This window comes from Ochotona princeps, chromosome 30, assembly GCF_030435755.1.
Source record: "Ochotona princeps isolate mOchPri1 chromosome 30, mOchPri1.hap1, whole genome shotgun sequence".
In the NCBI taxonomy this organism is placed as follows: domain Eukaryota; kingdom Metazoa; phylum Chordata; class Mammalia; order Lagomorpha; family Ochotonidae; genus Ochotona; species Ochotona princeps.
In genome coordinates this window covers 10,557,947-10,679,842 of record NC_080861.1, presented here as the reverse complement: position 1 = coordinate 10,679,842, position 121,896 = coordinate 10,557,947, and the positions used below count along the sequence as shown (strand labels likewise).

Genomic DNA, 121,896 nt, shown 5'->3' with positions numbered 1-121,896 from the left:
TGACTCACTCCCCGGATGGCTGCAGCAGCTGGGAGTCAGGTCTGTGACGTAGATGGCGGGCACCCAAGCACTTGTACTGTTCTTCCTAAGCAGGTGGCGGAGGGCGGATGGGCGACACAAGCACTGCAGGCAGTTTGTGCCGCAGCGCGGCTCCCTATGTGGACTTGTGGACTTCTTAGTTCAATCACACTTTGTTTCTCAAAAGTTCATCAATCATGTGTTGTCCAGGAATATAAAAATCAGAGTTTGTGAATCAGAATTGGACCAGTAGTGGTGAACAATCTGGGTATCTAAGTTACATTTTACCTCCTAATTTAGTGTTACTTAAATTATGGCCAGCATGACTTAGTGGCAGTACATAGTCTGAAGCAGTTCATGACTGTGTCTACTTCCTCCTTCGGACCCCTTTGTAAACCAGAAGGCGAAACTTCTTGCTTCCTCTTGAGATAGCTAACTGCCTGACAGCATCAAGATGCCATTTTCCAAAAGAAAATGCTATAGGGTATTAGTAAAATCTTCAAGGACTAACAACATGGCTAACTGTAGCAAATTGACAAAATAACACAAAAGGAAAGAAGTTACTTAGTGGCTTCAGATGCAGAAGTGGTTAACTATTTGCTGTAAGTGTAAATTCTGAAATAACAAGGATGTGTGACAACAACTGCAGTGTTTTGGGAGGCCCCGTGCGTGAGTGACAGCCAAGAGCTGCTGCATAGGCAGGTGCTGCGCCATTCTTCAAGCTCCCTCAGCACAAACACCTTTATTTTGGTCAGAAAGTCATCAGTCAGTGATGAAGGCACACTCCTGCCTTCTCCAGTGGTTGCTCATCTTTTATAGTTTGTTGTTTTCCCACTAGACCTGCCTTAGACCTGTGTTGGTGCCCAGGGGCCCAGCAGCTTCCTGACTGGAGGGATGTGGAGCCTTCGATACCAGCAAACTACCCTCCAAGGTGATGCCCACCTACCTGTCCTTGTGACAGAACCCAATTCCCACATACTTGCTTCCACAAAGTTAGAAAATGGGTTTAAAAAGATGCAGTAGACTTCATCTCTGAAAACTTCAGTCACGTAACCTTCTAAGACATCTCAACATTTACTCTGTTGTATGAACCTAGGTAAGTGATACCTATTTAAATATCGTTAGATGTAAAATACAAGCCCAGCAGCATCAGGTGGTGGTTTTAATATCGTTTATTAGCACAGTAACAAACAAGGACTTAAGTAGTCCACAACATAAACCAATCCACTGAGAAACTTCTAGCCACGCTTTACAGTAACAGCTTAAGGTATTTCACTACAGGTTTTCATAAGTCCTGATTCAAACTTTTAATCTTTTCACAAAGTAGATTGGCATATAAAATAAAATACATTAACTACTCATTTCCTATATGGTCTTATAGCCACATGTCCATTTTATATATATGAGATGACAGTCTCTAAAAACTCTGTTAAATATCAATATTCTGTTCCAAGAAGAGGAAGCAAATTCCAAATTTTTTTAAACAAAAACATATGAGACCATAGAGGGACTTTACATTGATGGCCATGGGTGTAACCTGCACAAAATTAAGCTGTTTTACAGACTACAAGCAACCAAACCCAAATGTCTAGATGTACATTCTTTTCTACATCTCGGCTAATACTGCAGAACTAATGACAATTTTAAAAGTCGCTATTACCAATTCTGTCTACTGTAGCAAGATACCTTAAGTTACAACAAAATCTTAGGAAATAAGACTGAATAATATCTGTTATAGAAATACCCTACTCTTTACCAACTCCCACCCTCCCCTATCCCTTCAAAATCATAAGCAGCTCTCTTGTGACAGACGAATAACGTAAGAATGAAAGCCCAATTCATGTAGCGTATCTCTTGGTCCACTGTCGGGCCATTCTGTCATGCTCTGCTCTGTTGGTCATATACTGAGTGGCAATACTCCCCACCAAAGGGTCGGCTGCAAGAGAAGAACGTACATTACTCTGGAGAAAGGAGAAGGCCCTTTAAAGCCTAGAAGTGCATGCCAGAGTGCAATGCCACCGCACTGCTCACCTGTTCTTCCTTCCAGACTTGACAGAACACCACATGGAAGAGGAAGGAGGCTTCCCCAGCCCGACGCCCGAGCTTTAGCACTGGTCGGACTGTTTCCTGGTTGACTCCGTTACTCTCTCAGCCACCACCACCACCCAGTAAGTTTCTTTGCTCTTAATGTGAGCGGTTGGGTTCAGCACAAACTGGAATGTTCAAATTCCAGACTGCTGTGCGTGTCGGCTGCACTCACAGCACCCGAGTCCTGGGCACTGGTGGCAATGTGAACTGGGCGAGCTCTCTGGCAGGGCACACCATTTACCTCCACACCGCTCACTAGAAAGCCAGGCTGCCACCTCAAAACCTAGTTCTCAATTAAGAACAGTGTTTCTTTGGAATTTAAAACCTTTAAATTTATACTGGGAATCTAGGAAAAACTTTTTGGAAGGGAAACCTCAATTCAGTACCCACTGCATAGTTCAGCAAAGAAATTCTATTTCAAAATCGAGTTCTTCCCTCAGACATCGGCTCGGGGGCATTTCTGACGGGGAGGTTAGAACAGCAGATGGCAGGTGGAAGCTGCACACAGGACTGGCTTAAGAACTGGGCGGGGTACAAGAGCAGGAGGGAGCATGTGTGAAAATGTTGGCTATGCTGTGCCTGGTGCTGGAGTTACTGCCCTGTTCCCAGTGGGGGACTTACGACCTATGCCAAATCATGGGCTGAACTTAATTAGAATTTTTCTCTGAAAGGCAAATTCACGTTTGTAATTTGAAACTCTTATTTGTTGTGGAAAACAAGTATTTTTCAGATGCAGAAAAACAAATGAGGATTATTAACCTTACCAGGATTACAGTCTGTAAGAAGTGAGCAGATGGAGAGGAGGACTTTAGAAATGGTCAGTGCTGGACTCCAATTATCTTTCAATATGTCCAAGCAAATAACTCCTTGGCTGTTAATATTACAATGGTAGATTCTTGTCCGAAATGTAACCTTAAAAAGAAGGAAAAGGTAGCCCAACAAGACACAACAACTTGTTACTAAATTTTCAAATGACTGAAAAGTAACACTGTTTAAAAGCATTCCTCAGTGGGGCGGTTGGTGCTGCCCCTGTCATGGGGGATGCCTGTCCTAGAGTGCCTGGCTCTAGTCTGGCCCCTCAGCTTCCTACTAATACACCCATGCCAACCACGGCAGAGGCCAGAGGGAGTTTCAGATTCCTGGCTCAGGCTGGCCAAAAAAAGCCCAGGCTGTGTTGCAAATTTAGGAAACAGACCAACAGATGAAGATCTTTGTCTCTAATAAAGTAAAAAACAACACGTTTTAAAGTGCTCATAGATTCCATATCAGGAATTGCCAATTCCATCGTAAGAGTAATGTCTGTTGACAAAAAATTTCTATACCCTCCCCAGTTCATTTTAAGCAAGTTTAATGTTTTAAGCATTAGCATTTTGAAGTATGAACCGCTAATTGTTTGCTGACCTCTTGTGTTGGCTGATGGTACTGCACTGCCTCAAACTAACATCACAATATAAAATCTTGAGTACACAGGTAACAAGTACTTCATGACAAACAAAATGCTTAGCAGGAAGTAGCTTCACAAAGAGCTGCACAAGATCTGAGAGATCTTTTTGTTTTATTCCAGCTCCTGCAAACATGCTGTCCACCTAAACCCCAGAATTTACACAATGGAGCAAGCAGTAGAGGCCAAAGTGACAACGCCCAGAGCCTGGCCGTTAGACTAGAAGGTAAGTCGGTAAGGTGATTGCCTGCATGCACTCCCTGGCTCCTGCCTCTTGGGAGGCAGTGCTGATGGCTGAGGCGACTGGGCCACCGCCACCCACATGGAGACCTGGGTTCAGTTCCTAGCCGCACCACGCCCTGGGCCTTTACCAACACTGGCCTCTGGGAGGGACCATTTAGGGGTGGAAGACCCCTGTTTCTCCCCATTTCTGTGTAATTCTGCCCTTTCACTTTTTAAAGGAGTTGCTAGGACTAGAACTGATACTTCTGTATGGGATGTGGGCAACCCCAGGTGGTAGCTTAACCCACTGGGCCACAAAGCCTTCCCCCAATCCAATTTTTGAGCTTAAAAATTAAAAAACCCTGCATTAGTCTTTCATGGGAATGAGTGAATTTGAACATAGATCGGGCATTTCTTACCTTCGGAGGCTTGAAGGGATATTCTGGTGTGAAAGTGATATCGAGGAAGAAGACACCACCCTCATACACAGATCCCGGAGGCCCCAGAATGGTCGACCGCCATTCGTAGATGTTGTCACCTTTGGGACCAGCGCTGCGGAAGAGCACGTCAACCGTTAGATGGAGGCATCTCCCACCTTTCACACCCCTGACAACAGTGGACGTCTTTCAGGCAGCTTCAACCGCAGAAAACATCACCCCCGGCACAAGTGATTCTAACCTTTGTTAGCTCCTAAAACACAGAGGATGTTGCTCAACTCTCAGATGTCTCCTTTCCCCTAAGAAAATGTGAGTAATGCTTCATAGAAGTATTATATTACAACTGATCCAGCAACTGCAACCACCAGCATATGCATACGCTGATTGGGGCGACAGTCTGTGATGGACCTTGTACTGGCAAGCACACACAAGAATCTGGTCTGGAATCACTTCGGGCAAAGTTTCTTTGGGGATCCCCCCAATTGAACTGCTGGACTCAGAACCCCAACCATGAAGAGAACTGCAGGTTCCATGGTCTGACCGGGGAGTGCATGTCAAAGCTGAGCTCCTCAGTGGCTCAGACAGAGCAGTGGGCAGCATATCCAGGTGCTCATGGAGGATATGGTAGTACACTGGAGCTTGCGTAAAACACCTGGTACCACAACAAAGGACAGGACAAACTGATCAACTCTCCCAGCCAAGTGTCAGCAGCGAAAATCTGGGCAAGGGGAGACACAAAGGTGGACTATGTCAGCCAGCGGGTTCTGGACTGGCGAGACTGGCAGCAATTCCAGAATCGTTGCACTACCGAAACCACGTGAGCAGTGCCTTTGGAGTGTGCCCCACCCGGGGGAATCTGGGATGGTTGGGAGGGTGGGTGTGGCTTCTCCCTTTGTCTCTCCCCTTCCCCCAGGTACAGGAAGGAAAAAAGAATGTGGAAACAATGGTCTTAGCCACTTTGCTGTAGACCTTGACCCTCTAGCCCTCATCAACTATGTCAAGATCATCAAAATTAAATACTTTTTGCCAGGGCAGTTGTTTTTACAAGAAAGAAACATCTTAGCACAGTGACAAATGACAATAGTTTTAAACAAAGCAGCTGCATTTTTCTGACCCACTGGCTAGATGTCTTTCTCCATCTGTATCTTAATACTCTTGCCCTTAATAAAGGCTCCAATAAATGCAGATGATTTTTTTTTTTACTTGATAAACCAATAAACTATGCTGGGTGGGAAAAGGAGACTCAAGTATCTGATAACAAGTTATTAAATTTTCATTCAGTATACAATCTTACTAGGCTCTCTGTTATAGTTGAGACATTAACACCTACAATACTTGGTTACACCATAATCTAACCACAGAACCCTCCAGAGTATTAAAAGATTTTTATTTCAAAGGAAGACAGACCGACCTGGGGTTCCATTCTGCTAGTTCACTCCTCATTGCTCCCCTGCCTAGAGCCAAGCTAAAGCCGGCAGCTGCAGAGCCAATCTAGAGCTCCACGTAGGGGGCAGGGACCCAAGTACTCTCCTCCTCCACCTGCTTCCCACCAACAGGAAGCTTGAAGCAGAATGGGGACTCGAACTCACTGACATGCAATGTATGCAATCCCCCGTGGCCTTCTCAAGTATACTAACAGCATTTTAAAAAAATGTATTCTCAAATTCAGAAACAGGAGAGCTTAACTTAGCCTCCCATAACCAGTACCAGTAAGTGGAGTACTATGGTATTGAAAAGTGAAGGGGAAAGGCAAAACATAGGGCAAGTGGTTTTGGCCATTAACTTAGACTTCACACAGCACGGCTATACCACGGATAATGCTAAGAAGCGACTGACTGACCTCTGAACAGCTTCCAGATTACTGCTCTGGGCTGGGCAAACACCACAAGGCTCTGTGCTTAGAACTGTAGAACCCAGTCAATACTCAGAACAATTCCCACAGGGCAGACAAAACTACTCTTTCGATACATGGTGTGAACTGAATGCCTATGGACGAGGCACATCAGGATTTTTGACAATGGACAAGACAAATTCCTTGTTCAAAATGCTCTCCAACTGGTTGAGAACAAATTTTGATTCCCTCATTTCAGAGACAGAAAAAAACAGGGTAGAATAAAAAGGCTACATGTGTTCTCTGCTTTCCTCCAATCAACCATGGTGGTTTTTCTTTCAGTGTGAAATTTGGGGTAGAAATGGTAACATTTATGCTTACCAAAGAAAACCAGAAAGAATCAAAAGTTAGGGAAGAAAACATGATACCCCCCCCCCAAAAAAAAAGAAGAAAATAGAGTTGAGAGAAAAAGATCCCGACTGAGCAACCAAAAGGCAATGGGAACTCAAGTTGGGTCAGCACGTGCTAGCTGTGCGTGCTAAGAGAATGTTACTAGACATAAACCCAAGTTCATACCACCTATCTCACAGGAATGGCTTAGAAATTAACATGATCACTGTAGAACCATAACTCACAGAAGTTTTTAATTACATGGTATTGATCAGTATTTATTATTCCCATTGGCTCTGACTATATGATCCTTAGAACTCTTGAGATGGAGTATTCCCAAGAACTTTTAAATAAAACTTCAACTGAATATATGAGCACACTCAGAGGTCATTTATCACATCCACACTATATGGTCAGTTGTGTTAAAGGCTTGCTACTTCTATATAACACTGGACCAAAATTTCCACAAGGTGAAATGTAGGGAGAGCTCTTAGTCTGTCCCTCCCAGTGACAGCCTGTGGTCATTAAAGGAATCGGTGTCTTAAGAGATCCCCAGCTTTCTCCCACCAAACATACACCATGAGGGGAACTCAGAAGCAGACCCTCACCACACAGGAAGATGCAGCTCCATCTTAGATTTCTACACTCAGACTATGAAAAATAAATTCGTAGTTTATAAGCCACACACGTTATGGTATTTGTTATAGCAGCCTGAGCTAAAACAGGCAGAAGTCTGTAGACCCTGTTTACCAGACTACAGGTGGCTGAGACAGGAACTAAGGAGATGAGAGTTTTTTTTTTATCAAGTTTGATCTGAGACTTAGAGGCGAAAGTTATAAATTTCTCTATACTGCTACCTACTCTAAAAAAAATCTTCCCCCAAGTGAGGAGCTGAGCCTTTACAGTGTAGTCCTGACACTGTTTCCAGGTGCTTCCTAAAACCATCCTGTCACGCCAACTCTATGATGCCAAGAGACTAAAGTAACCTAAAAAAACAGACCAACAGTGAGGTTAGTTTAACTGCAGAGGTCACATCCGTGTAGGCCGACTTCTGCCAGAGTTGTGGTTTCTACAGAAAGCCGCTGCCGGAGGTGCCACCATCCCATTTGAGCTCTAGTCCTGGCTGCTCCACTTCCAACCCAGCTCCCTGCTGATGGGCCTGGGAAGGCAGCAGACAATGGCCCTCAACTCTCTGGGTCACTGCCATCTACGTGTGAATCCAGATGGAGTTTCTGGCTTCTACCTTCAGCTGGGCCCAACCCTGCTGTTGTGGTTATCTGGGAAGTGAATCAGCAGCTTGACGCTAATTTTTTCACATCATTACATAAATCATTGATTTAACAGTGTGTCAATACAAGCAAATTTTGTGGACTGTAAAGAAAACAGGTGGTCCTCAAATTCCATTGTGCATTAAAGTCATTGTTGTCTTCTGTGTGTCTGCACGCTCCCTTGACATTTTAGAAAAGACGTAGAGACAGTCAGGGAAGCCAACCAAATATGCAGCACAAACAATTATTTCACAACAACAAAAATACTACATTTCTGCAAAAACTTTGGGTAGGTTCCAAGAAAAACAATAAACAATGTGACATGAAACTGCATGGTAAAATAATCAAGAAACAGATTGAATACTCAAGAACAGAGACCCGGAGAGACTCAACAATGCAGCAGGGTGGGGTGGTCCTGTAGCCCCAAGGCCACAAGAGTTGCAATTCCAAGGTCTGAGAACACCCTCTGGAAGATCATGCAGTACAAGTTTTAACGAATGTTCTAGTTCTTGGGTAGTGGCATTATGGGTGTTTATCATATATGCACTGTAACTTTCATGACAAGTTTATATTTGTTAAATGCTTGTGCTTAAATACATGTATTAAATCTATTAAAAAGTAAAGGCAACATGGAATAATTTTTAAAATACCACACATAAGTGCCTAAATAAAGAGCTTGAGAAATTCACTCAGCACTGGGTGAGTTCATGTAGCTTTTTATGTGCATTAATTATAGAGAAATACAACATTGGTACCCCATTTTTTTCCCCTCGCAAAGTTGGGACATGCTGATCCAGAAAGCGGGCAGCCGAGCACAGGGGGAGGGCTGGGGGCATCAGTGCTCTCTGAAAGCATCAGCGGGACTGGGAATGCTAAAGGCTTTGCCAGGAATCTTCAGCAGAAAGTCTGGCCAAGCACTCACCTGTTACATATTTCTGTGGTATCACGTTAAAACATTCCTGTAGAGGGTCCTTGCTTACACTAATACAATACCCTGGTCCTTATGTATTTTAGGCCTTTCTCTAGCTGCTCTCGGGGGCGGCTGCTCAGGCAGATGAGCAGCACACTAGGCGTGGATCTGCAGTCAGCCACAGAGAATGAAGAGGGGCTGGGGCACAGTGGGCCAGCATGATCCAACAGGAGCAGAGGCTTGGGGCTCCATCTATTCCAAGTCCATATCTAGCCATTTGCAAATTCCAAGCAATTCCTGACATAGCATGCCACTGGAGTTAGGGAAGCAGCAACAGAATAGGTGAGAATATGAGTGACAACACCAAGTCCTATCTTCTAACTCCCCAATTTCAGTTATCATCTAGTACCTCTATACTTTAGAAAATGCTTAAAGGGGGTCCGGCGGTGTGGCCTAGCAGCTAAAGTCCTCACCTTGAACGCCCCGGGATCCCATATGGGCGCCGGTTCTAGTCCCAGCAGCTCCACTTCCCATCCAGCTCCCTGCTTGTGGCCTGGGAAAGCAGTTGAGGACGGCCCAATGCACTGGGAGCCTGCACCCACGTGGGAGACCCGGAAGAGGTTCCTGGTTCCCGGCTTCAGATCTATTTATTTTATTTTCGGATTTATTTATTTTATTACAAAGTCAGATATACAGAGAAGAGGAGAGACAGAGAGGAAGATCTTCCGTCCGATGATTCACTCCCCAAGTGAGCCGCAACAGGCTGGTGCACGCCGATCCAATGCCGGGAACCTGGAACCTCTTCCGGGTCTCCCACGTGGGTGCAGGGTCCCAATGCATTGGGCCGTCCTCAACTGCTTTCCCAGGCCACAAGCAGGGAGCTGGATGGGAAGTGGAGCTGCTGGGATTAGAACCGGCGCCCATATGGGATCCCGGGGCGTTCAAGGCGAGGACTTTAGCTGCTAGGCCATGCCGCCGGGCCCTAAAAACCCCATTCTTGATTTTACTCTTTCCTAAAGATGACAGATCAGCTACAAAAGCAATCTGCCAGGGAAGTCCTTGCCACCACCCATGTGGTCTTCCAACAGAACATGGAGTGAAAGCTGCCATCTCCAGAAGAGCTGTAGCACATCCAGAAAAAAATCTTACCCTTAATGTCCTTTTCATAAAACAGAGGCCATTTTAACCAAGAAGTGAGTAGTAGAAAGAACTTTAAAAATCAGAAAATCTTACTAATAGATAGAGACTGGTAACAGTTACTAAGCAGATCAGGGACAAGCAGTGGAACTGGCAGTGAAGACACCGTTGAGATGCCTGGAATCTCATTTCAGAGTGCTTGGGTTGGAGTCCTGGCTTTGCTCCACTGACGATTTCTGCTTCTGTCCACCCTGGAAGTCAGGAATGATGGCCCAAGAGGTGGGTGTCTGTCAGTAACGTGTAAGACCTGGGCTCGCTCCCTCTGTGGGAACTTGCTCTCTTGTTCTGTTTTTGCTTCTCAAACAACGAATAAACTTAAAAAAAAAAATGGAGGAGTGTGGGAGAGGGAGTGCAAGGCAACCATTGACACAGCAGTGGCAAACATACCAAAGGCTTTCTCCTACAAGGAATAGGGAGGGAAGGGAAACAGGCTTGCCCCTTCCCCTAACCCACTCCATTACCACCGTTAGGGAAGCGCCACTCGTATAGGTTACTGTTGCTAGGGAAGAATTTGTAGACCCAAGTGGCCAATCTAAAGGACTGCTTCCATAGGCAAACCACCCAGAAATCCACATGGGTGGTACATGTTCTGAGACAGTCACGCTGGAGTGAGCCCCAGTACAGGCAGCATCCTCTTAAATGCAAGGACATAATTCAGGCAGTCAAGGTCGAAAGCAAGAGGAGCCAATCAATGCCTTTCGGCAAAGCCCCCTCTAAAACCCGAGGAAATGGCACCTACCGCCTTCTTGTAGCAGACACCACCAAACTGCCACAGGACTTTCTGATACATAGTTGACTAGGCTTCCAACCAGAAAGAGAAATTTGTTTGTGGATATACCACTTCTCTTACATCAAATTTTAAGTCTTTAGAGAGTATTTTCACCATAATTCTCTAAGGCTTTGCATAATAGCAAGTAACAATATTTAATTAAAAATGATCAAATATGTACTATTATTTAGGATTATACAACAGTGTTTCCAATTTAGGTGAAATAATTAAAATACCATATAAGTTCAATCTTGCCTAGCTAGTCACTCGATTGTAGTTTTTCTATGTATCACTGATTTAGAAAATACAATCCAGGTCATCTGGAAACTTATATTTGTATATGGAGAAGGAATTAGAGTAAGGACAGTTTTAAGAAAACTACTTTAGGGCCAGCGTGATGGCTCAGTGGCTAAATCCTCACCTTGCAAGTGCCAGGATCCCACATGGGCACGGGTTTGTATCCCTGCTGCTCCACTTCCCATTCAGCTCCCTGCTTATGGCTTGGGAAAGCAAAGGAGGACGGCCCAAAGCCTGAGACCCTGTACCCACAAGGGAGACCCGGAAGAAGCTCCTGGCTCCTGGCTTCAGATTGGCTCCACAGCTGTTGCAGCCATTTGGGGAGTAAACCAGTGGATGGAAGATCTTTCTGTCTCTCCTCTCTATATATCTGCCTTTGCAATAATAAACCTTAAAAAAGAAGAGAGAGAAAGGTGGACTGGACAGTAGCTCTCTTGTGCCTGAGAACAATTCTGAATGTATGATTAGGCCTCTCCATTTCCCACACAGATAGTCAAGCTGGATTTTGAAGCTGCAGTACTTTTGGGTGAGCAGACCTAAAACTGCTCTTTGGGTGCTTAGACTGCAATGGATGATGAGCCTGCTTCTGAGTGTTTCCAGCTCACAGGGCATGACTGGGACGATAATCGTGTCGCAGAGAGGCAGGCAGGGGAGAATCAGGACAGCCTGTTGGGCTTTCTGAGGGCAGAGGGTCCTGGGGTTACCAGCTGTATTCTGGTGCTGAGAATCTCCAAATACAGCAGTGCCACAGCAGAGCTTTCAAAGGATGCGGAAACTCCCCTGAAGGAACTTACCAGGTTTTGCTCAACTCCAGTAAGAGATTCTGGAGCTTGGCTTTGATTGTGATCTTTACTTCAGCTCAAGGTCTCCCACACACACTCTCCCCCACCTGCACAGCTTGTAGGCTGCAACTACTGCCCACCCACTGCAGGCGGGGTGGGAGGGGCCGCAAGGCAGTGGGGAGTGACACAGACCTTCAACACACTGCTCAGGACAGACACCTGCTGGAACAATCCTGCACTGGGACCTTCTGGTTACTTTTGTGTTGTGAATCTGATTACTTCATCACTTACTACAGGCTTATTCAAGTTTTATTTTGAAGATGTATTCATTTGTTTAGTTATTTGACAGAGAGAGAGAGAAAGGTAGCAAAAGAAAGGTTTTCCATCCTTTGGTTTACTACGTGAATGGCCTCAGTGGGGGACTGGTCCAAGCGGACTCCAGGAACCTGAACTCCACTGGTCTCCCACATGGGTGGGCTGTCCACACCTGCTTTCCCAGCTGTTATGGCAGCAGTTCAATGGCCGGCTGGAACACCAGTATGCCACCCTGGAGTGCCTGGCTCCAGCCCTGGCTTCTCTGTACTTCCTATCCAGCTCCCTGCTAGTGTACCTGGAAAGCAGCAGAGGGCCCATGCACTTGGGTCCCTGCCACACACCTGGGAAAGCCAGATGGCATTACTGCTGGTTCCTGGCTGGCATGGGCATTTGGGGAGTGAATCAGCAGATGGAAGACCTCCGTTTCCCCGTCTCTCATTCTTGCCAATAACTCCTTTTCTTTATGCTGACAACTCTTCTTCCTGGAAATCCCCTGCACCGCCCAATCAGCCTGGAACTGTCTTGCATACTCTCAACAGTCTCGCTGTGTCTTCACTCTCGACCTGATTACTCCTTCCAGGGCATCCCAGGTCCAGTCCTGGGACTTCTTACAATGCAGACCTCAAGTGGATTTGCAGGACACAGCTGCCCACAGCTCAAGCCAGCCCTGCACCATCCAGAAAAGGCCAGGCAGCTCTCCAGAGCCTTTCAGGGCACCAGCTTAGCCCCGGGTCAAGCTACTTCCATCAATTTAAAACATCTCTCACAATTGTACTGAGGTTTTCCTGAGACTACCAGATGTGATGGAGCATCAAATGAATGCAGTAGCCGATAGGAAAATCCAGCTGTCTTCTATTCAGACATTAAAGCAATTTGCAAATATGAAAAACAGTGTTCCTCTTCCAAGTTTTTAATTCTGGAAAGTAGTTATTTCCATTACAAAGGTTATTTGTATTGATGTTTTACTGTCAGTTTAAAATTAATTAAATGTTTGTTTCAGTTTTGAATACAGTAAAATTTTGTGATCATTAATCACACTTACATAATAAAAAGCTCCTGGAGTCTACAATAAATTTTAAGAATATAATGGGATCCTAAAATAACTGACTCTTAAAAAAACTTCAGGCCGCCTTTTGCCCAGGCGTGCCTGGGGGTGGCAGGCTTGTCTCAGGGGGCCTGGGATACAGGCTGGCAGGGGGCTAAAGGGATCGCACTGGCGCATGGGGACCTGGGGGCTCACACACAGAGAGGCAGAGTGAGCCTGGGAATTTTCCCACATTCCTGGTCCTGGGCAGGAAGAGCATGGCTAGCAGGGTCAGCATGCTGGCTGGTGTGCTCGTGGATGGGCTTGGGAACTGTGAATGGGCCTGGATTTTGGGTGTGTGGAGGGGTAAGGTCCCAGGCCAGCATACATGCCAGAAACATGAGACCCTAGTGGGTGGGCAGAGATCCAGGCCAGTACACCACCCCACTGGAAGACTGGGCTTCAAAAGGCTAGGCTGGGGAACCAGTACACTATCAGGCACAGCGACTATGGACTGATGAGGGAAGGGGGTAAGGGGATGTGTGGGAGGGAGGACCCATGAGGGAGTATGATGCAGGTGAGGAATGACTTCTGAGGGACTTGCATTGATAAAGCCACTGTACTTGCAAGTAAGCAGGGTGCTGAGACTGAGTGGTTTGGAGGGCAGAAGCTGGAGGACCATTCTGGGTCAAACTGATGCACAAGCCCATGTGGGAGACCTGAAATGGGCTTGTTAGCATGGATCACTGCCAACCACCACTCACCAGCGCACACTAAAGCTAGGGCTGGGGGCCTACGTGCCAGGGTCACCCGCCAGTGAGGTCACAACAGGGGATGGGTAATGTTAAGCTGGGTCATGACACTGACCAGCACGTGAGAACCAGGTCTGGGGCAGACTCTCTAGGGGATATGTGTTCTCCCCCTGTGGAACTGCAATTCCCACTGGTTTGCTTAAGAAGTAGGGGTGGCCCCTGCGGTAGGTGAGGGCCTAGTGTGCGTTGGGCTAGGCCGTAACACCCATTGATTTGCTGAGGATGGAGGGCAGAACAAAATGATCAACTACCCCAGTGAAACTTGACAGCAGATTGCTGGGCCAAAGGAGACGCCTATGACAGCCAATCGACCGCGGAAAGATTTCCTCATCTGTGGAGTGACGATCTCAGCAGCACCTCAGAACTATTGAAAACATGAACAGAACCCTCCGAAAATGCTCCACAATGGGGACCCTGGGATGGCATCGGCCAGCAGTTCCCCAATCTCTGGGTAATGCTGCGGTTGGGAAGCTAGGCATGGTTTCTCCTCTTGTATCACCCTCTCATATATGAGAAGAAGAAAATGTGTAAACATGGGTCTCACCCACTAGCCCCTGATCCTCAACCCTTCCCATCCTGACTGCATCTATTAGGATGTAGTCCCCACTGGTGAGTGCAAGAACCAAGGGTGGGAGCAGCTCACACCAGGCTGGGCCACGCCACAACACCAGCCAGTTCACATTAGGGCCAGGACTGGGGACTGGCTGGGCCAGACTAGGCTACAGCACCCACCAGCATGAGCTGGAACTGGGGGCAGACCGGGCAGGGCCAGGCTACAACACTGGCTGACAAATGCTGATGTGAGGTATGCTATGCCACACTGGGCCACAGCACCCACCAGCAGATGTGAGACCTGCAAGGTGGGGTGCAGACTGGCAGGGGGAGCAGCACAGGCTCCCCTGCTGGGCCACTGCTCCTACTGGTGAGTGTGATAGACCAAGCAGGGCAGGGCTACAACACCTGTTGGCCTGCACGTGAACTGGGTTGGGGTGGAATCAGACTGGACTAACAAGATCCACTGGTACATGTATGAGCCACAATAAGTTCAGGTTGGTTGGGCTTTGCTGCAACATCAGCTGGCAAGTGCTGGGACTGGAGGGCAAGTCCTGTCAAGCTAGACTGCAGACCACCTGGAGAATACAAGATCTAGGAATGGGCCCAGTGGGGAAACTGTGGGCATCTCTCTGATAGGCTGCAATGCCCACTGGTGAGCACGTGAACCAGGACTGGGGACAAGCCTGGCTAGACAGGCGGTGGCACCGGCTGCATGAGCGTGGGCTGGATAGTGGAGCTGGTTGGGTTGAGTTAGGCTTCAACACCCATTGATGTGTATGAGAGTTGAATGGGACATGGGACAGACTGGCCCAGTCTGCTACACATACTGACAAACACAGGAACCAGGGCTGGGGGCAGGCCAAGTGGGGGTTGCTGGGGGTCGCTCCGGCTGGGCTGCAGTTCCTGCTGGTATACATGACAGGTGAGTGACTGGTAGGCAGGGTCTGGCTGGGCCACAATACTCATTGGTTTATGTAGGAGACGGGGCTGGAGACAGAACTGACCCAGGAATTCAAACTATCAGTGTGTTTGCATAGACTGATGTGGGTGGTGGGCTGAGTCAGACCTCATACAAGTCAGGTCTGGAGTCACCTCAGCTGAAGTTTTTTTGTGGATCCCCCCAACTGAACTGCCGGATTCAGAACTCCAACCACAGGGAGAGCAGCAGGATCTGTGGTCTGATGGAGTGCATGTGTCAGAACCAGGACTCCTCAGTGGAAAAAACAGAGCAGTGGATGGCACGTCTAGATGCACATGGAGGATATGGCAGTCCACTGGGGCCTGCAGAGGACATCTGGTAATACAGCAGAGGAAAGAGGATAGAACAAATTGGTCAACTACCCTAGCCAAATGTTGACAGAAATATCTGGGCAAATGGAGACTCTTAAGGTGGACTATGTCAGCCAATGGACCTTGGAAGGATTTCCTCATCCTTTGGATTAGCAAGACTGACAGCATTTCAGAACTATCAAAACCACTTGACCAGAACCCTCAGAGCATGCTCCAGATAGGGGACCCTGGGATGACATCGGGGAGCTGTCCCCATCCCTGGGTATTGATGCAGTTAGGCCCCTGGGTGTGTCTTCGCTGCTTATTTCCTGTCTTACCCCAGATACAGGAAGAACAGGAAGAAAATTTAGAAACAATAGTCTGACCCATGTTCCCCTAATCCTTGACCATTCATTCTCATTCCCACCCTAATCAACAAATATATAATCAAACTTGGGAAAAAAAACCTTTAGAGAGGGAGTGGAAACAAGTGTCTCACCTGCTGGTTCATTCCCTATATGCTACAGCTCAGGTCTGGTGCTCAAGGGTGGCAAGAACCAATCACCTGAGCCAAAACCAGTACCACCAAGGGCCTTCATCCACAGGAAGCTGGAATGGAGAACTGAACCCTGGCATTTCAATGTCAACCTGTGTAGCTGCTGGGTAAATGCTTGCCCCAAATAACCAATGCTAATCCCACTAGAGCAGAGAACACCTAGCCCACAGGCTGTTATCATTTAGTTTGAAGCTGGGCTGTACCATTTGGTATGGCCCTGCCAAAGCAACCAAAATTCAGTAAATCTATAGCAGGCTGATTTTTTTTTTTTTCCAGATCTTCCATCCCGTGATTCTCTTCCCAAGTGACAGCAACGGCTGGAGCTGATCCAATCTGAAGCCAGGACCCAGAAGCTTCTTCTGGGTCTCCCACGCGGGTGCAGGGTCCCAAAGCTTTGGGCCATCCTCGACTGCTTTTCCAGGCCACAAGCAGGGAGCTGGATGGGAAGTGGAGCTGCCGGGATTAGAACCGGTGCCCATATGGGATCCCGGGGCGTTCAAGGCGAGGACTTTAGCTGCTAGGCCACGCCGCAGGGCCCCATTATGCCCATTTTAAAGATGGGGAGATATGCAGGGGTAAATGATGTATATGAAACTACAAAGCCTTGAAGTCAGTTCTGGCCAATGCGATCTACTTTTTTCTACACCAAGCTCCTTTCTACCTCACCCATGGAGCTCACAAATACAGGTATCTACCTTGGGACTCGGCACAAAGCATTTCACCACACTTACAGGTCTGCCTTTCTTACTTTACTGTTTCTTTTCTCTTTCACATTTGGATGCATACAAGAGTTTGCAGGGTTTGGGGTGAAGGGGGGAGAATCCCAGTACCTATGAAATTGTGTCATGTAATACAATGTAATTAATGAATAAATGAGTAGAAAAAAAGAGTTTGCAGGGCTAAACAAAACAAGAAAATCTCATATTCTGCTAAAAATGTATTAAAATTTCATAAAACAAAAATTCTCCTTATTGACGGAATGAATGAGTTTTATGTAAACTTATCCCATGAAGAATGCTTAGTGTAATAGAGAGGTGATTTCAACAACAACGTGGAAGTTTCAAAAATGTTGAGCATCCTCTCCTGGCGAAAGCTGAAGACGTTTTGAGAAACCAGCATCAACTCCACCGAGTCCAAATTGTACGCCCCCAACTGAGAGAGAACAGAAGGAAGCACAGCTCCTCCCTGCCCGAAGCTAAAAAAGTAGGTGCACAACATGACACCTGCTCTGTCCAGAAGTCAGGCTGGCCCAGAGCCACTGTGCTCTGCTGTCCTCCAGCTCACAGCAGCGCTGAGAGGGCTTGCACTGGCATGCATGTGCATTAAGGGCAGGTCGTTCCCTGCCAAGTGCTGCTGGAGGGGAGGGGGCACTTGGTGGGGCTAATGCTACTACAGTTGCTTTGTTTTCTCTCTCCTCCTCGCCTGCAGAAACTACAACTCCCAAGTACCAGGAAACACCAAGGTCAAGGGGTGAGGAGAGCCATTTACTGCACTCTGGCAGTCACTGGCTTCTTTTGGCTGTGGCCCTGTGGAGAAAAGGGAAGGCGGTTCCTATTTGCAAAGGGCAGAGAGCCTGAACCAGAGAGGCAATTCCCTGAATCGTCACACAGGGCTGGGTTTGCGGGGCAGGGTCTGGCTACATTCTCATGGCCAAGTCTAAGTGGTTTCGACACACCCTCCAGCTGAGCAGTAACAGCTTCCACCAAGCGAAGTGAGCTGCTTAGAGGCCACAGATGGAGCGCTGATACATGATACTTCACAGCTGCCTAGCACTGGAATGACAAGCAGACACCAAAGACTTCCACCAGCAGCCACTGCTTGGCCACCACAGCTCATACGGTGACACGTGGCCAAGCAGGGACTGCACGTGTGGGTATCAGCTGCTTCCTGGGGCGATTTAATATTTACCACCAAGGGAGTACCAGACAGATTTCTAATGAAAATGTGATATTCTAGGGCATGCATTCAGTACTGCATTTAAATGCTACTTAAGATGTCTGCATCCCACACTGCAATGCCTGGCTTTGAGTCCAGCATTTTGCTTCAGATTCCAGCTTCCAATTCACACGTCCCCCCCCCCCCCGCCCCCCAGGAGGCAGCTTGTGGCCTGGGAGAGCAGTTCAGGACGGCCCAAAGCCTTGGGACCCTGCACCCACGTGGGAGACCTAGAAGAGCTCCTGGCTCCTGGCTTCGGATTGGTTCAGCTCCAGCCGCTGCGGCTCACTTGGGGAGTGAACCATCGGATGGAAGATCTTCCTCTCTGTCTCTCCTCCTCTCTGTATATCTGCCTTTCCACTAAAAATAAAAAAATCTTTTTTAAAAAGACAGCAACTTACAAGCATGGGTGCTGTACACCATATAAGCATGAGGCAAGATGAATAGCAACCAGACTTACAGGACAGCCACTAAAATACAGGTGCTTCTCATCACTCAGACCTCTCAGAGTCCTGCTGGCGGATGGCACTGCCACTATACGTGACCACGCTCTAACAGTGAGCAGCACATAAGGCCACAAAGCACAGCAGTCAAGACGCTGCTGAGAACACAGAGCACTCAGGAGCTGCTGGTGAGCTGCAGGCACCAGCACTGGGGCACAGGCCCAGCCACATGGAAGCCTGACCAGGGGACGGATGTCCACCTGGCCTAGCCAAGGGCAAAGCCCAGAAGCAGACAGCTGTGAGAACGGGCAGGTTGGCTGGTGGGCATGGCGCATGCCCTGAGCTGCAACCTGCTTCTCCCTCAGCAGTGTCAGTCCCTGCCGCCCCGCCGTCCCCAAAACCCTGCACACTGCAGCGTGTGAACCGACACGCAGAGCAGTCGCAGGAGATTCCAGCGGCACCTGCAATAGGGCTGCCCGGGATGGAACCCTGAGTGTGTAAAATCAAGTCAACCCCAGCGTCCTGAGACCACTCAGCTACTCACACCTTTGTATTCCACACGAAGGCCCTTCTCTACAGGTGAAGTTAACTCTGGGCTCCTGTGCCTGGATGAGGAAGCTGGCAGTGACAGAGTTGTGGCTGTCGGCATGCACATCCTAGTCAGGGCGGAGAGGACAGATGGCAGCGTTGGAGACAGCAAGGGATCCTTGCCTCATGGCCGCTGCAAGGAGGGGAAGCAAGGCTGGAACAGACAGTTGACAGGGCAGCTGCGGGGACATTACTATCTGGGAAGAGATGGAAAGCAGGCCAAGGATTAAACAGCTTCCTCTCCTCCAGCGAGGCTCCGCAAGCCTCAGGCAAAGGCAGGCTGAGGCAGAGCTGGCATGGGACACTGTTTGGCCAGGGATGTTCACTGTGAGGTAACTGGTAGTAGCTGAGATGGGGAATCCTCCTCACTTGCTTTAACGCGGGTGACAAAAGTCCAATGTTGCACAAGAATGGTCAGAGCCAGTGCCTACTCTCAGAAAGCCTCCGGCTCGGAGGAGGTCCAGGTCAGGATGACTTGGGACCTAAGATGATGTGTTAGAGAAAGACACACACCCTGGAGGTGCAAACCCACCTAGGGAGGCTTAGACGGACCTGCTTTGGGCACAGTGGGTAAGGCGCTGCTTTGGGACGGCTGTGATCCCTGGTGGAGTGCCTGGGCTTCAGTCCCAGATCCACTGCCGAGTCGGCCTCTGCCTTTCAAATCAATAAAATCAACAGAATTTTTAAATGACTATTTTAACTAAAGAAATTAGTCCAAGGGGTAGGGTAGCCCTGTCCCTTCCCTGGTGACCACACAGACAGTACCAGTCCCGGACACCAGCAAAGCTCCTTCACTGTGGCAAGTAGAGAAGGCAGGATAAGGATCTAGGAAGCTTCCCAAAAGGAACAGGCTCAGTGCTTGGGCCAGTGATTCTTACGCAAGAGCACTTGGCTGGGAGGGGATAAACTCCACATTCTTCCTAATCTTATTTATTCAAAATAAAGAGTTGTCCTTTATTTACATAACAAGTTCACATCATGTGATTAAAAAATCATCCTTTCTACAAAACATTGATGTTAATAGTGATTTTTCTCAAAGGTCAAGCAAGGAGATAAAATCGGTAGCACTGTGCCAGCCAGTCACCTGCTGAACTCAGAGTTTACTACTACAGTGGCCCAGAACCTCACAACCCTGTCCCTCAGACCTCCAACATGGAAAGGCCGCTGCCACCCTCTCCCAGCCGGCTGGCACCTGCTTCCTGAGAGGGGTCAACACGTGGGAAAGGCTCACAGGGTGACAGAGTTCGCGGAGCACTTGCAAACCACTCTAAGTCCTGCCTGCCACCAGCTGCCACCACACAGCCACTGCACTGACTTGGCAGGCACACGCTTGCAGTCTGACAGGCAACCCAAAGCAGGGGCTAGGGAAACACACGGTACAGGGCATCCTATGTGTTGTTCACAGGGCCTTTGCAGGGGCCTTCGTACCCCCTGCTCTCATACTTCAATTCTCTCCCATGAGAACATATCTTCACTCTTCTCTTCCCCTGTCATTTCCGAAGTGGAGATGCTGCTTCCCAAGAAAGGCACACACTCTTAGTTGATCAAAGGATCCAACAATTGCTCACAGAAACTTCAGAAAGGAAACAACAAATACTCAGTAAAGCCTGAAACACATCCCTGGTCACCTCGGCCCTGCCTCCCACACTGGCCTCCTGGCTTCCCTGGCACGCACACCCTCCTGTGAGACACGTGTTCCCACTTCCCCTTACTGTTCTGCAGGAAACGCTCCCTGAAGTCTCCAGGTTAAAAACACTGTCTTCCATTTTCCTCATCAGCCTTTTGTCAAGGATGCACCAGTCCTGCCTTTTCCAAAACTCACAACAGGACATGCATTTTCCCAGCTGTAGACAACTGTCTAGATTGCCTAATAGGCAGGGAAGTGTTACACTGCTTGAAGAAAAGCAGCCAATAGCTGGTGGACATTCTAGGCCTGGTCAATGCCAAATTTGTGTTAACTACACTAATGTAGCAGCATGGCTATTATATATATAAATAAAAGGCATGTGGGGAAGGTGGAGAATGCTGGGCCCAGACACACCACTCCCAGTCCCCAGATGGGGAAATGCAGACTTCCTGGGGAGGAAGGTGTGGGACCTATATGACTGGGAGCAACTGAAGGCATGTTTGACAGGAGAACAGCTGCTGGAGTCTTCACTGCACTGGCAGGTAGGCGAGGGAGCCGAGATGGAGTGCTTTAGAGGGGGGAAATCAGAATGCATGTCTGAGTCAAGCCAAGGCACCCATTCATGTGGAAGACCTGGGCTGGGCTAAGTAGCATGAGCTGCAAGAGAAAGCTGTGGCTGGGAGCATGCCTACCTGGGGTAGGCTGCAGTACCTGCCTGCAAGTGTCAGAGCAGGGGGGCCTGGGCCACAGCACCCATCAGAATGTGAGAGAACCAGATCTGGGGGGCAGATTCTGTAGGGTACTTGTGGGATCGCCTTTGTGGGACTGCAGCACCCTTGGTTTGCACAAGAGCTGGGGTGGTGATGGGTTAGGCCAGGCTGGACCATGAACTCACTTGACACTTTTGAGAGCCAGGGCTGGGAGGAGGCTGGGTTTGATCATGCTGCAGTACCTGCCAGGACATGCAAATACCAGGACTGAGAGCAAACCATACCAGTCTGCACCAAAGAACCTGTTGGAGATACAGGACTGGGAGCAAGCCTAGAGGGGGAACTCCCCTTTTAGGCTGAAGCTCACCCTGGGGAGCATTATAGCTGGGGCTGCGGACAGGCCAGGGTTGGGCTAGGCCACAGCACCCACTGGCACACATAGGAGACAAGACAGGGAGTGGGGCTGCACACAGCTTGGTTTGGTTGCAACATCCACCAACAAGAGTTGAGACTGTGGGCAGACAATGCTGGGCTGGGTTGAAGCATTCACCTAGCATGCAAGGTCCAGGGTTGGGAATTGGCCTGGTAGGGGAATTCTGGGACTCCCCTGCTGGGGTGCAGCTTCTACTGGTGAGTGCAAGAGCTGGGGCTGTTGGTAGATCAGGCTGGACAAGGCTGCAGCACCCACTTGTGAGAGCTGGAATGGGTGCCAGTCAGTTGGGCTAGGCTGTAGCACCCACCCATGAGTGCCAGGACTGCAGTTCCTGCTGGTGAGGTAAGAGCTGGGGCTGGGGGTAGGCCAGGTAGGCTGGGCTGCAGCATCCATCAGTATACATGTGATCCCAGCTGGGCTGGTCCAGTCCACAGCACACACTGGCGTAAGTGAGAGCCAGAATGGGATACAGGCCAGGCCATAACATCTGCCAGTTCACATGAGAGCAGGGGATGGGCCACACTGGGCTAGGCTGCTGTTCTCACTGGTGAGCGCTGGCACTGAGGGCAGGCTATCTCAGACTAGGACGCAGCATTCACTGGCACATTCAAGACTGGGGCTGGAAGTGAACCTAGTAGGGGAACTACGGGGATCCCCCCGATGGGTCACTGCTTCCACTCGTGAGCCTGAGAGCTGGGAGCGGGGACAGGCCAATCCAACAGAACCGCAGTTTCTTTGAGCTGGTATATGGGTTAGGTCTAGGGCTGAGCTAGGTTGCCACACCCGCTGGTACAACAGTGAGCCAGAATGGGTGTGGGCTAGTCAGGCTAGGCCCTAGCACTTGCTGACCCTATCCTGGCTGGCAAACCCAAGATTTCTTGGGGGATTTCCCAAGTAGGTGGCTGAACTCAAACCCTGGCTGCAGAAAAAAAAAAAAAAAAAAAAAACACAAGATACGTGGTCCAACCTTGGAGTGCATGTGTCAGAACTGGGCTCCTCAGTTGCTGATGCCTGTGCAGTGGACAGCAGGCCCAGAAAGGTGTTCTCAATTCTAGCGCAGTGAAGCCGATGACATCACAGTACTATCAAAACCACTCAAGCAACACCCTTGGAACAAAAACCACTCAAGTAACACCCTTGGAACACTGTTTCCCACATCAGGGTCTCTAAGGTGTCACCAACAGACCATCCCCTAGCCCTAGATGCTGATGTAGTCTGACAGTGAGGAACGGACAGATTAAAAATAAAAACAAACAAAAAACTGAAACACCTGTCCCCACACCGCCTCCAAACCTTGACACTCTGCACCCTAAGTGAGGCCTACATGGGGTGTATCCCTCAACATGTGAATGTTTAAATTGAAAATTAAGAAAGAATAAACATGACACTAGTTTTCTGATTCTCTCCTGACCTCTAAACACCCTTCTAACTTCTGCAAAGTCCTGCTAAAGGGCTCTGTCAGGGCCCAGAAACAAAAGCAGCAGGAGCTCCCACTGGAATAGTATGGACAGAGATGTATTTCAGAAAAAGATCTGGGTACGTGAGAGCCATAATGATTTCACTGAGCATTAACAGAAGGCGAAAGGCAGAGTGTGATACAATATTAGCGGGAAATCTCAGCCTGCTGGCACACAGTCCTATGGCCTTGGCAATGCATCAGGAAAATAATGTCCTACAACTAAGGACTTTCAGCTTATACTCCAGGTGGAGAGAGAAGGCTTTAATGTTTTTAATGCCTTGCTTTCCTGAAATCTCTTTAAAGAAAGAGCTACACTGCCTTAAAAGTAGTTAATAATATGGTGTAAATAAGCACCCAGAGAGTGGCAAAGTCACAGGTCTACAAACTCTAGTTCATTCCTTCATTTCCTCATACGGGAAACACAGCCAACGACATTCCAGATGCCACCCCACCGAATCAAACCTGGAAGGATCGAGGGTTTACTCAAAAGATACCTCACTCCTTAACCAGCACTTATTGTATATAACTACTTTTAATTCTACAAACAAGTGACAATGCTTCCATAGAAAGCAATGTTTAATTCAGAATCAGTAACAGCTGTCAGAAATAACCAACGCTACAATTTTTCTTCTCAGCAAGTTAATCTTTTCACCTTAAACGTCAAAATTAAACAAACTTAAATATCAGTAAGAAATACTAATAACATTTAAAAATTTAAAACACACTATTAAGAATGGTAGAAGTATTTCCTACAGAAATGTGCCGTTAGTTAACTACATAAAGATTTTTGAATTTTACCTATTTTACCTATTTTACCATACAATGAATTTTACTGAATTTTATATTTTTGCATTAGGCATATACTGAAAACTGCTGTATGAATCTTCCAGTTGAAAATATTCCTCCTCATTTTAAAGACAATTTCACAAATTAACTCTAATCACAAAAAAATAAAATTCCAAACTTGAACATCCTGTGAGAGTAGACAACCTTTCGTAAATGTGAGGCTCCTATGTACCTTTAATCCTGTGGGATGCCGTCAAGAAGCTGATTGACTGAATAATGAACCATATATTTGTTAAATGCAGCCATTCAGACATATGCTTCTCAGTTTAGGACTTAAATTTAAGTCCTGGGTCCGGCATGGTAGCTGAGTAGCTTAAATCCTCGCCTTGAATGCACCAGGATCCCAAAGGACGCAGGCTTGTACCCCGGAAGGCCATTTCCCTTCCAGCTCCCTGACTGTGGCCTGGGAAAGCAGTGGAGGATGACCCAAGTCCTTGGGACCCTGCACCCACATGGGAGACCCAGAATGAGCTCCTGGCTCTTGGCTCCAGATCAGTTCAGCTACAGCTATCAAGGCCACATGGGGAGTGAATCAACAGACCAAAGATCTTCCTCACTGCCTCTCTTTCTCTCTGTATATCTGACTTTCCAATAAATCTGTTTTTTTTTTTCAATAAGTCCTAAACAAAAGCAGCATTGTAATCAGGCATATTCCTTCTTCCTATATCACACACGAAATTACTGTTCCTGACTTGGGCATGATGGCTCTGCAGCTAAAGTCCTTGCCTACAACCACCAGGATCCTATAAGGGTACCAGTTCATATCCTGGCTACTCTACTTCCCCTCCAGCTCCTTGCTTGTGGCCTGGGAAAGCAGTGGAAGATGGCCCAAAGTCTTGAGACCCTGCACCCACATGGGAGACCTGGAAGAAGCTTCTGGCTCCTGACTTCGGATTGGTTCAGCTCTGTCTGTTGCGGCTGTTGCGGCTGTTGGGGAAGCAAACAGCGCATGGAAGATCTTTCTGTCTCTCCTCCTCTCCATAAATGTGAGTTTCCAATAAAAATACAGAGATCTTAAATAAATAAATCTTTAAAAAAAATAAAATAAAAGTCAAAGACTGAATTAGGTTTGCATAGGTATTTATGCAACGGCCCCCGTTCCTGACCACTGAAAACTAGTTCCCTCATAGGCACTGGGAATTCTTGGTATCATGACACAGGAGCTTTTGCAAACTCGCAGTTGATTTGGTCAGCCACGCGGGAGCACTGGTTTTCAGGCATTCATTGCCTAAGGATCGCTATAGAGCAGGAGACGGCAAAGTGTGACTCCAGCAGAAGTCAAATCAGGCCCATGCCAGCTAAAATGGTTGTCACAGCTTTGGGACAAAGTTTGCTTTGGGAAAACAGTCCACAGAAAAACTACTGTTTGTGATGTAAAATTTGCTCACATATGTTTTACGTTGAATTACAAAACTAATGTATCAGTGCCGACAAGGATGGAACACCGCCAGTCTCCGCTTTAGGCATGGTCAACAACAGCCAATCCAGGGATCCCAGGGGGGGGAGGGGTGGGGATTCCCACCGTTACCAAGCAACTGAGGCGGACAATGCTCTCAGGAAACACCAGTCTAGACTCTAATCCTGCAGACCCACAGGCAGAGGGGTCACTGTCCGTGGGCACTTCAATGACACGGCTCCGGCCACAGCCTGCTCTGTGCAGCCCCTCTCCGGTGCACTACAGCGCCCTGCACACAGCCAGAGCTTCAGGTGCTGAGGTAAAAAGCAAAAGGAAAATGGCCTGCTCATTTGGTAGAGCATTTAATTCCACACACAAAAGTGTGTTTTCATGAATGCGTGCGTTTTAAGACACATGTGACTAGTCCTTTGCGGTCTGTAGGTCGCACAGCATTGAAACTTCACCTTTCCATACCTGTAATCCACCAGTTCACTTTTGCATTTGGTATTAAAAGATGTGCAGCTTTTACTGCCTCCATACAATAACAACCCCTGGCTTTCCCCTTGGTTTTCTGCTGCCACCACAACCTTAGGTTAGAGCTCCTTGGGGCTGGCGCCACACACCAGACCAGGGTGGTACGAACAATGCACACAGCACCAGGAAAGGCACTCCAAATACAGTGCTTAGCAAAGTGTGGAAACGGAGTGAAACATCCGTTTTAACTCACATCCATTTATGTAAGTTAAAAATATTAAAGCACATTAAATATATTTCTGTAAGGACACACACAAGTAACACACCTGAATGCACTGCAGAAGTGGAAAATGGGACAAGATGGAATAAAACAGGCAGCCACGTAGAAAAATAGAGAAGGGGCCGGTGCCGTGGCCAAGCGGCTAAAGTCCTCACCCTGAACGTGCCAGGATCCCATATGGGCGCCGGTTCTAATCCTGGAAGATCCACTTCCCATCCAGCTCCCTGCTTGTGGCCTTGGAACCCTGCATCCACGAGGGAGACGCAGAGGAAGCTCCTGGCTCCTGGCTTCAGATCAGCTCAGCTCTGGCTGTTGTGGCCACTTTGGGAGAGAGCCAGTGGACAGAAGATCTTTCTGTCTCCTCTCTGTATATCTGCCTTTCCAAGAAAAATAAGCAAAACTTTTTTTTTAAAAAAAGTTGATTGGTCTAGAAACTAAATGTGTACTTTTGTGGTCAAATACCATTGAAGAATGTGCTCCAAAAAATGCACAGAAAATGCAGGTTGTGAGAAAACTATACAAGCATTTCAAATGTTTTGCACCAAAATAAGCCTATTTTAAAATTCCATTTTCCATGAATTTTTGAAGTTCCTTCATAAAGTATGTTATATTTGCATGTAAAACTACATATTACAGTACAGTCTGATTATCTGAATAAAGTTTGAGGACAATTTTTTTTTTCAGACTTCACAGATGAAAACTGACTTTGGGAAGCCCTTTCTCTCTCTGCACGCCAGGCAGGGGGACAGCAGAGAGGCTATCAAGGCACTTACACACCTGACTGACTCAGTGTGACTATGAGATAAATGCCAGTCCTGGGTACTGCACGATACACCATTTCTAACACACAGTGCAGACATTCTGCACTGCTCACCGAGCGCACTGCACTGTGAATGAAAACAAGGGCACCGAGCTGGACAGCTCCACGGCACGTCACCCACCTGCCGACAATACAGACCCAAGCTAGGCCCAAGTTTGCTGACCGCAGAAACTACTCTTCAACTTACACAGTCTCCCACTATCAGAGTGTGAAGTCTTCTAAAAAATTCATCAAAAAGGTCCTATGAAAATATCTATATTTCAAAAAATTCTGCACTGAAGTAAAAATGTCACTAATTACTTTTTTTCGTGACCTTTCTGAAGCACCTTGTATAATTTATTTCTAAGACCAGAATTTTAAATAATAATAATAATAATAATAACTCTGGGACAAGCATTTGCCCTGGAGTAAGAGCTTGTCAGGGTGCCCCATTCCGTATCGAGTGTCAGGGTTCCAGGCCTGACCCCACTTCTGATTCCGGCTGCCTAGCAACATGCCTAGCAAGGGAGCAGCGAGGACGCAAGCACATGTGTTCCTGCGTCCACACAGGAGCCCCCGGAGCTCCCGTCCAGTCCACTCAGGACGTGTGGGGAGTGAAATCAGTCAGTAGATGGGATTCTCTGTTTCTCAAATACAAATGAAAAAAAAAAATGTTTAAGATTTTACTTGAGAGTTACAGAAAGCGAAGGAAAATGACAGATCTTCCACCTGCTGGGTCTGAAGCACGTTACCAGGAGCTTCTTGCAGGTCTCCCACATGGATGCAGGAGCCCAGGCCGGTGGGTTGTCCTCCTCAGCATTCCCAGGAGATAAGCAGAGATCTGGAGTGCAAGTGGAGCAGTGAGACTAGAACAGGTAGAATGCCAGCGCCGAAGGTGAAGGACGGGCTTACGATGCCACTGACAGCTCCGAAAAAAGTCCTATACTTGGAACATACTTCTACTGGGATTTTATCACAAACACATTTTGATCAGACTTTCTCAAGCTCAGAGTGCAATTTCCATAACAGAAGGAAGTCTCAGTGGGTCAATGCTGTGGCACAATAGGTTAGGCTACGCCATGCAACACCAACATCCCACAGGGTGCCCGTTGGATTCCTGGCTTCTCCACCTCCGATCCAGCTCCCAGCTAACACTCCTAGCAAAACAGCAGATGGCCAAGTGCTTGTATCCCTGCACTCACGTGGAGATCCGGAAGAGGCTCCTGGCCCCCAGCTCCCAGCTTTGCCTGATCCAACCCCAGCTATTGCAGCCATCTGGGCAGTAATCCAGCAGAAGGAAGATCTGTCTCTTCCTCTCTCTCTCTCTCTGGAACTTTGCCTTTCAAGTAACATTTAAACCTTATTTTTTTTTTTTTAAAAAGGAGGTATTCAAACCATTTGCTTCATAACGCAGTACTACTAACTTCAGGTTAAGTGGCTTGGGGGGGGAGGGAGAGGAGGGATTTGGACTAGCAGTTAAGATGCTGCTTAAGACACCCATGCCCCATATCTGAGTGCCTGGCTTCAATTCCTGACTCCACTTGTGGATTCCAGCTTCCCACCGATGCAGACCACGGGAACTGGTGGCTACGGATGCCTACATCACATAGCAGACCTGGGCTGAGCTCTCAGCTCCCAGCCTCACCGCCTGCCTTTGGAAAGTAAATCCGTGAACAAACACGTGCTCTTTCTCCCTGCGCCTCGCAGATAACTAAAGGTGTGCCCCTTGGGATGCCCACGTCCATGCCATCACAGTGCACAGTTCAAGCCTAGCTTCCTGCTAAGGCATACCCTGGCAGGGCAGCAGGGGAGGCTTACAGCACTGGGTCCCGATCATGTACAGGGGAGATCTGCACTGAGTTCTGGCTGACTTCCACCTGGCTCCGCCTCCCACCAGCACTTGGGGAGCTGAATCAGTGGATGGAAGACACCTCTTTCAAACAAAAATGAAAAAAATGAAAAAATTAAAAACACACACAAAAAAATGTAAAATCAGTAGTCACGGTGTTCTCACCTGTAATCGAATCAACAGTACTCAGAGCATACCTAATCCTAAGTGAATGAGTATTTTTTTAAAAATCAAGGCTTTGTACAGAAATAACACAAAATTTCCAATTGCAAACTATAGATAATATGGTTAGAATCAGTGTTATCTCCAAATGTCAATATGAACTCTGAATGAAACCTACTATTAATCATTTATAACATAAAATTTGAACATAAATATTTATGTTATATAAATATTACATAAAATTTAACACCTGTTATTTAGAATGAGCTTAATTTTCTTCTTCATTATGAAAAGAATCCAATAACTCTTAATCTTTTTGAACATTTCATTAGTCCACATTTTTGAAGTATTACCGTAAGTGTGTAAAAGCTGAAATAATATGAAAATACTGTTCTAATTCAATTCATAATGACTCAATTCTTTAAAGATTTATTTATTTAAAAGGCAGAGTTACAGAGAAACAAACTAAGATAGAGCAAAGTCTTTCATCTACTGGTCCACTCTTCAAAGGCTGGGGTTAGGCCAAAGCTTGGTACTTGATCAGAAATGGAACAGCTGGGCCCAAGTGGCACCCATACAGGATGCTGGGGGCACTGCAGGCAGTGGCCTGACCCATCATGCCCCAGCGCTGGCCCCTCTAAGAATTCCTCTTTATTTTTAAAGCAGCCCTGAGGCACAGTCACTTCCGCATGCAGCCAAGAGGCGGCAGGACCAGGTTTACACTCACACGGGTGGCATAGGTGGGCAGAGCCCACACGCCCTGAGGTCATCGGTCCTTGCGGCAGGACCAGGTTTACACTCACACGGGTGGCATAGGTAGGCACAGCCCACATGCCCTGAGGTCATCGGTCCTGCAGGGGACCCCCACAGGCATCTAGCGGGGCACTGAGACAGGTGTTACTCCAGGCCAGGACTCTGCCTTTCAAATAAAAATATATAAATCTTAACAACAAACAACACTCAGAAGAGCAAAATTCATAATTATTAAAAACAAACAAACAAAAACTACCAGGAGTTTGCAAATTTGAGGGAAAACAAACAGATCCAGAAATAACACAGACAAAAGGGGTTGCTGAGTGCTGCTGTCAAACTGCAAGACTGCTACACGAGAAAGAGGAGAAATCCTGTGTATGCAAAGTGGGGTCATGGAAATCCTAGCAAGATTGTAACTAATCCTCCAGGTATGAAAAATACAACATTTGGGGACAACAAACACACTCCAGACACTGCAGCTTTACAGCATATTTGACAACAAGAGAATGTATAACACACTTGAAGACACAGCAACACCTAAGCTCCAAATAGAAAAGAAACAAAAATTGAAGAGCACCTGTAAGCTGTGGAGCAGCCTCGACCAACTTAGTACTCGAATAAAGAGGGAAAAGGCGGGCCCGGCGGCGTGGCCTAGCAGCTAAAGTCCTTGCCTTGAAAGCCCCAGGATCCCATATGGGCGCCGGTTCTCATCCTGGCAGCTCCATTTCCCATCCAGCTCCCTGCTTGGGGCCTGGGAAAGCAGTCGAGGACGGCCCAATGCATTAGGACCCTGCACCCGCGTGGGAGACCCAGAAGAGGTTTCAGGTTCCCAGCTTCGGATCGGCGCGCACCGGCCCATTGCGGCTCACTTGGGGAGTGAATCATCGGACGGAAGATCTTCCTCTCTGTCTCTCCTCCTCTCTGTATATCTGGCTGTAATAAAATGAATAAATCTTAAAAAAAAAAAGGTACAATACAGGAAAAGAAAAAAAAAAACTGAACCCAAAAGAAAACATAGAGAATCAAAGAACACACAGGATTAGGGAACAAATTTCAACCTGAGTGTATCAACAGCAACATTAAACAATTTGAGCACTCCAACTTAAAAAGCAAAGACCATTTGCGGCATAGTGAGTTAAGCCACTTGTTGGGATGCAAGCACTCCAAACCTGGCACTGAATCCATCTCCACCTCTGCTTCTGATGCAGTTTCTGGCTAGCATGGGAAGGACTCAGTCCCTGTTACCCTTGGGAGAGACTCTGGAGGACAGCCTGAAGTGTTGGGACCCTGCACCCATATGGGAGACCCAGAGGCTGGATCTGGCCACTACACCAGCCTGCACACATGAGAGCTAACACTAAGGATCTCTCAGGTTGGGGGGTTTAGGAGGGTCCCCAACTACACCACTGCACTCAAACCTTGACCTCAGGGGAAACCACAAAGGTATATGGTCTGACCCTGGAGTACATGTTCTCAATCACTGACCCTCACACAAAAAGAGATACTCAGGTGCACATGCAAGGCAAGACTGTCATCTAAGTCAACAGAAGACTTTGAGTGATTCTTCAAAGGGTGGAAAGAAGGGCAGCTGGACAATACTCCAGACACATTTTACAGCAAGCGCCTAAGTCTGGACACACTGAGGCAGACGTGGACTGCCAACAGGCCCTGGATAGAATTTCTCACCTCTGTTGCAACAAAGCTAATGACCGCTCAGAACAATCAAGGTCACTCAAGTAACACCCTCAGAACATTGTTCTCCTCCTGTCACCTGCCCTTTGTGCCCCGCTCCACTCTAATCAGAGGCCCACTGCAACCCTCTTAGCTTTGTAACAGATACTCAGATAGAATTTAAACTTAACAAAAATGGGAAAAAAAATGAGAAAGAGACTGTTGTTTCAACATCCAAATGTCCACAACACCCAGGCACGACTTAGGCCAAAGCTGGGAACACATGGGTGGCAGGAACCGAAATACTTGAACCCTCACTGCTACCTGTCAGGGTCCAATTAGCAGGAAACTGTAACCCAGGTACTCTGAGACCAGAACCAGGTGTCTGACTGGCATCTTAACCTCTAGCTTACACGCCTCTAGCAATTTTTTAAGAACCTTCATAACAACTTGTAATGCGCAACACAGATTAGTAGTCGAGTAGAAATGGAAATTTTCAATAGCGTCAGTATGATTTGTATTCAACTCTCCGTATTATTTCACTCTGCCTTCTATTCAAAGTTTCTGCCATACACTATTTAATTATACACATTTAGAAGGTTTCTCAACAGACTAGAGATGATACAAACGCTGCTTTCAAATAAATCGTACTTAAATCAAATGTAAGCTAGTCGTCTAAAAATGAAGGGAGGGAAGAAAGGAGGAAGAGCACTAAGTAACCAACCAGAAAACACAAAAAGCTAGTAATTTCTTGAAGATACTTATTTATTTGACAGGCAGAACAACAAAAGAAGAAGAAAAGATAGTGAGTGAAATCTGTCCACTGGTTCACTCCCCAAACGCTGGCAAAAACCAGGGCAGGCCAGGCAGAAGCAAGGAGACAGCGACTCCATTCATGGCTCCCACATGGGAGGCAGGACCCAGGCACATTGCTCAGGTCATCATCTGCTGCCTGCCAGCTACAGTACCAAGAAACTAGAACAGAACACCCATCCCTAAAAGCTGCTTAATATATCAGCTCCCTGAATTTCAAATTTAGATGAGCCAATGGATAAAAGTAAAAGTACTAGGGCACTTCAAAATATTTACAGAAAGAATTAAATTCAGGGACGGGGTTTGGCTTAGTGGGTGAAGCTGCTGCTTGGAGCTTTTATACCCTGCACCAGAGCCCGTGGGCTGCATGCCCAGCTCCAGTCCCAATCCCAACCCGTGGGCTGCACGCCCAGCCCCAGTCCCAACCCCAGCTCCCTGTTAATGCATACCTTGGGGGCAGCAGGTCCCTGCTACATAGAAGAGAAAACTGGAATAAATTCCTGGATCTAGTACATCTGAGGAAGCAACCACGAAATGGGAATTTTCTGTGTCTTTACTTCTCAAATCCAAATTTTTAAACATTACAAAGTAAAAGAGTTGGTTTAAAATATTTTAACATCCATGTATAGTTCTTTTGCATTACACAGTTTCCATGAACTTGCGGAGGACTCTGCATACCCAGGAAACTGGACTGGGATGAAGCAGGCAGCGTTTCTACACTTCACTCCCTCCTCTGGGGAGAACAGTTTCACAGCTGACACATGACCACTTTCGAGGCACCAACAAGACGATCACAAGTTTCCAAGTATTTGCAGTTCTGGTGGTAGGCTGGTAGGCTTGAAACACATTTTCTGGCTCAGTCTCTAAAATCTAAATAGGGTTAGAGTCCCCAGGCTTAAATCCTGGCTGCCAAACTTTCCAGCTGTGTGATCCTGAACAAACCACTGTCTTGATTGATTGATTGGCTTCAAATTTCTCATCTGTACAATGTGGGGGAAAACACAATGCCTGGCTTTTTAAAAGAATGCTTTATGTAGTCGTGATATCTACTGTGCACGGAGCTGCTTACTACAAGTCAGGCACTACTTGCACACTGTTAAATCCTAAAAACTCTACCAGGTGGGCAGTATCACCCCTGTTTTACAGACAAGGAAACTAAGTAGAGACTTAACACTCTTTCCAAAATCACACAGCCTGTTCCAGAACCTGCCACCAAGACCACAGTCCTGAGCGAGTCATTTATTTATAGTTTCCCAAATTGTCTTTTTGTACTTGCCTGTGAGCCACTTGACAATAAGAGCCTTATCTTCATTTTGAGTAATCTCAGCCTCTAACACAAAGAGCGTGAAGCAGATCAATGCACAGATTCTGGGCACGACTCTGTCACGTGTCATTTATGTTCACGTGCCCCTGGGCAGAGGGTGCAGGGCGTACGTGATGAGGAACCAGGTGCAGGTGTGTTCCGTCCCACTACGCCAGCCCTGGGCTGTGCTATCACAGCCAAGTCCCATCACTTCCCTAGACTGAAGTGTTCTCATCTGTGAAGCGAGAAACAAACTAGATCCAGTTTTCAGTTTAGAACTTTCAGTTCTAAATTTCGAAGAAAAGCTGGTATCACAAGAGTTGAATCACTGAGACACCTCGTAGTTTGCAGGGAAATCTCCAGATTCTCTCATGTCTTATTTTAAATCCCTTGCTCACCTAGACTGAAACGCAATTGGGCCCGAGCTACTGTTTCTTGTTTATAAGCCCCCACAACAGCATGCGGCACATGGCAGACACCTGATGGTTAATGCGTGAATGTGTTATAGGTGAAAACTTGAGAAGTGAAATTTAAAAATACTTAGATACCATTACAAATCAGACTTTTCCTAAATTCCATGAATGGATGGTAATTCTTGATAGCTGGATATTCACTTTAGCTACTCCTGGCTTACAAAAACTTGGCTTATGTATTTGTTTACTGACAAGTTTTAAAAAATGCTTTAGATTTTTGTGTCTCAATGTATTACTCCCATCTATAAACAGTTTCAATTCCAAACATCCCAATTAACAACAAAACTAACAGGAACAGGAATAGTAAAAACTCAACATGTTTTTTTCTGAAATACATGATCTTGTCTGTGGTACAACTGGATCATAAAAGCAGCAGCTGAAACAAGTTTTTAGAAATAGCTAGAACTCAGGTCTGGCACAATAGTGTAGTGGTTAAAGTCCTCGCCTTGAACGCGCCGGGATCCCACATGGGTGCCCGTTCTAATCCCGGGGCACTGCTTGCCATCAAGCTCCCTGCTTGTGGCCTGGGAGAGCAGTTGAGGATGGCCCAAAGCCTTGGGACCCTGCACCCAAGTGGGAGACCTAGAAGAGCTCCTGGCTCCTGGCTTTGGATTGCCTCAGCTCCAGCCATTGTGGCCACTTGGGGAGCAAACCATCGGACAGAAGATCTTCCCGTCTCTCCTCCTCTCTGCATATCCGGCTTTCCAACAAAAATAAATAAACCTTAAAAAAAAAAAAAGAAAAAAGAAATAGCTAGAACTCAAGGGCACAGAGGCTAGCTCCCCTCCTTGGCTCTCCCCAACGTCTGTAAGCATAAAGCTGTTATGTGCTTAAGTGAGCCTTTTATTTTGCAGATTATTTATGTAGATCACACACAGAATACACTTAGATTTAATGCAATCTCAATCCATCTGAGTCCCTCCATAATTTACAAATTGATACAGCAACACTCACTTTTACAAGCTTTTACTTGTCAAGTGAAAACGAAAAACTAGGGAAGTTTCTAAAACTCACTTGCTCTTTTAAATCATGTTACACATCATAAAAGCAGACATGAGGAGCAGAGGTATAACACATGCAAAACACATGTTACTTCCTTGGTTCTTCGGCCTGGCTTCTGAGTTTTAATGCGGATGTCTGAACTTTCCCTAAAGACGACCCCAAGAGGGGTGGACAGGGTGTCTGCACCTTCCTGAACATGGTGTCCGAGACAACAGCCTAGCGTCAGACTGACTGCATTAAGCACACACTAATGCTAAGTTACTTCAAGCAGGTGTTCTAGTGAACACAACATGTAAAACCCAAGAATGTTAAAATAGTGGGCAGAGTGCTTTCTAGCTTATCAGCTATCAACCTTAGCAATGTCGCCACAATTTGTTACATTGACTTCTGCTCACTCAAGGGAATCACACAAGTCTTGAATTTTTTTTTTTTTAATTGGTCTGTAACAGAGTCAATGTGGTTTGTAGATACAACCCTTAGAACATAATGGAGAATATCACAAATCTTACAATTCAGAGTAAGCTTACTCGCATCTTATAATTCCAAGCCTGTGGTGATATGGGGCTGTGCACCTGCTTCTCACAGCTCTAAGATAGCATATCGATGTCAAGTCCCTGCCCACCACCTCCCAAAGCGATCCTACAAACCCAGTTTCTGAAAGTATTTCTTCTTCGGGCGATACAAAGTTCGAAAAAAAAGCCCAGTTTCTCTGCTTCCACACTTGGGAAGCATGCTAAGGGACACCTTCAAGGTTCCAAATCTTATCCTTTGCATGCAGACACTGTTACAAAGGAATGTATGCTCGGCCAGTCAGGTGTTTGACCAGGGATTAGATTAAGCAATGTCTTCCCAAATCAGCCGTCCATTCCATATATATTTTAAGCAAAAATACTTATAACATTCCTAGTTTGGAAAGCACACAGGGAAGTTTTTATCTTTTTTTCTTTTCAGTTTAAAGAAAAGGTTGCCAGTAGCCATCAGCCAGTGCTGTTCAGGGAACGGAGAGGAAACAGCAGGGAAGGGAGGCAAACGGTGAACACCAAGAGCTCCAGGGTCCCCACCCACAGAGCTGAACACCAAGAGCTCCAGAGTCCCCAGCCACAGAGGTGAACACCAAGAGCTCCAGAGTCCCCTGCCACAGAGGTGAACACCAAGAGCTCCAGCGTCCCCCGCCACAGAGGTGAACACCAAGAGCTCCAGGGTCCCCACCCACAGAGGTGTGTGGAGCAAATAGAAAGGCCTTTCACTGAGAACGTGAAAATAATCTGACACCTCTCAGAAAAACCACCCTAAATGGTGACAAATATTTGCTCTCTGAAGGATTAGCAGCCCCAATTTTTGGATCAGGAAACAAAGCTTCCAGGAGTTAAAACTGATCTGCCCCAGAGTGTAAGCAGTGCTGGAAGTGGCCAAGTGAAGATGCGAATCACATGTATGAGATGGAAACTCAAGCTCTCATTTTAGCAAAGAAAATGGTGCAACTAAACAATGAAGCCACGTGAGGCTCACAAGGAGCTGTAAACTGCCTCACCCAGAAAAAAAAAATGTGCTTAATAATGGAACAAGAATTAAAAAGCTGTTAAGTCACCTAACAATAGTTTAGGTTTCTGATATGAAACTTCTGGCCTCTTTAAAAAAAAAAAAAAAGGCCAGGCGGCATGGCCTAGCAACCAAAGCCCTTGCCTTGCACGCGCCAAGATTCCATATGGGCACTGGTTCTAATCCTGATGGCCCTGCCATCAAGCTCCCTGCTTGTGGCCTGGGAAAGCAGTTGAGGATGGCCCAAAGCCTTGGGTCCTGCACCCATGTGGGAGGCCCAGAAGAGGCTCCTGGCTCCTGGCTTCGGATTGGCCCAGCTACAGCTGTTGTGGCCACTTGGGGACTGAATCAGCAGATGGAAGTTCTTCCTCTCTGTCTCTCCTCCTCTCTGTATATCTGATTTTCTAATTAAAATAAATAAATAAATAAAACCTGAAGATTTTTTTGGGTCAGACTGACGCACCAGCCTACATGGAAGTCCTGAGTTGAGCTTGTTAGCATGGAACACTGCTGACTACCACATGCCAGTCCACATGAAAGCCAGGGCTGGGGACCTGTCTAGTAGGACTAGACCCCATATCTGACTGAATCTCCGAAGAGGGGATGGGTCACATTAGGCAGGACCATGACACTAACCAACACCCAAGAGAACCACGTGTGGGGGTAGTTTCTATGAGGGATATGTGGGCCCAACCCTGTGGAAATACAAGTCCCTCTGGTTAGCTCAAGAGTTGGGGCGATCATGGGCTGAGCTAGGTGTGACTGTGGAATCTGCCAACACTCATGAGTACAGGAACCAAGAATAGTCCAGGCAGGTCCAGGCAGCAGCACTGCATATGCATCCTAAAATAGGGTGTGGGATGGGTTGGGCCAGGCCACAGCATTCACCAGATCATATAAGGCCAAAATGGAAGGACAGACTATGCTGAGCAAGGGCCTGGCACCCACTGGCATGTGTGAGATCTGGGTCTGGGAGTGGGTCGAGTGGGGAACTCCCCTAGTGGGTCAGAGCTCCTGCTGATGAGCATGTGGTCCAGGCCTGGATGTCAGGAAGGCTGGGCAGGTAGCTCCAACTGTTGGCAAATGGGTGGGTTGGTTTTGGAAGGGGGCAGACTGGGGAGGGCCAAGCAAACTTCAGCTCACCGGCAAGTGCAGAAATCAGGCTGAAGTGTAGGTCATACCAGGCTAGGCTGTCACACCTACTGGTTTACATGAGCCAGGGATGGGAGCAGACTGAGCAGGGCCAGGTTCCAACACCTGCCAGTTAGTGTTGGCACTGGGGGCTGGCTAGGTCAGGCCAAGCTACAGCATCCAAAGGCAAAGGTCAAAACTGGGAAGGGACTATGCCAAGCTGGGTCAGAGCAACAATTGGCATGTGCAAGATCTGTGACTGGGAACATAGATTTTGTTCTGGGCCTGATTGGGGAGCAAAGGGGACATTCTGGCTGGTTGTGGTTCCCACCGGTGAGTGTGAGGGTTGGAGTAGGGGCTGCTGTTTGGACTGGACATGGCTGCAGTAACCCTTGGCACTAGTGTGGATTGGGTCTGAGGTACACCAGATTGGGCTAGATTCTAGCACCCACTGGTGCTTGTGAGAACCAGAGTAGGTGCAGGACAGGCTGGGCTAGGTCTCTGCCCCTGCTAAGCCATGTGTGAGCTGTGTCTGGGTGTTGGCCAAGCTTGGCTGGGCTGTAACATTCAACAGTAAAAACTGGAATGAGGGAAGGCAGGTCAGGAAAGGTCACTGTTCCTGCTAGGACAGGAGATGAACTAAGCAGGGTTGGGCCATGGACCTAAGTAGGGATGGGCACAAGATCTGGCACTGGGAGAGGTTCTAATGGAGGAGCTTGGGGAACTCCTCTGTTGGGACACAGTCCCTGCAGGTGAGTGCAAGAACCAAGAAAGGGAGCAGCTCAGACCAGGCCAAGTTAGGGTAATGGTACCCAGCTAATGGTATCCACTGGCATACATTTGGCGCAAGTTGGGGGCGAACCAGGCTAGGCCATTTCAAATCATCCGCTGGCGAATCCAAGCACCAGAACGCAGTATGGGTCAAGCCGGGTTAGGCCGCAACACAAGCCAGTTCACATGAGGGCTGGGGCTGGGGGCCGGATGGACTAGGCTAAGCTGTAGCCCTGACCAGCGTGAGCTGGAAATGGGGGTGTGCCAGATCCAGCCAGGCTACAATACCCACTAGCAAATGCTGAGGTGAGGAAGAGCATGCCAGACTGGGCCACAACACCTAACCAGTACAACTGAGGCTCCGGGGGGTTGGGGGTGAACCTGGTAGTGGGGCTGCATGGGGCTCCCCTGCTGAAACACCACTCCCACTGGTGAGCATGAGAGTTTGGATAGTGACAGACTAGACCAGGCAGGGCTACAACACCTGTTGGCCTCATGTGGGCTAGATCAGGGGAAAGCCAGGCTGGGTTGACTGTTCCTACTGGCGCATACATAAGCCAGAATGAGTATGGTTGGTTGGGCTTTGCCGCAGCATCAGCTGGAAAATGCTGACACAGGTGGCAAATTCTGCAAGGTTAAACTGCAGAACCACCTGGAGAGTGCATGATCCAGAACTGGGAGAGGGCCCAGTAGGGAAACAGTGGGCACCTCCCTCTTGGGTTGCCACTCCCGCTGGTGAGCATGAGAACCAGGTCTGGGGCAGGCATGGCTAGACAGAAAGTGACACCTGCCAGCATGTGTGTGGGCTGGATAGTAGGGCTGGCTGGGTTGAACTAGGTTTCAAGGCCCACTGACATATACGAGCTGAATGTGATGTGGGACAGACTGGACCAGTCTGCTGTACATACTGGCAAGCACAGGAACCAGGGTGGGGGCGAGCCTGGTGGGGGTTATGGCGGGTTGCTCTGACTAGACTGCAGCTTCAATGGTGTATGTGAAGGCTGAGTGTTGTGGTGGACAAGATCACGTTGGTCTGCCACACCCACTGGTTTGTGTAGAAGATAGGGCTGGAGACAGAACTGACCCAGCAATTGCAACTACCAGTTTGTCTGTACGGTGAGTTGGGTGACAGGTTGTGCTGGACCCTGCACTGGCAAGCACACATAAGAAAAAGTCTAGGATCACCTCAGATGAAGTTTCTTTTGGGATCCCCAGAGCTGAATTGCTGGACTCAAAACCCCAACTATGGAGAGAATTGCAGGTTCCATGGTCTGATCGTGGAGTACGGTGTGTCAAAGCTGGGCCTCCTCCGTGGCTTAGAGCAGTGGACAGCATATCCAGGTGCACATAGATAATATGCCAATACATTTGCACCTGCAGGGGACATCTGGTACCATAACAGAGTACAGAACAGGACAAATTGATCAACTACCCCAGTCAAGTGTTGGCAGTGAAAATCTAGGCAAACTGAGACTCTAAGGTGGACTATGTTAGCCAGTGGATTCTATAGAAATTTCATCAAGCTTGGAGTGGCGAGATCAGCAGTAATCCAGATCTGTTGAATTATCAAAACCTCATGAGCAGGGCCCAGCGCGGTGGACTAAGGCTAAAATCCTCGCCTTGAACGCCCCGGGATTCCATATGGGCGCCGGTTCTAATCCCGGCAGCTCCACTTCCCATCCAGCTCCCTGCTTGTGGCCTGGGAAAGCAGTCGAGGACAGCCCAAAGCCTTGGGACACTGCACCATGTGGGAGACCTGGAAGAAGTTCCTGGCTCCTGGCTTTGGATCCGCACAGTACTGGCCGTTGCAGTCACTTGGGGAGTGAATCATCGGATGGAAGATCTTCCTCTCTGTCTCTCCTCCTCTCTATATGTCTGACTTTATAATAAAAAATAAATAAATCTTAAAAAAAAAAAAGTAAAACCAAATCCCTCTCCCAGTGCTGTGCCAGGTGGCTGCCAGGTGCCCTCCTGTCACAGGGCTTCAAGTGGGAACCAGCTCAGCCAGCCCGTCCTTAAGAGCTAATGAATGGGCAAGGCTCCTTCCTTGAGAAATAACTTTTCCTTCTGTTAAATTAGTTCTCACACGTTAGTGTCACCACAACAGCTGACTGGCCCAGAGCCCTTAGGAAAAAAAGCTTGTTCCTTGCCCAGGAGTTTGGAACTTGACAAAAAATTTAAAAGTTGCCATGTGTTTGTCCACAGGAACCTCACTCCAGGGCAGCCAGCAGCAGTCTATAAAGTGAGAAAAACAAAAGCAACTACACAGAGAGATGGGAAGAGGAGAGCTGGCAAGAATGTGATTGCAGCAGTCCTGCTATCTAGAATGTTCCTGGATTATCAAAGACATACTCATATTTCCCTGGCAAGTTACCTCTTTATTCAAATGAGCTGGACTGCTCATTCTTGCAACATAAAGGGTCTTTACCAACAAAAGTGGTGTCTGTCAGACTGTCTCCCAACTTGAACAGCCCACAAGTTGGGCGGTGAAGCCACACTGCCTCCTCCTCCAGGTTCTTGCACTTAACTAGTCACACACAGCCTAGGCCTTGCTTTCCTCATCTGTAACTGGGAACAGCAGGGACCACCACCAAGCATCGGTTCAGTCTGAATGTGTTTCTACATTCCAGGCCCTCCGCTTGCTCCACACTAACACCAGTACTGTGTACACTATCCTCTGCCAAGGCTGAGTGAGACACACCAGCGCACTGCTGCTTCCTCTGCGAGCAAGCTCCAGCACAGAGAACAAGGCTACTCTCACACAGGCAGACTCCCCACCTGGTGAACCCAGTAACAGGGCTCCCAGCGCCACACTGCTCTCTCCTGGGATGGCTGCTCTTCCCAGGAGACTCCCCACCCCACCCTGGGCGCTCACTCCAGCAGGCCAGGTGCTGGCCACCAGATCCAGGTCCGGGCCACAACGGCGTTCACTCTGGTTGAGCGTGGTGGCTGCAGGGCACCTTCTACAAGGCCCACATCCGGGGCCCTGCGACAATTCCACAGTTATGATTAATTACAGATCTGGAGATGAGCTCACCCCAGACACCAACATGGGCCTTAAACCTGGTGACGATGATGACATCCTTACAAGAGACACAAGCGATGACCCAAGCCAGCGAGCAGGGAGGGGAGGGAGTGCTGGCGGCCTGTGGGGCGGGAAGAGAGGAGGATCTCTCAGGACTCTTGATCTGCTGCCTTAATTTTGGATTTCTGGCTCCCCAAGTGCGAGCTACCAGGTGTGTGGTAATTTGCCACACCAGCCCCTTCCTGCCAATACAAGCACAGGCCCATTTGGCAAGTGCTTACACAGTGGGTTAAGCCCTTGGCACCAATGGGTGCCAGAGATTAGTTGGGGAGATCCCTGATAAACCCCACCAGTCCTACCCCCAGTTTTTGCATGTGCTGGCATGTACTGTGGCCCAGACAGATCCATCCCACATCCCATCTAGCTTTCAGGCACATCTATGGCTACTGTCATTTAGCTCAGCCTGAACAGCTTCCAAATCCAGCCCATACATATCCCAAGACAGGTGTCTGACCTGCCCCCAATTCTAGCACTCACGCTCACCCAGTGGGAGCTGCAGGCCACAAGGGAGTATTCTTAGTTCCCCTACCAGGCCTGCTCCCAGGCCCAGATCTTGTGCCTGCCATGGGGTACTGCTGTTCAGTCAAACATGACTTGCACCCATTCCCAGTATTTGCTAGTGGGTACAAGAATCTAGCGCAGCTGGCCCACACCAATTCTGACTCTTTTGTGCTAATAGGTGTGGCAGCCGAGACCAGTTTTGCCCAACCCAAGACTCAGCCCATATACCAACCGACAGGAGCTATAGTCCTGCCAAATTGGCCTGCCCCCCCAGTCTCAGTTCTCAGGCTTGCTGGTTCCCCAAGGCTCCCCTACCTGGCCTGCTCACAGCCTTGGGTCTTCTTTATGCCAGTGGGTGCCAGTCCAGTCTGAGTTAGCCCACCCCACTCTGCATTTATCAGCAGGTGCTGCAACCAGGCTCAGCCTGGTCTATCCCCAGTCCCAGCTCTTACTGGCAGATACAGCAGCCTAGCCCCAGCCTGGCCCACCACTGAACCTCATGTGAACTGGTGGATATTCTAACCAGGCCTGGCCTGTACCCCAGTCTGGTTCTTCTTTGTACCAGTGTGTGCTATGGTCCTGCCCAGCTCAACCTGGACTAGCCTGTCCCCAGCCCCAGCTCTTATGTTCACCAGCAGTAGCTGTGGCCTAGCGGGGCAGTTTCCCAAGTTCCCCTATCTGCTCCCAGCAAAGGATTTCACGTGTGCCAGAGGGTGCTGCTGCTGAGCCTGACATGACCTGTCTCCAATCCTGGCACTAACCGGTGGGTATCATCGCCTAGCCGTACTGTCCCACACCCATGCTGGCTTTCAACAGTGGGTACTAAAGCCTAGCTCAACCTTGCCCACTCCAGACCCAGCGCTCATCTAATCTAGTGGGTGTCACAGCCTAGCCCAGCCTGTCTGCACCCACTGTCTCTCACAAGTGCCAGTGGGTGCTGAGCCTAGCAGTTTTGTCACTCCTCTAGACCCAACACAAAGAAGTTCCCAGTGCCCTGCTTCAGATAGGCTTAGCTTTGACCATTGTGGCCATGTGGAGTGTGAATCAGTGAACAAAGATCAGTTTCTCTGTCTTGTCCTCTCTCTCCATAACTCTACAAGAAAAATAAAGAACAAATCTTTTCTAAAAATTCTTTTCAAGTCTTGTTCTCTGATAGTGGCTGCTAATCTTTTTTTTTTTAAAGATTTTATTCATTTTATTACAGCCAGATATACAGAGAGGAGGACAGACAGAGAGGAAGATCTTCCGTCCGATGTTTCACTCCCCAAGTGAGGCGCAACGGGTCGGTGCGCTGATCCGAAGCCGGGAACCTGAAACCTCTTCCGGGTCTCCCACACGGGTGCAGGGTCCTAATGCATTGGGTCGTCCTCAACTGCTTTCCCAGGCCACAAGCAGGGAGCTGGATGGGAAATGGAGCTGCCGGGATTAGAACCGGCGCCCATATGGGATCCCGGGGCGTTCAAGGCGAGGACTTTAGCTGCTAGGCCACGCTGCCGGGCCCTGCTAATCTTTTTTAAAGACATTTATTTTGAGAGTCAGAGTTATGGAAAGACAGGGAAAGACACACATGCAGAGGAAAGAGACAGAGACGGAAAAAGAGAGAGCTTCCACCTGCTGGTTCCTTCCTCAGAAGGTCACAGGCAGGGCGGGCCAAAGCCAGGAACTTCACCTCCATCTCCATGTGGAGGACAGGGGACCAAATACTAGAACTGTCTTCTGCTGCTCTTCCCGGGACATCAACAGGGAGGTGGGTCAGAAGTGGAACAGCTGGGACTCCAGAAGCAGCGCAAGACGTGGGTCACCCAGGGCTGTCACAACATTAAGCCCTCAAAGCTACCATTTTACTGCAAATGTCACTAACATCTACGATGCGTAACTCCAACACCTTCACCAACAGCTATCTGCACTAATAGTGCCAAATGATCAAATGATGTTCTCATTTTCTCACACTAGTATCAGGGGAAAACAACAACAAAATTAGGCATATTGTGTCTTCTTAAAATCTAAGCCTATATTTAAAGTGCTAATCACTATATTTCCATAAATAACTGAAATCTTTTTAAAAATAATGAATTATTTAAAACTCATTTTTTTCATGGTTCCATCACTGAACCTAACACTTTTGATTGATGCTAACCTCTAAATAAATGAACTGGTAGCACTCATACAATTATTACTAACCAAATATTGTACTCTAAGTAAGCACTGAGCTTTTTAGGAATCTTATAGTATTTGCTTCTAGAGAAAAAAAATCTAATTTTAAAGAATGCAGTCTATGGGAGTGAGAAAGACAATCAACCTTGACAGAGGGCTGTCAAGAAGCATGCATGCCACAAGATGCAGGTCAAAGGGCTGATTGTTTAAAAGTAACAAGGGTAGAAGTTGGGGGGAAGAACATTCTAGGGAACAGATGGAATACAGTACGTTATGGAGATGGGAACAGAGTAGACAGAATACGACTGTAAGGGACTTGTATTATCATACACAGAATTTTAGATAGTAATTGAAGGGCAGATACAGCTTTAGATTTTTTTTTTTTAAATAAAAGATAACAGAATTAAACCTACAATGGAAAACATGTAGAGGTAGATGGACAATGTGAATGTACTGGCAGCTAAGCTACAAAAACAGCCTGTCCAGTCAAGTAGGTCAAGCCTATCACTAAAACCTGACAGGTGCTAACATGAAGCCTACACTTCACAGAGCAACAAAAGGCAACACAGCATCATGGTTAGACTTACTGCGACGAAGACTAAATACTAGCTTCACCACTTAAACAGACTGGGCATACTGCTTCACCTTTCTTTTAAAAAAAAATTTTTTTTTTATTCACTCGAAAGACAGAGAAGGACAGAGAAAGCTCTTCCATCCATCAATTTACTCCCCCAAAACCCCTCGCAATAGCCAGGGCTAAGCTGGGTCAAAGATGGAAGCTTGAAACTCAATCCAGGGCCCGGCGGCGTGGCCTAGCAGCTAAAGTCCTCGCCTTGAACGCCCCGGGATCCCATATGGGCGCCGGTTCTAATCCCAGCAGCTCCACTTCCCATCCAGCTCCCTGCTTGTGGCCTGGGAAAGCAGCTGAGGACGGCCCAATGCATTGGGACCCTGCACCCATGAGGGAGACCTGGAAGAGGTTCCAGGTTCCCGGCTTCGGATCGGCGCGCACCGGCCCGTTGCGGCTCACTTGGGGAGTGAAACATCGGACGGAAGATCTTCCTCTCTGTCTCTCCTCCTCTCTGTATATCCGACTTTCCAATAATAATAAAATCTTTAAAAAAAAAAAAAGAGAAACTCAATCCAGGTCTCCCACCAAGTGGCAGGGACCCAGCTACTTGACACAGCACTCCTGTGCCCAGGGGCTACAGTAGCAGGAAGCTGCCATCCCAAAGGCAGTCTGAACTCACACCCCGGTGCTCCTGGATCTAGGATGCAATGGTCCGAAGGGGTCTTCACCACTGTACCAAACACCTGCCCTAAAACACCCACTCAAGTGTCTTCTTTCTCATGTGTAAGATGACAACAGTCATGCTGGCATACTTGGAGTTTGGTTGCTATTATTTGTATTCTTCTGTAACTCTCCACTGCCCAGAGTATGAGGCTAGGCCAAGCTTTTATGCTAAAGCTAGCAACTCATACAGACTATAATCAACCACACTTTCTACAGTTCTATTCTGGTATAAAGTGAATACCAGAATATTATCATTCTTAAATTAGCAAAATTCACACAAAGTCCAACACAAAGTTCTTACAACGTTTTGTATTTTGGTTATATTATTTGGAGGTATTTTCCTCTGAGTAAATTAGCCATGTTATATTCATGTTGTAATTTTGTCCCCTGAGTAATTCTGAATGACATATGTAAAGTTTCCACACTGGATACATGACAAAATGTCGGAAGCGCCCTTTCCGTTATGTATTAGTCTCATGGGGTGACATGGGAGGCAGGGTGAGAAACTGACCCTTCAGTCAGAAAAAACAGCACTTCTTTCAGAAATGTTGTACTTTCTTATCAGTGGGACCAAAATGCCTCCTGGCAACAGTGTTTTAAGATAGGCTGGAATTGCTTTTCATTTTATGTCACGTGCTACAGTATATGTAACAGATGAAGAGAGTTTACATACCTCAAGTTTCAAAACACCTAAGAATAATTACTGCTTCCCTATTTATTAGCCTCACTGCCTGTGTTGAAAGATGTACTTATTTCTTTGAAAGCAGAGACAGGTTCGCTCCCCAAACAGCTGAGCAGCCGAAGCTGGGGTGGTCTGAAGTCAGGAGCTCCTGGGTCTCCCATGAGGATGCAGGGGCCCAAGCACTTGGTCAATCCTCTGCTGCTTTCAGAGGTGTATCAGCAGGGAGCTGGATTGGAAGCGAAGTGCCCAGGACTACAGTTGGCACCCATTTGGGATGCCAGTGTCGCACAGGGTGGACTTAACTGCTGTGTGCCACAACACCAGCCCCTCACTGTGTTTCAACCTCTGCTTTAGACTAACATTCCAGCCAGCACAACTACGAACTGAGAAACACTATTATTACCCAGAGGCAGCTACCGGATCCAGACAACCAGAGTGCCTCCGACCTGCCTTCCCTCACAGCAGTGCTGGGAATAGGCAAGGGCTGCATCCTCGAATGCTCCCCTATGCAGGCTCTGTCACTAGGCAGTCAGCCAGGAACCCGGGCTCGCAGCTACAAAGACACCTGTGCAGTTGTTGTCGGCCCTGGATGCTGCCCAGGCATTTACACAGCACTCATACTCGCACCCAGTCCGTAGGTGAAGACCAACAGAGCAGGACTGCACCTCCTTCCATCAAAGTGGTGCCTGTATGTTTGTTATATGCTGGCAATGAGGGAATCCCAAATGAACTTGAGCTGTGGTTATGCAACGGGGTGGAGGAATCCACCATGGGGGGAGGGTTTGGGGAGGGGTGGGGAAAATCCCACTACCTATGAAACTGTCACGTAATACAATGTAATTAATGTATAAATTAATTCAAAAAATGCAATAAAATTAAAAAAAAATAAAAATAGCCAATTTGCCTGGTTTGCTCCATGAAAGCAGAGACATTGTTCTTTGTAACTGCCAATCTCTTCAGTACACTGGCACAACTGTTAATGCTCAGTAAGTGTTCAAATGAATGACTAGGAATGGTGAGGAGCTGCTATTTAAAGCTGCACCTTGCATCAAAGGACCACACAATGGAACAAGCCAGGGTGGGCGAAGACCCAAGCACCGGCAGTGTGTCAGTAATGTGCACTGCCCAGACTCAGTCACTGAAATGGGCAGAGAAACCCAGGTGGGGCATGCAGCACGGTCACTGAAAACTGACCTCAAGACAGATGCGAAACCAGCAATAAGATCTAATTAAAATGGGGGCCTGGGGAGAGAAATTCCAAAGCCTATGAAATTGTATCATAAAATAACAATAATAATAATAAAAAGATTTAACTAAAACAAAAAAAATTCCTGATGAAGGCAGACAAGTTTCAGGACACAAATGACATGTGCTCAGTAGGCTGGATTTTTCAACTTCATTCCAAGATGGTAATTACTACCACTACTGGACTTGGTAAATATCTACTGGAATGTGAACCAAAGCCTTCAAAGCCTGGGCCCTTTGTAATTCATACACACAGGCAGGCAGGCAGGCAAAGTCATATCTGCTGTTTGAAAAGACAAGGGTAGAAAACGGTTTTCTCTCTCTAATGAGCAGCTACAAGAAATTTCTAAAACAAACTGGCAAACCACTCTATTTTCTTAAAAGAGCAGGAAGGACACAAGCATGGGAGAAAGTCAGAAATGCAACAGTGCACTAAACAAGATTTCCCAAAAGCGAAAATGCAGCTTTAGCCTGCAGTACATGAGCGCCTATCCCGAGCCTGGACTTAGCCAATCCAACAATAAAACAGCATTTCCTTGTATATTCTGGCTGGCTGGTTGGTAACAAGTGGGTTCATCCCCAGCCCTGAGCTCCTCTGGGAGCTGGGAAGGCATCAGAAAGGGTTCAGAACTGGGCCCGGCGGCGTGGCCTAGCAGCTAAAGTCCTCGCCTTGAACGCCCCGGGACCCCATATGGGCGCCAGTTCTAATCCCGGCAGCTCCACTTCCCATCCAGCTCCCTGCTTGTGGCCTGGGAAAGCAGCTGAGGACGGCCCAATGCATTGGGACCCTGCACCCATGTGGGAGACCCGGAAGAGGTTTCAGGTTCCCGGCTTCAGATCAGCGCACCGGCCCGTTGCGGCTCACTTGGGGAGTGAAACATCGGACGGAAGATCTTCCTCTCTGTCTCTCCTCCTCTCTGTATATCCGGCTTTCCAATAATAATAAATCTTAAAAAAAAAAAAAAAAAGAAAAAAGAAAGGGTTCAGAACTGAAAGAGAACCGCTGCTGGAGGTGTTTCCTGGGAAAGTGACCAAAGCTGAACCATAATAAAACACTCACCACAGGACACCCAAAACACCCTATCTAGCTACAGAAATCCTAAAAACACTACTCGGTGTTGATTTTTCTCCACAATATTCTGTCTTAATTCGCAGATATCACAACACAGAACTTCCTCTCTCATCCACAAATGCAGGTGCAGTTAACCATAAAAGGGGGGCACACTGTGCTAGGTAGAATACACTGACTCCAGCAGAACCAACTTCAAGTTCAGTTCTAACCTGTAGCTGCACTTTAGGACTGGTCCCCATCACAAGACAGTGTTTATCTGTGAGAACATATGCAGATACTAAGCTGCATAAGGAGGCAATGTCTCCCGAGGGCTCCCAGGGGAGGAAGCAGCCAGTCCTGGCTTTCCGAGGGTCACTCAGACTAGCAGTAGCTTCTGATGCTGCTAACTTAACAGCTTGTCTCTAAACACCCATTATCCTAATCGTTTCACACACACCTGTTTTGAAATATTATGTAAGTTAAAGGAAAGTTATCTTTCTTTCATGTGTATAACAAATTCTCCTGGGTGTTTGTCATAAAGCAAATGTCTTCTTTCAGAGTCTTTTATGAATTCCAATTCAGTGATCGCCTTTTACTTAGGATAAATGTGTTCTAGTAAAATCTGCTAAGAAATTTTTCTAACATCAATTCCAATAAATCACCTAAAAACGAAGATGTATTCCCACTGGGAAGCAAAGGTTGTGAAGGGTGGTAGAAGAAATTTAAATTATTTCTAGAATAAACCTTGTATGTATCCAATACACTTGTAGCACCACATGCTACTGTTCACTTTCTTCTGGCAGCCTCTAACACTTCAGTGATTCAACCAACAACCCTGAACTAGAAGAGCGACTCCCAGGCCCAACAATATCTTAATCCTACCCTCTGTTAGCAAGTTAAGCAGGACAAATAGCACCTGGCAAGATGGAAAAGTAGGTCAAACGATGCTGATACATCACTTTAAGAGTTCTAGGAATATCCAGGCCCAGTGCAGTAGCCTAGTGGTTGAAGCCCTCACCGTGCACACACCAAGATCCCATATGGGCACCAGTTCTAATCCCGGCAGCTCCACTTCCCATCCAGCTCCCTGCTTATGGCCTGGAAAAGCAGTCGAGGACGGCCCAAAGCCTTGGGATCCTGAACCCGCATGGAAGATCCAGGAGAGCCTCCTGGCTTCAGAGTGGCTCAGCTCCAGCTGTTGTGGCCTCATGGGGAGTGAATCAGTGGGTGGAGAATTGTTCAGTCTGTCTCCCCTGCTCTCTGCAAATCTGACTTTCCAATCAAAGCAAAATAAATCTTAAAAAAAAAAAAAAAAAAACGAGTTCTAGGACTATCCGATGTAAATTATCAACATAATAGCCAATCTTACAAAGATGGAAACATACACGTGCACACCGTGGACAAAGATGAACTTGCATATCCCAGCAAACGCACAGGACCTCTGCTCAGCTCAGCTGCTGGCTTAGCTGCCTGCACCCCGCACCACAGCAACCGGGTTTCAGTTCCAGTCCCAGCTCCTCACTGGTAGCTGTGCTCATTTCTCCAGCTCCAACCTGAGAGGCAGTGAGGATCGGCTCAAGTGATTAGCTCCCTGTCACACACGTGCAGGAGTCCTGGCTGTGTACCCGACTTCACACTTCAGCAAGTAAGCACGCTATCTTCCTGCTTCTCAAACAACTGTAAGAGGTAAATACAAGTACCCACATCTTCCAGTGCATTCACAAGTTTGAACACAAAAGGTCAATACAAATCAAAGCATGTAAAACACCTTTAAGGATGGCACTATTTACTGCTTTTCAATTTACACACTCTCCAATGCTTTCAAACTATATAAGCATTATATTCTTATAATCTCCATATTATAAACTAGCCATAAAAATTATAAAGGACTGGACTTTCACGAAATGAAACTTTTTAAAAAAAGATTTATTTTACTTGATACTTTCAGCACGAAACAGAGAGAAACAAAGATAGAGTGAGCTTCTATCTGCTGGTTCACCCCCCCAAAATGGACACCAGTGTCAGAACTGAGCCTGTTAGGAGCTGGGACCTGGAGCTTCTTCTAGGTCTCCCCGTTGACTACAGAGGCCCAAGAACCTAGACCACTCTTCATTGCTTTCCCAAGTCGTTATCAGGGAGATGGATAAGTGGAGCAGCCAGGACGTGAACCTGCACCTATCAGGAACACTGGCGCCGCAGGCAGAAAATTAGCTTGCTACATCACTGTGCCAGTCCCAGAACTTACTATTTTTTAATCAGGAGAGGAAGCCAGGAAAGAATCCTTTGACAATCCATTGAAACACACACACACACACCATAAAAATAGTACATACAAAGCTAAGGAATTCTGTATTCTGACCTGAGGGAAAAGTATTTTAAACAGTGGCCTGCCATGTCAGAGCACTGGGTCTCATGGCCATCTCTGTGTCCTGACTCCAGCTTTCGGAGCATGCCAATCCCAGCCAGGAGCAGCTGATGACTGAAGTCATGCTGGGAAACCTGGACCAAGCTGCTGGCTCCAGCCTTCAGCTCCAGCCGGAGGCCAAGGTGGGCATTCGAGAACTGAATCCGCAGATGGCATCTGTGTCTCTCTCCTTCTCTCAAATGTTTAAACAGAAAGAAAAATTCTGCCCTAAAGTACAAAAATAATATCTACTAACTTCTCTGGATAAATGTAATGAACTCTTCCAGCTGCCGAGATAAACATCTCTGCCTTCTTGAAAACCATCCCCTTTCCCATCATCCCCGCTAAACCCAGTCTGTCACATGAAAGTCACAGCAAACTTGAAGGCTGAAAATCCAGTGTTCACTGGCTGTCTTGATCTTTCTTCAACTCACAGCATTTCAGACTTGATGGCCACTTTAACTTCCCATACTCTGTTTTCAGACACCACACTTATGCTTCTCTCACATCTCCTTTGCTAACTTCTAGTGTGTTCGTCTGAAGCCAGATGCCCCGACCTCCACACTGAGCCCTCCGCTCACCACACCTGTCCCCTCTAGGTAACCCAGAGGCTGTAGAGGGTAAATTCCCCCAAATGTCTCTCACACTCAAAAGCTTCTAAGGTCCAATAACCTGTATCTAACTTCTGCTGGGCACCTTCAGTTCCCACTATGGATTCATGTGATTTCAAGCCTAGCATGTCCTGGGAGTCATTCCCCCTCATTCCAGTACATGCATACATCCCACTACAGAAAGACATCCCAGCGTGGGCACTGCGTTGCAGTGGGTTAAGCCACCAGCTAGGATGCTCACACCCAACACCAGGGCACTGCTTTAAGTCCCTGCTACTCCACTTCTGATCCAGCTTCCTTGCCAATCCGTCCTGGGAGGAAGCTAATGACGGCTAAGGTGCTCGGATCCCTGCTACCAATGAGGAAAACCCAGACGAAGTCCTAGAGTCCTGGTTCCGACCTGGCCGGGTCTGGCTGTTGCAGGCACTTGCGAAATGAACCAGCAGATGGAAGATCTGTACCTCTGTCTTTCAAGTAGATAAAGGGAAATAAAAACGTAACAAATTTTTAAAAAATACATTTAAAACAAAAACCACTGTCATTTAGCCAACTGCAAAAGCTGCAAAAATGGAGTCATTGTCCTTCCCTTGTGCCCGGTACGCAATCCACTGAGTGGTCCAGGGGCATTAACCCCATGGCCACTGCCTCCACCCTAATCCTAGCACCATCCATCACCAGGTCTCAGGCGTTCTTCCCAGGAAGCCTTCCTCCCATTTTCCTTACAGCACAGGGAAAGCCATGTAAATCATTTCTGAATAGTGTTACTTCCTTGTTGCAAAACCTTGAATGTCTCCCTGTTCTCAGAATGAAATGCAGACTTTTTTTTAACATTTATTTATTTATTTGCAAGTCAGTTATAGAGAGACATCTTCCATCTGCTGGTTCATCCCCTTAGATGCTCAGTCAGTGTTGGGCCAGGCAAAAGCCAGGAGCCACCCATGTGGCTAGCAGGGGCCCAATCAACTTGGGCCATCTTTCACTGATTTTCCTGGGCCACTATAGCATGAAGCTGGAACGGGAGTGGAGCAGCCAGAACTCCAACCAGCACCTAACAGGATGCTGGCATTGCGGGCAGCAGCTTTACCTGCTATACTACAATGTTGGCCCCCCGAAATGCTAACTCTTTGCCATGGTTCAAGGGATCTGCATCTCCCGTGGTAGCCCACACCTCCAAGGTAATTCTGTTTCCCTTCACCTGGGATGTTCTTCCTGTGCTTTTTACAAGGTTATGTCTGATCCTCTCATGTTCCAGGTCTTTAGCTCAGCATGTTGACAAGCCTTCTGAAGGTAACCTTCATCACCGCCCTCCACTTAGCTCTTTCCTGCAGTCACCACACCAGTGATGGCCAGGTCTGCACTGCCTACTGAGATCCAGGCTTCTGAAGTCCAAGCCCAGCCATCTGAGTCACCTACTGAACACACAGCAGAGAATCTAACATTTAAATGGCCGTGGCCTGACTTACCTGAGCTGCCATTACTCTGGGTATCACTGCTTCCTTACCCACAGCACTGATTTGTAAGATTTCATCCCATCTAAAACTTCTCCCAAGCTACACTATTTCATGCTGCTTGAAAACATGCCCCGATGTCTCCTGCCGCATTGTTTATTGGGGATCTGTCCCAGACCAATCTCTCACCTGTCAAGTTAAATAGATTCTGAAAAACCCCACGTCCTGGCAGCGCACGGAATGATTGCCATTTCAACCCTGACAGACCCTTCCATGATCTCTCTGCTGACTGTCACCACTGAAACTTCAGTACTGCCAGAGGTCACCATACAGACAAGTCAGACGTGACACCCGCTGGTACCAGCTCCTTCACTCTGGCCTTGCATTTCAATATTTGTCAATTCAGGTGAGCATGTTCTTTGGAAATACAGAATTCAGTTTAGAACTATTTGGCTACAGTATGAGTGGATCCACATCCTGGACCCAGTAAGCAGAACTGAGTGATAACTTTAAATTACTCTGCATATTAAAATCTTGGGCACTACAGGGCTTTTCTGTCTTGGGTGGGACATCACTTCAGCCTTCCAAAGGTGGCTCATGTGTGTAATGTGGAAGCATGGTAAGTACCTGTATGTTTCAAGCAGCAGCAGCATGGGGCAGTCCCCTTGGATTCGAGCTTGGAGAGCTGTTAGCCCACAGAGTGCGAGGTCTCCCGGGCGATACAAGTACATTCTGACACCAGTTACTATGCCTTTTGTTTCACTTAGAGCATGGCTGCCTAAGAGAGGCTGAGTAAGAATGGGCTTATTATGAAGCGTGTTTCACTTCGCTGATGACAGGGAATGTGTCAGATGTCACAGGCGGGTGCCAGCATCTCTAACACAACCGACTATTTGAGAGAGCCTTCCCATGGGGGACGCCTCTAAGCACACTACCTCAATCTCAGGTGTTGGCAAACAGTGACCTTAAAGTCCAAACACACCTCCGAGGGGCTTCTCTGTCCTTTCTACATCTCCATTCAGCCTCAGCACAGAGCACTCTTCCATGCCACAGAGGGGTCAGCACTTCCCTGTGACTCTGGGAAGGCAAAACTGCCACAACCACTTGGGCACCGACTCAGACTGCTGCCAATGGACCCGGCAAAATGCGACAGCAATCTCCAGCTCTTCTTTCGGAAGAGGGTAATAAAAACCACCTGAAGGAAACCATGCTTTGTATTTGTTTCCACCTAAGATTCACTGTTTACCTACCCTTTCTTGGACACTGTAGGCCTGCAAAGATCCCTGCTCCCCAGAAACTTCCCATCGGCTGGAAAAGAACAGGCCAGGGACAGATGCCGCTGCTTCGCAGTTCCATGCAAGCAGCAGCACTGCTACCCAAGCGCCCAAACTGCCTCTAATCCCCTGGAACACTGTCACTCTCTCCACACTGCAGGCTACAGTCTTTCCAAACTCAGCCCTGCACTTCTGGCCTCAGTTCCATACTCCAACCCTTCTCCACTGTGTTTAAGAAAACAGTGCCATTTCCTGCTCCTCACTCTTCTCTCCGTGTATACTTCTTCCTCCCAGCCCAAAGTGCACTCCTGAGTTTTAACAACTGTAAAGGCCACCGCCAACATTGCCCTGGCCTCCCTGAGGGCTTCTGCAACGTCACACACACTCACCCCCTGTTCTACTGTTTCTTTCTCCCCATCTTCCCCTTGGAGACACCCCTCAGCACGTCCTTCCCAGCCCTCTCCCCCTGAACAATCTCTGCACTTGAACCACAAAACTTTCAAATCCAACATGGACAGTTCCAGCCTGCGCAACTATGCCAGCCCAATTCACACTCGGTGTGTTCAGCTCTCAAATACACATGTCACCATGACACCTGCAACTAGTTTTAAACAATTCCACAAAGCAGGTACACAGAGATAAGGGAAAGACAGGGCAACCTGGTGAAATGCTAACTGCTGACAAATCTGGGTGAAGTTGGGGGCGGGGGGGGGGAGTTCTGCATCATTCTAACTCTTCAGGTGCTTTGAAATTTTTTAAACTACAAACTGTGGAAAACGTATCAGGGTCAGTACCAAAGACCGAAATCATTACCCATGACTTTTCAGGAAGTTTATAATCTACTCAATTTGTCTAATCTAATCTAATCTGGAAGCAGGGAGATCTACAAGTCCAGTAACTGATAGATAATAAGCCCAAATATATAATCAAATTGCAAATACTTACTGAAGGCCTACTAAGTGGCAGCAACATACTAAGCACTGCGTGCAATCAATGAAGCATAGAATTCCTCACTGTATGGAGAGGATCTGCACCTGCTAGTCTTCCTTCCCAACTCATCTACTTCTGCTAACGGCAGCACCATCCTCTCTTACAGCCAACAGAACCACGAGGTCCTTTCCAAGCTCACACTGTCTAAACCAGTGGCCATGTTCTCTCAATCCTCTGCCTGCCTCCCTCTGCACTGAGGGCCTCCACCTGTCTCCTGGCTCCCTCTGGCCTCAGTTTACCTGCTGAGCTCTAAAGAACTGGCTCCCGCTGCAGTTTCACCCAGTTCTCCAGCATCTGTGAGATGAAATTCAAAGCCTTTGCCTAACGCTCCCACTCAGGTCTTGCTACTTCTCCCCCCAGTTTCTAGACGCACTCCCCAGCACCACACACAGTGGTGCTCTCTGCCTCCCTCCACTGGGACAGTCCCCTCTTCCCAGTGCCTCCAGCAAGCCTTCCCAGATCACCGAGTGCCCCCGCCACAAGCCTCACACCTGGCTCAAGGTCATCTCTCACTCGGCTGAACCTTTGTAACCTGTTATTTGCACGTATTACTCGCCAAGCAATATGCACCTTCCCAAGCACTACACAGACTGTGTGTTTCTGACCATCTTTACAAGCTCCTTGAAGGAGAGTCTTCTCACATTCAACAGGTACTGGAGGTTTCTGATGACAATTTACTAGCATCTTTCACAAGGACTCAAAAACCTGTGTGTTGCCTTCTCAGCTAGAAATACTTTTCTCAAAATACTGATTTTTGTTCTCAGTGTTACATTTTATTGTGCTACAAAGTCTTTCACTTGAGCCATTTTCAGTGTGCAATTTGCTATTACTAGTGACAATTACACTGACAATGTCACCACTCTCTCTAAAATTTCCTCCAATCCAAACACAAACTCTACACTATCCAAGAAAATTAACTCTCCCCTCGCCACAGTTCCTGGAAAGCGTCTACCTTTTGGCTGTGGCAGGCTGCCTACAAGGATTTCTACAACACTAACACGTTTTACTTGGTCTCCAATCAAGGCTCAAGGCTCACGCAGGTCACAGTCCCAGGCCAGAACCTCACTCCTTTCTGGGGATCCACAGTTCCTTCGATGGACATACACCCCTTTATCTGCTGGGCTACCAGTGTATTTTTGGGTTGTTTCCATTTTTTGTCTGAGTAATGCTGAAAATACATGCATTTTCATTGATCCAGGATGTTTATCCTGGGTCCATGGTGACTTTTTAGCTTTTGGAGAAATAGCAGTAATACATTTTTGCCATGCAGATATGCCTCCTGGTAAACTCAAGAGTTCCTACTACTTTGGAAAGCAATTCACTGGATAATTGCATTTCCCTCCAAGCCACACGGGCAATGAACTAACTTCCTGGGCCCGACCCTAGTTTGGGTGCTATTAGTTTGTGCTAGTGTTCCGGACTCCAACTTTCAACTGCCTTTACACCGTCTTTACACCGTCTTTACACACGTGGTAACGGCAACACTGCAAAGGAGCACTAGGACGAAACTGATCGTTCACATTTTTACCCTGTGCACCTCTATTAACACCAAATGAATGAAAAAATGCTATAAGCAGAGAAACTTTCAGCTCATAAGATGACAGATTTTGATAGGATGATTTCTTTTAAACCCATTGCTTACACCACAACAGCCACTTACCACACGAACTTAGACAGGACCCTACTATTGCAAAGGGTGGGCCCCACCTCACGCTAAACTAGGGCTAGGAGACAGGGACTGAACGGACCCTCACTGCCACGACCAGCCACCCCAGGAGGCAAAGACAATCGTAAGCTCACAGAAACTGCCTGGCAGGGTACACAGTCAAGCCTGCGCATCAGAAGAGGCCACAAGGAAGGGCTTTTGCTTTTTATTCCACAATGTCTACACCTGAGGTTTTCAGAAACGTGCATTCTTACATTACGGTTGAGCGGCTTAACACACAAATAAACCAAAGGCAATGTCAGTCAACAAGAATGAGCTATCAAAAGGAGGCTAAACGGGCAACTGTAGTAACATCACCATAAATCACACACAACTTTACAGCCCTGCAGGTCACTAAGGCAGGCAGGTATTGTAACTCCCTATTACATGAGGAAAAGCAGGTTGAGAAAAATTAACTTCATTCAGATAAGTGCACTGATTTTTAAATTGTTCTTCAATGGGCGTGTAAGCCATTTTCAAAAGTATGATTTAGCAGTAAAATGTTAAAACCCAACCGTATCAGATTATATAATACAGTTCTTCCAGAAAAATACAAAGCATTGATGCTGTCAGGTCTCATCTTGAGGAAACAGAAAAATAGTGACCACAACGTAATAAAGTGGTAGTAAGGAAATCCATTTTCACTATCCCCTCCTCCCATACTTAAAATATTTAAACTACTTCTCAGAAGCAAGCATCCCCTCCTCCAAAACGTGATATTTTTAGGCTTCACATGAAAAACTTACTCGTAATACAAACGTTTCCATTAAATAAAATCTAAAGTTTAAAGGATTTAGGCAAAATAGACCATTTATTAGGTGCAGACATACTGTCAACAGACATTTGTGTCTCCAGGCTAGTTACACAGCTGTGACCAGTCCGTTTAGCAAAGCTGGAGCCCTAGGCTATAAATCACAGCCGCAAAACCGACTCTGGTGGCCCAGAGTTCACTAGCCATCTACAGGCGTAACTCTACAGCCCGAGGTGGGGCGCGCTGCAGGGAACCACGACAGTAGCCAAGACGACATCTTCCCTTCTAGAAGAATGACAAACAGGAGGGTGAAAACGCCTAACCCAATGCACAGTGGCTGGGAGGCTCTCGGATAAAATACCCAAAGAGCTGAAGCACTAAAAATAAGCATCCGATTGTTAGGGTCATACAAGGCTACCAACCTCTGATCTGGTCATTAAACTACATTTTGCTCTTAAAAATAACTACTCCACATAATACACAGCATTAGCAGTTTATATAGTCATACGATATAGCACATTTAGCAATTGCATTTCACACAGATTTGAAGCTTACTTCAAATCTGAATTTTTTTTTGTTACCATTGTGAATCCAAGCAACACGCTGGAGCGACTCTTCCCCCTTGATTTGCAATAATCAACCATTTCGTGAGATGTCATCCCGTGCCAAGCGCAACATATTAATAATGCGTTTAGATTGAAAACTGCACAATAAATACTGATTGAAGGAAGGAAGACTTAGGAAGGTAGAGAGACAAGATACAGAAGAAAAAACAGGTTATTTAGTTCACTCAAAATGATTCATTGTTGAAATTACAATCGCAGTGGGAATCCGGCTCTTAAAGGCCTAACTGCTTGAGGGGTCAACTTTAGAAAAGTTGTTGAAAACAGTGCAACCAGCAAATGTATCATTTGAATCACACATTTTAATTGGATGCTAACTTAAAGTATCCCAAGTAAATTACCCATTTCCATCTTCTAACAATTAGTGCACTTAAAACATTAAATAATTAAACACATCAGGTACCAGCACAAAAGACTAACCACGTAACAGGGAGCTGAATATTGAAGCTGCTATACTAACACTATTATTAAGAAGACAAGCCAGCCCATCTCCCCTGACCAGAGGTACGACTCAGATTTTACGCTGAAGGGACAACTCTGAAACGACAAAGTCCTTTCGTGCCTCACCAGCCGACAGCTCTCCTGTGAACTCAGTTAAAACGATGGGCCGTTCAGGTGCACTTTTAGTCGTCCTAGTTTTCACAATTCATCTCATGAAAATCTTCATTTTAACAATCTTAAAGTTGGCTTCACTGATGCATAAGAAAGTCCTACATGTTTTAATAAGTGTTTTAGTTTTGAAGCCATTCTTAAAAAAAAAAAAAAACCTTACAATTAGCACTCACAAGACAAACACGTAGGCGAGTCAACAGTAAGCACTCCTGCAGGTGACAAGGGCTGTCCGCACACCACCCCAGGCTGGCAAGGCCTCCAGATACACAGGGAAAGAGCAGACCATCCCAGGCCTCTGTCTTCATCACGATTCTTTGTGACCTTGACAGACCGGCAGTTCAGCCACACACAACCTACAGCTTACCAGCAATTCAAACTCAAAATGACTCCTCACAACCAGTGGAAAACTCCACCAATAAGCACCTAGCACCTCATCAACGCTGACAAATGTATCCAAAATGGTGGTATGAAGAGTTTGCATTTAATCCATAGATCCTAACTTAGAAAGTTCAGCGTCAAAAAGCAAAATATTTGTTATTTTCCTCTATACGCAAATTCTTGCCTCGGGCCACAGAACGCTTTCTTGTCCATAACTTCTCCCACCTGTTACCTTCAGAACACTTCTGAAATCTCACAACCCATTCCCATGCCTATCAGAAGTCGGGCTAAAATATTTCTACTTCAGTTTTAAACTATGGGGGCTTCAGAATGGAACAAGGAACCCCCGTTAAGTAAATGTCCTTTAGAACATCAAGTCTGTCACCCTGACTTCAACAGAACCAAAATGGCTTTCCTAAAACTGTTCCAAGAAACCCTGTGAAGACAGGTTCAAATTGTTCTGAAGCTAAAACACACCTATACATAGCTTTAAAAAACTGATATCGAAGGCAGACACCACCATGGAAGAGCTCAAATCTGTAAATTAAAACCTTTTCATCAAAGCCACAAACTATTTCCTGAATTGTTCCGCCACATGCCCAATACAAAACAACATGTCCAATGTTTAATCCTTTGCTCTATCAGCTTGGCAGAGCAAGAAGAGCAAAGCAGTTCTTCAAACCAAAATGCACCTCAACATCTGAGGTGTTTTTTTTTTTAACATCACCCCTAACCTCACATCAAAGACACACACTGGGCAAGGGGTGGGGGCATCTCTAAATTCACTGTTCGACTCCAAGCATAGAACCGTCCAAATACATCCCATTCTCTTCCTCCACTTGTTGGAGGCTCATCAAAACACTACTTGGGTTAATAAATTTCAGCTGTGACTTGATTTTTTTCAGCTGCGATTTTTCTTTTTTAGCACCAAAACAAGCATTAAGCAAAGAATGAAAATAACGCTCTACAATAAACCTGCGGCGGGGAGTGAGGGGGGGAATCCAAGCCAAGGATTAGGAGAATTTTTAAAAAGTGAAAAATTTGAAAGGCAGCTCACCTGCAGTTGGGCGGAGGGTCTAAAGTGATGTCTGCCAGTTCCTTCTGAATCCTGGAACAGGGGAGAGAAACACAGCAGGATTAGGCGCTGGCAGCCTGGCACCTGCGCGCAGACCCGGCCGGGAGGGTGGCTGCGGGGTGCCAACAAGCTTTGGGCAGTGAAGCGGCGGCCGGGGTCTCAGGTCATGACCTACAATGTGCGGCTTTCAACGTAGCCTCCACACACCCAGACGGACCTGTTTCTCGGTGTCTTCAGTTTAGAACATAATTTTAAAGTACCCGTCCCCCGGCTCCTTCCTTCCCCTGTGCCTCCTCTGCCTAGAAGGAGATGAGACACGGCCGTCTGGGACCTGCCTGGCTCCAGCCCTGGCCGCCCCCGCCGCCCAGAGAGGCCCTCACTCCCACGCCGACCCGACACCGGCAGGAGCGGGGTCCCGGGACCGGCTGGGCCCCGGGGCTCCCCCGCAGCCCCGAGTCCCGAGCGACGCAGCCAACATGGCCGCTCCCCCGAGGCCCCTCGGGCCCTGACGGACCTGCACGCCCTGGCGCCGGGGCAGCCCAGGCCGCGGGGCCCGCCTCGCCGCTGAGCAGCCGTGGCCGCCCGCGTCTGCTCCCCTTGCCCCCGCGCGGCCCGGCGGGACTGCGGGAGGGGTGTGTCCACGCGGGCCACGCTCGGCGCCTCCCCCAGGCCGCCCGCCCGCGCGCACGCACGCCCCGCCGGCCCGCGGCCCACACAGGTGCACGGAGCGCGGCCTGCGCCGACTCTCGGCCCACCTTTCCGGACCCGCTCGGCCCCGGGCGTCCTCACTTCCCTGGCTCTCCCCCTCCTTCTCGGCGGCCGGCTCTCCAGCTCGAGCGGGACACCCGCAGCCGCCTCCTGGGGTTCTCCTGGGCAGACACCCCCAGACTTCACAAAGATCCCATCCCCCACGCACAGGGTCGAAGCCAGCCGCCCCAGGCAGTTCGCTTGGAGCCTCTGGCCTTTGTCTCAGGCTCACCTACGTGCTCGGAGCATCAGCAAGTTTGGGGCCCTCACGCGTCTCCCACCTTCTCCACGTTGCCTATTTTTATAACCTTTCCTCCTCCTATCACGCGAAGCCCTAACTGGCTATGTCACAACTTAGAAATTTCGCCCAGACAGTGCCGAAATAAAGACAGGCACGCAGACACAAACGGGAATTTGAATCACAATGGGTGCTTTTCTCTTCCAAAGATTTTCTGGGGGTAGGAGGAGAGGGTAACTACTTGCCTGGAGGAATGGGGTTTTAGAAGGTGCTGTTTTTTCCACGTTGCAAGTAAAGAGAAACGAGGGGTGACAATTGGGGAAGTTCTTTCAAGCTTCCTAATGGAGGACATTTCCTGTCCCCTGCAAATCTGGTCAACTGCAGAGAGGGGTTTGCTTCAGATATCAGTAATGCCCGTCCAGAGGCCCAGGCATCCTGGCTGGCTCACTTGTTCCTGTTAGCTCGGGAGCCTGCTATCCCGAACCTTTACCTGCAGCCCTCAGATTAAACGCATTTTAACGCAGGCAAAAAGGTCCTCCTCTGAGCCCAGGGTATATAAAAACACACAAGGATTTCACTTCTTGCCAACTCAACGTCTGCTAGGAAACTTTCACTGAGAATGTAGCTGCTGGTTTAATACCGAAAAAGTGCAACCCAGACAGCTCCATGGCCACTTATCTGGCAGGTCAGTGTTTGCAGCAGTTGCGGAAGACTGGACTAGCAAGAGATGGCCAGGAGTCACTCCAGTGCATTTGTCTGACAGTCCCTTCTGGTCCCGGCCGCTCCCAGGGGGGAGCCTTCCCCTGCCCTTGGTGTGCAGGCTACTTGGCAATAATGGTTAGGTTATAACCCATCCCTCTGTCCACCCAGGCTGCCTTCTCACTCCAGCTCCTGGCACTGGTGCCCCTTTCAATTCTACAGGCAATACCACCTTCCAAACCAATGGATTTTATACAGCATAACTCCACAGGGTATCATGACATCCACCTGCCCCTCTTTTTCTGGGGTTCACAGTCCATCTCCATTTGGGGTTTTTTTGTTTGTTTGTTTGTTTTACTTTTACTATTAACCTTAGCTTTGCTTTAACACCAATAGCCACCTCTATCAGAATACATCACAGTGAAAATTGAGGGAGGAAAAAAAACAAGTCCCTCGTGTTACTGATAGGAAACCACTATTCGTAGCTCTAATTGTCCTGCCAGTCATTTCCAAACAAGTTTTTAACAATCTGTGTCTACTGAAAAATCCTTCAGCCACTACTGTTCACTGACATGGAGCAGGCTGTGGGAGGTTTGTGCCTTACTGTAGGGACTTTGGCAAAATATAAAAATACTAATGGCCTAAAGCAAATACCCTGCCTTGAGCAGGTCAGGACAAAAGCTGAATGAGGACCAGGAGCCTAAAGGCAGGGAGAGCAGAAGTGAAGGGAAGGGTTGGGTAGGCCCCCTGCACATTCAAACCAGACCCCCCGAAAATGAGAACCAACTTGCTGAGGCATCTTGCCACTTAACCTAAAATCACACCACACTACTGAAAATAAGCTCAAAGCACTCCATCATCTTGCCCACAGTTAAGTCACTAAGGCAGAGAAAATGACAGAGGAAACTAGGTATAAATTCCAGGGTCAGGACTCAATGGAGACCTAAAGCTTCATATTCCATTCTCAGAAAGATCTCTCTAACTCATCACTTGGATTCCTTACTAATTTGCTTTGTCACTTCAAGAACTAGCTGAGTAGGGAAGCATTTATGAGTGTCTGAGGGTTCCCAAGAATCTACTATAGATTATTGTAAGGGTCACGGGATCACAGGATATTACTGAAAGAGAATACAGATAACAAGCAGTTACCTCTGCAGGCTTAAAGAGCCACTGCTGAATTTCAACTGAAAACAGCAGTGAAGTAACACTACTACAGCCTAATAGCAAAGAGCATGGGAAAACATACAAATGAGGCTCCGTGAAATTTGGTAAATATAAGTTCTCAGTAGCAAAACTGAACCCCCAAAATAACCACTTACAGCCATTTATGGATCCACTTACTTCAACTCTACAAACTAGAAAAATTTAAATTCCTTCCTGCAATATGTCTTCCCCTACTAATTTTTAAAAAATAATTATTTGGAAAGCAGAGGAAGAAAAACAGAACTTGCATGTGCTGGTTCACTCTGCAAAGGCCTGTAACAGCTAGTCCAGCGCGAGCCAGGAGCCAGCAACTCCGTCTGGGTCTCCCATGAGGATGGCAGGGTCTCAAGTACTTGGGTCATCCTCTAAGGTCTCCCAGGTGCATTGTCAGGAAGCTGGAGGTGACATTCCATCCCAGGCACTCCAATATGGGATGCTGGTATCCCAAGCACTAGCTTAACTCACTTCACCACAACGACCTGCCCCACCTATGTTTTGTTTTGTTTTGTTTTGTTTTTTACCAACTAATGAGAGTCACTTATTCTTTATGCATTTGTGGGGAAAGTGCTATTCATAAAAGATCATCTGTGCAACAGGTGACCAAAGAGAAACACGGTCACAGAATTCATTTTGATAGAGTTGTTTGAACAGCCATTAGTAATGAACAACTGGATGACAGCCAGGCTTGGGAAGGGTCACAGATCAGTGATTGATAGGGTGAGTCGTCCAAACTCAAATTCAAGGGTCACCATGAGAGGCTTCCTACAAACTTCATCAAGAAACATGAGACAAGCCCCAACAGCCACATGTGGACAACAATGAAAAACAGAAGCAGCGAAAAGAGAATAGGACTACCCCTTCTGCATTTTTAAGAACACATACCCGTGAGCACTGTTGCCTGAATTCCCTGGGAGGCAGACCCAAGGCAGCCAGAGGCGCAGTGCTCTAGGTAGCCTTGCCGAAAAGCTAGCCCTTACCTCTTGGCGCTGGTAGACAGGAGTTTGGAGTTTTTGCTCATGCTGACTTTACTCTCCTTCTTCTTGGGGGTGTTGGTTTCTTTCTCGGTTGGCTGGTTGGAGGACGATGATGAGGAGGAGCTGGTGCTGGCCCTCGAATCGTCATCCGACATAGCGAACCCCCCACCCACCCCGCGAACAGCCCCTGCAAGGGGGAAGAGAAAACAAAACACATCATGCAGGCGGTGTAAACAAGATGCTGTCAGGGGCTCCCAGACCGGGGTGCTGCCCCCCACTCCACCCCGCAACCCACCGCGTCCTCCACTCGCTTCTTCCCCCCCGCCCCACCCCGAAAGTCTCCAGGCCCAGTAAGGCTTTTCTGTAAGTCGGACGCAGCCTTGCTTATTTTTGGCTCAAGTGGGGGGACACAGTCAGCGGCCCCTCCCTCACCCCCGGAGCTCCCCAGCAGGCCCTGGAGGGGCAGGCAAGGAGGCGCAGGGTAGGGCACGGCGGGGCTGGGAGGGAAGGTCCCGAGGCCGGCTGTTTTTGTCCGCTCTCCGGGGGTCGCGGAGGAGAGTGGGGACAGTGGCCAGGGCGAGACTGCTGGGGGCCAGAGCGGAGTTTTGGCGAGGTCGGGAAGAGAGGAGGGGCGGGAAGGAGTAAGAGAGGAAGCCGAAACGGGGGGGGGCGCCCGGGGGCGGGGAGCGGGTGCCCGGGTGGGGGAAGGGAGAGGCCGACGGGGGGCAGGGGCGGCGAGGCCCGAGGCCCCCACCGCGCCGCGCCCCGACGCCCCTCCCCGCCGGTCGGGCCCGTCGGTCGCCCGCCCCGGGCTTGTGGGGGGGGGGGTTTGCAGGGGGCTGCGCAGCCGGCTCGGGGTCCCGGGCACACGCCCGATCGCCCCCTGCGGAGGGCCGGGGGAGGCAGGGGCCCGGTCTCCAGAGCGAGGGAATAACAATGCGCCCGTCGACCCGGGAGGGGCTCCTCTCGGCCGGCCACCCCCCCGCCCTGGGCACCGCGGGGCTCCCCCCAACTCCCCCTCCCCCGCTCGCGGACCCCTCGGCGGCCAGTGGGGGGCTCCCGGGGCCGCGCTGACAGTTCGAGCCACAATGCCCCCCCCGCGCCCCGACGCGAGCGGCCCCGCACCCCACGCGGCCCGGAGTCCCTGCCCATCCCCAGCGGGTGGGCCCCAGACCCCTGGGGCGCCCCGGCAGCCCCTTCCTCCTTCTCCCCGCTCGCCCCCACCCCATCCCCACCCTCGCGGCCCCGTGCCCCGCGGCCCGGGCGGCGCGGGTCGGGGGGGGAGGCGGCGAGGGTGTCCCCGAGGCCCGGGCGGCGCGGCCGGGGGGCGGCGGACGGCGGGGGGGATCCCCGTACCTCTCTTTGTGTCTGGCTCCTCCGTGCCGCCGCGGCGGCTGCTGCTGCGGCTGCGGCTGGGCCTGGCCACTCGTGTCTCGCTCTCGCTGGGAGAGAAGCGGAAGTGCAGCAACAGCAACTATTAAACAGGCAATGGCTTCCCCCAGCCACACACGCTCGCACTCCCCACCCCTCCTCCTTCTCCTCCTCCTCCTCGCCCCGCCCCCACCGGCCCGCTCCCACCCACCGCGCTTCCCTCCCCCACCCCCCCATCCCTCCGGGGGGCGTGAAGAGGACACGGGGGACCCCAGGAAGCCGGCCCCTCCCCGCTCACCCAGCCCTGCCCCGCGCCTCCACCGGACACGGGGAAAGGGGGCAAGGGGTGTGAATGTGCAGTGGTTTGGGGGGGACCTGGATTCTGGGCGGGAGAGAGGAAGCCGGGGCGAGATGGGGGCGGGGGTGTGTGGGGTGCCGCTGGGAGTGATTGGAACTAGATGAAAGAAGGGGTCGCGGGAGCAAGTTCTTTGCGATGAGAGCTTTAAGCGTGGGGGGTGGGGGTAGCACATGGGTGGAAAAGGTGGTTAGGTGCTGGCCAGGACTTTGGACCAGAGAGAAGACAGCGGGAACTCCTCCTAAAAAGTGATCCGTAGAAAAAGGAAAAAAAAAAAAAAAAAAACACAGAAATCCCACCTCAGGGATTGGCCCAAAGGCCGGCACTTGCTTCTCTCTCTGGCGAATTATACCTGCCAGGAGAGGAGGTCAGCTTAAACAAGCCTGTGAGAAAAATCCCAAACGAGGACTTTTCTGTTCAAGGCACGAGGCACGTGCAGTTGTACAGTGTCAGATCCAGTCACATTTTGTGGAAAATGAGCGGGCTTTATAAGAGAGGATCCCGTGACAGGTGAGACCAACGTGAATTGGGATTTCTGATGTAAGAAATGGCCACAGATACGCCTGCAAACTGAATTAGGCTGGAGTTTGAGTCTTGAGGGTGGCATCTCACATTTACGTATCAAATCTGACTTGGTTAAGTTGGGTGGAAAGTTTTGGGGACCGCTGGGCTTTGTTCACCTACACTATAAATGCTGTTCAAACGCTGTTTTTTCAGAATATCTTTTATCCTTTTGAAATGTTGCTTATTTCACATTTTTCCCAACGGTGATTTTTTTTTCTTCTGAAGATATTAAGCCATCAGTACGATTTAGCTTCTCACCCGTTCATCATTTCACTTGAAGGAAGTAGAAGACTGAGTCTTGGCCACATACAACCACACCTACAGGGTCCAGTCCACCACAGTGGACAGCCCAGGTAGGCTTCCATGGGCCTCTTTAAATTATGTCACCCAGATTGCCATTTTCCATGACAATAACAGCTGGTTGCCAGAGGACAACGAGATACAGTGACCATGACATAACTAGAAATCAGGAAAGCTGGCCTGCTCACTCCCCGGTGAAGCTGTTTCCAGCTGTCAGCCTGCAACTCCCAACTTCATCAAGACTCATAAAGTAATTGTGCACACTCCTTGCTCAATCCTGACCAGGAAGTGAGCCCAGTATTTACCAGGAGTTGTCATAGGTTTGAGGAATCCAGAAGCTAGAAGTAACCTTCCAGGGCCTGGTTTCAACCTCCCATCTCTAGACTGGGCTACTCCTCCTTTCCCCAAATACTCTAGATTTTGTAGAGTTCCCCAAATATATCTTCCTTGCTGTTTGGTTTCAAGAGTCGTGGTAGTGCATATAGGATGATGATAATCTTTGCTGATATTTGAAAATAAATCAGTCTTAAAAACAGGTTATAGAGGGGCCAGCTCGATGGCTCAAACGGCTAATCCTCTACCTGCAAGCATCCCATATAGTCCTGGCTGCTCCAACTTCTGATCTAGCTTCATGTTTGTGGCTAGGGAAGATAGCAGAGGATGGCCCGAGGCCTTGGATCCCTGCACCCACAGGGAACGTTCCTGGCTCCTACCTTCAGATGGGCTCACCTCCAGCTATGGCAGCCATTTGGGGAGTGAACCAGCAGGTGTAAGATCTTTCTCTCTGTAAATCTGCCTTGCCAATAAAAATAAACAAACCATTTTAAAAAACCAAACTTTGTAGTTTTTTTGTATTTCCAGTAAGAAAGATATAAATTCAAGAGAAAATAATAAGCAAACGGACGAAATGAATTCAGCAGTTAAAAGACAGTTATCAAAATTTAGGCTTCCTCTTACAAATATTTAGAATGCTGATACTATAAAACACATCCACACTATTAATGTAACCAGCAAAAAAATTAATATATAGTAACAAGGGTTAACATAGGTCTTAGAAAATTAAAGATTTGATTTGCTGAAACAACCAGAGTGACAGATGAATTTTTCTTTAACAGTGAGTTAAACTTAAGTGGTATATTTAGCCGCCAACTAGTATAATTTTTTTTTCTTTTTTTTATTGGAAAGGCAGATATACAGAGAGGAGAGACAGAGAGGAAGATCTGTCCGATGATTCACTCCCCAAGTGGCTGCAACAGCTGGAGCTGAGCCAATCTGAAGCCAGAAGCCTCTTCCGGGTCTCCCACGAGGGTACAGGGTCCCAAAGCATTGGGCCGTCCTCTACTGCTTTCCCAGGCCACAGGCAGGGAGCTGGATGGGAAGTGGGGCTGCCGGAGTTAGAAGCAGCGCCCATATGGGATCTTGGTGCGTGCAAGGCGAGAACCTTAACCACTACGCCATCGCGCCAGGCCCCTAGTATAATTTTTTTTAAAAGCCTGAGTGTGGTATTTCGTTTTATTGTAGATACATGCTTGAACTAATCCCTGGGGAAATCACGAACTCTAAGGGCTCATCAACGCAGGGTCTCTCACCCTCAGACCTGGAGGGATCCTAACCATCTTTTTGGGACCATTCTTTCAAACACATACTTGTTTAAGGATGGGGCTTTATGGTTTTGGAATGACTTGCTGAGGGAGAACTTAAAAAGAAAAAACTCAGATTATTTAGAAAAGAATCTGTTTTCAGAAAGATATCTTTATCTCAGATTATTTTAAATACATGCTTGTTGTTAGGGAAAAATATATAATTTACAACTACTGGTTCTTCTACTTAGGGACCTCAGGGCCTAGTGAGCTGGTTTCCCTGGGCCTCAGCATCTCCTCTACAAATGACAAGAATTGCCCGTGCTGTACTGACTGGCAAAACCAAACCCACGTTTCTAGTGACATCACTGTTGAAGTTAGTCATTGATAAGCTCACGCTGGTCCTCACTCCTCCAGAACTTTGTTAGGTCATGGAGTCTGTGGCTTACAATGGATTGGCAACTAGGGTGTGAAGAGTTCTCTAGGAGCTGGCACTATGGCAAAGTGGGTAAGGCTGCTACTCGTGACACTGGCATCCCATAGGGCATACAGTCTGAGGCTCAGTCAGTCCACTTCCAGTCACTCCACTAATACTCCAGGGGACCAAGTGCTTGAACCCCTGCACCCACATGAAGGGCCAAGAAGAGGCTCCTGGCTCCCAGCTTCTCCCTGGCCCAGCCCTAGTCTTCGTGGCCATTTGGGGAGTGAACCAGCAGTTGGAAGCTGTCTCTGTGATTCTGCCATTTTTTTGAAGGAATTGTTTATTTTATTGGAAAGTCAGAACTATAAGAGCGAAGGAGACAGATCTTCTATTCTCTGGTTCATTCCCCAAGTGGCTGCAATAGCCAGAGCTGAGCTGATCCAAAATCTGGAGCCAGGAGCTTCTTCAAGGTCTCCCACATGGGTGCAGGGTCCCAAGGCTTTAGGCTTTCCCAGGCCACAAGCAGAGAACTGGAAAGGAAGTAGAGCAGCTGGGATATGAACCCGTGCCCATATATGGGATCAAAGACTTTAGTCACTAGGCTACTGTGCTGGTCCCACAATTCTGCCTTTCAAAAAAATAATCTTGGAAGAAGAGAGAAAGAGGAGAAAATAAGAAGGGGTTCAGGGGATCAGGAAACGGACCCTGTACCCTTGTTGAGGCACAGCTTCTTAAGCTGCCAGTTGTGATTCCAACATCCATATGAGTCTCAATTGCTCAACTTCTGATCAAGCTCCCTGCTAATGTACCTGGAAAAGCAACAGAGGTTGGCCCAAATGCTTGGGTATCTGCCACCCACACGGGAGTCCAAGATGGGAGGCTCCAAGCTCCCGGCTTCAGCCTGGCCCAGCTTTTGCCATTGTGAACTTTCGGGAGTGAACCAGTAGATGAAAGCTCTCTCTTGGGTCCTTGTCCTTTCAAACAAATCAAAGAAAGGAGGAGACACAGGGAGGATGAGAGAGGAGACAAGGAAAGAAGGAAAGAGAAACAGGAAGAAAGGAAAAGGAACCTTCCTGCTGGGAGAAAGCTAGAGCAGAGGAATCCTAAGCTCCTGTTATGGATGAGCCACGAACATTAAGGCAAAGCAAGGCATCCTCTGTGGTCATGGTGATGGGATTGTCATCGTAATGCTGCACCGTCTGCAAGTGATCTTGTCAGTTCTGGCAATACCAAAGTGGGAAAACAGATAGTTACATTGGGAAAACAGTTTTTAAGCTAAAATGCTCTGACAGGATAGGCATTCTGGTGCAGTAGGTAAAACCACCGCTTGTAATTCAGGCAGCTATATCAGAGCGATGGTTCGAGTATAGGCTGCTCCACTTCAGATCCCAATCCCTGCTCATGCACCTAGGAAGTCAAGGGATGGTAGCCCAAGCGCTTGGACCCCTGTTGCACATGTGGGAGATCAGGACTGAGTTTCTAGCTCCTGCCTTCAGCTCAGCCCAGGCCCAGCTGTTGGAGCCATTTAGTAGGTAGAACAGAAAATAGAAAATCTTTCTCTTCTTCTATTTCTGTCATTCTGCCTTGCAAGCGCCTGGCAAGGGAGAGTGATACACACACACACACACACACACACACACACACACACACGGAATGGTGCCCTGATGTAGTAGGCTAAACTTCTGCCTATGGCTCCATCATCTCATGTGGGCACTGGTTCAAATTCCAGCTGCTCCATTTATTATCCAGCTCCCTGCTTATGGCCTGGGAAAGCAACAGAGGATGGTCCAAGTCCTTGGGCCCCTGTACCAACGTGGGAGACTCAGAAGAAGCTCCTGGCTCCTTGCTTTGCATCAGCACATCTCTGACTATTGTGGCCATTTGGGGAGTGAACCCGTGGATTAAAGATCTCTTTATCTCCTTTCTGTAATGCTACCTTTCAAATAAAATAAATCTTTGAAAAATATATATTGAAATAACTGATGATTTTTAAAGATTTATTTCTTGGGAAAACAGTTACAAAGACAATAAGAGAGGTCTTCTGTCTGCTGGTTCACTCCCCCGCAAGTGGCTGCAACAGCCAGAGCTGAGCTGATAGGAAGCCAGGAGGCAGGAGCCTCTTTGGGGTCTAATGTGAATGCCTCTTCTGCTGTTTTCTCAGGGACCCTACATCAAAAGCAGAGCAGCTGGGGTTCAAACTGGAGCTGATATGGCATGCTGGCATTGCAAGCAGTGGCTTAATCCATGACACCACAATGCTGGCCACCTCTGATAATATTTTCGGAAATATATTAATCATCAGGGCATAGTTGGAGAAGTGGAGAAATGGAAGCAAGTTAACACTTAAAGAAGTGACCCTTGCAGCCAGCATTTGACAGCAAATTAAGCCACTACCTGTGATGCCAGCATCAGATGTGAGCATTGGTTCCTCTCCTGGCTGCTCTACTTTTGATCCAGCTCTCTGCTAATGGCTTGGGAAAGCAGCAGAAGGTGGCCTAAGTGCTTGGGTCCCTACCACCCATGTGAGAGACCCGGATCCCAAATGAAATTCCGACCTCTTAGCTTTGACCTGGCCTACCCCCCAGTGATTTTGTGTGTGTGTGTGTGTGTGTGTGTGTGTGTGTGTGTGTGTTGGGGTGGGTGGGTGTGTCCCTCAAACTCTGCCTTTCAAAAATAAATCTTTGAAAAAGCAAATGGCCCCTATTGAAGTTTTCTACTCCTCATTGTGAGAGCAATCATTCTTGTTATACCTTTCTTTTTTTTTTAAGATTTATTTATTTTTATTGGAAAGTCAGATTTTTACAGAGAGAATGAGAGGTAGAAAGATCTTTCGTACGCTGATTCACTTCCCAAGTGAATCCAATGGCTGGAGCTGAGTGCATCCGAAGCCAGGACCAGGGGCTTCTTCTGGGTTTCCCACGTGGGTGCAGGGTCCCAAGGCTTTGGTCCATCCTCTGCTGCTTTCCCAAGCCACAAGCAGGGAGCTGGAGAGGGCATGAATTGGCACCCATATGGGATCATAGCACATGCAAGGTGAGGACTTTACCCAGTAGGCTGTGGCACCGGTTCCCATTGTCTTACCTTTATGGATCTATTTTAAGCAGGTGATCCATTTGTGTGTTACATTATTCTAAAGAAACCATGATCCTTCAGAGGAGCAGTCTTGGCCTGCAACCTGGGCAAGCAGGTGTATGCACACATACTAAATGTTTTGATAGAAAAATCTCCTTACATTTTTGAAAATGCATCTAGTCACAGAAGCCCAAGTGGTACAGCTCAGTGGCATTCCATGGGCTTTGAGAAAGTGGACTCCAGTTTAACTAGTACCTATTCCTGGTTCTCAGAGTGATTCAACTCTCTCCTTCAAGTCGCCTGTAGTGTATCAAGTGCTTTGAAGTGGCAGCTCCTGGAGATCAGATACTGGCTGGTCCTCCTTTGGAGGTAAAACGGTGCAGTCGATTCAGAAGGAAGGATGCTGGGGTCTAACTCTTGAAATTGTCGATTGCACTGAGGTTCCAGTATTTCAAAAAGGTGACCCATTTTAGGTCTTAAAAATTGTCAAGGAAATTAACACCCATTAATATGGTTTCTAAAAGGTTTAACCTTATGGCTGAATAGAAAAGATCTCCTTTTTCTGTCCAGAGAAGAAAAAAAAAATCTTGTATTTGGAATTTAAAGAAAATTTCTATAAAGCCTTTCTGGAAAATAAAAGGACTCGGGGTGAGTTTCAGTCTATTTGTTCCATTTAAAAATGCTCCTTTAAAATTGCTACAAAGACAGGTCAATTTCTTCAAGCCTAAGCAGATCTGAGGGTTTTCTTCAATTAGGGCCATTTTCCCTTAGGCCTTTAAAAACAAACAGGTTGCTGACCCTGGTGAAGGACCCAAGCACCCTCGGACTTCATTGGCCCCAACTGCTGCCTGCGGCGGAAAGATAGGACAGGGCTGAATTATTTTTTCTACCACATGGAGGCATTGAAAAACCGTGTGATTTTAAGAATTTACCAAGACTTGATAGCAGTCTAACGCTGACTCATCAGGGACAGAATGCTTTATTTGATGACCACAAATGGATGTTGCTTTGTATGAAAATACTCGTCTCAATTTGTAATTTAACCTTGTCTCAATAAAGATGTGTCTCAGCCTTCTATACATTGACCACGGAAGGACAGACTGCTGGAATGCATTAGATAGCAGTTTGAATAGTTTGGCTCATTAGCCTCTGAACCTATTCTTGAGTTTCACACTTCCAGTTTTCCAAAATTTGAGCAACCGAGTAGTAGGGAAAACTACGCTTATTTTACACTCTTAGTTATCCGTGGAGAAACTTTGTAAAAAAAAAATAGTATCAATTTTTCCACAGTTCCGTGATGTGACCAATCTAAAGTCAGGGATACAGCTTTGAACCCAGGTTTATCACATCCTGGAAGCAATTGGCAGTAAGGATACCACTTCGGCTAATCCTGCACACCAAGTTCTGTCTTTGCCAGGGTAGAATTTATGTCTGAGTCACAAATATTTATTCCTTGGCCAGTGTGGGCTAAGCATGACGCCGAGCGCCTGGCGAAGGGGAAGAAGTCTACGTGGTGCCCTGTGGCTACCAGCGGAAGGGCACATAGGATACTTGAAAAGCTGTACAGGCAGGCCTAAGCTGGGAAATGACATTGAAAGAGATATGGGAAAACATAACTCGGAACCTAAGCACTTCATTATTAAAGTACAAAGTCATATTATATGTATGTTACAAAATCTAGAAATTATTAAAACAATATTTTATCAAAACAAAAGCAAAGACACTGGCTGTTATTCTTCAAAAAATGCTGTTGGGATGAATGATACAGACAAATTGAAATTCTAGACTACAGTGACCCAGGATCTAGTGGGATATGTGACCTGGGTCAGAACCCATACCAGATGGAAAAAGCGTCATAGAAAAAAGAATCAGATCAGCTAAAAAAAAAAAAGGAGTATAGAAAAGATATAGATGAAAGTATTATATCAATGCTGTTTCCTCATTAATAACAATAAACCCTGAAGATTTTTGGTTGTTTGCTTTTGGGAAATATACAGCGAAGGAAGGCATAAGGAGGCAGGATCACTCCAAAGTAATTCAAAAGTTAAGAAAAATAAACAGCAACGTATGTGTGGATGGAGAAAGACCAAGAACAATAAAACAAGTGTGCAAAAATGTTTAAAACTGTTGAATCTGGGCAAAGGGTGTGTCAATGGTCTCTGCATTAATATGGTCACTTTCCTATACAGTTGAAAGTACATATATATATATATATATACATATATGGACACACATATATACACATACATATACATACATACATATACACCCATACTATATGTATATGCATGTTGGCACTTTGGAGAGAATAAAATTGAGAGTAACGAAGAGGAGATTGCTGGCTTATTACATTTATCTGTATTGCTTCACTTCTTAAATGTGCATTCTTTTACTATACTTTTTAGACCCAATCACAAAATGTTTGATATACAAAAGAATACATGGAAGCCAAAAAACACAGAAAGTGAGAGGGAGGTCATGAATCAAACTAACCCAGTGGAAGGCCCTAGAAAAGTGAGAGAATGGTTGTCAAAAAGGATGAGAAGCAAGGAGCAGGAGCTTGGGGAATGGCGGGGCCGTGGTGCGCCACAAAGACTTGGTTTCATTATAGGATCAAAGGTACAAGGGAGAGCTAGGGGCATTACACCCTATAGGTATTTTAAGATTAGCCTGGTGGAAAGCCAGAAAGGAGTCAGGGAAACCAAGGTCGAAGCCAGACAGCAGCTCCGATTTCTAATTCTCTATGCTGATTTCAGCCAGTCATAGTTTCATGCTGCAGTTCTGGGAGTTGCCAAGACGCTGTCTCTGCTTAGAACTATTTGAGAATAGTGCTTGGCGTTCAGTAGGCATGCAGTCAAAAATTAACGCAGGTAAAAAAACAAAAATCATCCTTGTCTTCAGTGTGTTTTCCCTTGTCCCATTTCCTCTAATGTTCCATTGTTCACACACAGTCATGCGTAATTACACCCTCCAGCGGCTGACAAGGAACACAGGGAGAATATGTTGTTCCCGAGAGAGAGAGAGAGAGAGAGAGAGAGAGAGAGAGAGAGAGAGAGAGAGAGAGAAGGATGACCCCATGGTGAGGCCTGACGTGAGCCCCACCCCCAGCCCTCCAGTACAGGAAGGAATCCCAGCCTGGACGTCAGAGTTGCAGAAATCCAAACTGAAAGAGTTCTGGCCTGGTTAGGTGTGCGCTGCAAAGGAGGCAGCTGAGCAGAGAGGGAAGATGGGTTTGCTGAGGTCAGGCAACCAGAACAAAGACTTATCCCTGGGGGGTCGGGGGGAGGAACTAAGGCATACCCAGCAGGCATCCTGCCTCGGGGTGTGTGTGGGTGGGGGAGCCTCCTCTTGTTCCAGCGTGGCTGGGCACTGGAATATGCCCATAGTCTCTGTTATTCCCCTCAGCAGTGGGCACTGAACTCAGAACAGATTTACTATGCAAATACACACACCCCTGTTGATGATTGAATTACGTTCGCTGAATTGAAAGCTTTCTTACATCTAATAGCAAAGCAGAGAAGCAGGTTCCTAGGGCCCTTTCACTCCAACTTCTGTTCTTGAGAAGATTTTTTTGTTTTTGTTTTTGTTTTTGGCTCTTGGTAATTAGCGGAAGAAAGACAGATGGTGGGCATGGCCGCTCCGTTTTGTGGCTGAGATGACACACCCCCGTGGGTTTCCCCACAGCTTGTCAGGAGTCAAAGTGGGGCAGAAGCCTTGCCTACTTTTCTCACCGCTTCACCCATTCCTATTTTCCATCCTGGAGCCACTGTTCCCAGCGGTGAAGAAAACAAACAGGATCCTGTGTGTGGTTCAGCGGGTGGGGATGTGCTATATTAAAGTGGCTGGCTTTGAGTCCCAGCTGCCTCTGGACCCCAGCTTCCTGCTCACGCAAACACTGGGAAGCAGCAGTGATGGCCCAAGTAGCTGGATCCTGGCCACCAATTTGGGAGACCTCAACTCAACTCCCAGATGCTGGCTATTGGGCTGGCCAGCCCTAGCTGTTGTGGTCATGGGAGAATGAACCAGAGGCTGGGCTCTCTTCTTTCACTCAAGTAACTTGAAGAAGCAGGAGAAGAAACAATGAGCGACCCTGCTACCTACAATTAGCTTCAGTGAGTGTGTGTCTTCATGTCTTCAAGATGAGTTTTTTGCTTTGTTTTCTCTTTCGAAGGCAGAGGAACAGAGAGGAAGAGAAGAGAGAGATCTCTTCCATCTGCTGGTTCACTCCTCAACTACCCACAACAGCCAGGGCTGGGTCAGGTCATAGCTAGGAACTCAAATCGAGTCTTGGAACCCAAGGATTTGAGCCATTACCTGCTACCTCCTAGTGTGCCCATCAGCAGCAAGCTAGAATGGAGAACAGAGCCAGGACCCAAACCTAGGCACTTCCGTCAGGGATGCAGGTGTCTGAAGTGGTGGCTTAATCACCACACCAAAAGCCTGCCGCCAGGGATGAGCTTTTAAACCTTTGTTGCCACCTACATAAAAAACCGGGATAAAATTCACTTCCTGAGGTTCTTTTGGGGAGAGTCAGATGAGAAACCTGACACGTATCACGCCCAATAAACAGCAGCTATTGTCAAATGGGGCATGGATCCTGCCTAGCGTATCTTTTCAAGGTTTCATTCAGCCATCTGGGACTTCCTTCGACTGTTGCACAGTTAATAAATTAGAAGAGTGCCTACAGCCAAACCTCACTTACACACTATTTGGTGTGGTTTCCTGTCTGTTGAGAAGTCGTAAGCGCAGGGAGAAGAGAGCCGCTGCCCTTATCCTGCTCCAGCACGATGCAGTACAGTGCAGTGTGGAACTCGGTAATCTCTTGCCGATGGATTGTTTCAATGGCAAGAACCTCAGAGCGCACGAACAAACAGGTATGTTGGAAGCATCTGGGTCTGCCCAGAAACACTCCAGTGTCAATTTGCATGTCACAATGGGCTGAGTACGTGCCAGTTCTGTTTAGACTGTCCACAAAACCTGTCGAAAGAAAGGGTCTTTCCAGAGGATTTGCATCTATGACCTGGAATGATTTGTCCTTCTCTTTTAGCTAAAAAGGTAGGCCCAGCTCTCAAAAGTGTTGTTAAGAGATCAAAAGAAGATTCTGTGGGCAGGTTGTAATCTTCAGAGGTTTAAAATGCAAGGAATTTCTTTGGGAAGTTTGTTGATCTCAATGTGGCCAAGTGTAGAAAATGCTGGTGGTGGGATGGGCCTGGACAGGAAGACATGTGTGTCACCTGCTGGAGTCCTAGCTGTGCTCTGGACTCCAGCGTTTCTGCTAATGTGCACCTTGGAAAGTAGCAGAAATGGCCCGAGTGGTGGGGTTTCCTTCCACCCACAGGGTCTCGATCTGGACTGGGTCCTCAGGTTGCAGGAGTTTAGGAAATGAACTCCTCTTGGTCTCTCTCCCTCTCTGTGGAGAAGAAAGGAGGGGGAAAAAATGCTAGTGAAATGTTTATGCTCCTGAATGTGCTGTCCTTCCCAATAAGCTTTGCACCTTGGATTTCTCAAAGCGTAAACCTATCCTACTCAGCACTTTCTGTTTGCAAAGGCTGCGTTCTGTGACATCTGTGAGCTACTCAAGTGCTTATGTTTACTCTACAGGAGAGATTTACAGCCGGAGCTTTGGGAGAATACAAGGGGACTGGGTTACATGGCACTCTCCCACGTGGAGAGCTGTGTTCCAGGGCTGAGGGCTTGTTTCCTTCCAGTTGTGTCTCAGCCTAAAATAAATCCTTGGGGTGGTGGGTTGGCCCACAAGGTATATATTTAAGATGTTATTTTTGGGAACTGCTAAAGGATGAAATGAAAACTTGTGACTTTCCTTGTACTTGACTTTCAAGTAAAATAGTTTATGAACTCAGAGGTAATATGCATTTACTCTTTTTAAGCTTTCTCGCTTGGGCCTGGCACAATGACTCAGTGGCTAAATGCTCGACTTGCAAGCGCTGCATCCCATGTGGGTACTGGTTCGTATCCTGGATGCTCCACTCCCAACCCAGCTCCCTGCTTGTGGCCTGGGAAAGCAGTAGAAGATGGCCCAAAGCCTTGGGATCCTTTACACATGCAGGAGACCATAAGAAGATCCTGACTTCTGTTCAGCATGTCACTTAATCCACACATTAACAAGGAGAGATAGGACCAATGCCTTGTACAGGCAAGGAAAATTGAGATATGGACAGTTTAAGTTGTCTAGGTAGGATTAAGCAGTTGCAGAGTTGTATAGCAAATCATCATAAGTGCTATGCAAAGTGAAGTCTTGACACAGAAATACCAATTATTGTGTCAGGGAAGAGAGAGGACTTGCTATGTTCATATGCTTTTCAGCTTATATTCGTTTAATAAACATAAAATGAGAATCAAGTGTTGTGGCACAGTAGAGAAAACCACTGCTTGGGACACCAACATTTGATGTCAGACTGCTTGGGATTAAGTCCTGCCTTTGCTTGCCACCCAGCTTCTGGGAAGTCTCCCATGTGGGAGACTCAGATACAGCTTGCTCCTGGCCTCAGCGTGGTCCAGCTCCATTTGGGAAGTGAGCTAGCAGGTGGGAGATCTCTTTTTTTGTCACTCTACATCCAGATAAATACATTGAACTAATTCTAATGAATGGAATTTAAAAGAAACTTAAATAGATATAGAATGAATAGTACTTACAGGCTAAGACATACCTTAGAACACAACCATTTTGAAGTCATTTACTAAGTACTAGCTCTACTGGTCTGGACAGAGCCCGAGAGGAATGACATCAACAATAAGAACTTTGTCTAGAGAGAAATAGAATCCATGAACCAACCCCACACACGGAAATTCTGCATCCTCAGATCCACAGTTCTATTTCTTTTCTCTTATTTTATCTGACACATGGCTCAGTTCATAAAAATGTTTGCATATTGATTTCCAAATAGCTGTACTTGGTCCTAAAACAATGTTGCCAGAGCATGTGGTTTCTGGACAGATCTGTTCTTCTATCACTCTAAGAAAATGCTTTTTTTCTCCCCCAGGATTTTTGGATCCGGAGAGTTGGTCGGCCCCAGCCAGGCACAAGCAGTTGCGTTTTCAGAGGTTCCTAAGGAGGCAGCACTGGCAGTGGATCCCCCTGCGTTAAACCTCTGTGTGGAGCAGCTGTCTTCCCCAGGCTGTGAAATCAGGCTTGGCAAACATCACCCGCGCCCCGGAGCTCTCTGCCAGGGCCCTCCGATTCTGTGCCACACACAGGAAAGTCAACCGCAAACACTGTGCCTTCTGCAAAGAATGGTTGCCCTTGAAGCCACGAGGAGGTGTTTCCCCTTGTCTCGCCTTTCAGCTTCACATTTCAGAAACACCAAGTGTTTAATTCGACAACTCTAGAGGTCCTAACTCAGAGATGCTTTATAACTATAAATAGAAATCAGTAAGATCTTTGAAATAGATTTTAAAATACATATAACGACTCACTGAAGGAAAAAAATACCAGTACGCTATGATAGGACAAACGTCTAAATGTCACAAAATTGTATTGTGCCTGATAGTTCTAAGGAGATAAAAATGGTTTTATGAAAATTGAACCTAACCTTCCTCTGCTTGGCAGCTTCTGAAATTGTCTTTTTTGCTGGCATGCATGGATCACTTACTGTATCCTAAACACTCCGCCTGCATCCCACTTAATTGTCACATTGACCTTTCAAGGCAGCTGCATTTATTGGCCCTAATTTACAGGCAAGGAAACTCTGGCTTCGAGAGGCTAACTGGCTGCACAAAGTCTTAGGTGGTACAGTTAGAATTCAAACACAGGACCGTCTGACCCCATAACCCAACTTCTCAGCCTGCTATTGGTGACAACAGATAGTGGCTGCTGTTGTCACTGGCTAAATTTCAAATACTAAGAATGTACAGATCCAAAACCAGCAGACTCCACCCAAGAATTGAGCTGGGAATACGTTCTCATCGATTGGTTTGGAACTCACTTTTTCTGCATCAGTGGCAGAAACTAACTCTAAGCCATTCCCAGGGCAGGGGTCTCTGCTCCCCCCTCTCCTGAGCTGCAGGAAGATTCTCCCATTGGTCCTGGGGTCTGCGGCTGCTCTAGCACCTTCCCTTCTCCATCCAGCTCCCTCCTCAATACTCTGAGGGCAATTCGTCTTCCTTTCCATCCCCTAGGGTCTCGCACAGCAGTCAGTCAAGAAACATTTGTTGACTGACTACATGAATGAATGAATAAATGTATCAGCAGCTGTCAAGCTAGCCGCAGTTGCAAAAGTACACAGAAGGACATACATAGTAGGCTGCCTAAAATAGCCTTGGCCTGACCAGAATATAAATTCCACCAACCTTCAGGTTAAACTGGGGAACATGTATTCTGCACCAGGGAACCATTAGTGTATTCTTCACATTTCCCGCTTGGTTTCCTTCACTTTCTGTGTGACTTGGTCCCAGCGCTTCATTTCTCTGGTCTTGTTTTCTCAGTGGTCACATCATACTATTGAGTCACAGCTCGCTGGTCGTCCTAAGATTCAAATAAGGTCACAGGGTTACCGGGTCACGGGTGTCCCACAGTCCTGGGAGTGCCTCACTATGCTGTCATGTGTAAGCACTGGCCCAGGCTCCTGTGCATCTAGCTGGGGAGGGGGCGCGAAGGGTGAAGGAGCCCGCATGCTTTGCTCAAGAACAGCAGCTTTGCAGGGGGAGAATTCAGGCATCCTCCATGCCACACAACTGGGACAAAATAAACTCCAGCCTGAGAAGGACCTGCGTGAAGCCAGGCGAGAGAGGCCAGCTGCCAGGCGGAACCTCGAGGGATTCCAAAAAAGAGGCTCCTGGAGACCCCAGAAGCGTTTGCTGCTGTCTTGGACGTTCTCTGCTACGGCTGTCTAGACGGACAGCCAACAACCCAATTGCATAATTAAGCCCTGCAATCGCCTTTCAGTCCTCAGGGCACCTGCCTCGGGCAGCAGGGTCCTTCTCTCCTCAGGAGCCAGGGCCCTATCTTCCCCTCCCCCACCTCCTCTGGGACAAAAGAAAAAAAAAAAAAAAAAAAAAGGAAAAACAAAACCTCCAATTTGTGTCCACTCGCTCCTTCCCCTTGCTGTGCGCTATCTGGAGCGTGTGCCATCATTGATTTCGGCTCAAGGAAAACTCAATTCCCCAACAGTGGGGTCTCTCCCCCGGGTCCTGAGTCCCTCAGCCACCAGCCTTCCGTGTCCCCTCTGCTGTCTGCCAGGCAGACAGCACCCTCTGAGTCGGAGGAAGCCCTTTGACAAAGCCGCGAACTGAAGAAACGAACAAACGGAACTGTCTGCCCTTCTTCCTCCAAGCTCCTTTGCATTCAGTTTTACAACTTACATTTTCCCTGAAAATGGTTTTTGGTGGCTTCAAGAACATAAATTTTTAACTCTCAGGCTCCCCACCCCACCCAAACATTTCCACTGAGAATTTCTAACCTTTTTTTTTTTTTTTAAAAGAAAGTGCAAAGTAAATTTTTATAGCAAAGAAAGACCTGGTATTTTCCTGCTAACAGAGGCCTCTTAGACAATATTTACATCTCCGTGAGGGTGAACTGAGACTGTGCTGGGGGCAGCTGGGATAAGAGAAGCATTGAGAGGTTCCAGTAAGCCTGGCAGATCTGAACGAGTAAGTGCGAGGCAGCTGGGGGAGTCAGCCCCAAGTTTGTGAAAAACATCTGACATTCACAAGGCACACGGTGGCGGGGCCCAGCACTGCGCTAGAGACGTTGGCGTCTCGTTTTATCTTCGCAATCACCACAAGAGGTAGACACTAATACTCAGGATCCACGGATGAGGAAGCTGGGACACAGAGAGTTAAGCGAGCCCCAGTTCCACAGCTGATCCATCCCTCCATCCCGGGGTGCTAACATAAGCACTCTAACTGCTGGCCCTGCTGCTGCCCTAGCAGCAGCGGTTGGGCGCTTGCAGGAAATGCGGATTCTCAGGCCTTGGTTTCCTCAAAATCTGTATTTGATGCTTCGCATCTCTCTTACGTAGGTGGCCCTGAGGTTACGCTCTTAGTCTAAACTTCTGAGACATTGCTTTCTGCACTTTAAAATTTTTTTTTTAATTTTAAAAAAGTTTATTTACTTTACTTGAAAGCAGAGACGGAGAGTGAGAGCGCACCCATCTTCACTCCCCACTGCTTGCAAGAGCCAAGGCTGTGACTGGCTGCTTTGAGAGCCGGAAGCTCGATCTGGTGTCCCTCCTGAGTGGCGGGGGCTCAACTACTGGATCCGTCATCAAGTGATGCGTGCCACAGGTGCATCACCAGGATGCTGGAAGGGCAGAATGAACCGGGATTTGAACCCAGGCACTCTAGAGAGCGGGCGTCCCAAGCAGGCTATTCACCAAATGCCGCCCCTGTCTCCGCTTTTATTTTGATTTTTCTGAGACTCCATTGCTCATCTACAAATAGAGACTGAAACTGTGGAGAATTCATGAGAAAAGCAGAGTAATGAATGGAGCACAGCACAGCATTAGTCTAGATGTTTCTATGGGACTTTTCTGAAGCTTGCTTGAAAAGCTCTTGCATAAACGGTAGCAAGAATGAGACATGGCTTCTACCTGTGCAAAGGAGATATTGGCAGGGATTTACCTGTGCAAAGGAGATATTGGCAGGGATTTGGTTTTACTTTTGTTTTTAATCTTCAGTCACTTGTGCTCAGAACTTGGCCTAGCTCATAGTAAGTACCTAGTGAATTTAACAGAAGAGTGCACGGTTCAATAAATGCCATAGCGATGGGGTGGACACTGTGGCTGGTTAAGCCTCTGCTTGGGATGCCTGAATCAGGGAGCCAGTTTGCGCTGTGACTACTCTGTTTCCAATCCATCTTCCTGCCGGGAGAGGCAGAGGATGGTAACCCCAATTCTTGGGTCCCTGTCACCTGCTTGGGAAAACTGGACAGAGTTCTGGGCTTCTGGCCTTCTGCCTGGCCTCGTCCTGGCTGCTATGGGCATTTGGAAGGGAACCAGCAGATGGGAGATCTGTCTCTTTATCTGCTTCCCCTTCTCTCTTTATTGATTTCCTTTTAAATTAATACGTAAATCTTAATAATAAACTGGGGCTGGCATTGTGGTACAACAGGTTAACTCTCTGCTTGTGAAGACAACCTGTCCTATCTGAGTGCCAGTCCCAGTCCCCACCACTACACTTTGAATCCAGCTTTCTGTTAATGAGTCAGAAGTCAGCAGAAGGTGGCCCAAGTACTTGGGTCCTAGCCACCCACATAGGAGACCTAGAGGAAGTTCCAGGCTCCTGATTCTGATCAGCCCAGACCTATCTGACCCAGCACATGGAAAATCTCTTTTTAGTTCTCTCCCTGCAACTCTGACTTTTAAAATATTTTTTTAAGAATTTTATTGGAAACTCAGATATACAGAGAGGAGGAGAGATAGTGAGGAAGATTTTCTATCCGACGATTCACTCCCAAAGTGGCTGCAATGGCCGTAGGTGAGCCGATCTGAAGCCAGGAGCCAGGAGCTTCTTTGGAGTCTCCCACATGGGTATGAGGTCCAAAGGCTTTGGGCCGTCCTCAACTGCTTTCCCAGGCCACAAGCAGGGAGCTGGAAGGGAAGCAGGGCTGCTGGGACTTGAACTGGTGCCCATATGGGATCTCAACATGTGCAAGGCAAGGACTTAAGCTGCTAGGATACCGTGCTGGGCCCAATAAATTATTTTTCAAAATATAGACTCCTTGGGGCCTGGCACGGTAGCCTAATGGCTAAATCCTCACCTTACATGTGCTGGGATCCTGTATAGGCACAGGTTTATATCCTGATCCCTTTACTTCCCTTCCAGCTCCCTGCTTGTGGCCTGGGAAAGCAGGAGAGGATGAACCAAAGTTTTGGAACCCTGCACCTGTGTGGGAGATCGGGAAGAAGCTCCTCACTTTGGACCTGCTTGGCTCTGGCCATTTTGGCTGCTTGGGGAGTGAATCAGTGGGTGGAGGATATTTCTCTCTGCCTCCCCCGCTCTCTGTAAATTTGACTTTCCAATAAAAATAAAATAAATCTTTAATATATATATCAGTTTTTAATAAAGCAGCTCTGGGTCTCCCACATGGGTGCAGGGTCCCAAGGCTTTATGCTGTCCACTGTTGCTTTCCCTGGCGATGAGCAGGAGCTGCATGAGAAATGGGGCATCTGGGACATGAACTGGCTCCCATATGGGATCTCAAAGATGGTGCTGCTAAGAGTTTCGGCAACAATTTTCCTATAGTTTGCCATCGTTGATGCAATCCTAGATAAACCAGTTTTCTGGGCCAAATTCTGTCCTTCTGAATATTCATGAACCACGGCACCGGTTAGCTAGGGTGTTTTCCCAGGAGCAAGGAGATTTTGCCTTTGATAGCTCAAAAAAGGAAGAGCTCTAGGGAAGATTCCAGAATCTTCCCACAAAAGCTATTTGAGGGTGACCTTTACCCCTCCCCCATCAAAAATGGAATAATCTGCCATGAGAGAGAGTGTGACCCCACAACTTGGGGACTTTCCTCAGAAGCAGGTGAGGTAGAGGGCATTGAGCAGAAATTTGGTCTTGCTCCAGGCCACATCATTAAGACAGATATCTCAGTCCTTTCGTTGATGACAGGGAGGAAGCAAGAGACAAGCCCAGTCGCTTTCTCAACCTTCATGGCGGCCCTCCTAATGCTATCTCTCCCGGCCTCAGCCCTGGTTTTCTGCAGCGCCCTCCTGTGAGGCCCCCTGGATCTCTCTGCGGCCTCTTAGAGTCCCCTACCTGCAGATGACACTTCCCTGTTCATAACACTCCCTTGGCTGTCTGTCTGGAGGCAGTGGAGATGGCAGCCAACAAGCTCCTCTGCAACCTGACCTCCTTGGCCACCTTCCCGACCTGACCTGCTATAGTGCTTTCCTTGACTCATTCTACTGCAGCCCCAAGAGCCTCCTAGCTCACACTGCCTGGAGCCTTGGCCCTTGCTGGGCCATCCGCTGGAAGCCAGGAGTCTGTTCCTGGGCCTCCTGTGTGGATGCCAAGGGCATGAACCAGCCCCCACTGCCTTCCCAGGCCATTAGCAGGGAGCTGGACCAGAAGTGGAGCGCCTGATGGTTTCTTCTGTTTCAAGTCTCCCCCCATTGATGTCACCCCCTCCTTCCTGCAGGTCTCTGCTCAAATGTCATCCTAGTCTCTAGGCCCGGTCCATTCAAAGTGGTAACACTCTGTCCCCGTTTGACATTCCTAAACCTGCTTTATCTGTTTGTGCCCATCTCTGGCCATGTGACTTTCTGTATATTTATCTTCTTTCCAGATAGACCAAGAATTCTGTGAGAACAAGGATGTTTTCTTTGTTTCATTCACTCTTGTGCCTAGAATGGGCTTGGGTCCTGATTTTTTTTTTTCCTTAACTGAATATTGAATGAATCTTAAAACAACAATGGTATAATCTATTTTGATTTCTTTTAAACAGTTCTATTGCCATTCTTCCAATACAGTATTCCTGTCTATTATTTTTTTATTACCGGCTTTTCATTTCAAAGGAAATTCCAAACACGGAATGACTAGGCAGTTGTAAATAGATTCTGAAGTGTAATAAAACATGTAATGATTTTTTCATTTGCTCCACAAACAAGGCTATGGAATAGCTGTGATCTGATTGCGTCCCATGTGCCTGATTGATTTTAAGGAGAGCCAAATGCCATAGGTGGGTGAAGGAGAGATCATTTGGGGCTAGCCGCTAGGCCTTAGGATAGGGCTCAAGGCTGTGAAGGTTAAACCAGAGTCCAGAGCCCCCAGGGATTTGAGAGATGACTTTTCTTAGCTTCTAGACAGTGTTGGAAGATGTATTTCATTTCATGAAAAACTCAACAGATACCTCATGATTCAGTTTAGCTTACTTCTCAAAATTTTCGGCTTGGGACCAGTGTTGTGGCAACGGTGAGTTTGTTCTTGCTGTTTGTGACACCAGCATCCCATACGGGCCCAAGTTCATGTTTCCGTTGCTCTACTTCCAGGTCTCATACAGATGATGGGAAACCCAAGTGCCTGGGCTGACATGAGCAGGACGCTGGATCTGAAGTAGAATAGCTAGGACTTGAGCCAGGTACTCTGACGTGGGATGTGAGCGACCCAAGGGTGGTTTAACTATTGCACCACATACCCGCCTCCAATGCTGCTTGCTCTGTACTTGCGAAGCCTGTCATTTAGTCTGATGAATGGTTGCTGTCAAGCCACACACCTAAGCAGGAGGGTTGTTGTGTGTGAGTTGCACACAGGTGGCTGTTCCTTGTGCCTCTAGATGACTCATGACAGCCTACTCAGTGACCCCCTAACATGGCTGTGGGGGAGGGGGCTGGGAGCTGCAGGAAAGCCCTTGGTCTGAGGGGCAGAGAACACCCTCAGACAGGAGCCCTGCCTGTCTCAGACACTGCCAGGAGGCAACTCTGCCAGAGAGGTGGCTCCTGAGAGGTTTTTATCATAAAGATAGTTCTCCCTCTTGGAATGTTCTGGAATATCCTCTGAAAAGAGGACAAAAAGAGGAATATAAGAAGCAGCACCCAAGGGCCTGGTGTGATAGCCTAGTGGCTAAATCCTCGCCTTGCATGTGCTGGAATCCCATATGGGCACAGGTTCATATCATGGCCGCTTCACTTCCCATCCAGCTCTCTGCCTGTGGCCTGGCAGGGCAGTAGAGGATGGCCCAAAGCCTTGGGACCCTGCACCTGCATGGGAGACCCGGAAGAGCTCCTGGCTCTGGATTGGCACAGCTCCAGTCGTTGCGCTCACTTGGGGAGTGAATCATCGGACGTAAGATCTTCCTCTCTGTCTCTCCTCCTCTCTGTATATTCGCCTTTCCAATAAAAATAAATAAATCTTTAAAAAAAAGAGTTCTTGACTAACCCACAATTGCAACAATACTTGCCTTTTTTATTAACCTTTTAAATGTATCATTCTAATGAGCAAAAATACCTCATTAATTTGTACTTCCCTACTTATTAGTGAAACCCAACATTCCTGCTTACAGACCATTCCCCCCAATGTATTGCTCATTCATATCCTTTGCTCTGTTTTCTATTTAGAAAGCTTGTTTCTCATCTTTTGATTTGCAGATTCTCTTCAATATTATGAATAATAGTCCCTTTTTTACACAGCATGTGCTTTTTCTTGATTCTTTTTCCTTTTTTTAAAAGATTTATTTTATTTGAAAGACAGAGATGCAGAGAGAGGAGAGACACACTTACTCAATCCCCAAAGGATCACAGTGACTGATGCTCGGCTAGGTTGAAGCCAGGAGCCAGGAGCTTCATCCAGCTCTCTCATATGGACGTGTCAGGGACCCATGGATGTCAACCAGCTTCCACTGCTTTTCCAGATGCGTTAGTAGGGAGTTGGATTTGAAGTGAAGCAGCTGGGACTTGAACTGGTGCACATACGGGATGCTCCCACCACAGACAGCAACTTTACCCACTGCATCACAACACTGGCTCCTCCTGATCTATTATCGGCCATCTAACTTTGACCTTCTCTGAGGAGACTCAAAATACATAATCCTTGGATCCCATTGTCAGAGTAGCAGTTTAAGTCCCAAATGCTCTCTTCTGATCCAGCTCCCTGCTAACGAGCCGAGCACGGCAGCGGATGGTGGCCCCGAGCGATTGGGTCCCTGCCACCTCCATGGGACAACCTGGATGGAGTTTGAGGCAGCCCTGGCTGCTGTCATCACTTGGGGAGTGAACTAGCAGATGGAAGATCTCTGTCGCCGCCTCTCTGTCTCTCTGCCTATTTGAAGGCACTCATTCTGCTGCTCCTGGTGTCATTGTTGGCGACTTGGTCGTGGGCTGTGGACTCCAGGAGTGTCTGCACGTGTCAGGGTGTCTGCTGTACAGAATCGTCTGGAGGGGAAGGTGCCCTTCTGCCGGCCAGGGCAGGTGCTGACCGGCGGGGGGGGGGGGGGGGCGGGGAGCCCCCTGCTGAGGAGGGCCACAGGAAGCAGCCCCTCCAGGCTTGTCTGGTTGTGGGCCTCAGGATGGCAAGACGAGCCTGAGCACTGCCCAAGCAGTTGGGGGCTGGTACTCAGGGAGTTTCCCCAGGGGACTTCCTCCTCTGTGTGCTAGGTTCCCAGAGCTTTTCCCCTGAGGCAAATTCCAGCCTCTGCAAGAGAGGAGGAGCCTGGTTCTGCTGCTCTTTAATTAGCGGTCTAGATGCATCGACCCATCCTCCCTCCCCCAGGTCCTACTGTCTCTCTTCTGAGGGGCTTTCCTTGGCAAGCTGCACCTTGTCTGGGCTTACAGGGCCCGGTCCTTCAGTTCTGGGAAAGGTTGCAGTTCGTCTCCCCTCACCACTTCTCCTTGTGTTTTTTTTTTTTTTTTTTTCTCTTGGCAGCTTTTCACCCAGCTCCCAACACTGCTTGGATTTTGTGACTGTTGGTGTTTCTCCTGCTATTTCAGTAGGGTTCAAGTTGGTAAGAGCGATAAGCACATACACTTAGCCAGCCTGAGCTCAAGGCCCCTCGGAGGACGTTGACATTCTCAGATTTATAGTGATGACTGAAAATGCAACAGGATATATTTAGAAGCACAATTAGGGGGCAGTCTAATCACGATGAAGTTTAAGAAGAAAGAAAAAGAGAAGAAGGAAGAAATTCCAGCCTTGGGATAAACTGGAATCAGTAGGGTTCCCTGTTGGAACAATTCCCTGTGTGGACTCAGACATCACCGTCCTCTCAGGCCTAACAGGTGCAGTCATCACTGCTTCCTGGTTAATTCCACTTGCAAGGAGCAGTAGGGAAGGACGCCGGCTCCTTACGGGAAGACTTCTACCACATGCTTAGCTCCCTGGGAGACTGGGACACAAAGTCAAATTCATTTCTATATCCAAAGAATCTGCATCGTGCCTGGCACCTGGTAGGCACACAAAGCACTTCTCAGATCGGGCTGTTAAACATGTGCCCACGTTGCAATTTGTGAGCCAAGTAGATGTTGTCCTAAGCCATGCAGTTGAAGGCCGTATGACTACGGAACAGGCCTACTGCACCTGATTAACTTCATGGTAGAAAGCAGCCTCCCAAGGCCAAAGGCAAATGCTGGGGAGAGATACCTAGGGGGACTGGGCTGCACTGAAAGGGTCTGGGCCTGCCCCAAGGAGATGTCTGAGGTTGCTGGGTATGTGGGACCAGGGGAGGAGGTGCCTGGTTGAAGTTCCCTGAGCTGGGGAGCAGTTATTTGGGTACCCTGCGGGAAGTCCCGCTCAGCCCTTTCCATCAGAAGCACCAGCTTCATGAAAGCACACAGGCCAGCCCTATATTCTAGGGCTTTCTAATCCTGGGGACTCCAATGCTGGGAGACCTCATGGAAGTAGCAAGTAGCAGAGCCTGGTTTCCAATGGCATCATGCTGGATATTTTTTAAGATTTTATTTTACTTTTTTGTTGGAAAGTCAGATATACATAGAGGAGGAAAGACAGATAGGAAAATCTTCTGTCCATTGATTCACTCCCCAAGTGGCTGCAACAGCCAGAGCTGAGGCGATCCGAAACCAGGAACTTGGAGCCTCTTCCGGGTCTCCCACGTGGGTGCAGGGTCCCAAGGCTTTGCATGTCCTCCACTGCTTTCCCAGGCCACAGGCAGAGAGCTGGATGGGAGGCAGGACTGCTGGGATTAGAACTGGTGCCCATATGGGATCTTGGCGCGTGCAAAGTGAGGGCTTTAACTGTTAGGCTACCACGCTGGGCCCTAACTAAAGAGATTCCGTCAAGTTATTCAACTGCTCTTAACCTTGGTTTTCCTGTTTGAAAAACGGGAATAGTAAGAATTTTCTTCTGGCTGGAAGACTGACACACATAAGACACATGAGACTTGCCCTGTGTGGTGGGAGTGCCGTGGTCCTTGGGCTGCCTCCAAGCACTCAAAAATGTGGCTGGCCCACACGGAGAAACACTGGGTGGAAGATACATACGGGCTTTCACAGGCTTAGCCTGTAATGCAAAGTATCTCATTAGCTTTTATATTGATTACTTGGTGAAATGATAACACTCAGTTACATAAAATGAGGCTACATCAAAAATTTCACCAGAAAATGATACACAACATCTTTAAACCCATACATTTTTAAATATTCATTTTCTGAGAACTTTGTTAAGAACCTTTCTCTTTATGATTTCAAAATATTTTGCACTAAAATAGACTGCATTTTAAAATCCATTTTTTTCTTATTTTTTTTCAGGTCCCCTTTTATGTTACTTACATGAACTTTTCCTATTTGTTTGATTGGTTGTTTGGTTGGCTTTTACTTTAAAAATGTAAAAATGAACCCTGCTGGTTCACTTCCCCCATTCCCTGAAATGGCCTTAGGTCAAAACTGAAGCCAGGCGGTGGGCACTCGGTCTGGGTGACGCGTGCTCAGTGACCTGGGCATCACCCACTGCCTCTCAGAGTCTGCATTTGCAAGAGCTGGGGCTAGGAATCAAACCCTGGCTCTTCAGTGTGGAACGCAGGTATCTCAACTGCCACGCTAAATGCCTGCTCATTTTTTTGCTTGTTTAAATATGGCTGCAAAAAAAATTGTGTTACTTTTGTGGATGGCATGACCCATACTGCTGTTGGAAGCACCGGGTTAGGCCTTTAGCGTGGTAACGGCAAGAGGGACCAGTTAGCACCCAGGCATGTCTCATAAATCTGCATTGTCCCACCATCTCTGTCATCTCCTTGGCTTGGCTACCTTTTCTGCATGACCTTATTTAATTCTGATAGCAAGAATTCTGCAATTTTATGATTTGTTTTTAAATCTGCTATCCTATATTGGTCATTTTTGTTTGTCCTGCAGCTAGGGCTGAAAGCATGAAACAAAAGGGGCTAATGGACTCTTTGAAGGAGCAGTGATGTCAGGGAAGTGGGGCAGAGATGCCCAGGCAAGCGAGGGAGGAGGGGTCTGACAGTGCAAGGGGGACAGAGGAAGGGAAAGCAGCTTAGCTGTTGCTATCTTGCCAAGGTCAAGGAAAGATGACCTCTTTGGGACAGGATGCCCTGGGGGTGTCTTGCAGGTGCTTGCTCTCAGACATTCCCAAGTGGCCCCTGTCCTCTGAATGGAGAGCAGCCTACTGTCCTGCTGCTCTCCTGGCCCCATCCTGCAAATTGGATGAGCCACTGTGAGGAGCAAATGCAGCCACCTCCTATTCCCACTGGGCTCATGGTTGCCACAGGCTATTTCAGGCGATGACCTGTGGGTTCAGGATTGCAGCATAAGAGCCCACCAGCCGAGAGTCCAATGTCAGGACCGAGCAGTCGTGCACTGCCCCTGGAGAACCAACAAATTGGCCCCTGGAGTGTCATGTCCATGTTCCACAGAACAAAATCAAAACACTCCCACTGCCTGTATCACATGTGTTTTCCTTGGAAAGAAAAAGATTCCTTGTCCTTTTCAAAGGCTGTTCCAGGGTTCCACTGTGGTGTCGTGCAGCCGTGGTATCCCTTACAAAGATGTGTGTGTGTGTGTGTGTGTGTGTGTGTGTACGCTCATGCATCTTTTTGGGGCTTTGAGCCACACAAAGAGATGACCCAAACTTTTGGCCTGGCTCCTGCATGCAGGGCAGACCCCGGCTTCTGTCAGCTCAGGCGACAGCTACACAATTCGGAACAAAGATGGTCATTGCTCTGGTGCCTAGCTGCTGGGGTCCAGGCCTCGGGCTGCCACACGCCTGACCCTGAGTGTTTGTGCATGGTGGAGTGAGGTTACAACGGTTTGAGAGTCAGCTCGTGTGGCAGACAAAAGGACAGTGTGTGGTCTGACAAGTGTGGGGCCCGGGGCTGCTGACCTGCAGGGGAAGTGGTGAGTTTGACGGGCTGAGCAGTGAAGGCTCTGTGACAGCCACCTGAGGGAAGGACCGCCTTCTCCCCCACCTGTCTGAGTCCCTCCTGCCGAGAAGTCTAGGTATCCCATAGATGTCCCCAAATCCGGGAGGCACTTTCTCTCCGTTTCTTTCACAGAACTGGCTCTGGAGAGAAGCCTCATAGCCTGGGTCATGGCTTTACCACCTGTATGACCCAATGGCAGACAGCTCAACAATGGGGAGAAAGAAAGTCATGCTCCGGTTTGGTACTTCCAGGGAACATCAAAGATCCCATGGTCTGCTTATTGAACACGAGGTGCAGCAACTCAAAGACGTAGGGCACAGCCAGCTAGAAGCAGCTGGGGCCAGGCCTCCTGCCTGCAGGGCAGTGGAGCAGTGGGGTTGATGCTGCCTTGGGGTCATGGTAACAGCCCCTTATTTGTAGATGGGAAGTCGAAAGGAGGAGAAGCTGTCCTGGCTTTCAAAACAACACTGGGCATTGCGCTTGGGCCTCAGAGAACCTGCAGGGAGCTCTGGCTGGGGGAGGGATGGAGGTCAATGTTGTATTGCTCTCCACAGCAATTTACAAAGCCTTGATTGTGATCGGGTATGTGTGTGTGTGTACGTATGTGTTAGAGAAAGAGAGTTTTAATCGTCTGAAAGGAACATGTGAAATATTTCTTGAAAATTGCATCATACAGTTAGTTACTTGTAATTATTTCTGGATGAGATCTCTTCTAAAGTGCTATATTCCACCTTTTCTATGGAGCTGTAGTTTCGATCTCCCCTCCTAAACTCTTGCGAAGATTTCTTTTTTTTTTTTAAATTGCTTTCATTTTGTTTGAAAAGGGACAGAGAAAAGAGAGACAGAGAAAAATCTTCCATCCAGTGGTTCGTTCGCCAGATGCCTCAAACAGCTGCTCAGGGTGAAGCCAGAAGCCTGGAACTTAACCTAGGGCTCTGATGTGTGTGAGCAGGGACCGACGTGCTGTCTACTGCCTTCCATGGTATAAAGTCACAGGCAGGCAGAATCCGAAGCGGAGCCAAAACTCAAATCTAAGCACTTTGCTATGGGATGGAGGCATCATAACCACAGGGTCCAACCTCTACCCCTCATGTTGGAATTAATTGCCACTGGGGGCAGGCCTTGTTGCTGCATGTTAAGCTGCCACATGCGACTTCTGCATCTTATCCTGGGGTGTTGGTTCAAGCCTCAGCTGCGCTGTTTCAGTTTCAACTGTTTGGGAGCTTCCTTTCCCACATGTGAGAGACTGCTGGGACTCCTGGCTGCTGGTTTTGACCTGGCCCAGCTCTCACTGCTGCAGACATTCAGGGAGTGAACCAGTGGATGGAAGATCACTTCTGTCTTTTCCTTCCTGTGCATCATTGCACCTTTGAAATTAAGAAATAAGCTTCCTTTATAAAAGGGACTTCATTGTCATGACAATCACACCAAGAGCTGTGACAGTTAAGAGATAACTGGATCGGGGCCCAGTGCAATGGCTCAATTGGCTCATTCTCCCTCTGTAAGTACCAGGATCCCATACGGGTGCCAGTTTGTGTCCTGGCTGCCCCACTTCTCATTCAGCTCCTTGTTTGTGGCCTGGGAAAGCAATCAAGGATGGCCCAAAGCCTTAGGATCCTGCATCCATGTGGGAGATCCAGAAGAAGCTCCTGGCTCCTGGCTTTGGATCCTCTCAGTTCTGGCTGTTGGGGCCATTTGGGAAGTGAACCAGATGATGAAAGATCTTTCTGTCTCTCCTTCCTTCTGTGAATCTGCCTTGCCAATAAAAATAAATCTTAAAAGAAAAAGAAAAAGAGGTGACGGATCCCAGGGGCAACACTCTTTTGATTGAATTAGGGCTGAGGCCATGGGCTGGGTTAACCCTAAAAGGGGCAGAGTCTGGCCCAGCCTCCTGATGCCCTTCCCCACGTTCTGTGCAGCAAGAAGAACCCCGTCCCCCAGGGGCAGCCCCAGAGTCGGACATCCTGCTTGCAATGCTGTGCGCCAAACTCTTGGTCACAACAGAAAACATAGGCACACAGGGAGCCTGTGTTGCTACAGAATTTAAATACGGAGAGAGGTACGCGGGTGGGCCTCGGAGAAGCCCGCTGAGCGCTGCTCCAGGTTGGAGGGCGGGGACTGGGACCGCCCTGGACCGTGCTCCTCCGGGCTGCTCCTGCGGGTGTGTGTTGTGTGTGTTTGGGGGGCGGCAGCGGTGGTGCGGGGGTGGGTTTTCTAGCCCAGGTCAATGGAAACGAAACCAGGCTGTGCTTCTGTGGAATTGTCAGAAACTGAGCCCATTATCTCTTCGCTTAGGTGGTTAACACTATTTCATTTTTAAAAAAGGAAAAAAAAAAAGGTCATTTAAAAATGACATAAATTTGAAATGATGCAAGATAGAATGGAAACTCATTGGATATTTGCCCTGTATATGTACATATACTCTCTAGACTTCACTGTATTTTTTTACCATTTCTCTAGCACTCAAAATTAATAAAGTGGCGCAGCATGATTAACACTTGGAAGTTACACAAGAAATGTATTTTTTTGTTAATGTGTGTTTTTCCCTCCTTTTGACAATTCACACTGGGGGCAATAAAGATTAATCACCAAAGGGAAAAGCAGTAAGTGAAAAAAAGTGGCTTGGCAGTCACATAAAAGTAGTTTAACCGTGTTTCTAGGTTAGGGACTGCCTTGTCATTACTCTATCAGTATTCCTTTGGAGTTTTATTCGAACAGTTCAAAGAATCAGTCCATTAAAAATATCATACTAAAAGAAAGAGCAATTATTATTTTAAAAGCACAAAAATATTGAAGCAGCTTTTAAAACGAAAGCGTGCATTAGCCTTGTATGTTTTTATTATTATTTCAACTCTTGGTCCAACAGAATATTCTAGACTCATTAGTTTCAACATTTGTCAAGAGTTTAACAACTGCTTGGTTTTCAGGGCCGTAGTGAAAACCAAAGTGACCTTGGTGCTTGTGCAGCTCCCTTTTGCATTCTGCTGACTGAATTGGTCACAAGAAGTAGCTAGTATAATGGGTAGAGCTGCATTCCAGAATTTGAGGCCTTTAGAAACTGAAGTGGACTATTTTCAGCTTATCTCTCTATATAGACAGCTATACACGGATACCTACATGTGATTTTACAGGTTGGGTTAGTTCCTAAAAGCAGAATACGGGGACACATGTACAAGCGGAAAAATGGGATCTGTCTAGCGAGGAGACCTGACAGGCAACATCTCACCCGAGGGACGAAAGCAGAGCTTGTCAGTAATGGGTGGATGATGCGCTGAGCAGGCAGGCTCCGCTTCTGGGGTGTTCCTGCGACAGCCTCATGAGCACACTGTAATCACGAGAAGACAACACACAGATCCACATGGAGACATGATCCGCCCAACAAGCCACCCGCCGCCTTCAGAACCAGCCGTGTCAGCAACCATCAAGAGGGAGACATCTCAGAGCCCTTTAAAGGAGACCAAGAGGCTGACAAGTGCGTCTCAAGTGATCCTGGATTCTGAAGGGGCAGGGGAGCACTGTGAAGAGCCCCCCGGGGGGTTGTAGGATTGGAATGTGAACTGCGCCTGGATTACAGTATCAATGGTACAGTGTCCTGCACTGGACTGTTTTACCAGACCTGTGAGATAATGTCTATGCTCTTATGTCTGCTCATGCTGAAATAGCTGGCTGCTATAAAGAGCTCAAAAAATATCCACACAAAAGTGAAAGCCTGGGGCCGGCACAGTGGTGCAGCACGCTGGTCCTCCGCCTGCAGTGTTGCCATCCCATACAGGTACCTGTTTGAGTTCTGGCTACCCCACTTGTGATCCAGCTCCCCTATTTATGGCCAGGGAGAGTAGCAGTAGATTGCCCAAGTAGTTGGGCCCCTGTCAGCTGTATGGGAGAACCAGATGAAGCTTTGGGCAACCAGCTTTGGCCATGCCAGGCACTGGCGGCTATAGCCGTTTGGTGATTGAACCAGCAGATAGAAGATCTCTCTCTTTCTTGTTCTACCTTTCAAATAAATGCATAAATACATACTATTTCTTATAAATTAACCATTTTGAAGTGTATAATTCAGGGACATTTAATGTTTGTGATGTTATGTAAACACCATCTCTATTTGTTCCAAAACATTTTCATCCCTCAAAAGAAACTCAGACCTATTAAGCATTCATTTCCCAGTACCTTTCCCACAAGTGCATAGATTCACCAATCTCCTCTCTCTATGCACTTACCTGTTCTGAATATTTTATATAACTGGAAACAGACAATATGTGACCTTTTGGAGCTAGCCTCTTAACTTAGTATTTTTAGGGACTGGTGTGATGGCTCAGTGGCTAAATCCTCACCTGGCAGGCACCAAGATCCCATAGGGGATAAATTTTAAAAGAACCAAATAAACAAACAAATAACATGGTATGTTTAAGATTCATCTTCATTGTGGCTCTATTCTTTTTTGTGGCTGCCTTATATTCCATTGAATGATCAGACCAATTATGTTTTTTCCATTCACACATGATGGGCATCTGGGCTATTTCCCACCTTTGGCCATTGTGAATATTGCTACTAGTAACACTCATGTAAAAACATTTAAATGTCCTTTTTAAAGAAAAGATTTATTTATTCATTTGAAAGGCAGAGCAATGGAGGGAGGGACAATGAGAGAGAGAAAGATAGAGAGAAAATGAATCTCCCATTTGCTGATTCACTCCCAAGTGTCTTTAACAGCCAGGGCTAGGCTGGGCCAAAACTAGAAGCCAGGACTTCTATCTGGTTTTCCACAGGGGAGGTAGAGGCCCAAATACTTGGGCCATCTTTTGCTGCCTTCGCTGGGGCATTAGCAGCGAGCTGGATCAGAAGCCGAACAGCTGGGACTTGAACCAGCCCTCCCATGGGGGATGCCAACATCATCTGCAGTATCTTCACCCATCATGTCACCGTGGTGGCCCTAGCACACCTATTTCCAGCTCTTACGGATACATACCTAAGGAGTGAAATTATTGTGCTCTATGGTAAATTTATGTTTACCTTTCTAAGAGACTGACAAATTGGTTTTCAAAGTGGCTCTATCATTTTGGTATTTGTACTATTAAATTTTTTTTTTCTCAAAACTTGAAAAGATTTCAAAGTTAAAAAAAAAAAAAGCGCGTGTACACCAGCAGAAGGGAAAGGAGAGTTCAGTTTACACAAGTAGGGAAATGACAACAGCGCGTCTTCACCAGAGCCCACATGCATGTGAACTGAGGCGGTCAGAGGGCCGGGTGCGGGCAGCTTGTTGGGCGATTCCAGGGTGGAACTTCCTGGAAGGGATGACACAGTTTGCACGTGCCACCAGAGCATGCCCACAAATCAGCAGCTCAGCCCACGCAGGTGCAGGGAAGTGATGCTGGGCTGCCTTTCTCTTCACCGAGCAGGTGCATGGTGCTTGCAGCATGCAGTGACTGCCTGTCTGTACCTCCAGGGCCTGGGACGGCTCCTTTGCTAAATAACATTCATGGGAAAGGCAAATTCTGTTACAGAAATCTTCCTGGCTGCCGGACTGTTGGGACGTGCCTGTGTGAGAAAAGGGAGCATAATGCCCAACTTACCTGGTTGGTCTGATGATAAAAGGGCATGAGCGTGGGACTGGAAAGCATGGCTGGACAGCAAGGATTATACTGAGTCCTCTCAATGCTGCACGTCTGACTGTTGCTTTTGCTGCTCCATATGGTCCTGCAGGTAGTCACATGGGACTTCTCAGAGAATACTGACAAATGGCAGACTCCCAGACCCACCATCACCGTTTGAAAAAGAATCTGCGTTGCCACAAGGTCACCAGGTGACTGGCCGGCGCACTGAGGTCTGGGAAGCACATCAGGGAAAGATGAGGCTGCTGACGGTAGAATCCCAGTTCCAGGATCGGTATGTGATGGAATAGGCCAAGCTGCCACCTGCGATACCAGCATCCCATATGAACACTGGTTCAAGTCCCGGCTGTTCCACTTCCAATCCAGATCCTGGGTAATGCAGCTAGAAAAGCTTGTGGAGAATGGCTCAAGTGTTTGCACTCTTACCACTCATGTGGGAGACCCAGATAGATCTTCTGGCTCTTGGCTTCAGCCTGGCCCAGCTGTATTTGGTGAGTTAAACTGCAGATGAAAGATTTGTGTATTGGGCCTGGTGAGGTAGCCTAGCAGCTAAAGTCCTTGCCTTGCATGGGCTGAGATCCCATATGGGTGTTGGTTTGTGTCCTGGCTGCCCCACTTCCCATCCAGCTCCCTGCTTGTGGTCTGGGAGGGCAGTAGAGGATGGTCCAAGGTCTTTGGACCCTGCACTCATGTGGGAGATTTGGAAGAAGCTCCTGACTTCTGGCTTCGGATAGGTGCAGCTCCATTTACTGCGGCCTTTGGGGAGTGAATCAATGGAGGGTGGATCTTTCTCTCTGTCTCTCCTTCTCTCTGTAATCTGCCTTTCCAATAAAAATAAATAAATCATTTTTCAAAAAGGTTTGCGTCTCTGTAACTGCCTTTCAAATAAACCAATCTTTAAAAAGGTCATAGTAACAGTGCCATTTCTTAAACTCCACGTTTCTCATTTAATCTTTGCAAGGATTCAGCAAAGAAATGTTTGCTTCCCTCTGACCAGGAACGGCCAAGCCGCTTAGTCTGGAGGGATGGGAGTGTGGGAATCAGTACTGGGGAAGGCTACCTGCTACAGCAGAAGGCGTGACAACCTCAGATCCTTTCACACCAGCACTTCCCCTCTCCTCGGGGATCCTGGAGGCCTTGTTGCCTACAAAATATGTGAGGGAAATTAATTAAAGTTATTCATTTTCCCCAATTCAGTCATTAACGGTGGGTGGCCCTAGCAGAGAGTGGAGAGGCCCCCCGCGTGGAGCTGGGAGCCACAGAGTGGCAGAGTTGTTTGAACAGGAGGGCGATGAGATGGTGTCGGGCTGCTGGGAGCTGGGACCGAAGGAGCTCCCGGAAGATTTTCTCGAGGGATCCTTCCTCCATTACTTCCTATTTCTGTCCTTGGCTCCATCCCAGGCTTCGTTGTTGCTGGGATGTTCAGGAAGTGGCTGCTCCAGGAATCTTCTCGTTTCCTCACTCACCTTGCATGCTTTGATTTTTTTTTTTTTTGTAAAAAATTTTTTTTTTGAAAGCATGAAGTAATTTTCAAACGTGTTGTCTTTCCAACGGGCAGTCCTAGCTTGAGACAAAAGCTCTTGGCTTGTCCATCAGGGCTTTTTGGAGTCTGCATCTAGCTTTGGGGGGAGGGGTGCCATGGCGGGGAGTGGGGCATGCTTGGCTGCATCGTTGCGATTCTGAGGACATCCCTAGGGCCTCTGGCTCCTGGGCTCTGTTGGTTGGGCGAGCTAAAATTAAGGCGAGAGGGAGGGGAAACTGTGCAAGCAGATTTAGGGGCCCTTTAGGAAGATGAAACACAGAAGCTGGGCCCTGGGTGGTTCTATTTTAAGGCACACACCATCTCATCTGTTGCCGAGGATTTACACGTGAGCGCTTCATCCCCAGCTGACTGAGGCAAGGCTGCCTGCTCTGCGTTAGGGACCTGCCTCCTCCCCTGACCCACCGCAGAGCAGCAGCTGGCCCAGGAGGAAGAGGACAGCTCGCACTGTCACTTCCACTGCAGTCGTCCCTTGGCAGCGAGGAAAGTGAAAATGGAGTTTTCAAAGTTGATTTCACAAGTTCATCTTCATGCAAAGCAAAATCAGCTCTTCACAGCCAAGTTGAAGAGTCCTACCTTTAAGGCAAAGGTGCAGTGGAGAGGGCAGAAATCAATGTGCTCTGTTTAAAGCAAAGCCCAGTACAACAACCCCAGCCCCATTTCCCCCTCCTTTCCCTTTTTTTTTTTTTTTTTGAGCACATCTGGTCTGAATCTTTATATACCCATGGACAAAAGCAATTAGACAGCCCTGCTTTCCACGTTATAATAATGAAAGTCATATATCTTCCATGGCTGTCTCGTTTGGTTACCCTGCCCTGCAGAAAAAGCTGAGCTGGAGTTTCAAATGCAGGTCTCTGGCTTGACAGGCCTGTTAGCGACCTGAGGGATAAGGGCTCTGGCATTTTCCAGAACCGGCTGGGGAGAAGGGGACGGCTAGATTACAGGTGTGTGTTAATGAACTTCAGTGGGATTTGTTAGCCTTCCGCTTGCCCAGTGAGTTTCTTCAGAAGGTGAAACTGTTTGCCCCACATTGTCAGGAATTTAGACATTGAGGGACAGAACTAAGTGCAACCTAACCTGAAGCCAAAGACAGACTTGGTTCATAAAAGAGAGATACGCAAGTGGGGAAGGTGGGGGGCGGTTAATCTGGTCAGGCACCACTGATTCCAAAGTTTCCAAAACTGCTGTATTGTTTCTTTCTTCGACCTCTCCCAAGATGAGTAACTGCAGGAAAACGTCTGGCTTGGTCCCAACTCACAGTTCCAGCATTTATCCTGGCGCTGGTTCTCATGGAGCCAAGCGCCCATCTCAAAATCTATTTCAGGGGTCCATGCTTGGAGTTCCATCCTCAAACTGGATTCGGATGGGGTATGCCCCAAAGGAAAAATCATGTTCCAGCTTGGAAGGTGGGTGAACGGATGCAGGATGCTGTAGGTGGCACACAGGCGCCCCCTTCAGGCAAGGCCGGGGACGGCTCTGGTCGCCCTCTGGACGGGAGTAGAGCTAGGAAGGCTTTTCTATTTCTTTTCTTTTCTTTTCTTTTCTTTTCTTTTCTTTTCTTTTCTTTTCTTTTCTTTTCTTTTCTTTTCTTTTCTTTTCTTTTCTTTTCTTTTCTTTTCTTTTCTTTTCTTCTCTTCTCTTCTCTTCTCTTCTCTTCTCTTCTCTTTTCTTCTCTTCTCTTCTCTTTCTTTTCTTTCATTTTCCTTTCCTTTCCTTCCCTCCCTCCCTCCTTCCTTCCTTCCCTCCCTCCTTCCTTCCTTCCCTCCTTCCTCTCTTTCTCTCTTTCCCCCCCAAGGGACACTTGAACAACTGTATGTCGTGGTGGCACTGGCAAGCAGGCTAAACCAGCAGATGTCCTCGACCTCTACAACAGTCTTTGAATTAGTTTGGCCCCAGGCTTCTCGCATGACATGTTTAAATAAACCTTACTCAGAAGAACAGATGCTCAGCCATTACGCACTGCGTCAGGCCCAGAAGACCTGGGCTTGTGTGCGGCTCTGTTTTACCAGCTGGACACATTTGCTGGGATCTTGATGCTTTTTTGGGAGTGGGGGGATTAGCTGTCTCATCTGTAGCCCGGCCCAAAACCCAGAGTGGGGAGAGCGCCGCGTTTGAGGGACTTTCCGTCCAGTCTGCAGCTGCCTGTGTGCACGCGTCCGAATCTCCCGACCTGACTGGGGCGCTTCACACGTGTGACAGTCGTGGTTTTACGGCCCTGACTCCTCTGGGGTGCCCTCACATTGTCATCCTCCCCCCTCCCCAAGGCAGGGTGACACGCAAATGTCCTTTGTGCCTGTTAGGCAAATTAGCACCCCTCTCGGGCCTGCCTGTGCTGCTGCAGAGGCTGGCTCCCCTAGGGGCTCGGATTCCTGTTCCCCCTATGGGGGAGGGAAATCCAGCCCAGGGCGTGTGCAGGGGAAGAAACGACACCCCAACTTCTGCTTGCCCAACAGGAATTGCTGGCAGTGGAGTGACGTTGTTCATCTTTCCCGTGGCCATTTCACAGCCCTGTTTGCGTGGGCCAATAGTCCATTCTAGCACCCAGTCCAGAACCTCACAAATCTGAGGCCAGAGTTCCTTCCATATGCTTGGCTCCTCTCCTGGACCTGGAAAAGCCAGGATAGAGAGAAGTCTATGAAGTGGGAGATGCTGAAGTCCCCAGGACATGCATCCCCCTACCCCTCCATGCCCTGTAAGTTAGTACAATTCCAGTTCACTGATCACATTCAAATTGATCTCTCAAATCCTCAAAGATCGGTGGTCCCAGTGGGGTTAGGCAATGCCCATAGGTGCCACTGGGTGCCAGTAGTGGAGTATTCAGGGATCCAGGCAACTTGTTACACACCTCAGGGTGTCTTTTAATAATTGCTGCCCCGTCACTCAATGTCTTTGGGAGCTGGGAGAATACAAAGTGGAGAAGGCAAACCACTGGCTGAGTCGGGAGCTGGATCAGCCCCCAAAGCCCCCGGACACCCACGACAGTTGGTTCAAATCTTGACTCCTCCAAAGTCTGAGTCAGTGGCACAAAGTTGATGTCCTGGAGCCCCTGGCGGCAGCTTCTCTGGGAAAGGCAAGATAATAACAGCCTTCACCTTGACAGGTCTGGGAAGAGTTCTTGGCACTCAGCCAACGAAAGCTCCTAGCTGGTGATTCAGGAAGGGAGCAGCCGTTTGATGCACACTAGCCATAGCTGCCCTTGTTATCCAGGAGCTTGTCTGTACTCACTCTTAGCAAAGTCTGTTGGGCTGGGGTGAATTTCGCTCGGTAAATGAAAAAAGTGAGGTTGTGGGCAGAGGGCAGGAGGAGGCCGGGGGCAGGGAAAGAGATGTTCACAGGGTTTGAAGGCAGGTGGTACGCACTCAGACCATCTAAAGGACTGTAACATTACCCACAATGGCCTTGACTTTCTGTCCGTGTGCCCCGGGAGAGGTCATGACTTGCAGAAATATGGTGGTGAAACAGGATCATAGAAAGGAGACCTGCTTGCAGAAAGGATTGAAACCTTCTAGTATCTGCAGAAAAACATTCTTAAAGATTTGTTTTTATTGGGAAGGCAGATTTGCAGAGAGAAGGAGAGACAGAGATCTTCCATTCCCTGGTTCACTCTCCAAGTGGCCGTGATGGCAGGAGGTAAGCCGATCTGAAGCCAGGAGCATCTTCCAAGTCTCCCACGTGGGTGCAGGGTCCCAAGGCCTTGGGCTGTCCTCCACTGTTTTCCCAGACCACAAGCAGGAAGCTGGATGGGAAGTGGAGTAGCTGGGACATGAACCGGCACCCATATGGGATCCTGGGCATGTAGAAAGCAAGGATTTAGTGACCAAGTCATTGTGCCAGGCCCTATGCTCATCCATTTTTAAAAAGATTTATTTGTTTTTATTCAAAATTTAGATATACAGAGAGGAAGAACTTCCATCTGCTGATTTATTCCCCAAGTGGCTTCAACTACTGGAGCTGAGCTCGAACTGAAGCCAGGAGCAAGGAGCATCTTCTGGGTCTTCCACACATGTGCAGAGTCCCAAGGTTTTGGGCTGTCCTAAACTGGCTGTCCTTGACTGTCTTCCAAGGTCACAGGCAGGGAGCTAGATGGGAAGAAGGGCTATTGGGATTAGAACTGGCACCCCTGGAGTGTGCAAGGCAAGGACTTTAGCCACTAGGCTACCGTGCCAAGCCCTGCGTATCCATTTTTTGTTGTTTTCATTTTTTTTTTGCTTATTCATTTTTAAAAAGTTTTCTCTGGATCCTTGTTACTTGCTCTGTCTCCTGTGTCTTTCCCACTTTTGGTATTCACTGTCCGGTCTCATTCAAGGCTTGGAGCAGCCCTGCTGTGTTACTCCCCCAAGCTGTATGGACACCTACAACCCTGCAAAGTCTGCAGGTCGCCTTGAGAACCACTTCATGTTAATTTTGAATGACAACGTTGGATGCTGCTGCAGACCACAGAGGTGGCAGGGTGATGGAGCAGGGGAGGATTGTGGTGGGAAACAGGAGGGAATATGTGTGTGGAGTCTGTGCTGCGGTCCATTTGCAAGTCATTTTATGTTATGATAACTTTTGCCTGAATAGCAAGTCATAACTGTAGATGCACGGGTAACAGACACTCAGATAGTAACCATCCACTGGACAGAGAAGTAGCACAAGGTTATGATAAACACCGATTTCTGGTGGGCAAACATGTAACTGAAAACTTCTCTGTATTGGCCGTTGTAGTGAGATGGCTAAAACATCAGAGCGAGTGAGAATGTAACGATGGGAATAGGTTATACATAGCATGTCGAATAAAACATGAACCCACCAGGACCAGTGCCATGGTTTAGCCAGTAAGACCACCACCTGCAACAGCTTTCCTACAGGTGAGGGCTTGTCTGTGGTTAAGGAATGTCTATCACGGAGCTGTGGATGTTTGTACCTAAGCTGCTGGATGGAGCTGAGGGTCAGGGCCCATCTGGGTGATGGCAGAAAGGCCAAGGAAGGTAGGCTGAAGGAAGTTGGAGGCAGGGGACAGGGATTGGGGATGGAGGCAGGTGTATGGCAGGACTTGGGGATGGAGGTGGGTGTGAAATCCTATTGAGCAAAGGAGACTGGGAGATTTGGAGAAAGGAAGGAGACCACGCCAGTGGTTTCAAGCCTCCCAGGAATGAGATGGGCCCCAGGGAGCTGATGGGTGCCATCTGCAGTGGGTTGGACTGGACGTGAGAGTAGCCTGGCTGTGTCTCTGGAATCCCCGCTGGTCTGCAGGGAACCAACCTCTGCCCGCTACCACTTTTGCCCAGGTGTAAAATTTGAGATCTTGGGGTGACCTTGTCACAGAGCTGTCAGGATGCAACCACGTGTGATCTGGAACCAGTAAGAAAGACCACAGCGAGAGATGTGGATCTGGGGGCTGTGTTGCTTGGAAAACAAGAGAATCACTGAGGTTAGGGGCAGGGCGGAGAGAGGCTTTGAGGAAGGCTGAGGTTAAGGTTAAGTGTGCTTGGCCAGGCAGGTTGTCGGGGAGCCAGAGTGACTATTCAAAACACGGACATGGACCAACATTAACTTATTCCCACTGAGCGAAGTTTCCCTTCCTTCATCACAGAAGTGTTGCTTTCTCTCTGACATCCTGACTTCCCTTGCTTCTTTCCTCTCGCATGCGTGCCAGCCTGATGGTTCCAAGTGGGCTCCTCCCATAGCACACTCATTTTTTCCTACTTCAGTTTCAACAGACTTGGTTAGGAATGACCAGATTTCCAGAGAAGAGGCACAGTGCAGTCCGTGAGAGCCTGCTGGCTCCTTTTCCTGGCTTCAAATGCAGCCCCAACACTTGCCAGGTATGTGATCTTCCACCAGTTACCTTGCCCTTCTGTGCCCCTGTTTCCCCATCTATGAAGACAAACGTAGTTCCCAAAGGCCACTGCAGTGGATTAATAGGCTGATCTTCCACTTGCATACCAGCATCCCTTATAGGTATCAGTTGAAGTTCTGGCTATTTGACATCTGATCCAGCTCCTTTGCCTATGGCCTGGAAAAGCACTGGAGTATTGCCCAAAGCCTTGGGCTCCTGTACCTACATGAGAAACCTGGACGAAGTTCCTGGCTCCTGGCTTTGGAGTGGCCCTCCTCTGGTCATTGTGGCCATTTGGGGAGTGAATCAGTGGATGGAATATCTCTCTTTCTCTGTCTGTCCTTTATCTCTCTGTAAATGTGCTTCTCAGTTAAAAATAAATTAATTTAAAAAATAGTTCCTACTCCTAGAACTGGGGTTTGATTAGCAGTGACAATGTCCAGTTGCTACCCAAAATTGTTGGCTGGTATCATCTCTGTGTTGCTCAAAGGGTGAGAAGCTAAATTAGCTGTGAGCACTAAGAAGTTCATTGACCAGCGTTGTTGAGCGATGTACAAGTTACACTTTCTTCACTGGGTTTCCCGTAGGCCTCAAATGTTTGACGCCTGGAAGCCAGCGTAGCCATCCATGGGCTGTCAGACTGAAGCCCAAGCAGTTGCTCTCAGATATCCAGAGTCACACTTCCACCAGGGACCCTGTGGACCATCCTCAGGGGTGGCCCTTGTGACAGCGGGGGGAAGAATGGCTGCTCCCCGTTAGACTGTTCACTTATACTTTCTCTCCTCCCTGGTGTGGGCTCCCAGTGATATAAAGAGCTGCACTTCCCAGACTTTAACATGCTCGTAAGTGTCTCACAGACCTGGTTAAAGCAAGGTTCTGCTAGCACGTGGATGAACCTAGAGGACGCAAAGTGCTAAGAGGTGTTAGCTGCACAAAGCAGAAAGTGGAACCATGTTGCTTGCCAGGGCCGTGGTGGTGAGGGAGGGATGGGGGTGAGGAGGGTAGGAGAGCAATAAAGAGTGTCAGTGTCCTGGGGTCCGAGTTCCAGTTCCACAAGAACTATGAGGTTCTGTCCATGGAGGGTATGATGATTTCACAGTGCGAATGTGCTAATGTCACCGAGTTTACACTTGAAAATACTGAACAGGGTAAGCTTTATGTTATGTCTATTTTATCACCATTAAAATATTTTTAAAAATGCAGATTCTACTTCAGTAGTTCAAGGGTGGGGCTGATGGCATCTGAGTGGTGATTTGAGCGAAGGATCACACTTGGAGTCACAAGATGCTGATCAGCTCAGCCTTTCCTTCCTTCCTTTTTTCCTTTCTTTCTTTCTTTCTTTTTTTTAACAAGCCCCTGCACCTGCTTTGCATTAATCCTCTAGCAGTGGTTTGAATGGAATGGAATTGGACTCTAAATCCTTTGAGAGCTCCAGCGATTCTGCACTCAGAGAAGCTGCCAACAAAGCTAACAGGCACAACCGCAACTAAACATTTTGATAGGTAGTGATTTTTTTTGGTCCTCTGGAGCTGGAGTACTCATGGCAGAATCACCTGCAGCCCACTAGCTCTTTTGGCCCATTTCTAGGGCATCTCCGGGTGGATTTCAGCCCACAGCTCTTCCTTGGTTAGCTTGTGCGGACTGTGATGTCTAGCACATAAGTGGTGCGTAGTAGATACCCAACAAATATTTCTTGAGTGAAAACAGCCGACACATCCACAGTGACTCCACTGTGCGGAGAATTTTATGCGGTTGGTATCTATTATCTACTGTGATGTGTTTCCTATCCTACAAGCTGACCTTGACATATTTCGCCTTGAGGAGCAGGGTTTCCATTTCTTCTCTTTGAACCTGGGCAGACTTACTTTGGACCAAATGGGCAGCTTGAAAGGAAAAGTGAAAGATTGCATCAGTCTGTGCATGCCTTACCAGGCAGGTCAGCCTTTACCCACTGTTGATCAGCTGTAGCCACACAAACACACTGTCAAGCAGATCCCCCACCAGAGCTCTCAGCAATGTATTCTCAGGGATCTGTGGGTGAGCTGGGCCTGGCCGAACCATGCAGCGTTGGGCTGGGGTAGGGCAGTTGGGCTGCACAGCTCCCGTTGTCCTGCTCTAGAATGGGCTTGTCTGGATACATCCTTCTGGCAGGAGCAAGGCTTAAGACTGTACTAATGTTTTCCAGCCTTCCCCTCGTCCCACAGGTTCTGGTAGCTAGTAGCCAAAGCAAACGTCCCAGCTGAGCTCACAGGGAAAGGGCGGGAAGAAAGTGGATGTTTTTCATAGAAGGCATACCTTTCCCAAATCTTAACCATAATATTTAGAGACGCTCACAGAGTCTTACGAATAAGTGGGCCGTTCTCTCATTCCAGGCAGTCCATGTAATGCATTTTCAGAAGCCGCCTCTCACACAAACGTGTCGCAACAGAGTTCACCACTCAGCAGTTAATATGTCACAGAAAAGCCCTCTCTCCATGAATCCCGGCTCATACTCTCTGATTCTTTTCTTTTTTAAAAGATTATTTATTTCTATTGGAAAGGCAGATTTTTTACAGAGAGGAGAGACAAAGAGAAAGACCTTTCATCTGCTGGTCCATTTGCCAAGTGGCTGCAACAGCCAGAGCTGAGCCAATCCAACTCCAGGAGCCAGTAACTTTTTCCAAGTCTCCCACATGGGTGCAGGATTCCAATGCTTTGGGCCATCCTCTACTGTTTTTTCAGGCCACAGGCAGGGAGCTGGATGGAAAGCGGAGTAGCTGGGACATGAACCAGTGCCTACATGGGATCCTGAAACATGCAAGATGAGAATTTTAGCTACTATGCAGGACCCCTCTCTGATTACTTTCTTAGAATAAATTCCTAGAGCTAGAATTTCTGGATCAAAAGGACTCCAAATATTAGGACTGCTTGCAATTTTGTTTGAATTTCCTTCAGGAAAGATCACAAGCTAACTGGTCTGTAGGAATGGGGACTTACCTGCTAATCAGCACCTTGCACTGCAAAATAGCCAAGAGGATGTTGACTGCTTTAGTTGGCTTTTCGGTGGTGGAAACCAGTTTTGCTTAGGAATGCTCCCCCCAGGACATGGGACATTGAAGTTTTATGGTGAGACTCTTTCTATGCTCAGACTTAGATTCACAGTCAACATGTTTGTTTTTCAAAACACTGCGGTAGACTCCAGAAGAACAAAATACATTTTCTGTCCTTGAGAAATGTAAGGGTATTTATAAGTTTTATAGAAAACTGAAATTAAAACGTGGGTATATTCCGATGCAAACTCTGAGATCGGTGCCTGGTTTTGTCATATACAGGAGTGCCACAGGTGGTATAAGACTTTGGGGAGGGGTAGGGACTTTGGCAAACTAGAAATATCGTGCTGCAGAGGAGCCAGTCGATGTGGTCCTGCTGATTTTTGCCACAGAAAGAAGCGTGAGACCAGAGATGCTGAATCTTGGAGCTTTTCATCTCCCATTTTTTGGAATTTGCAATTAAGATTCATATAGAACACCTCCCAGACCCAATAAAAGTTATCTGGGCCATGTCCAAGAACAGAGGAGAAGCCTCTGTCTCCAGGCAAGGTGAAGAGATGTGACCTTTCTCTGGGCCTGCAGGGAAATGGGACTCCCAGAACACAAAGGCCTGGCACCTTCTTGGGAGAAGGAGGAGTGTTCTTCAGTCTGTCTCTGGGAACCAAGAGCGAAAGCAGCTCCTCCATCCGCCAAGGTGCTTCATGGCGGACATGACAGGCCCGTCGTTGGTTGGCTGTTGGCTGGCCAGCAGGACATAAACCACTCTGTGCACTAATTACAGCTTTCAGATAGGCCCGCCTGGAGTCTGGGAGCGCTCTGTGCCTTGAGGTGGGGACGTGGCTTGCGTGAGGTCACAGTGATTGCAGCTGGGCCAGGCTGAGCCACATGCCAGGCTTGATGCTTTTGACTGTTGACTTGAGAATGAAGGGGCAGCCTAGGCTCTCTCGCATTCTCTCTTTCTCTGTGAGGTGTGGCCCAGCCCAGGCTGTGCATCAGTGCCTTCGTGAGGGTGAATAAGGAAGGAAGAGAAGGAACCAGGCATAGGGAGAGCAGTTTAGAAGATGTGGAAACTTGTCCAGGTCTGAGCTAAGGGCTGCTTTGGGTGTGGGCAGGAAGAAAGGAAGGGGCAATGGCAGGGGCGGCCAGTGACAAAGGGAGAACGACAGGAAGTGGGGTGCCGCGGCGGAGGTGTGGGGGTGGTGTGTGTGGTGGGGGGAAGGTGGAGGTGGTGTGGGGTGAGGAGCCAAGCCCCCGCTGCCCCTGGGTTCAGGAACTGGCAGTGGGTGTGGTGTGTTGGGTTATGTCCCTGCCAAGTTCCTCTGTGGAAGCCTGAAACCCCAGTGCCTGGGAATGGGGCTGGATTTGGAAGTAGACTTTTTGAAAGAGGAGTAACAAATTGGGCTGCTTTGTCTTTTTTTCCCCCGTTTGGTGGTATTCTGCCCTTCCTTATACAACTCTCACACTGAAGAAGTTAAGCTTATCATCCACAATTTCAAAAGAATCGGGGGTGCTGTTCAGTCAGCAGAGGTGCTCCTGCACTGACCCCTGTGGTCATCGCCGACTCCCCCTGCCCCCTGCCCCCGCCCCCCGGGAGTGGTAAGAGCCCTTCAGCTTCTAGGGACCTCCTTCCTGCCTGAGGGCCACACCCCGGGTACCACCTGCCCCACGACGGCAGAAACAAAGCCAGGAGGACTCTGGTGACATAGAGTCTTGGCTTTACGGCAAGGAATCTTTTAAATACCAGAAAGAAAAAAAAAATAGCTTGGTGACATAATTGGATAAATTCCCCGAGGGCCCCCATATCTCCAACTCATTTTTTCCCCCAATTGATCTGCTCCAATGTGGAGAATTCCCACAGGGCTTCCTCTTTTGGGTTCAAGTATCACAGATCCTTATGAAAACGCAAAAGCAAACCATTAGCTGGGAACAGCCACAACAAGCTGAGTGATTAAACGCCAACACACATGGGCTAGTCAGGCTCACCCTATTTCATACACCCCATTGTATCTGATTCTTAGGGAAAACCCAATACTAGGTTACTCTGGCAGACAAGACACACACTGGGAGAGAGGCTACACTCCTACAGAAGGGAATGGTGGAAGTAGGGAAGGGGTGGGAGGAGAGGTTTGGAAGGTTAAAGGAATGAGTCACACACTTCCTGCTGTCACCTGACACTTGTCCTTGTGCTTCTCTCTGCTGTCACATCCTGCCGGAGTTGGATCTTGTCCTCCTGACTTTCAAAGGGATACAAATACAAAATCCGGAGTGGCTCAAGTTTCCCGTGTGCAGCTGTGCTACACTGTGCTTTGGCACTGAACTGAAGAAGAGAGAGCAAACACGGGCCACATTTTTCTGATCTTTTACAAGGCAATTATCCTGTTGTTAATGGTTTACATGTTATCAGGTTTACCCAGGTTCTAGAAAAAGACATGCAGAGTATTAGTCAATCATTTTAACACAGCTATGGCTTCTACAACTGGACAGGCTCACCGTTACTCTTACACCTCTTCCCTACCCCACTAGCTACTGCACGCCGTCGGTTTCTATGTAAGGTTTTGTGGTCCTACAACCTCCATCACCTAAAACACCTATACCTAATGATCTCTGTCTTCCTCATTGAGCTTTTTTTTTTTTTTTTTTTTTGGTAGGAAAACACTCATGGGAGAAGCAGTTCCATTTCATTCATTCTTCAGTGACCATATTGAAAAAGATAAGGTGGGGAGAGGAAGGCCGGGTGGTAGCTCTGCAAGCTGATCCTCTGTCTGTGATGCTGGCATACCATCTGGGTGAGAGTTCTAGTCCCAGCTGCTCCACTTGTGATTACAGACTAGGACAGCAGTGGAGGGATGGTACAAGTCCTTGGGACCCTGCACCCATGTGGGAGACCTGGGAGAAGCTGCTGGCTCCTGGTTCCAGATCAGTTCAGCTCCAGCCATTGTGGCCATCTGGGGAGTGAAGCAGCAGATAGAGGATCTCTGTGTCTTCCTTTCTCTTTGTATCTGCCTTTCAGGGGCAGGCATGGTGGCTCAGTTGGTTAATTCCTCTCCTTGCAAGCACCAGGATTCTATATGGGCACTGGTTCATGTCCCAGCAGCTCCAATTCCCATCAGCTCCCTGCTTGTGGCCTGGGAAAGCAGTCAAGGATGGCCTGAAGCCTTGGGAGCCTGTACCTGTGTGGGTCACTCCTGCCTCATGGCTTTGGATTATTGGCTTAGCTCTCTGTTGTGGCCATATGGGGAATGAACCAGCAGATGGAAGATCTTTCTCTCTGTACATCTGCCTTTCCAATAAACAACAACAAAACCCTTTTTCTTTCCTTTTTTTTAAGGAAAAAGGTCAAGTTTTAAGGATGAGGCACAGAAGCATTCTAGCTGCGAAACAAAGCAGATAAGGCATCATGTCTTACAAATTATCCCTGCTTTGGCTTTTAATCCTGGAACTTGGGCAGAGCCCAGGGTCCTATTGTCTGGTGGTAGCTTTAAAAACAGTTGCAGGTCCCTTTTCAGGAAGGAAGGAAGGGAAGGAAGAAGGAGGAAGTGGGGAGAGAGGGAGGGAGGGCAGCAAGGAAATGTTTTCTGGAGGAACCTAACTAATCTACATTTATAGTGGCTAATGAAACTTGGAGACGTGAAACCCCAAACATATCTGGTTTAAAGTCCAGGCCATGGGGTCAGTGTTGTGGGGCACTGGGCTAAGCTGCTGCCTAAGAAGTTGCTGCCATCCCATATGTGCCACTGGTTCACGTCCTGGCTGCTCCAATTCCAGTTCAGATCGTTGTTAATGTGCTCAGGAAGGTAGTGGGAGATCTTGAACCCCTACCACCCACATGTTGGAGATCCCATGGAGATCCAGGCTCTAGCTTCAGCCTGGCCAACTTCCAGCTGTTTCACTTGTTTTGGGAATGAACCAGTCAATGGAAGATACCGTTTTCTTTCTGCAACTGCCCTTCAAAGAAAAACATGTATAACATTACACGCGTATTTTATGGTACATATATTTATATGTGTGCGTGCTCGCGCACACACAGGCCAGTTGGAGTCACCAGGTCTCCTGTGGCACTCTAGCCCTCGCTCCTCGTTGCCTAACCTCTCCCTTTCCCAGGAGTACACCATTGCTCACTGGTGCCTCCCCCAGATGGTGGGTCGGGAGAAGTGAGACTCCATTTAGTGAGTTCCTGTTTGGTGTTTCAGCAGCTCTGGATTCTCCCAGTGCAGGGAGAAGTCTGAAGTGAAGGCTGGAATGAGGTACTTGAATGATCTCAGGCTTCCCCGCCCATGACTTCTATTAGTCACTCAGAACTGGATCTTACAAAGACAGTCCCTCTATTTTAAATGTCTAGAGGGAAGTGGGACTTGGCTGAGATCAGAAAAGGCTGGTATGGGATGAGAAAGGACAGAGAACAAGGTCTCCAACGTGGGTATTGGGGCCCAAAAGTGGAGCTTGCTTTCCAAGATCATAAGCAGGGAACTAGATGGGAACTGGAGTAGCTAGGACCCAAACTGGAATCTCTGATGAAGGGTTTACCCTCTTCACCAAAGCACCACCCTCTGCAAGTGCATTTATTTGAACACAAACTTTGTCTCAGAGTTTTAAAGCTTTTTATGGATTCTTGGTACATTTTGTTTATTTTACATGTTTCAGCGCTCATTTATGAATGAAGATGTCAAGTTTTGTATCTTTTGGGTGTAGATTTTTTTCAGACTTCAGCAGAATTTCAAATTCAGTTGGGTTCCTAGATCAGCAGCACATTTTATATTACAATACCATAATTACTCACAGTAAGATACTGAACAGGAAGCATTTGGCTTCTTTTTTTCTTTTAAAGATTTGTTTCTTTACTTGAAATGTAGAGTTACAGAGAGAGAAAGAGAGAGAGACAGACAGACAGACAATCACCATCCAGTGGTTCACTCCTCAAATAGCTGCAATGGCCAGAGCTGGGCCAGGCTGGAACCAGGAGCCAGGGACCTCATCTGGTCTCCCACATGGGTGCAGGGACCAAGCAGGTAGGTATTCTCCAATGTTTTCTCAGAGATGTTAGTAGGGAGCTGGGCTTCAGGATGCCCATATGGGATGCTGGCACTGTAAGCGGTAGCCTTACCCGCTCTTCTTTCATTTGTGTTGGGCTAAGGGGCAGAGATGTCTGTGTGGCACACCTGGGGCTGGCTGCAGCACCTTAGAGGGTTCTCCATATGGACGTTTTGGGATCCTGGTGACAGTTTTATTACACTGTGGACAGGGAGTTTCAGTGACCCAGGCTCTCCTGTAGAAAGTTGCTCACTGATCCACTGACAAGCCAGTGAGCGAATGCGTTAAGACCTGCTGAAGCTCCACCCCTGAAGTCGCTGTCAGCAACAGCTGGCATGCAAGTGTTTGCTGTTATTGCTCAGACATTTCCCTAAGCAGAACCATTCAAGTTCAATACCTTCACTTCGCTGTAAATTCCAGCAAGACAAAAGAATTGCAAAGTTTAAAAACCAAACGAATCAATGTAATTCTGATAACAAAGATGTTTGCTCTTGACTGGGAAAACATCCAAGTGATTGACATTTAGAATTCAAGTTTTTAAAAAGGGAAAACAATTAGTAAACATAGTTTGCGAGGCAAGATCTATCAAATGTGGGAGAAAAATATTTTTTAAAAAATGGTTCTTAACTCCTCTAAGCAAAGTCTATTAATTGTTTAAAAGTTGGCTGCTCTAACACAAGAGGCAAATATTTGCTTTCTTTATGCTGGCCTTCAAAGTATTGATGTATTTGAATAAAGATTAGGTGAACAAATAATCACTGTTAATGCCCAATGTGCGCTCGAAGCTGGAGGCAGGGGTAGTCACTCAACAACATCAGAATCAGAAGTGCAAGAGCATCAAAAAATACTGACAGGTGAAGGGAGTTGCAGAACCGCCCATTCTGTCTGATACCGGAGGCATCACTCGCTCTCTGAGCTAGCTCCTCACTGTGAGATTTTACCTAATGTGTTTAAAGAGAGCGAGTCTCCCCATGGAGACTGCAGCCCTGGTTCTGCTGGAAAAGTGCTTCTGAGTTCTCAACTCACAGAGCACTGTGACAGCACAGACTTGGGGCTGGCACACTTTGTATTCAGACTTCTAATACTTCTAGAAGCCCCTCAGAGAAGGAAGGAGGAGACGAATCACAAGGTGCTGGCGGGTCCACAGCCTGTGTGTGCAGGTGGTGGGGTGGATGGGTAGTCCCCTTCCATTTGCAGACCTGCTCTCAGCGGGAGGAAAAGAGCAGTCCCCTGGTACCTGAGGGTTTAGTGCAATCCCCAGGCCCCAAGTGCAGTGCTGTCTCTACTCCCTCCGTGTTACTTCTGTGTGGCCTTAACCCATGGTCACCTCTTCCCACAGGCGTCCTGTGCTCCACTGGCTACAACAACTTCAAGCAGATGGCTATAGGTAAGGAAGCAAATGTTTGCTGATTTCATTCATACACAGCCTGTGCCTTCCCTCTGCATAGGAAGGGCTGGTGTGAAGCAGGTGAGGTTAAGCCGCTGCCTGTGCTGCCGGCATCTCATACAGGAGCACTGGTTTGCGTTGTACATGTTCCACTTCTGAGCCTGCTCCCCCTGCTCCCTTGCTAATGCATTTGAGAAAGCAGAGGAAGACGATCTAAGTACTCGGCCCTTCTGCTGGCGAGGGAGACCTGGATGGAGAGTGGGTTCCTGATCTTGTGACCCTCTGGGGAGAGAGGCAGTAAGTGCAAGAGTCTCTCTCTCTCTCTCTGCAACTCTGCTTGTGACCCTCTGGGGAGAGAGGCAGTAAGTGCAAGAGTCTCTCTCTCTCTCTCTGCAACTCTGCTTGTGACCCTCTGGGGAGAGAGGCAGTAAGTGCAAGAGTCTCTCTCTCTCTCTGCAACTCTGCTTGTGACCCTCTGGGGAGAGAGGCAGTAAGTGCAAGAGTCTCTCTCTCTCTCTCTCTGCAACTCTGCTTGTGACCCTCTGGGGAGAGAGGCAGTAAGTGCAAGAGTCTCTCTCTCTCTCTCTCTCTGCAACTCTGCTTGTGACCCTCTGGGGAGAGAGGCAGTAAGTGCAAGAGTCTCTCTCTCTCTCTCTCTGCAACTCTGCTTGTGACCCTCTGGGGAGAGAGGCAGTAAGTGCAAGAGTCTCTCTCTCTCTCTGCAACTCTGCTTGTGACCCTCTGGGGAGAGAGGCAGTAAGTGCAAGAGTCTCTCTCTCTCTCTGCAACTCTGCTTGTGACCCTCTGGGGAGAGAGGCAGTAAGTGCAAGAGTCTCTCTCTCTCTCTCTCTGCAACTCTGCTTGTGACCCTCTGGGGAGAGAGGCAGTAAGTGCAAGAGTCTCTCTCTCTCTCTCTCTCTGCAACTCTGCTTTCAAAAAAAAAAAAAAATACGTGTTTAAAACAAATGTGTGTTAGAAGGGCATTTCAGAAGCTGAGGAGTTCATTCTATTCGTTCCAAGGATATATTTTCCAGGAAATATAAGAAAAGGCAAGAAAAGGGGGTTTTTCCATACTTTTAAGGTGACTTGGCATTTCAGTCCTGCTCTGTAGACTGCTTGTTCTTTTCGGTGAGAGGGACTTCGCAACTGCAGGGCTGGAGAGGCTGAACCTTGAGTAAGTAGGGGCCTAGGTGGGGGGGGAGGTGAGAAAAATTTAAAAATGCACTCCCTCTCTTGTGTTGTATGAAGACAAACCTGTGACTCCAAGAGTAGGTACTTCCTTAAGTCACGGACTCTGGGTGGGGCAGGGGGAAGGTGCTCAAAGGGAGGGACTCCCACCCAAGGTCAGCAAAGGGCAAGGTCCCCAGGGAACGAAGATGTCTTGGAACTCTGGAACCCTGGAAGTACTCAGTCAACCACACCCTAGTGAACCAAGAAAACTGGGGCCTTTAGGCCACCGTTCTGCACCTAGCGAGGAGCAGGCTGGGCTGGATGAAGGCTGAGTGTAAGACATTGTCCTGGCATGTCCTTCAGTCTGCAGCTTAGCGGGCATAGGAACGTGTTGAAGGTAGGCTCGGGCTAAAGGGGCTTGACAGGGTAAGGTGGGGGCGGAGAGTGAGTGACCCCAGCCTTCCTTAAGCAGGCACATCCACTCACAGAAGGGACTCGGGCACTCCTTTCTCAGGAAGCAATCTGAAGCTTGGGTCATTCAGGAGTGGGCATTGTATATGAGTTTTACTGGAAACCTTCAAAGGTTTATTTTTATAAACTAGTATTTAGCACTTTGCATTTGCAAAGCAATTAATAGTGTATGTGTTAGTTAATACCCCATTTTTGGTTCAAGAGCAATCTCTTCTTACTTAAAAATTAATAGCAATAGCACAAAGGGCTTATAAAAAGAGATGTATTACTCTGATAGGCAATTCCATATAGCGCTAAGTTTTTATTTGCCATTACTTTAATTACTCAGATATTATTTTATATGTTTTCATTATTTTTAAGTGCCTTGGGAGTCTGAAAGATGTCTTCCAGATAATATATTCCATTTTAGCCAGAACAGCCTAATCATAAGTAGCTGTAGATTAATGCATTTATCACTTCCAATTTCTTTTTAATGTTCTACAAGCAAGCGAAACGGATGTCGTGGGGAAAGACTGCTCCCTCCCAGGCCATGGGACTCCTCCTTAGCAAATCTTTCTTCATTAGATCAGTGCTATTCGTAGAAAAGGAAAAGAATTAGGCTCACAATAAGCCAAGAGAGCTGCACTGCGCCCGTGGTGGCGAGCATCAGGCAGAGCGAGTGCTTGGGAATGCCTGAAGTTCACAGGCTGCGGAGGGAGGACACAGAGTATCTATTTTAAACTGCGCCGGGTTTCGGAATTCCGCCTGCACAGATGCGTCTCCTTGCCTCCTCAGTGGGTGGATGGATGTGCCTGCTGGTGCTGCAAAGTTGGTGCTGGCAGCGTTTCAAAGAGGGCTTTAAGTGTCCTGCAGCCGTGTGGTTTCGCCTTGCGCAGGCTAAATGGAAGATCACGGTGCCTCACCGTCACGATCCCTGGATGAGGGCTTTAAAAAATAACCGATAGCCTCTATTTTTAGGGGTCCGGCCCCGCTGCAGTGCTGTGTACTTCCTTTTTATCCAGAAAGTACCTAACAGCCTCTCAGGGCCTCAGAGAGCCGAGAGCAGGGCAGTTCCCAACACAGAAGCAACAACGTGCTGTCTCAGCGCATGAACGGCCTCCCGCAGTGCGCGCAAGGCCACCTGACTCCTTTGCCCGCGAAACCCCGGGGGCAAGTCAACAGGAGAAAAGGACATAGTTCCAAACTCGCAAGGGAGCGTAACAAACAGGGGAACTGAGTGAGCCTCAGCTGTTGAAAAGCAGTCTGGCCCTTTCTTTTTTCCCTTATGACTGAGTTCCTGTGTCATTCACTTTCACTTCCCAGTCACTGAAAACTTGTGGCTGGTTTCAGTGGAATAACTAAAGTACTCTAATAGAGAGACCAGAAGGGCAAGTTATACAAATTCACTCTGAGCCGACTGAACGTTTTACACCATGAGAACCCTGTGGTTTGCGCAGAGTGAATCATAGCATGGGAGCAGTACCCCATGGCAGTACCCCAGGTCCTCTCGATGGTGCACCCAGATCCTGATTTCAGACATTCGTATAAGTTATTGGGGGCAGGTGTTCAGTAGTTAAGATACTTCTGTCCCACACGGGAATGCCTGGTTTGGATGCCCCGCTGCTCATGCTGATTCCAGCGTCTTGCTAACCGACCCTGGGGAGACCGCAGTGATCACCCAAGAGTTCCCGCCCCTGGACCTCACACGGAAGAGTTGAATTTGGTTCCTGGTTGTGAGCATTTGGGAAGTGAACTAGTGGATGGAAGATCTGTTTCTCCCCCTATTTCTCAAATAAACATTTCAAATTTATGTATGTGTCAGTGTAGTAGTACAAGAGGATAAGCTGCTATTGATGACATTGGCATCTGATAGAGGCACTAGTTACAGTCCCAGCTGCTCCACTTCTGATTCAGCTCCTGGCTAAATGTACCTGGGAAAGCAGCAGACAATGATCCCAGTGCTTGGGCCTCTGCCACCTGTGTGGGAGACTTGGCTCAAGCTCCTGGCTTCAGTCTGGCCCAACCCTGGGCGTTGTGGCCATTTGGGAAGAGAATCAGTGTTATTATGGAGGGTCTATTTGTCTTGTCTCAAGCTCTCGCTCTCTTTGTAACTCTGTCTTTCAAGTAAATAAACAAGTAAATAAATGCATCTTCTTTTAAAAAGACACTGCGTCACATATTTTAAAAATTGAACTATGCTGTGGTTGCGGTGGACCTGTGCATTTCCTAAGTTCAAGCAAAATTCATTAAAATATTACAGAGGCTATCCATTTGAAAATGCTCCTTGGTTCACACTTGCTTGGAAGACGAGCATAATGCATATTACTATGCATTGCATGTTAGACATGTTTGCACAGTAAGTGTTCAATAAATGAGAATCCTGATAAATACTTGTTTTTCTGAATGTTATATTCAGCCAGTCTGCTTTCTCATTACAGTTTCTTATTGCCTCTCTATGCCACAGCTCTTCTTAAATTAAATGCTGTTGTTTTGTTAGAGTACATTCTTCAGCAATCCTTTCACACAAGGCTTAAGGATGTTATGTATCTTGAGCTCTAACTTTCCAGAAATACCTATTATTTGTTCCCTAGTGAATGACAGTTTCATTTGAAGATTATGGTCACCACCTTTTCCCATTAGAATTTTTTTTTTTAATCTTAAAAATGGTGTGTATTTGGGGCTGGCATTGGGACACTGCAGCTTGAATCCCTGCTGTTTCCTTTCTGATTCAACTCCTTGCTAATGGTCTGAGAAAGTATTTGAAGATGGCCCTGCACCCATTTGAGAGACCCAGTCAAGATCCTGGCTTCTGGCTTCAGGCTGACCTAGCTTTGGCTGCTACGGTCTTTTTTTTTTTTTTTTGGCGTGAACTAGCTGATGGAAGAGCTCTCTCTCTCTCTAACTTTACCTTTCAAATACATCTTTAAGAAAAAAGAATTTGCACACTTGCAATTTATTTGAAAGGCAGAGATACTAAGAGAGCGGGGGATAGAAGGAAAAAGAAGACTTTTATCTACTGGTTACTCCCCAGACTTGACTTGCAACAGTCAAGCATCAGGCAGAGCCATCAGCTTAAAATTCAGTCCAGGTCTCCCACATGGGCAGCATGGTCTCAAGTACTTGAACCATTATCTGCTGCTTCCAGGGTGTCCATCAGCAGGCAACTGGATTGGAACCAGAGCAGGCCTCGAGGGAAGTTCCGGAGGCGGGGCTTGAACCCACGCACTCGGATATGGGATGTGGGTTTCCCCAGTGGATTCTGAGTCACTGTGACACAAATGTCTGCCCGTATTTTTTAATTTTTAAATTTTTACTTATTTAAGAGGGAGAGTGAGGGGAAGTGAGAGAGGCAGAGAAAAAGGGAGAAAAGAGAGTGGGGAGAGAGTCGGGGAGGGAGAGGAAAAGGGAGAGAGAGAGAAAGAGAGAGTGAGAAAGGGGGCAGAGAAAGGGAGAGGGGAAGAAGGGTGAGTACAGGGGAGAGAGAGATGCCTCTATCTACTGGTTCACTCTTGAAATGCTCAGTACTAGGCTGGACCAGAGTCCAGGTGCCAGGAGCTGGCAACTCAGTTAGGTCTTCCGTGTGGATGGCAGGAATCCAACTACTTGAATCATCACTGCCCTCTTCTAGGGTCTGGATTAGCAGGAAGCTGGACTGGGGCTCACAAACGGGAACTGAATCCAGGCACTTCAATATACGCTCTAGCTGTGGCAGCCAGTATCTAACCTACTGGGTCTTCCCAGGTACTTTCCCTCTCAACAGTTCTCAGTCACTGTGTGTCAGGGGCCAGAAGGGCCTGGGACTTTGTGTCTCTGGGGACAGTGTAATATACCTATAGGTGTAGCGGATGTGACTCCTTCAGCCTCAGCCCTTCATGGGGCCTCTGCGGTGTCACTCCCTGCTGTCACACCCTTGGCTGGGCTTCTCCCAGCCTCACCCCACTTCTCCATGCCACTATGCATTCTTCTGGCCAACATGTTTAAATATTTTCCCACAAATTCTCCTTCGGTCTAACGGTTTCCCAACTGAGCTATTTCAGCATGGCCCCACAAATTCTCATTTCAGGACATATTACATGAGGTTCATTTATTTTTCTTTTTCTTTAAAAAATATTCATTTATTTGAGAGGCACAGAGACAGTAGCAAGGAGACGAGAGGAAGAAACAAACAGATGGAGGTGGGAGAGAGAAGTTTCTATTGCTGATTCACTCCCAAATGTCCACAGCAGCCAAGGCTGGATCAGGCTAAAGAGGACAGGAGCCAGAAACTTCAACTTGGTGCCCCACATGGATGGTAGAACTCAAGTACTTGAGCCATCAACTGCTGCTTCTCCAGCTGTGCGTTAGCGAGAAGCTGGACCAGAAGCAGAGGCAGGATTCAACCGCACAGGCTTTTGATGCTTAGCTCGCCGACATACAACACTTATCCTAGGCTTTTTCTTTTTTCTTCTCTTTTACAATTTATTTTTATTTGAAAGACAGGTTTTACAGAGAGAAAAAGAGAAACAGGAAGGTCTTCTATCTGTTGGTTCACCCCCTGAATGTTCACAATGGCCAGAGTTGTGCTGATCTGGAAGTCAGTAGCTTTTCCCCTGATCCCCCATATGGGTGCAGAGGTCCAAGGACTTGGACTATTCTTTACTGCTTTCCCAGGCCACAAACAGGAAGCCGGATCAGAAGTGGAACATCTGGGACTCGAACTAGTGTCTATATAGAATGCCAGTGCCACAGGTAGAGGATTAACCTTCGAGACCACTGTGCCAACCCCAGTTTTTGTTTTCTAAATCACAGGTCAAGTGATGAAAACAAAACCAAAATATTCACTCCAGATGGGAAAATTTCTGTCCTTTGGAGCACAACAACAAATTTGTTCTCAATCAATTTTGAGCTGCAAAATTTGGATATGGAATCAGTCGCTCATTCCATCATCTAGCTCTTGTAAATAAAACAGAGGCAGAACTCTATCCTCGCAGAGTATGATGGCTGGAGTTTTTGCCGGCTCATTGTTTTTCACACACACACTATCCACATACCTGCACAAATCCTCTCACTGCTCCCTACTGTCTCTTTTCTTAGCTCCCTTGGAAAGCAATTTGATAACCTGTGTCACAGGCTCTGAGTTTAAGTTTCCCCCTTGATGTGGGAGTAAAACATTTGAAGAAATTTTCCCGAAGAAGTTATAGGTTAAACAAATATGTACATGTAAAGATGTTTGTACTCCTAAACAAGAAAATTTGTAAAACAGCCTTAGTGTGCCATGCAGAAAAGGTTAATGACTCCATTAGGCCCACTCAAAGGACAATTATGTAGAAATTGAAAATTATAATAATCAAGACCAGAGTGGCTATCATAGAAAATTTATATAATGTTATGTGAAAAGAGCAGACTGCAAAATTGTACATACATCTGATTACGATCAGTTGCATGAAATGCACATGCAGGTGGGCCCAGATTGGAGGGAATATATTGTAACTAAATATAGATGTAGGAATAACAAGGTGCTGCGATTTCAGGAGACTTCTTTCTTCTTTCTTCAAAACGCTGTTTTCTTGTTTAGACTTTGTAAGTTTGGCTGTAAAACACATTCCTGGCGCTGGCATTGTCATGCAGGGCGTTAGGCAGCAGCATTCCCCATAGGAGTTGAGTCTCAATGCCTTTGCCTCTGATCCACCTTCCTGCTAATGTGCCTAGGAAGGTGGCAGCGGAGACCCACTTGGAGTTCTAGACTCTCCACTTTGTCCTAGAATATTTGCTAAATAAAAGTAGTCATCCTTCACTCATTCTACAGATCTTGATAAACCAGGGATAAAATATCTTCTGTATCATAAACTAAACACTATCAATGAGCTTTCCCTCTATCTTCACCTTCTGCCCCTTGTGGTTTCCAGTTTTAAGCTCTGGTCACGCTGATTGCTGAAAGTTTCCTGCATACTTTGTGTTGCACCCACGCATCTTTACCTCTGTTTCTCTTCCCATTACGCTCTGTCTCCCTTCACCTGGCCAGCTTCTACTCAAGTCTCGGCACATCTTCCCTGCC

General features: G+C 47.8%; 1 protein-coding gene across 2 annotated transcripts; it reads right to left on the bottom strand.

Moving 5' to 3' along the window:
- Positions 1 to 1,175: 1,175 nt before the first annotated feature.
- LOC101520587 (ubiquitin-conjugating enzyme E2 E1) lies at positions 1,176 to 65,895 on the bottom strand. Of its 2 annotated transcripts, XM_004588292.4 has the most exons (6): positions 65,739 to 65,891; positions 64,386 to 64,569; positions 60,504 to 60,554; positions 4,189 to 4,321; positions 2,871 to 3,018; positions 1,176 to 1,954 (listed from the first exon to the last, which is right to left on the bottom strand). In XM_004588292.4, the coding sequence occupies exons 2-6, from the start codon at positions 64,535 to 64,537 to the stop codon at positions 1,857 to 1,859; spliced, it is 582 nt and encodes a 193-aa protein (XP_004588349.1). In that variant the 5' UTR covers positions 64,538 to 64,569; positions 65,739 to 65,891; the 3' UTR covers positions 1,176 to 1,856. The 2 variants fall into 2 exon arrangements, with proteins under 2 accessions (XP_004588349.1, XP_058513022.1); XM_058657039.1 differs by lacking the exons at positions 1,176 to 1,954; positions 2,871 to 3,018 and adding an exon at positions 3,592 to 3,766 and having other exon boundaries at positions 4,169 to 4,321; positions 65,739 to 65,895.
- Between the last annotated feature and the right edge of the window lie 56,001 nt (positions 65,896 to 121,896).

What these genes read in the sequence shown, in the direction of transcription:
- LOC101520587 (XM_004588292.4), bottom strand. Translation starts at nt 64,537, where the DNA reads ATGTCGGATGACGATTCGAGGGCCAGCACCAGCTCCTCCTCATCATCG. An exon ending in ATCCCTTCAAGCCTCCGAAG is followed by an intron (nt 3,019 to 4,188) that starts GTAAGAAATGCC and finishes CTTCTTTTTAAG; the next exon opens with GTTACATTTCGGACAAGAAT. An exon ending in TCTTACAGACTGTAATCCTG is followed by an intron (nt 1,955 to 2,870) that starts GTAAGGTTAATA and finishes CTTCTCTTGCAG; the next exon opens with CCGACCCTTTGGTGGGGAGT.